We start from the raw sequence: 144,179 nt of genomic DNA on the forward strand, positions 1-144,179 counted from the left end.
TTAGTACACATACAAGGGACCTCACCGGAAGACAGGTGTCTGGAATACTTTGACGAGGCTATCAGAAAAGAGCTAACAGGGTTACTTGAAAGTGGCGAACTTTATACTGACGTCTATGAACGTAAATGTTTGTGTGAGATTAACACATTTGAAGATGTCAGTGACTTTGTTCTGATAGAAGTTAAGAAAGTTGACAGTGTATGTACTGTTGATTTCAATACTAAAGCGACCAATGACAGTGAGAATCTTACCATCAACGCATTAAACATAAAGGTACTTCTGGGAAAAACAAACTGTCTGACACGAAGCTGCACTACTACAAAACTACCAGGTAATGTCCAAGAACTGCAAGAGAATCGGCATATACAACTGAAAACATTCAAGGAAATCACAGAAGTCGCAAGCATTAAGAGAGATGCTGGAAAGTTGACTGACTACATATGGAACACTCTGAAACTAAAAGACAATATAACGTCTATGTCCAAGGTTGTTGGTGGGGGATCCTACTTCTTGGGCGTTAGTGAATCAAGTATAACTACAGAAAAGGGATATACCACTAAGATACCAAAATACACAGGTTTCAAGCTAGAAATAACACAAGATTCATTGAGACAACATATTTACCAGAAGTTGGAATCTGACATCTGTGTCCTGGATCATGAGGGAACATTTAAAGAAGGGCCAAAGGACTTGATCGACGTTATATTCCACACACTGCCAGGGAAGATTGGGTTAGTTGTTTTGGAAGTAATCATTCGTTATTGCAATGGAGTCGTGTTCTACGACAAACTTGGACCCAGAACATACCTCATAGAAAGTGGTGAGCCGAAGATGGCTACAGTGTGTCGAATGAATCGTTGTGAATGGCTTCAAAGATCACGAATCATACACTCCCATGTTTATACCCAAACTCTCCAAGAGTAGCTGCACGAAATGTTCTCGATACTACGAATCCGTCAGTTGTAGTGAATTTGTAAAACAGATTTTGAACCATGTCCGGCAGTGACCCTGAACATCAAACGGCTTTACACCATATGAATCATCGGAAGATGATATGATATGAAAAACATTCAAGGACACCACAGAACAAGTCACAAGCATTAAGAGAGATGCTACAAAGTTGACTAACTACAAAGGGAACACTTTGATACTATACTTGGACAATATAACGCCTATGTCCAAGGTGGGCGGTCGGGTAGCCTAGTGGTTAAAGCGTTCGCTCGTCACGCCGAAGACCCGGGTTCGATTCCCGATTTGGGTACAATGTGTGAAGCCTATTTCTGGTGTCCCTCGCCGTGTTATTGCTGGAATATTGCTAAAAGCGGCGTAAAACCATACTCACTCACTCACTATATCCAAGGTTATTGGTAGGTCATACTACTCTGGTGTGAGTGAATCATGAAAAAACAACAAAAGAAAGATATACCACTAAGAATCCAGATTACACTGGTTTTAAACTTGACATAACACAAGAACCATCGAGAGAACATATTTCCAAGAAGTTGGAATAATGTTAGAGATAGTGATGAGCCAAAGATGGCTGAAGTGTGTCGAATGAATCATATCAGATTCTAGACTTCAATGTCGATATACAATACCAAATCCTGTAGTCCAACTTTTGACATTTGAGTACAGTATTTCGACCAACCATGTCCGACAGTGACACTGGAACATCAACTGGCTCTACACCTTATGAGTCATCGGAAGATGACATGATATGCTACATCACTGGCCTAGCACAATCAGTACCCAAGGTCCCTGAGCTACAAGGTAATTGGCAGTATTGCCAGTGTAGTTACATTTACACTAGTAATACATGGTCCTTTGGTAGTCATGATGTAGCTTCTTCCCCAAAACCGATAGTTACCTACTAAATTTTCATTTGAAAGTTCTTTTGAAGAAATGTTATTTAATAAGCGATATCACTTTTGCTCATACTGTATGCTGGTGAGAGACACAAGATCTTCATAAGTGGCACGAATTTTTAATCTCTTGGCAGCGACATTGTCGGGGCACAACAACACTCTGCTAGGTAAGAAATGTAGCCACATATGAGGCCAATTTGTTAACTGAAAAAGAAATCTGCCCCAACCCTGCATAAGAACTTTTTACTTGACTCTGAAGACATGTCTGTTCCTCTTTCTGGATCCCAGAGCTCCATACACATCCGCAGAAAGAGATATATGGCTGGGTCCAGCAAATGTACCACAAAATCCCTGTCTGAAAGATTAACCATAATCATTCCTTATTACAATCAACAAAGTCATTTCTTAATATTTACAGAAAGTATTTGAAACAAGTGGAATTAATAAAATGTGGATTTACAAAGCTCAAAGGATTTGCTTGAACTTTTGCAATCTCAGCAAAGGACCAAGTTCTATTCTGTCAAAACATTTTATCTTTAAACTTTATACACCACTATCCCACACGACAAACTTAAGGGAAAATGTCACTCCTTGATATATTGGGTATTTATCACGAAACGTGGTGTGATAATACTCATTATGTTGTCAAAAATAAAAGTAAATGTCATCTGAAGAAAATATGAGAAAACAATTTGTGAAATGCTGCACTTTCTCATTGACAACATCGAAATAAAAGACATTTAGGCAAGAAGTAGACATCCCAATAGGCACCAGTTGTGAAACCCAACTCACTCAGTCTTTCAATGACGGTCAAATAGTCAACTTCCTTCCATTGAGTTATCCTTTTAACTGGAAATAAAAGGGACCAGTGAAACCTCCTCATCTGTTTCATATTTCAGTACATTTTCCTAAACCATAACATCCACGAGACTGTATGAACAGAGGAATTTTCCAAAAGTCAACTTCCAATTTATCTCAAGATTTCTACGTATATTTCATAGTGTGTCATACGACTCTTGCTCAGAAGTTGTTGGATCAGGGATACGCGTGGCCAGGTCGTCTAAGGCGCCGCAATTCGCTCTTCAAGTTGCGTCCCTTTGGTACGCCAGAAACCTATGATTGTGGTTTCGAATCCCGGTTCGCCCCATTTATGTTTCTAGGTTTGTCGGCACCACACCCGTGTCGTGGGTTTCACCGAAGTGGTAAACGTCCGAGACCTGCATCACTTCGGGCTTTCCTCCCACATTAAGCTGACACACCGTGATATAACTGGAATACTGTTAAACGCGGCATTAATCCCAACTCACTCACTCATTGATCAGGGATACAACATTCAAGAAGAAGTTTTAAGGTAGATTCCCCGTGTTTTTTCAGGTGCACAACTGATTTGCCTTTACATGTGCATTGATAAGGAACAACTCTAATTCACATGAGTCTCTTTCAGATGACGTGGGAACCCTATTTTCATTATTTTTGCTGTATTTGACAGTAACAGAACACAATTTTAATTCTGAAGAAAGATATTGCATATCAAAAGCCAATATAAAGCCTTCCAAAGCTAACCAGATATGTTTTGTGTGGTGAGATTTAGTCGTTTCAGAAAATTGCTATATTTATCAGTGTTTGATATTAAAGAGAAACTTGAAATAAATATTTTTAATTTGTTTATTACAGACACTGTTGGAGGATAAAATGTTACATTCGTAAAATCTGATGCATGCTGTTCAAATGTTTTGATTATAGATGCCGCACAACTCAATGAGGGAAATTGGCATTCCAGACAGGTAAATAGCCTTCTCATTGACATGTCAAATAACAAGATCAAGTAAGCAGAAACTTTAGTGCAATAAGAAACATACTTATAGCATGATGTGAATTACTATATAAGAACTTGTGTATATATCTAATATGTTTATATGCAGTTGCAAACGAAGTCATTGACCAGGACATCTGTAGCTACATCTGACAGTGGATTGGGCATTGACACAAACAGCCATTCGCGAATGACAAGGTTTCCTAGTGAAGATGCGCGGGAGCAGTCATCAATAGCTACAACTGACAGTGGATTGAGCATTGACACAAACAGCCAAATGGGAATGACAAGGATTTTTAGCAGAGATGCGCGAGAGCGGTCATCTAAAGCAGATGACAGTGGATTGGGCATTGACACAAACATCCATTCGATATTGAAAAGCATTTTTAGCGGAAATGCGCGAGGGCGGTCATCAATAGCTACAACTGACAGTGGATTGGGCATTGACACAAACAGCCATTCAAGAATGACAAGGTTTCCGAGGGGAAATGCGCGAGGGCGGTCATCAATAGCTACAACTGACAGTGGATTGAGCATTGACACAAACCACAAATTGAGAATGACAAGGTTTACGAGCGGAGATGCGCGGAAACAGTCATCAATAGATACAGCTGACAGTGGATTGGGAATTGACACAAACAGCCATTCAAGAATGACAAGGTTTCCGAGGGGAAATGCGCGAGGGCGGTCATCAATAGCTACAACTGACAGTGGATTGGGCATTGACACAAACAGCCAATTGAGAATGACAAGGTTTACGAGCGGAGATGCGCGAGTGCAGTCATCAATAGCTACAGCTGACAGTGGATTGGGAATATACACAAACAACCAATTGAGAATGACAAGGTTTTCTAGCGGAGATGCGCGGAAACAGTCATCTATAGCTACAACTGACAGTGCACATGGTAGTGATACAAGCAGACTGTCAAGCGGGAGAATAAGCACTGCTGGCAAAGAGGAGAGGGACTTTGCATCCGTATTTGACGAGAGGGACTTTAGAATTGACACACACATTCAACAGCTTGTGACAAAACACATTTCCGGCAGAAAGGCAGGGAACCAGGCAAGAGACGATGCATCTGTAGTTTCTGCTGACAGTGGCTTGGGTAATGAAACAAGAAGTCTTTGGAGCGATCTCGATGGTGACACAAGCAGTCTGCAGCGGGTGAAAATAAGTTATTTTGGCAGAGAAGAATGGAGCCAGACATCTGTAACTTCTGCCAACAGCGAGGTGGGTAATGACACAAGCAGTCGGTTTGGCGACCATGATGGTGACACAAGCAAACTGCAAAGTGTGTCAACAAGTATAACTGGCAGGGAGGCAAAGGATTAGGTATCCTTTTCTTCATTGATGAAGAGAAGGATAAACGTGAAGCAGTCAACAAACATTTTCCAATCCACACCGATAATGATATACTACGAGAGGTTGGCACGAGATGCGGGCAAGAAAAGGAACCAAGGAGGACGATAAAGGAAAGATTCAAAGCTCAGGTTGCCAATGCAGTGTCAGCATTAGGTAACATTGGTGGAGGAGTGTTGTTAGAACATGTAGAAGGGCCCTCTCAGGAAGGTGTCAGGATTGACAGGAGTTAACGGGATTACTTGAAAATAGAGAACTGGTACACTGGAGAACTGGTATATCAGCTAACGTAACGTTACCAATGACAGTGTGAATCTTATCATCATCTCATAAAACACAAGTCAATCATTAAGCAAAATGTCTGACATGTAGATGCATTGTGCAAAAAGAATCACTTACAAATTCAGTAGCGTCTGCTTCAAAAAGACGTACATTCTCACCAGAGATGATGAACCTGGATCAAAGTGTGATTGGAGATAACTGACGACAGCGCTGTATATTCGATACCTTATGTGACATGCACTCCACTATTGGAGCAAAACAAATTCATGTAAATGTCTCTTAAATGGAAACCCCCAGGCCCTTGACCTTCTTTGGTTATGCTTAAATAATATTTGCCAGTTATGGAGGACCGTTACAACTCTGCAAAGCTGTCCATGTATATTTGCTTCTAACGTTGAAATATATTGAAATAGTAAGTCATTGCATTTTCTGTGAGTTTGGATATTTTTGGAATGTATTTCAGATAACATGATTTGCTAAATACAGTGAATGCTGACATGCAATGTACTTCCAGTAGATGATTCTCGCAAATACAATGGCTTTAGAAATACTTAGTATTCAGAGTAATATTTTGATTTTGATAATTAACTAGTCTTAGTTGAAAAAATAATCCACAGAGAATTTGTGCACATGTTTCGACTGTTAGTATTTCTTTCAAAGTTCATTATTTATGTAACGATCGTGCTGCAAACAAATTTCAGTCATACAGGTATGAACAGAAAAATCTATCTTCGTGAAGTCTAGCTTTCTGTTTCTGTTGGTTTATGCGTTCCCAGACAACAAATGGGGCATATAGGGGTCGTTTCGGGAGAAAAAATCATTAACCATTCATTATTGTCTTCATGACCCATCAGTCATGCATTGTATTTGTGCTTTTTGCAATTCAGGATTTTTGTATTCAGGTATATTTTGCGTTTCCAAGGCAACAAATTGGACATGGGTTGAAATGAAGCTAGGATTCGTGTCCGTAGTTTAACTCATTAACTTACAATATTTCTTGTGAAACTATGTATGCTCATCAGGTAATCTCTGTACTGGTGCTTTTTATATTCAGAATTATTTTCATTTTTTGCGTTTCTTAGGGCAATAAGTTCGATTTTTTGGTTCACATGAGGGTTTCATTTTGCGAAGCATAACTCATAAACCATTCAATATTTCTTTGTAAGCCCATCAGATAGTACACCTTTTACAACACTGTTGGAATTGTTGGTTAAAATAGGTTCCCTGCAATCTCTGCATGTTTAGAGAGGCGTCTAAATTGATCGGGTAGTCAGACATGGCGTGACTTGGTTGATTCTCTTACATTGTACCCTGACAGCGTGGGACGTTGCTTATAATGCTGTGTTAAAACAAGCACCATACACCAATTCGGAAATCGCTTAATTATTTTGCTATTTTGCTATGGATTTAGAGTTTTGAAAATATACTATGAAGCATTGCTATCAAATCAAAAGCTCTTTCTAGTAAAAAGTACCATTACTATTCCCGTCGTTGAAAATATAGAAAGTATAGAAAATATTTAAGGGATATAAGGATCATTTGGCTAATTGTCACAACCTTTAGTAGTAACCTTTTTGGTATAATGAGATGTATGACATACATTTGTCATGATTTTATAATAGAGGAAACAGAATTTGAATAAACCCGTTTTGTCCCAACCAGCTGTCATCCAAAGCCTGACTTTGCTACATGAAAAGTTTGTAGTTGTTCCCACTGACAAGGCCTCAAATAACATAACCATTACATATAAGTATATCGCTCTATTAACTGTTGGATCAAAGAACTTGGTATAAGTGACATATTAAATGATGTTACATATAAGGCTACAATGTAACTGAGGAAGAACTCTTTTGACTGAACTGAATTCTAAATTCATAGAAAGAGAGATATATTGCTGGGTCCAGCACATGTACCACAAAATCTCTGTCTCAAAGAATAACCATAATCCTTAATACAATCAAGGATGGACTTTCTTTATATTCACAGAAAATATTTCAAACAAGTGGAACGGATTCTCAAAACTCAAAGGATGTGCTTGACGTTTTTCCTTGATTCATGAGCCTTTTGTTACTTAATGTCGTAAACATAGATACAGTTACATATCTATGTTTAAAATTTCAGGACAGTTTGTCTAAAATGAAAGTAAATGGCACCTAATAGTTACTGAGAAAACAATATGTGAAATGCTGGACTTCCTCATTGATAACATCAAATTAAAATTTAGGCGTAAGACATCTAGGTAAGAAGGAGGCATCCCCATTGGCACAAATTGTGCTCCCCTTCTTGCGGATCTGTTTTTTTATGCAAACAATTCGGAATTTTTGCTCGGATTGGCAAAGTCAACACAAGGTAATCTGGTCAAGAAATTCAACTTCATCTTCAGAGATATCGATGACCTGATATCGTTCAATAACCATCAAATAACCAATTCACTTCCATTGAATTTCCCATCTGAACTAGAAATAAAGGAGACCAGTGAGACAGACTCACCCGTTTCATATTTAGAGCTACGCATAAAGACTCTCCACAAGCCTGTATGACAATAGGGATTACGTCCCAATAGTACACTTCCCCTTTATGTCGAGCAATATTCCAGCAGCTCTAGCCTTTGGTATTTACATTTCAAAACCTTTGAGGTACTATCTAGTATGCTTTTCTACGAAGATTTCAAAGAGGGTCATTCGACTCTTGCTCAGAAGCTCTACATAGAAGGGCGGGGGCTACCGATGACTTTTTCTTCTTGTTTTCGCTTTCAATTTGCATTGTGCCTGATTTTATTTAGTAATCATCATGGCATATATGTTGTGTCTGTATGAATATTGTTATATGGCAGTGTACTTTATTGTTAAAGAGTGTTGTAAATGTGTTTATGTTAAGATTATGTAGAAGCTCATTGTATTGCATTGGACAATGATTAGTTGTCAGGAATGTAGTACTATTTATTCAAGTACTGGCGACGAAGTTACTATATTTCGACTCCGACGTGAATGTGTAAACTTCCGGAACAACGTGGACTGGTGTGAAGTGTAATAGAATATTCTGGAAGGCGTTTGGGCGAAATAAGAGGACGAAGGCGTGACTATTTCATCTCTTATTTCATCTGACTTCACATAAAGGCCAGCTTTTAGTGACGATTACATTTCACTCTGGGTATTCAGTCTCGGCCTTTCTCAGAAGCTTGACCACTTTCGCTGGTGGGTAAATGTGAATTTTGCTGTCACCAATGTTTGTGAATTTGATTCTGATCACTGTTTCCACATTTAATATTGCCATTGAATTTTGTAAGTCACTATATTATGTACTACCACTCTATTGGGTGTTGCCATTGTACTTTCTGTGCAGTAATTTGTATTGATTTGTTCATGTTGTCTATAAGTCAATACTTTATTCAGTGTGAAGGCCATAGGTCCATATTCAAATAACAGTTTACAAGTATGGTAGTGACTAAATACATAATTCTAATTTTAAACAGTGTTTAACAAATACTTTCTTCTTTCATACGCATGATAAAAAACAGGCATAGTGATTGTATTTGTTCCTTATCAGTTGGCAATTATCGTTTTAAATGTATGCATATTTACATTAGTAATACATGTCTTTGATAGATGTTTAATTCTAATCGCATCAAAAGTAGCACATACAAGTAGAAAAAGATGTTCGTCCTCTACACCTCGATTATATAAAGGATAGCATATATCGATTTTCTTTGCCACCAACCTTCAATACAGCATTTCTCAACCGTAATAGTCCCCCTCTAAACTTCAGTAAAATATTTCGAAGCTTTAATTCGCTTATTGCATAAAGATACTGTTCTGGTTCTCACATTGTTTTCTATTCACTATAAAGGATATATCCTTAACTGTTATTGATAGTAGGTATAATGTTTTGATGAAACATATTAATAACACAATCCTTCAACATTTTTTATCTCCAACTGTTTGTGACAGCCAAACAGAGCCAAAACCATGAGAAAATAGTAGATATCTAATATTTAAGGCCAAATTTTTATACACTACATTATCTAAATAAATTAACATGCTGTACGCTTTTGGGGGAAGGCGGTACTCATGCATTGATAGCATTTTACACCAGTATCCAACACAACAAACAAGAGAGTCGATGTTCACTGGATGTCAGACACATTTACCATAAACTAAAGCATTACATGTTTGTTGTCTTTTATGTAAAAAGTTTTTACAAGCCAGTAGCTTGATTTTTTCTATACTCTTAAATCTATTGATCCCCCCAAATGTCAGATGTGTACAAAAGAATCGGACTAGTCTGACAGTCAAATACTTGGAGAACACTTGGGGGCAGCAATAGTTGATGTAAGTAACTCAAGTAAAGTTTTTCGCACGTAAAGCTAGATTAGCAACAGATTTACTTAGACTATACCTACAAATGAAGACTCATCTGGATATCTGTAAGTATTAACAACTTCTAAAATATATAAAATATATATATATTAAAAAATGTGGCACTAAAGGGGGCTAATCCTCTTCTGAAAACATCAACATTTGTTAACAGTCATTACCCACTTATCTGCATATGAATCTAGAATATTTATCTGACGCTGTTAATATAACCACAGATAGTATCAGAAACGTTAATTACATCATCAGCAAACAACAACATTAATACTTCTACTATGCCTGCAAAGAGTTGAATCCCACGAGTTCCATGTGCTGTAGTTACATGTAGCTAATTCATTAATAAATAATGAGAAGAGCATAGAGCTCAGCATACATCCTTGTCTTAAACCAAATTGACGATCACAATACTCTGTGAAATGTGTATCACATCTAACACATACTTTAACTGATCGGTATACACTTTGTAAAGCCCTCAGTATTTTACCCTTAAGCCATAGGAAGACAATATATTCCACAGCTTTGCTCCATTGACATAATCAAAAGCCTTTTTAAAATCAATAAAAGCTACATACAAACGCATATGACCCCCAACAGTCGACCGAACTAGAAAAGAGTACAAGGTCATGTACTTCAAGGCTAGCGATATACTTGTCAACATTCGTTTCTTAAAAACATGTACTGTCATGTGACCTACTATAGTCAAGAAAATCAATGTCATCCAGTTGACTTCGCAGACCATCTATGTTCCATGTACATATTGATGACAGAAGACAATTTGATTTCATTTTGTAAAACAATTGTGGTTTCTATAGCATTTGTTGGTTGTTTCTTCAACGTACAAATTCTTGGTTAACTTATTGTTTCAATTTGGGAATCGACAGGTAACAATGTAAATATGAAGTATTTATACTGTTAACGCCGGGTGAGGTTTATTGAGTGAGTGAGTGGGTTTGTTGGGTTTGACGCCGCTTTTAACATTATTCCAGTTATATCGCGGCGGGTCAGCTTAATGTAGGAGTAAAGCCCGAAGTGAGGCAGGTCTCAGAGGTTTTCCAATTCGGTGAAACCCACTAGCACGGGTATGGTGCTGACAAACCTAGAAACATAATCGGGGCGAACCGGGATTCGAACCCACAATCATAGGTTTCTGGCGTGCCCAAGGGGCGCAACTCTGCACAGCGAATCGCTGCGCCTTAAACGACTGGGCCACCCGTGCCACCTGAGGTTTATTGTCTAATATCATACGTTACTACTATAATACCACAAGCTTTCTTTCGACAAGTTTCCAGCAGAAAAAATTGAACGCAAATTTATTTTAAGTCCAATGATCGCAGTCTAAAACGTACTATAGAACAATGCGCACGTGACTCTGTTACAGTGATAATAATGTAGTCTTCATAAAACATCTCATCCACACACCAAAACCATTTGGAGAAAAATCTAGATGTGCATCTAAAATAACAAAATGACGCTGCTCCCAAAATGCATGTTACATTACACTTGCCAAGCCACGGCCATTAAACACAACATGACATGGAGTCGGTACTAGGAAATGCATACAGGCATTTACACTTAAGAGAGATAGAGGGAAACCATGTATAAGTTTGGGTGAACTACCGAATTGTCCCAGCTATCGGGTCCTCAATTCACACCGTCAAGAATACGGTATGATAAATAAAACAAAAAAGGTATAGGGGTGGTCTCAAAAACAAAACCGGGACGTAAAAGGATATTGGGCACCTTTGATGCAGGGGTGATTAGGCGTACAGTATACACGCTTTATGAGCAGAAGTTACCCCCGACTTGTCGTAGAACTTCGGAGGAAATTGCAGATACTATTAATGTTTCCCTGACTGCTCTAACTATTGCTCTCCACGAGATTGGATTTCGATACATTGCGCGTGGCGATGACAGCAGTTTTCAGGAGAAAATATTCATCCTGTCTATGAGGTCACATTATCTCCGAACCATTCATAACTCTCACAGTCAGGGCTTCCTGATCATTTACCTTGATAAATCATTCCACTGACTACATGTGGCTATCGGCAGAAGGACAAAAAGAAACATGGTACCATCAGGTAAAGGTAATCGTGTCATTGTTTTGAAGGCCGAAACCCTTGATCTGGGGCTTATTGATGGATGAGAGCTAGTTTTCGAGCCGAAAAAGAATACTGGTAACTTTCATAAGGAAAATATATATTATAGGAGGTGATGTGTTCATAGACTGGTTGGAACACCAGCTATTGCCCATTTTAAACAACCTCAGTGTCATTGTCATGAATAACACCAGTGAATATAACATTCGGGAATCAGGAACAGTCGCGCCGACCATGATTAGTCTCATGGCGACCATTCAGGGATATTGACATTGTCAACTCATGGAGAATATTCAGCTGAATAAAACATATGTGCTGGCGGCACAACACGGTTACGTTGTCTTACGTACGCCAGTTAGACATGGTGAGCTCAACCCTGTTGTGTCTATCTTGGCTAACTATAAAGGGTACGATGCAAGACATTACACAACATTCAAATTCACACATGTCAAAGGAGGATCAACACAGTCTGTGTTAGCTGTCAGCCTTGTCGAACCAGTTTTCATACCTTTGGGTGGTAGTACAAATTCATATACGTCATCAGCGGAGATAGATGCTACCTCAAGAATTCATCTGTAGAACAACAAATACTTCTTGATTCCAAAACCGCAACCTTCCAATATACATCTCGTTTCATAGCTTTTAACTATTCCATAATTTTTCCAAGCAAATATAATGCAGTATATATCCTAAATAGCTACCCCCATCAACGTCAAATAAGTACAATAACAGCAATATTTTGAGACCAACCCCAACTCGGGTGACATGTGCACCTGTGAGAATGTACGGGCCAGTGTGAGGTCATCACCTCGGGACAGGTGGCAGGGCTTACCTCGGGCTATAGGCCGTTTCATACATGCGTGACAACACACGAATATTTGTCCGAGTTTATCATCATTTTACCTGTAAAAGTACATTTTAAAGGTAATCACAGTGTCAGTTAGGATAGACTAGGTAAAGTCAATTTGCGTTACTCTGATATAAGCTATTGTCATAGCCCTAGGACTCTTTTTTTTATTAAATAAAGCCAGAAAAACATTTTGCAAGCATTTCCGACAGTACTTTAATCTCTCCCTTTGATCCGCTGCGTCAAGCATGGGTTACTGAAGGTCAATTCTTGAGTAAGGTATATTTTCCCCTTAGACAAAATACCCCTCCACTTCACTTGATTGAAAGGCAACACCATTGTCAGTAAGGAGCGGAGCCAGTTATATACATGTAGATGCTGCGTACTTGACTCATTAAAGGCTATAGCTTTAACAATACCTTACTGTTGGCATAATGCGTGCACATAGTTGTGTTGCCCAAGGTGAGGCTTAATAGTTTTGTAAAGGTTGTTATACCATGTGCAATATCAGCTACAGAAAACACTGTGCCGAATGTATACTCTTCAAAACAAGAAACGCAAACCCAGATTTGTAGTACGAAATACATTTATACGAGGAACCGTACAAGGTATTGAGCCAAAATGTTGTGGAGAGAACACTTGGTGGTTGTAGTCATCTCAGTTATCGGTACATAGGAAAAGTCCAAGGTGAAGGTCAGCTACCATCAATAACGCGTATGTGTTCCGTTGGAATCGATAACGGCATGACATCTCCTGTCTATGGAAGAGACGAGTATGCGAATCACATCCGTCGGAATGGTAGCCCACTCGGCCTCCAACGCAAAAGCCAACTGCTGCAACGTCTGGGGTTGTGGTTGACGTCGGCCTAGCCGTCTATCCAATTCATCCCACAGGTGCTCTATCAATTTCAAATCCGGTGATCTGGGGGGCCAGGGGAGAACATCAAGGTTGTTGTTGTGTAGAGAGGCTATTGTACATGTACTCCGTGCTGTATGGACCCGTGAGGTTTCCGAGGTAGAACAGGTCTTCAGCAACCCATGCTTGCCGTTAAAGGTGACTGTGCTTGTCGTAAAAGGCGACTAACTGGATCGGCTGGTCAGGCTCGCTGACTTGGTTGATGCATGTCATCGATCCAATTTGGGTGGATCGATGCTCATGATATCAATCACTGTATTTTCTGGTCCAGACTCGATTATTTACAGACCGCCGTCATATAGCTGGAATATTGCTGAGTGTGGCGTTAAACATCAAACCAACCAACCAACCAACCGTGTTGTATGCGGTCGAGCGTTGTCCTGCTGGAATACATCGTTGCCGTTGGCAGCAACTGGGAGGACGTTTGGCATGAGAATTTCGTTGATGTATCGTTGAGCCATAATAACAGCACTCCCATCAAACCTGTCCACTTCCTGTACGCACTTCCCGGCGTAACGTTCACCTTGACGTCTGAGGTCCCGTGCTCTTCCATCCGCTCGACGGAGGAGAAATCTTTGATTCGTCGCTGAACCAGAAATCTCTCAATCGCAGTTGAGGCCACACCCTGTGTTGACGACACCAATGCAGTCGATGTTGTCGACTCAATATGACGCGTCGAACAGGACGTCTTGTAGACCTGCTGCTCTTAAACGGTTTCGTACGGTCTGGTCGGAGATTCTGTGCAGTCCGGGTACTTAGGATGCAGTTGAGGTGGCTGTAGTCGTCCTTACACATAGGTGGCGCAGTCGGATGTAGCGATCTTGGGCGGGGTGTTGACCCATGCTGTAGAAACCGATCCCATAGCCTTGTGATGGTGCTGGGCTCTACATTGAAAACCCGGGCTACAGCTGATCGGGATTCCCCAGCCTGCAAGCGATCAATGACATTGTTTCTTTGCACTTCTGTTAATCTTGGCATGTTGTTAACTGTCACTGTTTCGACTGACGCAGATGCCAGGCAATCAAAACCCTGTACTATAATAACATTCATAGCGCTGCCGGGGGGCACGGGGGGCCAAGACGTCTAAGGCGCCGAGATTCGCTGTGCAGAGTTGCGTCCCTTGGGCACGCCAGAAACCTGTGATTGTGGGTTCGAATCCCGGTTCGCCCCGATTATGTTTCAAGGTTTGCCAGGACCATACCCGTGCTCGTGGGTTTCACCGAAGTGGTAAACGTCTGAGACCTGCATCACTTCGGGCTTTCCTCCTACATTAAGCTGACACGCCGCGATATAACTGGAATACTATTAAAAGCGACGTTAAACCCAACTCACTCACTCACTCACTCATAGCGCTGCTGTGCGTGCAGCGAGTGCATCTGTATGGCTCTTATGTTTATGCACTGGGTGCGTTTTTCCGAATGGTACTTGTTTCCCGACTTATCGTTTGCATTTCCTTGTTGTGATCATTTTGATCCGGGAAATTTGTCACTGACACTTTAAGACATTAAACCTCTTCATTTAGTACCTCTTGGTCCGCTAATTTTTCTTTTATGGCCAAAAATATCCGTATTGCGTTTCTTTTATGAAGAGTATATTACACACTATACCTCTTGTATATATCCTCCCATATCTGTCGTATTACATGCAATGGACGAATTTCATGATGTCATTGGGAACTGATGAGTTTCTTCAAATGTTCATGTGTAGTGTTACTATATTCCCATTTATTCATTATTCTGACCTCCTCCGTGGTCTAGTGGTAGAGCGTCCGCCCGGAGAGCGGAGGTCCGGGGTTCGATCCCCGGCCGCGTCATGCCAAAAGACGTTAAAAGATGGTACTTGTTGTTACCCTGTCTAGCACTCGGCATTAGGGGGCTAAAACATGGACTGGTCAGCTCGGAGTCAGTATACTGTGTCTGAGTGGGATATTCATGTTAAACTGTGGCATGGTATCTCAGTGAGCTAGCAATATAAATCGGCATCAGTCCGGACTAGTACAAGCAGCCACACACATACACACAGACACACACACACACACACACACACACACGCGCGCGCGCGCGCTATATGAGTGCAATAATCTTGGACGCGACGTTAAGCCCCATTTCACCTCACCTATTCCATATTCTAGAGAATGTATACATTTCAATCAAGCCAAGTTTATTTGAAGTTGTTTAGTCCAAGGTACAAACATTAAATAAATGGTGCACAAACATTATATGCACTTTTAAGATGGCTGATATTCATTTGAATAATAAAAAAGATATTTGCGTTTGATGAGTCCCCCAGGAGGTATATGTTTTGAAGCAGGTATTGAGGTCTTCACTGAAGGGTAAGCACGTCCTGTCAAGACGTTAGCAAAAGTCATTGGGAATGTCACAATATTTCCGATAGTTGAATACATTCTAAAGGCTTAAACACACTTCCATTGCAGCGCCTCGCCCGAAAGGTCCGTTCGCAATTCAATTGATCATGCGTCCTTGTTTGCTATCACAGTCGTTGCTGACAATGAAGCACAAAATAAGCGTTTAATTAACTCAAGTTTTTAACAGAACCAATAAAGACCATTTGCATTAAAAGTACATGTTAACATCCCACGTTTGTTTCTTACAGTGCGTGTGTTCACTAAATGCACGAACCTGCATGCGTTTCATTAAACAAATATCCCTGTCAGCGAGAGAATACATACACAAACTCATTATGCTGTTCGCTTCTGAATACATCACTCACAAGAACGTTGTGTAGAAGACGACGTAAGAGACGACGTGCTGGTGGATGGTAGAAGATTCTGGCCGGTCCTGGTTGATTTGGTATGTATGTCATCTCTTCTCATGTCGGGCGTTCGGGTAGCCTAGTGGCTAAAGCGTTCGCTCGTCACGTCGAGGACCCGGGTTCGATTCCCGACATGGGTACAATGTGTGAAGCCCATTTCTGGTGAACCCCGCCGTGATATTGCTGGAATATTGCTAAAAGCGGCGTAAAACCATACTCACTCACTCACTCTTCTCATGTCAATGATTTAACAGAAGATGTGGTCGTGCGAATGAGGTCAGTCCTGTTGTTAAGCGTGATCCCGCCCCACACCATCACAGATACCCCCTGTCCCCATAATACTGGCTTCATGAAATATGCGTTCCCGTACTTTTTCCATCCTCATAATTTGGGACTAAAAGGACTCTATGGATAACTGAATGGGAAATACCTGCATTAATTGTTTGTTCAAAGTGCGTCTTAATTTCGTGGTGTATTGTGAAATGTGTTCCTTATAAGGTGTCGATGTGTATGCGGTTAACTAGAGGTCTCAGCAGCATTCTGCTAGGAGGAAGGAGTCACTTCCATAGTCCTGACAGGAAGGATGACAGACCGCGGTGCTATAGCTGGAACACTGCCGATTACGGCGTTAAACAACATTATACAATTACATGCAGATGGGGCTGTTTTCGGCAATGACACTTCTACTATGCCAACAGTATCAACCAGTAAATGGATCCATGTAGCCGCAAATAGGCACCGGTGTAATAATGGTTAAAGGAATTTGTCCCTTCACTTTAGACAACACTCTACTATTCAGAACTACAGCGAGCTTCATTAAAGAGGCTGTCTACGTCGGTGAAATATGAAGGTGAGTGAGTGAGTGAGTTGGGTTTAACACCGCTTTTAACAGTATTCCAGTTATATCGCGGCGTGTCAGCTTCATGTGGGAGGAAAGCCCGAAGTGATGCAGGTCTCAGACGTTTACCACTTCGGTGAAACCCACGAGCACGGGTATAGGTTTCTGGCGTGCCCAAGAGACGCAACTCTGCACAGCGAATCGCGGCGCCTTAGACGACTAGGCCACCCGTGCCCCCAAATATGAAGGTGAAATGGATTGTTTGAAATAACGTATATGTGAAAAAAGTCCAAATTTTGTCTTGGAAAATTCTCAGATCTAAAAATAAAATTATTATGAACAGCGAAGGCACAAGTTCTGCACTTGTTAGATATTAATTTGAAACGCGAAATTTAAAAAAAATACACTCCAGTTTAGTACTGACGTAATATGTATAGGAAGTTCCACAGTAAATATTAAAGAGGTGGATGTATCCTCGGAACATTGCTGATAATCTGTCATTTGCATATAAGTCCAACGTGCTGCCTTGCAAATTTTAAAACTCAAAAAGTCACTTTTAGTTCATAAGTACTGGTGTGTATCCCAAAGTTTAAAGTCACATCCCCGAGTGAACCCTGCCTTGTTATATTTGTTTATTTAATCGTTTGTTGTTTAACGCCGCACTCCGCAATATTTCAGCTATATGACGGCGGTGCTGCCCGACGTTTCATGTAGATGGCGGAATAACCTACCATCAAGGCGTGAGTCCGCCCCATACCGTCATAGACACCCAGGACCCCCCCCCCCCCCCCCCCCCCCCCCAAATCACTCGATATTCGATGTTCCCATATTTCTGGCTTCATGAAATATGCGTTCCCGTACATTTTCCATCCTTATTATTTGGGACTAAAAGGACTATATGGATAACTGAATGGGAAATACCTGGTGTATTGTGAAATGTGTTCCTTATAAGGTGTCGGTTCATGAAAAATAACAGGCACTCCTCGACAAAAAGCATTGTAATTATATTTACGCGCTAGCGACTGTTGGTGAATGAGTGAGTTTAACGCCGCTTTGAAAAGTATTCCAGTTATATCACAGGGTGTCAACTTGATGTAAGAGGAACGCCCCAAGTGATTGAGACGAGAAAAGTGCATTGATATGAAAACTTTCTGCATAATGCCACTAAAGGTTCATATATTGGTCGACACATTGCAAATCTCTTTTATTTTATTCTTATCCGCGTCATGGCGACAATATCTTTACATCTTTTACGTAAATTCAATTTGATATCAACAGACACGAGCGTGAGATTCTTGAATCATGCAAAATAATTTTTTCCCCGATTTTCAATTTTGTGAATATAAATAACCAGTATCTCGATGTGGAGAGAACGAGTTACAGTGGTAGAGAGATAAGTGATGTCATTTCATAGTGACAACATGGCAACCGATGGCCTCACACTGATCTGAAAAGCATTGTGATGCAATTCTTTGCAGCGATTTCATCAAGGAGGTGAGGTGAAATTGGGTTTAACGTCGCGTCCAAGATTATTGCACGTATATAGCGACGTGCTTGCACGTGTGTGTGTGGCTGCTTGTACTAGTCCGGACTGATGCCGATTTATAGTGCTAGCTCACTGAGATACCATGCCACAGTTTATCATGAATACCCCACTCAGACACAGTGTACTGACTCCGAGCCGACCAGTCCTTGTTTTAGCCCCTTAATGTCGAGCGCCAGACAGGGTAACAACAAGTACCATCTTTTAACGTCTTTTGGTATGACGCGGCCGGTGATCGAACCCCGGACCCTTCAGCTCTCCGGGCGGAAGGCTCTACCTCTAGACCACGGAGGCGGTTTCCAGCAAGGATATATTGTTTGTTTTTACCAAAGCCATGTCTCCCTTGGTGTTTGTTTGTTTGTTGTTTAACGCCGCAATCAGAAATATATAATACGGTATGACGGCAGTCTGTAAATAATCGAATCTAGACCAGACAATCCACTGATTGACATCATGAGCATCGATCCACACAATTGGGATACGATGACATGCATCAACCAAGTCAGCGAGTCTGACCACCCGATCCCGTTAGTCGCCTCTTAAGCCTAAGCACAGGTTGCTGAAGACCTATTCTACCCCGGATCTTCGAGGGGCTTGTGATCCATTTATGATATTTGAGACCAGTTTGGTAAGATAAAATGACATGCTCTGTTACAGCAACTATGACCTCTACTCGAGATGAATCCCGTGTTGATACGGCTCTCCATGATGCCTGCAGGCTCGGGAACTTCGAGAAGGTGAGACAACTTCTGTTTGAGGGTCGAGTTGACATCAACAGCAGACACCGCGGAAGGACACCGGTAATGAAGGCAGCGTACAAGGGGCATAAAGACGTGATGGACTTACTTGTGAGTAACGGCAGCGACGTGACACTGGTCGATGGAGACGGTAACAACATCCTTCACGTGGCTTGTTTGGGTGGACATGTGAACATAGTGAAGCATGTGCTTAAGAAGGACTTTGTGGGCGTCAACAGCAGAGGACATGACGGAAGAACGCCATTGATGGTGGCAGCAAGGAATGGACACAAAGAGGTGTTTGACTTGCTTGTGAGAAAAGGATGTGATTTGTCACTTGTGGATGATGAGGCGAACAACATCCTTCATCTGGCCTGTATCGGGCGGCACATGACGATAGTGAAAGACATCCTCTCACACGACATCGTGGACGTCAACAGTAGAGGGCAACGTGGAAGAACGCCACTGATGTTGGCAGCAATGAAGGGGCATAACGAAGTGTTTGATTTGCTTGTGAATAAAGGAAGTGTTGTGGCTCTAGTGGATGATGACGGTAACAACATACTTCATCTGGCCTGTTTTGGAAGAAATGTGAAAATAGTGAATTTTGTCGTCTCCAAGAATATTGTGGACGTCAACAGTAGGGGAGAGGACGGGAGAACCCCGGTGATGCTGGCAGCAATGAATGGACACCGAGACGTCATGGACCTGCTTGTGAGTTCAGGTGGCAGTGTGGGACTGGAGGATTACCATGGTAACAACATCCTCCATGTGGCCTGTATTGGAGGATTGTTAGAGATGGTAAAGTATGTCCTCTCTCAGGACATTGCGGACATCAACAGTCGAGGACAGCGTGGGATGACCCCCGCCATGTTGGCATCATGTTTTGAACATGAAGACGTTTTTCACTTACTAGTGAGTAAAGGAGGTAGAAAGGATATGTAAGATTAAAGTGATACATGCTGACACAACAGGAGGTGATGTATTTGTCCGACAATGACTCAAGGGTCTTCGACCATCACAACAATATTGTGTGGTTCATCCAAGGTACATGATACCAACATAGGACAGAACAACGCTTGTATTGAGGGCGTGAACTGATGTGTGTGATTCATCCAATGTATATACCAACATAGGACAGAACAGTGGCTTGTATTGAAGGTGTGAACTGGTGTGTGTGATTCATCCAAGGTATATACCAACAGAGTATAGACTAGTGGCTTGTATTGATGGTGTGAACTGATGTGTGTGCTTCATCCAAGGTATATGATACCAGCAGAGGACAGAACACTGGCTTGTATTGATGGTGTGAACTGATGTGTGTGGTTCATCCAAGGTATATACAAACAGAGGACAGAACAGTGGCTTGTATTGATGGCGTGAACTGATGTGTGTGGTTCATCCAAGGTATATACCAACAGAGGACAGAACAGTGGCTTGTTTTGATGGTGTGAACTGATGTGTATGGTTCATCCAAGGTATATACCAACATACGACAGAACACTGGCTTGTATTGAAGGTGTGAACTGATGTGTGTGATTCATCCAAGGTATATACCAACAGAGTATAGACTAGTGGCTTGTATTGATGGTGTGAACTGATGTGTGTGGTTCATCCAAGGTATATGATACCAACAGAGGACAGAACACTGGCTTGTATTGATGGTGTGAACTGATGTGTGTGGTTCATCCAATGTATATACCAACATAGGACAGAACAGTGGCTTGTATTGAAGGTGTGAACTGATGTGTGTGATTCATCCAAGGTATATACCAACAGAGTATAGACTAGTGGCTTGTATTGATGGTGTGAACTGATGTGTGTGGTTCATCCAAGGTATATGATACCAGCAGAGGACAGAACACTGGCTTGTATTGATGGTGTGAACTGATGTGTGTGGTTCATCCAAGGTATATACAAACAGAGGACAGAACAGTGGCTTGTATTGATGGCGTGAACTGATGTGTGTGGTTCATCCAAGGTATATACCAACAGAGGACAGAACAGTTGCTTGTATTGATGGTGTGAACTGATGTGTATGGTTCATCCAAGGGATGTACCAACATAGGACAGAACTGTTGCTTGTATTGATGGTGTGAACTGATGTGTGTGGTTCATCCAAGGTATATGATACCAGCAGAGGACAGAACACTGGCTTGTATTGATGGTGTGAACTGATGTGTGTGGTTCATCCAAGGTATATACCAACAGAGGACAGACCAGTGGCTTGTATTGATGGTGTGAACTGATGTGTGTGGTTCATCCAAGGTATATGATACCAACAGAGTATAGACTAGTGGCTTGTATTGATGGTGTGAACTGATGTGTGTGATTCATCCAAGATATATACAAACAGAGGACAGAACAGTGGCTTGTATTGATGGCGTGAACTGATGTGTGTGATTCATCCAAGGTATATACCAACAGAGGACAGAACACTGGCTTGTATTGATGGTGTTAACTAATGTGTGTGGTTCATCCAAGGTATATGATACCAACAGAGGACAGAACAGTGGCTTGTTTTGATGGTGTGAACTGATGTGTATGGTTCATCTAAGGGATGTACCAATATAGGACAGAACAGTTGCTTGTATTGATGGCGTGAACTGATGTGTGTGGTTCATCCAAGGTACATGATACCAACAGAGTATAGACTTGTGGCTTGTATTGATGGCGTGAACTGATGTGTGTGGTTCACCCAAGGTATATACCAACAGAGGACAGACCAGTGGCTTGTATTGATGGTGTGAACTGATGTGTGTGGTTCATCCAAGGTATATACCAACAGAGGACAGAACAGTGGCTTGTATTGATGGTGTGAACTGATGTGTGTGCTTCATCCAAGGTATATACCAACATACGACAGAACACTGGCTTGTATTGATGGTGTGAACTGATGTGTGTGGTTCATCCAAGGTATATACAAACAGAGGACAGAACAGTGGCTTGTATTGATGGCGTGAACTGATGTGTGTGGTTCATCCAAGGTATATACCAACAGAGGACAGAACAGTGGCTTGTTTTGATGGTGTGAACTGATGTGTATGGTTCATCCAAGGGATGTACCAACATAGGACAGAACAGTTGCATGTATTGATGGTGTGAACTGATGTGTGTGGTTCATCCAAGGTATATGATACCAGCAGAGGACAGAACACTGGCTTGTATTGATGGTGTGAACTAATGTGTGTGGTTCATCCAAGGTATATGATACCAACAGAGTATAGACTAGTGGCTTGTATTGATGGTGTGAACTGATGTGTGTGCTTCATCCAAGGTATATGATACCAACAGAGGACAGAACACTGGCTTGTATTGATGGTGTGAACTGATGTGTGTGGTTCATCCAATGTATATACCAACATAGGACAGAACAGTGGCTTGTATTGAAGGTGTGAACTGATGTGTGTGATTCATCCAAGGTATATACCAACAGAGTATAGACTAGTGGCTTGTATTGATGGTGTGAACTGATGTGTGTGGTTCATCCAAGGTATATGATACCAGCAGAGGACAGAACACTGGCTTGTATTGATGGTGTGAACTGATGTGTGTGGTTCATCCAAGGTATATACAAACAGAGGACAGAACAGTGGCTTGTATTGATGGCGTGAACTGATGTGTGTGGTTCATCCAAGGTATATACCAACAGAGGACAGAACAGTGGCTTGTATTGATGGTGTGAACTGATGTGTATGGTTCATCCAAGGGATGTACCAACATAGGACAGAACTGTTGCTTGTATTGATGGTGTGAACTGATGTGTATGGTTCATCCAAGGTATATACCAACAGAGGACAGACCAGTGGCTTGTATTGATGGTGTGAACTGATGTGTGTGGTTCATCCAAGGTATATGATACCAACAGAGTATAGACTAGTGGCTTGTATTGATGGTGTGAACTGATGTGTGTGGTTCATCCAAGATATATACAAACAGAGGACAGAACAGTGGCTTGTATTGATGGTGTGAACTGATGTGTGTGATTCATCCAAGGTATATACCAACAGAGGACAGAACACTGGCTTGTATTGATGGTGTTAACTAATGTGTGTGGTTCATCCAAGGTATATGATACCAACAGAGGACAGAACAGTGGCTTGTTTTGATGGTGTGAACTGATGTGTATGGTTCATCTAAGGGATGTACCAACATAGGACAGAACAGTTGCTTGTATTGATGGCGTGAACTGATGTGTGTGGTTCATCCAAGGTACATGATACCAACAGAGTATAGACTTGTGGCTTGTATTGATGGCGTGAACTGATGTGTGTGGTTCACCCAAGGTATATACCAACAGAGGACAGACCAGTGGCTTGTATTGATGGTGTGAACTGATGTGTGTGGTTCATCCAAGGTATATACCAACAGAGGACAGAACAGTGGCTTGTATTGAAGGTGTGAACTGATGTGTGTGGTTCATCCAAGGTATATACCAACATACGACAGAACACTGGCTTGTATTGATGGTGTGAACTGATGTGTGTGGTTCATCCAAGGTATATGATACCAACAGAGGACAGAACACTGGCTTGTATTGATGGTGTGAACTGATGTGTGTGGTTCATCAAAGTTACATGATACTAACACAGGACAGAATGCACATCATACAATCTAGTTTTTGTTTGCTAGCAAGTCTTCAGAGATGTATGTTGGTGATTGAAGTTTTGATTGTATATTTAAAATATTTAATTGTTCAATGCCATTGTAACATTTTCTAGAAATTGGTTGAGCGTTCGTTAATAATTATGTTTTATAAATTTAGCAGATTCTGTATATGTGTGAAACTAGACCAGTGTATAATAGCAGAGGAATTCTTTGCTAATTGCGTGTTGCACATTGCAGATTTACAATTTTGTTATCGTTGCGTTATTTACATTTTGCTTTTTTTTTAATGTGTATTTTACTATAAAATAACTGTATAAATTCTTAGGTGTTTGTTGAGTCAGCTGTTAGTGGCAGCAAATTATTGAAACGGGAGTAAAATGTCGAGAGCTACATTGGCCAGAATGAAACAGGAAGTGGGATTGCGACATGAGTGCGAATCGAGGCATTTTACCTCACGACTTGCGTCTCATCTACCTGTCCAGTGCGGATTGGATACCTATTTGAAAACACCGAAGTCCTACCAGCTTCAAACACTATTCCGGATTCAAGAACAAAGACACGTCTGCTTCAAATGGTCCGACAGTGTAATTAATGTTTTGTAGGACATGTTACTTAGGGGTGTCACGATAAATCGAAATATCGATATATTACTATTGGTAAGCACTTAAAATCAATAAATCGATCGTTAAATCAGTTTCCGATCAATAGTATCGATTTCAGTTAGGAATATCGATCGTTTCGATTGTATTTACCATATCAATAAAATACACGTACTGCTGTTCAAATTTGTTTTTCTTTTGATCATGAGTGGTAGTAATTTACTCATGGTAATGTGGAAGTTTCTTGTTCTTAAGTTATAAGGGTAAAGAGAAAACAAATCAGTCATATCTCAAACTTTACTTTTTATTTGTTGTTATCACATTCAAAGGAAACGTCAGTTCAAAGGTTTAATTCAACTCCAAAATACATCTAACATGATACCCCGAAAACTATCGATATTTATCGCAATCGTTGCTTGCAATATCAATAGTTATTGTGATAGTTTGTTTCAATATCAATAGTTATCGCAATAGTGATTTCCAGACCAATAGTCACCCCAACTGTTACTTGTTGCTATTGCTTTTCTTAAAGATGTAAGTTTCCGTATAATGCATTCAATAATAATTTATCTTGTGTGGCATTATTTGTAATACTTGGAGTCTTCTATGCTCTGAACTTAAGATTCACAAAACTGTCGCACACATTGGTGGGAGCGAGGAGAGAACGTGACTTGTATTCAGGAACTTAATTATCTCTGTCTTTGGGTGGGTGGTGAAGGGGGGGGAGGGGGGGGGGGCACATGTGGCCCAATCGTCTCACTCATCTCGCCTCACCCATTTTGACTTTTGTTCATTGAAATGCCTTCATTCTTGCATGCGTGTATCTGTCATTCGTTCGTTCGTTCGTTCGTTCGTTCGTTCGTTATTTTTTTTTTTAAGAGGGGGCATGGGTGGCCCAGTCGTCTAAGGCGCCGCGATTCGCTGTGCAGAGTTGCGTCCCTTGGGCACGCCAGAAACCTATGATTGTGGGTTCGAATCCCGGTTCGCCCCGATTATGTTTCTAGGTTTGTCAGCACCATACCCGTGCTCGTGGGTTTCACCGAAATGGTAAACGTCTGAGACCTGCATCACTTGGGGCTTTCCTCCCACATTAAGCTGACACGCTGTGATATAACTGGAATACTGTTAAAAGCGGCGTTAAACCCAACTCACTCACTCACTCACTCACTCACTATTTTTTTAAGGCAATTCTTGGGCATGCTGGGCATGACATAGTTGTGTGTGTGGGAGGGGGGGGGAGAGGGGATGGTAATGGGGGCTGCTGGGACATACATATTGGAGAGACTAATCTTGTACGGTTTTCAAAATATGGATTTGGGTGGGGTTGGGGGCGGGCATGATAGGGGGAGGGGGTGTGGAGATGATGGGTTTTCTTCTGTGAAAGGAGTAGTCATAGAAATGATCAAGGCATCCATCATGTCCGGAGGAGAAGAAACCGAGGTGTTTGTTGAGGAACAATGTCATTGTAATCGAATCCTGGTTACCTTCGTGATGTGCCACCGACGATACATGAAAACATCGAAGCTGGCCGCTTGGGAGAGGACCTGCAGTGAACATGGACGAGTTGAATGAAACGTCTGTAAAATCATCGCAGTTTTACCTGACTGAGACACGTCAGTAAACATTATCCATTGGTGAACACCAAAGTAGAATCCAAGTAGCGTTCTACCGCCTACTCCGATACTGCTTTTTTATAGTGTTGCATTTATTGCCTTAATTGATCATCCCCTGAACTGTGTCGGTTAATCACGCCCATATGTCCAATGTCCAAAGCAACGTCGTTGTCTCTTTGTCTGTCCATTGTTGTTCATTACTATATACATGTATGTGTTACCATTACATGGTTTTATAAAGCTTGGTGTAGGGACGACCTCGAGCAGGATGTGCAGCTCGTAAGAAACGTCCTGAGGTGAGCTCGAGCTCCGCTCACCTCATGTATGCCTGAGCTGGAAGGTCCGCTCATCGCTGTGTTTGTGTTGTCAGAGCAGGTATTCCACTCATTGTTTATTGTTGTTTATTGTTTACACGTTGTGAAATAAAGCGTTCCGGGACAGTGATGTCGATTTTGTCCTTTACTCCCCCAAGAGCTAATTCCCCGTCAACATGCGCGTTGACAATAACATCGACACACATGATTCGGTGAATCTCAATTCATAGTTACATATTGCTTAGTGCTGTAGCTGCCATATTCCACACACATCACGCCGTCAGTAAATAACCAGGACCAGACAAACCAGTGATTGAAAGCATGAGCAACACCACGCTATCATCCGTCGTGGCCACGCGGGGTCCTAAAGATTTATGTTTGTTCGTTGTTTAACGCCACACTAAGCAACATGACGACGGTCTGGTAATAATCAAGCCTGCACCAGACAATCCAGTGATGGATATCAAGAGCATCCATCTACATCATTCGGATACGATATCACGCATCAATCAAGTGATCGAGCAGATCCAGTAAGTCGCATCTTACGACAAGCACAGGCTTTTGCAGACCGGCTCTAACCCCGGTCTTTACTTGGGGAGACAGGCATGGATTGTTGAAGACCAATTATTACCTGGATCTTCACGGGGGCAGATAAATTAATGAACAAACACAACCCATTGAGAAAATATGGAAACCCTTTACTTATTTACAGTACAAAAATTAACAACATAATGTAAAAAATATATTTGGAATATATTCTGCATAATGGACAGTCGTAATTTAATATACACACAACCCCTTGCCATATAAGGTAGTTAGACTCCAGTGCCAAATAATGCTGTTGGGTGGATTTTTTCAAAGTCTCAATATCAGATATGTTACTAAGATACGATAACTATCTGCAAAAGATCTGAAGACACCGCCATGTCTTCCCTATCCTTATATGGCACTGGTCGGCGTTGATTGGATGGTGTACACACATATATCACAGATACCGCGGGATCTTACGTCGGCACAAGCCGACAACAGCGGGTACAGAGAACACAGTGGAGCCACACGGGCGGTCGGGTAGCCTAGTGGTTAAAGCTTTCGCTCGTCACGCCGAAGACCCAGGTTCGATTCCGACATGGGTACAATGTGTGAAGCCCATTTCTGGTGTCCCCCGCCGTGATATTGCTGGAATATTGCTAAAAGCGGCGTAAACCATACTCACTCACTCACTCACTCAGTGGAGCCACACTTGGAATGTGGCAGGACATTTATCGATACACCACGACACATGTATATACACGTGATGTTTGTTGTTTAACGCTGCATTCAGCAATATTCCAAAATGACGGCGGCCTGTAAATAAGCGAGTCTGGACCAGACAATCAGTGATTGATATTGTGAGCATCGCTCCACGCAACTGAGAAATGGTGAACTAAGCCAGCGAGCGTGACCACCCGATCCCGTTAGTCGTCTCTGACAAGCATGGGGTACTGAAAACCAGTCCAACCCGGATCTTCACGGGTTGGGTAACATGTACAATTGTATGTAACTAATTTCAAAATTAATACCCATGTCATACATACATGTATCGTTTTTTTATCAATACTGCACGATTTCAGTGACCGTTACACCCTACACTTATGCTAAGTGAGTGAGTGAGTTGGGTTTAACGCCGCTTTTAACAATATTCCCGTTATATCGCGGCGTGTCAGCTTTATGTGGGAGGAAAGCCCGAAGTGATGCAGGTCTCAGACGTTTACCACTTCGGTGAAACCCACGAACACGGGTATGGTGCTGACAAACCTAGAAACATAATCGGGGCGAACCGGGATTCGAATCCACAATCATAGGTTTCTGGCGCGCCCAAGGGACGCAACTCTGCACAGCGAGTCGCGGCGCCTTAGACGACTGGGCCACCCGTGCCCCCTCTTATGCTAAGACGAGGCAGAGTTGCGGTCGCAGAAATTATTATTTCAAGAAAACACTCGTCTGCAAAATGTTCCATCAGGAAATTTCAAAACTATTACAGTTTAAAATGTTAAGATCTAAAAGAAATATTGCATGGAGCCTTCTGCCTCGTTACTATTTATGTGAGCAAAGATCGGACATCATGAATGTAACTGAAATAGCTGTTACATCCGGGTTTGACCGCACGTGCGATGGATAGACGGGAAACACCATTCGTCACCACTCGCCCCTTTCCGTAACCTGCAAGAAGACTCGTCCCCCTGTCGATGAATGTTACGTGCGAAAATACGACAACCCAATCAGAATGCGCGTATGATTTCAAATTCTTCGTCAAAGAATTCCTCAGAAATGATTTTTGGGTTTACATATGTCTTGCACCTAAAAATATACCCAAGACCCAATTAAATGTGTTCAATCTCACTGTATAATTCCGCATATCCTGATGTGCTTTAAATTGCATCTGAAATATATATTATACGTGGGAAATATATGTGAACCATCATGCAACGAGTTGACAACTGTTTTAGGTACGCCCGTTTGCGCTAAGACGGAACCCGGTCGCAATAATGGCCACGAGAGGGACACGAGTTGCTATTCGGCTTGTCCCGGAATAACACGATTTGGTCACGAGTGGGGAAACACACCCGTGTTGATTGATCATATAATACTTGTGTTCATTCTCAAAAATTGCAAAGCTATATTGTCAATATACAGGTCACAACAACTTGAAGAAACAACTCAGGCAACAATCATCAACAGAATAATACAGGCGATTTACAAGTATAGCTTTGCTGTCTTAAGTCCTGGGACAAATCACGCACGACCCGTTACATGGCCGCACTATAACGGGGAAAAGCTGTCGACTGTCACTATAGCGGAGACACTCTGTGGACAGTCCGGCCATCTGCTGCAAGGCGGCCATCATGCGCCAACACGACTTCATAAGAGCTTCTTGAAGCAATGTTTTGTCAACAACAAACACATCTCATAACGTCTCAGCCGGGCCTCTATCTTGATAGTATAGTTTTGTTTGTTTGCTTGTTGTTTAACATCGCACTCAGCAATGTTCCAGCTATATGACGTCGGTCTGTAAATAATCGATCCTGGGTGAGACATTCCAGTGATTGATATAATGAGCACCGATCCACCCGAAGGGGTACGATGACCCGCATTCAACCAAGTCACAGAGTCTGACCCAATCGCATTAAAATCAGATTTTAGTTTTCGCTACCGCTAAACAAAGATCTGAGGACATCCCATTAAGGATCACGTCAGAACGACCTTTCGCGAATATTGACCGACCAATGAAATGAATGACAAGAAATCGACATTAGCCAATCAGAAGGCAGCTTTCTCGAGCTTGACGACACTAGTTTAAAACTAGCGACTTCGTTTCGAAACATATTTTGACGTATTCTCGATTAAAAAAATTAAAAATGATAAGTGGAACATTCTGGAATGGCTTATAGATGACCTAGATTGTATGGATATAATCATAAAACCCGTAACTGTCGTTCGGAATACCCCGTGTTAAAATATGCATGATTAGAAAACACATTCCGACTGTCACTTTCATGATCTGGTAAGCGACGCTCTGATTGGTTGGATGAAAGGTCGTTCTGACGTGAGCCTTAATGGGATGTCCTCAGATCTTTGTTTAGCGAGAGCGAGAACTAAGATCAGATTTTAATGAGATTGAGACTGACCACTCGATCCATTTGGTCACTTCTTACGACCAGCTTAGGTTGCCGGGGAAGTATTCCAACCCGAATCCCGGAACCTTCTAAAGTCGACGGTCATTCAAAAGTAAAACAAAACAATTAACGAGCGTAGGCATTCTGAGCACTGGTTGGACTTGATCCGTATTCAGATCACTACTGAATGCTGAAACGTTGATGAAGTAAAGAACACGATGAAGCTGTTGTTCACGATGATGTCGATGATGTTGGTGATGCTGCAGCTATATTAGTAGTCATCATCATAATCATCGTTCTTTTTCTTCTCCTTACAACAGACAATACAGGCCAAGATGATCATCAGGAGCTGCGGAGGAAAACAGAGTGAGTGAGTGAGTGAGTGAGTGAGTGAGTGAGTGAGTGAGTGGGTGAAATGGGGTTGAACGTCGCGTCCAAGATTATTGCACTTATGTAGCGACGTGCATGTACGTGTGAGTGTGTGTGGCTGCGTGTACTAGTCCGGACTGATGGCGATTTATAGTGCTAGCTCACTGAGATACCATGCCGCAGTTTAACATAAATACCCCACTCAGAAAAAGTATACTGACTCATAGCCGACCAGTCCTTGTTTTTGCCAGACAGGGTAACAACAAGTAACATATTTAACGTCTCTACCACTAGACGACGGAGGAGTGAGTGAGTGAGTGAGTGAGTGCGTCTTAACGCGACATTGAACAGAATTTCAGTATTAACACAGCCTGTCAGCTTGGTGATGGAAGACATGTAGACATTTTCGAGCCGTATGTATGGTGCTGGCTAATCAAGAAGGGATCATTATTATGTGTACACTCATAAATAATAATAATAATAACAACAACAATAAAAATGAGGGTGAATCAGGGATTTGAACCCATGATCGAGGCACACAAAGGGACGTAACTCGTGACAGTTCTTGCACAGCACAAAATGAGGATTTGATGGGTAGAGTATGTGACATTGGCCTTGACCTTGGGATATTAGCGCCACCGCTATGGTAACGCATGTATTTCAGGTTGAACTTACATACTTTAACACTCATAGTCATGGATCTGACAACCCCATGTCGTCCGTCTACCACCAACCTGCCTGACCCAGATTCGAACATAGACAGGCCACCGCAATGCAGCTGATATAGTGCTAAATGCGGCGTTAAACATCATTCATTCATACATTCAATGTAAGATGCAACAGCAGCTTCAAATGCGCAACATTGAATATAGCTCAACAGGTGTAATTAGAGGGACGTGATTGTAATTTGAAACCTCTGAATAAACAATACACATTTCTAACTTACCTCCACCACAACCACTCCCACTCCAACGCCGATCATGATGTTGCTGTTGTCGTTGATAATGTCCCAGATAGCCTGGTAGCATCCCTGGGGGACAAGTAAAGTGATGATGTGAGCAGGAGGTCAGGGATTAATAAAATACCCAGGACATTATATAAAATCCCTGGGATATTGCAGCAAATATGACTTGAATATCCTATAAAATCCCAGGGACATTACAACGTCCCTGTTTATGAGATTTAACCCGACTGGAAAGTCAAACCTCATAATAGGTTTTAATGCCTATAGAAAGAAGTCTCTTACTTAATAGCGATCCCAATGAATAGGTTTATAATGTGGGAGGAAAGACCGAAGTGATGCAGGTCTCAGGCGTTTACCCCTTCAGTGACACCTACAAGCAGGGGTATGGCGCTGACTAACCCAGAAACATAATCAGGGAGAACTGGGATTCGAACCCAAAATCATAGGTTTCTGGCAGGTCCAAGGGACGCAACTCTGCACAGCGAATTGCGGCGCCTTATACGACTGGGCCATGTAGGAGAGGGTTGTTACACTACCTTGTCTATGTAGGAGAGGGTTGTTACACTACCTTGTCTATGTAGGAGAGGGTTGTTATACTACCTTGTCTATGTAGGAGAGGGTTGTTACACTACCTTGTCTATGTAGGAGAGGGTTGTTACACTGCCTTGTCTATGTAGGAGAGGGTTGTTATACTACCTTGTCTATGTAGGGGAGGGTTGTTATACTACCTTGTCTCTGTAGGGGAGGGTTGTTACACTACCTTGTCCATGTAGGGGAGGGTTGTTACACTACCTTGTCTGTGTAGGGGAGGGTTGTTACACTACCTTGTCTATATAGGAGAGGGTTGTTATACTACCTTGTCTATGTAGGAGAGGGTTGTTATACTACCTTGTCTATGTAGGAGAGGGTTGTTATACTACCTTGTCTATGTAGGAGAGGGTTGTTACACTACCTTGTCTATGTAGGAGAGGGTTGTTATACTACCTTTTCTATGTAGGAGAGGGTTGTTATACTACCTTGTCTGTGTAGGAGAGGGTTGTTATACTACCTTGTCTATGTAGGAGAGGGTTGTTACACTGCCTTGTCTGTGTAGGAGAGGGTTGTTACACTACCTTGTCCATGTAGGAGAGGGTTGTTACACTGCCTTGTCTGTGTAGGGGAGGGTTGTTACACTACCTTGTCCATGTAGGAGAGGGTTGTTATACTACCTTGTCTATGTAGGGGAGGGTTGTTACACTACCTTGTCTATGTAGGATAGGGTTGTTACACTACCTTGTCTATGTAGGAGAGGGTTGTTATACTACCTTGTCTATGTCGGAGAGGGTTGTTATACTACCTTGTCTATGTAGGAGAGGGTTGTTATACTACCTTGTCTGTGTAGGGGAGGGTTGTTACACTACCTTGTCTATGTAGGGGAGGGTTGTTACACTGCCTTGTCTATGTAGGAGAGGGTTGTTATACTACCTTGTCTATGTAGGAGAGGGTTATTATACTACCTTGTCTATGTAGGAGAGGGTTGTTACACTACCTTGTCCATGAAGGAGAGGGTTGTTATACTACCTTGTCTGTGTAGGAGAGGGTTGTTATACTACCTTGTCTGTGTAGGAGAGGGTTGTTATACTACCTTGTCTATGTAGGAGAGGGTTGTTACACTACCTTGTCTATGTAGGAGAGGGTTGTTACACTGCCTTGTCTATGTAGGAGAGGGTTGTTATACTACCTTGTCTATGTAGGAGAGGGTTGTTACACTACCTTGTCTATGTAGGAGAGGGTTGTTACACTACCTTGTCTATGTAGGAGAGGGTTGTTACACTACCTTGTCTATGTTGGAGAGGGCTGATGTTGGGTCCGTGGCACATGTGAATTCTGTCGGCAGATTTATGTTGGGGAAAGATCCATTGAGTTTGCAGCAGGCAATGGGGACTGCTAGGGTGATGCTCATGTTGGTTTGCTTCGGTGTATATTTGTTTATCCACTTCTTGGCATCCTGAAACTCTGTGTAGTTGTCTACACCACAGCATTTAAACTGAAATACAAGAAACATGATGTGAACTACACATACACACAGACATGGGTGAACTATACACACAAACATGGGTGAACTATACACACAAACATGGGTGAGTGAGTGAGTTTGGTTTTACGCCGATTTTAGCAATATTCCAGCAATATCACGGCGGGAGACACCAGAAATGGGCTTCACACATTGTACCCATGTCGGTTTTCGGCATGACGAGCGAACGCTTTATCCACTAGGCTACCCGACTGCCCCCAAACGTTGGTGAACTATACATACAAACATGGTTGAACTATACATACACACATGGGTGAACTATACACACAAACAGGGTGAGCTATACACACACATATTGGTGAACGATACAAGCAAACATGGGTGAACTATACACACCAACATGGGTGAACTATACACACAAACATGGGTGAACTATACACACAAACATGGGTGAACTATACACACCAACATGGGTGAACTATACACACAAACATGGATGAGCTATACACACAAACATGGATGAGCTATACACACAACATGGGTGAACTATACACGCAAACATGGGTGAACTATACACACAAACATGGATGAGCTATACACACAAACATGGATGAGCTATACACACAAACATGGGTGAACTATACACGCAAACATGGGTGAACTACACACACAAACATGGGTGAACTATACACACAAACATGGGTGAACTACACACACGAACATGGGTGAACTACAAAAACAAATGTGGGTGAACTATACACGCAAACATGGGTGAACTATACACACAAACATGGGTGAACTATACAGACAAACATGGGTGAACTACACACACAAACATGGGTGAACTATAAACACAAACATGGGTGAACTATACACACCAACATGGGTGAACTATACACACAAACATGGATGAGCTATACACACAAACATGGGTGAACTATACACGCAAACATGGGTGAACTACACACACAAACATGGGTGAACTATACACACACATTGGTGAACTATACACAAAGACATGGGTGAACTATACACACAAACATGGGTGAACTATACACACAAACATGGGTGAACTATACACACAACATGAGTGAACTATACACAAAGACATGGGTGAACTATACACACAAACATGGGTGAACTATACACACAAACATGGGTGAACTATACACACAAACATGGGTGAACTATTCACACACAGATTGGTGAACTATACACAAAGACATGGGTGAACTATACACACAAACATGGGTGAACTATACACAAAGACATGGGTGAACTATACACACCAACATGGGTGAACTATACACACACACATTGGTGAACTATACACACAAACATGGGTGAACTATACACACAAACATGGGTGAACGATACAAGCAAACATGGGTGAACTATACACACACACATTGGTGAACTATACACACAAACATGGGTGAACTATACACACAAACATGGGTGAAATATACAAGCAAACATTGGTGAACTATACGGACAAACATTGGAGAACTATACACACAAACATGGGTGAACTATACACACAAATGTCGGTGAACTATACACACAAACATGGGTGAACTATGCACACAAACATGGGTGAACTACACACACAAATGTGAGTGAACTATACACACAAGTATGGGTGAACTACACACACAAATATGGGTGAACTACACACACAAATATGGGTGAACTATACACACAAACATGGGTGAACTATACACACAAACATGGGTGAACTACACACACGAACATGGGTGAACTACACAAACAAATGTGGTTGAACTATATACACAACCATGGTTGAACTATACACAAAAACATGGGTGAACTATATACACAAACATGGGTGAACTATATACACAAACATGGGTGAACTATAAACACAAACATGGGTGAACTATATACACAAACATGGGTGAACTATATATGCAAACATGCTATGAACTGTACAATCAAACATATAGTACTGTGTAGTGCTGTAATATAGTCATGTTGTAAAGTGTTTTAGTATTGTATAGTGGTATAGCTGTGTAGTTTAGTGTAGTTGTATAGTGGTGTAGTATAGTGTAGTGGTATAGTGGTCTAGTATAGTGTAGTGTTATTGTGGTGTAGTATAGTGTAGTGGTATAGTGTTGCAGTATAGTGTAGTGGTATAGTGGTATAGTGGTGTAGTATAGTGTAGTGGTATAGTGGTCTAGTATAGTGTAGTGGTATGGTGGTGTAGCATAGTGTAGTGGTATAGTGGTGTAGTATAGTGTAGTGGTATAGTGGTATAGTGGTGTAGTATAGTGTAGTGGTATAGTGGTGTAGTATAGTGGTATAGTGGTGTAGTATAGTGTAGTGGTATAGTGTTGCAGTATAGTGTAGTGGTATAGTGGTGTAGTTTAGTGTAGTGGTATAGTGTTGCAGTATAGTGTAGTGTTATAGTGGTGTAGTATAGTGTAGTGGTATAATGGTGCAGTATAGTGAAGTGGTATTGTGGTATAATATAGTGTAGTGGTATAGTGGTCTAGTATAGTGTAGTGGTATAGTTCTGCAGTATGGTGTAGTGGTATTGTGGTGCAGTATAGTGTAGTGTAATAGTGGTGTAGTATAGTGTAGTGGTATAGTGGTGTAGTATAGTGTAGTGGTATAGTGGTGTAGTATAGTGTAGTGGTATAGTGGTGTAGTATAGTGTGGTGGTAAAATGGTGTATAGTGTAGTGGTATAGTGGTGTAGTATAGTGTAGTGGTATAGTGGTGTAGTATAGTGTAGTGGTATAGTGGTGTATAGTGTAGTTGTATAATGGTGTATAGTGTAGTGGTATAATGGTATAGTATAGTGTAGTGGTATAGTTGTCTAGTATAGTGTAGTGGTATAGTGGTGTAGTATAGTGTAGTTGTATAGTGGTGTATAATGTAGTTGTATAGTGGTGTAGTATAGTGTAGTGGTATAGTGGTGTATAGTGTAGTGGTATAATGGTATAGTATAGTGTAGTGGTATAGAGTAGTGGTATTGTGGTGTATAGTGTAGTGGTATAGCGTTGCAGTATAGTGTAGTGGTATAGTGATGTATAGTGTAGTGGTATTGGGGTGTAGTATAGTGTAGTGGTATTGTGGTGTAGTATAGTGTAGTGGTATAGTGGTGCAGTATAGTGTAGTGGTATAGTGCTTTAGTATAGTGTAGTGGTTTAGTGGTGTAGTATAGTGATGTAGTGTACAGATTTAGCATAGAGCCGAAACATATTTATGAAGTGCTGTATTAGAGTGTTGTAGTATAGTTTTGTAATCTAATGATGTAGTAGTGATCAAAGTGTAATAATAGTGTAGATTATAGTATACTGACGTAGTATATTAATGTATAGTGATGTAATATAGTCATACAGTATATTGATGTGTGCTGCTGTATTATAGTGATGTAGTGTGTTGCTGTACAGTTATGTAATACAACGAGCCGTTGGGTACTAACATTGACCATGGAGTATAGTGATACAGTATATTGATGTATGCTGCTGTATTATAGTGATGTAGTGTATTGCTGTACTGTCCTGTAATACAACAGGGCTGTTGGGTACTCACATTGACCATGGAGTATAGTGATACAGTATATTGATGTATGCTGCTGTATTATAGTGATGTAGTGTATTGCTGTACTGTCCTGTAATACAACAGGGCTGTTGGGTACTCACATTGACCATGGAGTATACTGACGTAGTATATTAATGTACAGTGATGTAATATAGTCATACAGAATATTGATGTGTGCTGCTGTATTATAGTGATGTAGTGTATTGCTGTACTGTCCTGTAATACAACAGGGCTGTTGGGTACTCACATTGACCATGGCAAAGTTCCAGCCGAGAGACACCAGGTCGGTGCTGTTGAAGCCGGTGTAACTCTCTTCGATTGATGTCTTCATGGGACCTTTGATGTTGTTGTCCACCTGTGTGAAAGAAGACTCATTGGTATTTTTAAGTTGAAAAGAGTTTAAAAGACGGAAGGCTTAATGCATACCTGTTCGAACAACCCGATTCACCAGAGGTCCACTGAGGTCAAGTTCCGTCAGGCTAGCTTAAACAACACATATTGGGATACATGCGTGCCTAACGCCTACCGTCCATGCAGGTAGCAAAGGTACTGTAAGTCCCCTGGTCCCCAGTATGGTGATCTCCCTTCAGTGACTGACGATCTCTAGCCCATTTTTATATTGTGTTGTTCTTTAATACTTACTGCTTTTTAATAATCTCAACTAGTTTTAAATCAAATCTGTGATATTCTAGTTATTGTACTGTCCATCGTTGACAGGTGTTTATTTAATCCTAATATATGTATCATTAATGTATAACTTTTGTCACGATATGGCTGAAATACTGCCGATGTGACGTTAAATATTAACTCACTCACTCACTCACCCTAACGTCTACCAACCGCTTATGTTTGTTTGTTTGTTTGTTTCTTGTTTAACGCCGCACTCAGCAATACTACAGCTATATGACGACGGTCTATAAATAATCGAGTCTGGACCAGACAATCCATTGATTGACACCATGAGCATCCGTGTACGCAATTGGGATACGATGACATCCATCAACCAAGTCAGCGAGCTTGACTACCCGATCCCGTTAGTCGCTTCTTACAACAAGCATGGGTTGCTGAATATCTATTATACCCTAGATCTTCACGGGGGGCAAGCATGGGTTGCTGATTACCTATTCTACCCCAGATCTTCACGGGGGACAAACCTGGGTTGCTGAATACCCATTCTACCCCGGATCTTCACATTGGACAAGCATGGGTTGCTGAAGACCTATTCTAACCAAAATCTTCACAGGGGACAAGCATGGGTTGCTGAATACCTATTCTACCCCAGATCTTCACGGGGGACAAGCATGGGTTGCTGAATACCTATTCTACCCCAGATCTTCACGGGGGACAAGAATGGGTTGCTGATGACCTATTCTACCCCAGATCTTCATGGGGGACAAGCATGGGTTGCTGAATACCTATTCTACCCCAGATCTTCACGGGGGACAAACCTTGGTTGCTGAATACCCATTCTACCCCAGATCTTCACATTGGACAAGCATCGGTTGCTGAATACCTATTCTACCCCAGATCTTCACAGGGGACAAGCATGGGTTGCTGAATACCTATTCTACCCCAGATCTTCACGGGGGACAAGCATGGGTTGCTGACGGTTCAACCACTAATGGAGGATGGATTTAATACCGCTGTGAAGGTCGAATCAGTAATAGGAAGCATGTCGGATCAAGTAACCAGGGGCATTTAAGGGGACGAGAGTCTTACAGGGGAACCAGTCTTGGTATAGGGATGATGAAACCGGTTATTATCGAACTGACGACGAGCTGCATTCGTGAACAACTCGTGTTATTCCGGGACAAGCCGAATAGCGACTCGTGCCCCTCTCGAGGCCATTTTTGCGACCGGGTTCCGTCTTAGCGCAAACGGGCATACCTAAAACAATTGGCAATTCGTTGCGTAATGGTTCACATATATTTCTCCGTATATCATATATATTTCAGATGCAATTTAAAGCACATCGGGACTTGCGGAATGATACAGTATGATTGAACACATTTAACTGTGTCTTGGGTATGTTTTTAGGTGCAAGACATATGTAAAATCAAAAATTATTTCTGAGGGATTCTTTGACGAAGCACTTGAAATCATACGCGCATTCTGATTTGTTTGTCGTATTTTCGCACATAAAATTCATCGATGGGGGACGAGTCTTCTTGCAGGTTACGGAAAGGGGCGAGTGGTGACGAATGCATTCATCGATAGGGGGACGAGTCTTCTTGCAGGTTACGGAAAGGGCCGAGTGGTGACGAATGGACGAGCTGAGGCAACAAGAGAAGCAACTCGTGGAACGTACCGTATCTCTGATGGTGAAGAGCAGAATGACAAACAGCACCTCTGCCAGGACTATCAGGCTGATCAGCACAGCGTACTGGAAACAGAGCAAGACGTGACATGGAAGTACACCACACCGATTCTACTCACAAACACACAGGTAACCGTGATCATAAACATACTGATCAAACTCTGCTGTGTTAGGCCACGCCCCAACATCCTTTCTTATGCTTGGAACCTGAGACCATATATCAAATACATACACTGTGTTTGTTTGTTTGTTTGTGTGTTTGTTTGTTTCTTTCTTTCTTTCTTTCTTTCTTTCTTTCACGCCGCACTCAGCAATATTTCAGCAGTTTGAAATCTATTAGTCTGTAAATAATCAAGTCTAGTCCAGACAATCCAGTGATTGGCATCATGAACATCGATCTACGATATTTGGATTCATGACATGCATCAACAAAGTCATCGAGTCTGACCACCCGATCCCGTTAGTCACCTCTTACGACAAGCATGGGATGCTGAAGACCTATTCTACCCCGGTTTCCAGCTATATGACGGCGGTCTGCCAATACTCGAAACTGAACCAGGCAATCCAGTGATTGACATCATGAGCATCGATCAACGAAACTGGGATGCATGACATGCATCAACCATGTCATTGAGTCTGACCACCCGATTATGTTAGTCGCCTCTTAAGGCTGGCATGGGTTCCTGAGGACCAATTCTAAACAGGATCTTCACGTGTTACAGACAGTGTACTTGCCAAATGGCGTTCTTTAGATCAACTCACCACTTTCTCCATACACGCATCAAACACGTATCAACTAACTACGACAAACATACACGCATCCCACATCAACTCACCACTATCAACATACACACATTCCACATCAACTCACCACCACCAACATACACGCATACCACATCAACTCACCATCACCAACATAAACATATCTCACATCAACTCACCACCACCAACATACACATATCTCACATCAACTCACCACCACCAACATACACGCATCCCACATCAACTCACCACTATCAACACTCACACATCCCACATTAACTCACCACCACCAACATACAAACATCCAACATTAACTCACCGCTACCAACATACACACATTCCACATCAACTCACCATCACCAAAATACACACATCCAACATCAACTCACCACTATCAACATACACGCATTAACTCACCACTACAACACACACACATCCCACATCAACTCACCACCACTACAACACACACACATCCCACATCAACTCACCACTATCAACATACACACATCCCACATCAACTCACCACTACAACACACACACATCCCACATCAACTCACCACTGTCAACATACACACATCCCACATCAACTCACCACCACCAACATACAAACATCACACATTAACTCACCGCTACCAACATACACACATCCCATATCAACTCACCATCACCAACATACACACATCCTACATCAACTCACCGCTACCAACATACACACATCCCACATCAACTCACCATCACCAACATACACACATCCTACATCAACTCACCACTACAACACACACACATCCCACATCAACTCACCACTATCAACATACACACATCCCACATCAACTCACCACCACCAACATACACACATCCCACATCAACTCACCACTATCAACATAAACACATCCCACATCAACTCACCACTATCAACATACACACATCCCACATCAACTCACCACTATCAACATACACACATCCTACATCAACTCACCACTACCAACATACACACAACCCACATCAACTCACCACTATCAACATAAACACATCCCACATCAACTCACCACTACCAACATACACACATCCCACATCAACTCACCACTATCAACATACACACATCCTACATCAACTCACCACTACCAACATACACACAACCCACATCAACTCACCACTATCAACATAAACACATCCCACATCAACTCACCACTATCAACATACACACATCCCACATCAGCACACCGCTACCAACATACACACATCCCACATCAACTCACCACTACCAACATACACACATCCCACATCAACTCACCACCACCAACATACACCCATCCAACATCAACTCACCACTATCAACATACAGCGCACTTTGCAGCAGCCGCCGATGCAGCCGAAGATGCCGATGATGAAGAAGAAGACGCCGAGAAGGATGAGGGCGAGTGTGGCGTCCTGCAGGTAGTCGCCGAGGTTGAAGTTGGAGAGGTCCACGGACTGTCCCGCCTGCTCCATGAAGCGCTGGAGGGACGTGTATAGGTCCTGGAGGTAGGGGTCCAGTATCCCCGACCCGAACCTCACGATACATCCAACCACGAGGAACACCAGCCCGATCACCTGCAAGTCACGTGCAAACACTGCCCATTAGAGTGAGTGAGTGAGTGAGTATGGTTTTACGCCGCTTTTAGCAATATTCCAGCAATATCAAGGCGGGGGACACCAGTGGGCTTCACACATTGTACCCATGTCGGGAATCGTACCCGGGTCTTCGGCGTGACGAGCGAACGCTTAAACCACTAGGCTACCCGACCGCCCCCTGCCCATTAGAACAGAATTAAGCAATCTGCTTCATATGTAAATTAATACGAACATTTATAAATCCTACGTATTATTTTTGTATTTACATAAATCATATCCTAAGTGCTTTAATAACCTTTACATTTGTGTTGTAGTTTATGATAAAAAAGGAAGAAGCATAAAAACCTAGATATCTTTCCGTCATTCGCGTGTTGTGAATGCATTAAAAAGTCTATTTTTTTTTCCATTTTAAAAAATATTTAATTTAAAAACAAAAACAAAACAAAAAACTTAAGTTAACGAGGCATATTTTTTTCTCGATTGCGATATGAATTTTCATTTTTGTTTCAAATTTTTGTTTAAACAGGCAGTCATGGACACGATCTTAAAAGCTGCACTACTTGGCGACAATTTCGCAGATTTTCTAATTAGTAAGACAGTATTTTGTTGTATTTTCACTTTCATGATATGGAGAAGAGTGTTTAATGGTATAAAGGTGTATGTTTGATAGAAAAAAAGCTGCAACATGTCATTCGGATTCCTGTGCTTGAAGTTAAATGCATTTTTGATCCACATCCTTATTTTGTCTGGGCACATGGGCAGGATGAACAAAGGGGAGTAACTCTTGCAGCCCTTTCCCACTGCTAACTGCAACAACACTTCCGAACACAGACAAAAAACCCGACCAAGAATGGTATGATTAATTTCATTCATATTAAACGGTCGAAGGAAACATTCTATACCTATAGCTTCCTCTTGGCAGCTTATCGGGTCTATTGGTCTGTTTTTATCTGGATAATCAATCACCTCGAACGACCTCGTGGGTGCAGATATGGCGAGTGCCGTTCTAAGTAACGCTTATCACAGGCTGATAGCGAAGACGACCGTTCATGCAACTGATTTGTTTGTTTGCAATCAGAAATATTCTAGCTATATGGCGGCGGTCTGTAAATAATCAAGTCTGGATCAGACAATCCAGTGACTGATATCATGAGCATCGATCCACGCAATTGGGATCGTTGACATGTACCAACCAAGTCAGCGAGCCTGACCACCCGATCCTGTTAGTCGCCTCTTACGACAAGCATAGTCGCCTTTTACGGCAAGCATGGGTTGCTGAAGACCTATTCTACCCCGGATCTTCACGGGTCTAGCAACGTAGCGCCGGTGTTATACATTATTTAATGCAGTTGAGTCAGCGACGTGTCATGCCTTGAACAGCTTGACATGCCTTGAACAGCAAATACAGATACTTATCGTACACATCGTATCGATAACTTATCATCGTAACACTTCTGGTACACATCGTACAATTAAGATATCATCGTAACACTTCTGGTACACATCGTACCATTAAGATATCATCGTAACACTTCTGGTACACACCGTACCATTAAGATATCATCGTAACATTTCTGGTACACATCGTACCATTAAGATATCATCGTAACACTTCTGGTACACATCGTACCAGTAAGATATCGTCGTAACACTTCTGGTACATATCGTACCATTAAGAAATCATCGTAACACTTCTGGTACACATCGTAACATTAAGATATCATCGTAACACTTCTGGTACAGATCGTACCATTAAGATATCATCGTAACACTTCTGGTACACATCGTACCATTAAGATATCATCGTAACACTTCTGGTACACATCGTACCATTAAGATATCATCGTAACACTTCTGGTACATATCGTACCATTAAGAAATCATCGTAACACTTCTGGTACACATCGTACCATTAAGATATCATCGTAACACTTCTGGTACACATCGTACCATTAAGATATCATCGTAACACTTCTGGTACAGATCGTACCATTAAGATATCATCGTAACACTTCTGGTACACATCGTAACATTAAGATATCATCGTAACACTTCTGGTACACATCGTACCATTAAGATATCATCGTAACACTTCTGGTACACATCGTACCATTAAGAAATCATCGTAACACTTCTGGTACACATCGTAACATTAAGATATCATCGTAACACTTCTGGTACACATCGTACCATTAAGATATCATCGTAACACTTCTGGTACACATCGTACCATTAAGATATCATCGTAACACTTCTGGTACACATCGTACCATTAAGTTATCATCGTAACACTTCTGGTACACATCGTACCATTAAGATATCATCGTAACACTTTTGGTACACATCGTACCATTAAGATATCATCGTAACACTTCTGGTACACATCGTAACATTAAAATATCATCGTAACACTTCTGGTACACATCGTAACATTAAGATATCATCGTAACACTTCTGGTACACATCGTACCATTAAGATATCGTAACACTTCTGGTACACATCGTACCATTAAGATATCGTAACACTTCTGGTACACATCGTGACATTAAGATATCATCGTAACACTTCTGGTACACATCGTACAATTAAGATATCATCGTAACACTTCTGGTACAGATCGTACCATTAAGATATCATCGTAACACTTCTGGTACACATCGTAACATTAAGATATCATCGTAACACTTCTGGTACACATCGTACCATTAAGATATCATCGTAACACTTTTGGTACACATCGTACCATTAAGATATCATCGTAACACTTCTGGTACACATCGTAACATTAAGATATCATCGTAACACTTCTGGTACACATCGTACCATTAAGATATCATCGTAACACTTCTGGTACACATCGTACCATTAAGATATCATCGTAACACTTCTGGTACACATCGTACCATTAAGTTATCATCGTAACACTTCTGGTACACATCGTACCATTAAGATATCATCGTAACACTTTTGGTACACATCGTACCATTAAGATATCATCGTAACACTTCTGGTACACATCGTAACATTAAAATATCATCGTAACACTTCTGGTACACATCGTACCATTAAGATATCATCGTAACACTTCTGGTACACATCGTGACATTAAGATATCATCGTAACACTTCTGGTACACATCGTACCATTAAGATATCATCGTAACACTTCTGGTACACATCGTACAATTAAGATATCATCGTAACACCTCTGGTACAGATCGTACCATTAAGATATCATCGTAACACTTCTGGTACACATCGTACCATTAAGATATCGTAACACTTCTGGTACACATCGTGACATTAAGATATCATCGTAACACCTCTGGTACACATCGTACCATTAAGATATCATCGTAACACTTCTGGTACACATCGTACAATTAAGATATCATCGTAACACTTCTGGTACAGATCGTACCATTAAGATACCATCGTAATATTCATGGTACATATCGTATCGCGACGATATCACCGTACACGTATTGTCCACCTCATATAGTCAAACAATCATCGGGATACATATCGTTCACATCGTATATCATCGAGGACACATGATACACCTCGTTCAAGTCGTATCGTTAAGTTACAATGGTAACACGTATCGTTCGGAAGCAGGTTCAACCCGTCACTGATTACATGAATACATACCGCAAAAATACCGTTAATGATGACCAAGAAGATCCGACTGCATCCGACTAAAACGCCCATAGCTGCGTCTGTTTACCTGAAGAAATAGAACACGTTATTACAGGTAGACTGTCAAGGTAATAAATCTGCCCTGTGGCCGCCCGCTTCCTGGTCCGCCAACCTTATCTGCGTCGGCTTAACAGCTGTCTCGCGTGCGTTTACGTCTGAAATCGGAGGCTAATTCATGAACATTGATCGATACACACGCTTAGTAGTTTAGTATTTTAAAGCAGAGCTGTAACTACCTTCAGAGGTCTTCAGCAACCCATGCTTGCCGTAAAAGGCGACTAACGGGATCGGGTGGTCAGGCTTGCTGACTTGGTTGATGCATGTCATCGCATCCCAATTGCGTGGATCGATTCTCATGATGACTGGATTGTCTGGTCCAGACTCGATTATTTACAGACCGCCGCCATATAGCTGGAATATTGCTGAGTGCGGCGTTAAACATCAAACAAACAAACTTTTATTCAGTGTGATGCTTCCGCGACTGATCTAAGACTGACACACAGAGAGTGTGTTTGTATGTTTGTTTGTTTGTTTGTTTGTTTGTTGTTTAACGCCGCACTCAGCAATATTCCAGCTATATGACGGCGGTCTGTAAAATAATCGAGTCTGGACCAGACAATCCAGTGATTGACATGATGAGCATCGATCCACACAATTGGGATCAATGACATGTATCAAACAAGTGAGCGAGCCTGACCACCCGATCCCGTTAGTCGCCTTTTACGACAAGCATAGTCGCCTTTTACGGCAAGCATGGGTTGCTGAAGACCTATTCTACCCCGGAATCTTCACAGGTCCAGAGAGTGCGAGTTAGAGACAGAGACAAAGGGAGACAAAACGAAAAGGATATTAACGTGCATATACAAATGCAATAATCTTGAACGCGACATTCAACCAATCATATCACCTCACGTCAAGCACTTGTCGTCTTGGCAAGATAGGGTGCTATTTTTGACAGGAAAAATAACAAAGTAGGTCGTTTAAGATATCATCACGACAATCTCATTATCTTTGTTATCTGACAATGAAGGAAGGGCACAGACAGTCAGGAAGAGTGAGTGAGTGAGTTAATATTTAAAGTCACATCGGCAATATTTCAGCCATATCTTGACTTGAACACAGCTAGGAAGAATATTATAGTAGTCAGTTTGATCAACACGCATCACTGTATTTTGTAGAGTAAACGACAGTTTGTAAGTAAGTGAGTCAACAACGAGTAACGTCAGAGTCAGACATATATATCCCGACTGCCTGTAAACAATATGAATTATCGAGTCTGGGCAACGATATACGTCAGCATCAAGGATGGATCCAATTTTTTTAAATATGAGTGAGTATGGTTTGACGCCGCTTTTGGCAATATTCCAGCAATTTCACGGCGGGGGACACCAGAAATGGGCTTCACACATTGTACCCATGTCGGGAATCGAACCCGGGTCTTCGGAGTGACGAGCGAACGCTTTAACCACTAGGTTACCCGACCGCCCCCAGAATTTTTAAAAGGCAGAGGTGCAAAATATCAAAATCCTGTCTCAGATAATGATACTGCCTACAACATGCTACATTGGGTTTTCAAAGAGGAGGGGGACCCCTGGACAACCACCCAACTACATCCACCACCACCCACCCCACCACCCACCCCCACCCCACACACACACCCCACACCCCATCATCCCCCTCACCCCCGTCCCATGAGCAAGGTACAAAACAATGACACGCAGTCCTGCCCCATAATAATTTCAGTCGACACAAACCTCAAGAGAAATGCAATGTGCCCGTTCCTCAAATTGTATGGCTGTGACCAACGTTAGTTTAAGAATGGCACTCGTAGCTTTAAATTTGCTTCGTTGAACGGGACCCTGGTTTGTAAACCGACTTTCAACCGGGAAAACACATCTACATGCATTGTTAGACGCAGGATATGACTCAGGAATATTTATGTACCTGGCGCTCAATGAACCCGGAAGTGATATCTGAAACCAGTTCCAAGCAGGATAAAGAAGAGCGCTCATTGTGGCGTTTTATTCAATACAGTTTAACAAACAAACAAACAACACAAATCCACGTTACCACCGAGGAAAAGAAGTAACACTAATACACGCTATTGTCATTGTCTGCGTGCACGTGACTTACCGCGTTGTTGTCTGCAAATAGTTTATCGACCTGCCATTGGGCAATGGTGTATGATTAGTAACTAAATTTCTATGTTTGGGGCTTTTCTTTCTAAGACCCGGATGTTTCGTGTGTATTATTTTAAAGTCGAATGATTTTCAACCGTTGTTATATTCTTTAGGTACAGTAGGTCTGTCGACCAGAAACAAAAAATACAAATTAACCTCAAAACAAGAACATTCTATCGCCTACATTGTGAGACCACATCAACCAAGTCAGCGAGCCTGACCACCCGATCCCGTTACAGTCCTCAAAGTTGCGACTAAAATGGTCGCCAATACCTAAATTTCAATTTGTCTACTGTCTAAAATTCAGAGGTAGCCAAATGACTTCCTTGAAAAATATCTTGTTGCGACTTAATTCTATTGCTACACATATGTAGACACAAATATAAACATGTCTGCTACTAATTGTACTCTCAAATAATTCCCCTAAAGTCATCAATGAACCAAAATACATAAATAATAACGTAATTAGTATTTTATTTTAGTTGATAGTTTATTGAAAAACATAAAGTGCATCATTGTTCGAGTCACAAATAACAAAAATCAAGTACAGTTTCTACTGATATACAATAGTAGTTAATTGATAAAAGATAATTTCAAATGCTTATGGCTACCTACACTATTGGCTCGACTTCTTAATTTTACCACTGGCTACCTGGAAAATATAGTTGTAGCCATATGGCTATATGGTAAAAAATTAAACTTTGAGGCCTGCCCTTAGATGCCTCTTATGACAGGCATGGTCGTTCCCTAAGGCAAGCATGAGCTGTTGAAGACCTAGTCTCTACCCGGATACGGGGGCGGTCGGGTAGCCTAGTGGTTAAATCGTTCGCTCGTCACGCCGAAGACCCGGGTTCGATTCCCGACATGGGTACAATGTGTGAAGCCCATTTATGGTGTCCCCCGCCGTGATATTGCGGAATATTGCTAAACGCGGCGTAAAACCATACTCACTCACTCACTCACTCTACCCGGATACAGTGACAAAGCTACAAGTCTGTGTGAAGACCACCTGGTTCCTTGTACTGAGCCGGACCACTCAGTAAGGGAAACTGTAGTTTTAGTCTGCGACGGAAACATGACTGTTCATCGAAGCCGTTCAACAATATTCACCATACCTAATACCCCTAGACTGACATCTAGTCTCTGAAATAAACATATTTTACAGAAAAAACAGTTGTAAAATTATAGTTACGAAATCTGATAAAAAGGAGCCCAGAGACTCATTTCAGTCCTTATACTGCAGTAATCTAGACTTGCCAAACATTATAGACTTGCATGGGCTGTATTGGATATATTTGTTTCAGGATCTGTATGACAGTCTATTAATATCCTCCGCAGTCTCTTGTTAATCAGTGTGTCCATGCTTCCTTTGTGTAGGATCAGTATGGCCAGATCACAACTAATGCATGGTCAACAATATAGAAGTGCGTATCCACACCAAGTGAGTGAGTGAGTTAGGTTTAACGTTGTTTTTAACATTATTCCAGTTATATCACGGCGTGTCAGCTTAATGTGGGAGGAAAGCCCGAGGTGACGTTTACCACTTCGGCGAAACCCACGAGCACGGGTATGGTGCTGACAAACCTAGAAACATAATCGGGGAAAACCAGGATTCGAACCCTAAATCATAGGTTCCTGGCGTGCCCAAGGGACGCAACTCTGCAATGCGAATCGCTGCGCTTTAGACGACTGGGCCACCCGTGCCCGGTATGCACACCAAGAACACAATAGCTGAAATATGTATCCTGTTCGCCTAGGCCCACACTACTCTGCTGGCTCCCTCACAAAGCAGACAGGCACTCAAAAAACGTTGAAGGCAAAGTGTTTGGCCTCCAAAACAAAACATTTGACATATTCTCACACCACCGCCATAAATTGTCAAACAAAATATTGGATATAATCTAACATTACAACCTTAAACTGTCAAACAAAATATTAGACATATTCTAACATTACAACCTTAAACTGTCAAACAAAATATTTGACATTCTAATATTACTGCCATAAACTGTCAAACACAATATTTGACATATTCAAACATTACAACCTTAAACTGTCAAACAAAATATTTGACATATTCTGACATTACTGCCATAAACTGTCAAACACAATATTTGACATATTCAAACATTACCTTAATAAACTGTCAAACAAAATATCAGACATATTCTAACTTTACCGCATAAACTGCCATACAAAACATTTGTCATATTCTAACATTACCGCCTTAAACTCTGTCACAAAATTTTGGACATTGAACTACCGGTAGATCTTCCTTAAACTAGTGCTAGCTGTATCATACAACACATGACACATTCTAAAAGTAACAAGTAACATATATCAATATTTACATTTACAAAACTATACAAGCTGTACATAACTATAGAAAGCGACAAAGTAGACCCTACGAAGTCCATCACCCAAGTCTTTCACCTCTGTTTGCCCAATTTCCAAACCCTGCTTCAGCTAGATCTACATATCTTCCCCCACTTTTCATACAAAATAATTATATTAAAGCATTTGGTATGCGAATAGTTACGTCAGCGTTAGAAACTGGCACTAGTCCTGCAGTCCTTGCCAAACTGCCCAATAGTAAAGGTATCCTAAGGACAAGTAGAAATTGGCCCATTTTAAGGGTTTTGCTATGTTATCATAATAAGGACTAGTGGACAAAAACTGTTAGTTTCTAACCCTGTACGTGTCTACAACATTCTGTTAGACCATCTGTAGCCCCCAAAAGGCCCAAAAGATTCGGAGGCTGGGAATCAGTAAGGTAATTCACGGCTGTACTCACACATCGAACGACTCAAGAGCATGACGTTATGACGACGTTCACAATCTATTTCCTAGCCTAAAATGGGGGCACGGGTGGCCCAGTTGTCTAAGGCGCCGCGATTCGCTGTGCAGAGTTGCGTCCCTTGGGCACGCCAGAAACCTATGATTGTGGGTTCGAATCCCGGTTCGCCCCGATTATGTTTCTAGGTTTGTCAGCACCATACCCGTGCTCGTGGGTTTCACCGAAGTGGTAAACGTCTTAGACCTGCATCACTTCGGGCTTTCCTCCCACATTAAGCTGACACGCCGTGATATAACTGGAATAATGTTAAAAGCGGCGTTAAACCCAACTCACTCACTCACTCACCTAGCCTAAAATCATCATGAATAAATATTTTGCATCTAATATGTACATACATTTGTACAACAGCGATATCTCAGCTCGTTGAATGATGAAACATAAATTATTGCTTGTATATCTATTCCATTGACCGAAATTGGCTTTACGTTATGAAAAATAAACGATTTAGAGTAGTCCCCCTTTGTTCTAAAAATTCCGAACTGGGAACAATATTACGAAACGAAGTAATTATCTTAAAGGGAACGAAAAAAATTAAAAGCCAGCATTACATAATAGCATAGTTCATGTGCAGTTACGTGCAGGGGTAAGCAACGATTGAAAATTTACCGTTTCCTCCTTTACGATTCCTTATCATACATTTCGATATAATCATATAAAATAAAAATCACCTTCAACAAAAAAAATATTCTTGAATACCAGGAGACCGCTGAGAGAAGCGAAAGAATAAACACTGGTCAAGTTACAAAAATGGCGCTTTGCGAAACGATGATGATGAGTTAAATAAGAGATTTACAGTTTAAAATGAAAACTTTTCGAGAGAAGAATAAAGTGATATTATTTGCAGGAATGACCATGCGTCATTGTTTTGCCTCGTCAATGTGGAACTAACGTAAAAAGAACAGTTTGTGTCACTTACGACAAAGTGGAAGTACCTCTTGTAAGACAATAGTTCCGTCAAAGTGATACGTTCACTGCAGTGAAACATCAAGTGTTACGTTCACTGCAGTGAAATATCAAGTGTTACGTTCACTGCAGTGAAATATCAAGTGTTACGTTCACTGCAGTGAAACATCAAGTGTTATGTTCACTGCAGTGAAATATCAAGTGTTACGTTCACTGCAGTGATATATCAAGTGTTACGTTCACTGCAGTGATATATCAAGTGTTACGTTCACTGCAGTGAAATATCAAGTGTTACGTTCACTGCAGTGATATATCAAGTGTTACGTTCACTGCAGTGAAATATCAAGTGTTATGTTCACTGCAGTGAAATATCAAGTGTTATGTTCACTGCAGTGATATATCAAGTGTTACGTTCACTGCAGTGAAATATCAAGTGTTACGTTCACTGCAGTGAAATATCAAGTGTTACGTTCACTGCAGTGATATATCAAGTGTTACGTTCACTGCAGTGATATATCAAGTGTTACGTTCACTGCAGTGATATATCAAGTGTTACGTTCACTGCAGTGAAATATCAAGTGTTACGTTCACTGCAGTGAAATATCAAGTGTTACGTTCACTGCAGTGATATATCAAGTGTTACGTTTACTGCAGTGATATATCAAGTGTTACGTTCACTGCAGTGAAATATCAAGTGTTACGTTCACTGCAGTGAAATATCAAGTGTTACGTTCACTGCAGTGAAATATCAAGTGTTACGTTCACTGCAGTGAAATATCAAGTGTTGCATTCACTGCAGTGAAATATCAAGTGTTACGTTCACTGCAGTGAAATATCAAGTGTTACGTTCACTGCAGTGAAATATCAAGTGTTGCATTCACTGCAGTGAAATATCAAGTGTTGCATTCACTGCAGTGAAATATCAAGTGTTGCGTTCACTGCAGTGAAATATCAAGTGTTGCATTCACTGCAGTGAAATATCAAGTGTTACGTTCACTGCAGTGAAATATCAAGTGTTGCATTCACTGCAGTGAAATATCAAGTGTTACGTTCACTGCAGTGAAATATCAAGTGTTACGTTCACTGCAGTGAAATATCAAGTGTTACATTCACTGCAGTGAAATATCAAGTGTTACGTTCACTGCAGTGAAACATCAAGTGTTACGTTCACTGCAGTGAAATATCAAGTGTTACGTTCACTGCAGTGAAACATCAAGTGTTACGTTCACTGCAGTGATATATCAAGTGTTACGTTCACTGCAGTGAAATATCAAGTGTTATGTTCACTACAGTGAAATATCACTTTTCTCAAATTCAGAAAACTAGAGCCTTTCACTCTGAAGTATATAATAAATGGTTATTTGTGAACAACTGCGAATTCCAGTGAATGGACCCTCCTAGATAGACATAAACGAAATAAATATTGTTTTTCAGTACATTTTGTAAATTTGTATATTTTTTCATTTTTCAATTTTATTCATAATTTGAATATCTCTGAAGTGGGCCTTCATCAGAAGGTGAAGCATTGCACGTGACTGACCAGGGGTTCACATGAATAATGTAACAGTTAAACTTCAGATTGGACAATATGTCTGTTGAACAGGCACCGACATTTAGCCAGCTAATGTATTATTTAATCGTTAGAAGCTGGCCGATTGTTTAAAGTATGTTGATGATGAGACTGTAACCTAATGTTAGTAAATCGATATTATGCACTCGCGAACTGTCTAGTGTCTTGACGAATCAGGGGCACGGGTGGCCATGTCGTCTAAGGCGCCGCGATTCGCTGTGCTGAGTTGCGTCCCTTGGGCACGCCAGAAACCTATGATTGTGGGTTCGAATCCCGGTTCGCCCAGATTATGTTTCTAGGTTTGTCAGCACTATACCCGTGTTCGTGGGTTTCACCGAAGTGGTAAACGTCTGAGACCTGCATCACTTCGGGCTTTCCTCCCACATTAAGCTGACACGCCGCGATATAACTGGAATACTGTTAAAAGCGGCGTTAAACCCAACTCACTAAATCCATGTATCAAATTTTCTTAGTTTCGCACTCAGCAATATTCCAGCTCTATGACGGCAGTCTGTAAAAACTCGAGTTTGGACAATGCAATCCAGTGATTAACATCATGAACATCGATCTACGCTATTGGTATACGATGACATGTGTCACACAAGTCAGCAAGCCCGTTAGTCGCCTCTTACGACAAGCACAGGTTCCTGAAGACCAATTCTAACCCGGGTCTTCTCGGGGCTTGTGATCAATTTGTGATATTTTTGCAGCAAAGGGTGTCCCTATCTAGGTAGGAATGCGTTACCATCCGAAATTAAGCCTTGACATAATTTCGGATATTATGTTTTAAATGAGACGGTGCTATTTTCCTTCATCAGGCCCGGGGCTTAAACACGGGACGACCGGGTACGCATTGAGAAACATTGAGAATGACTATATTTGAAACACGATCGATCTGGAGGTCAGTCATGCTTGTCGTTATGATTACTCACACTGAATAATCGGAATGAAAGAAATACTATACTACTTTCAGTACTGTAACGTGTTTATTGCGTATGTTCAACAACAATTACCTGCTTTGACGATTGTCAACACGCCAGTGTGAACTCGATACTTTTTTTACAGAACTGTACTAAATATATACCGCCACGAGAGAGAGCAAAGCGTCGCATACCTGGGTGACGTAAGGTGTCATATTTCATCTATAAATGTCACTTCCTAGTTGCAGTTAGACTTGTGTCACGGACTGACACACCTGGGAGAATTTGTCCCAGGTAGCCAGTGGTAAAATTAAGAAGTCGAGCCAATAGTGTAGGTAACCAAAGCATTTGAAATTGTCTTTTATCAATTAACTACTATTGTATATTAGCAGACACTGTACTTGATTTTTGTTATTTGTGACTCAAACAATGATGCAATTCATGTTATGAGATTATATAGGTATATCCTTGCTTATTCAATAAACTATCAGCTTAAATAAAATACTGATTACATTAATATTTATGTATTTTGGTTCATTGTTGACTTTTGGAGGAATTATTTGCGAGTACAATTAGTAGAAGACATGTTTATTTTTGTGTCTACATATGTGTAGCAATAGAATTTAGTCGCTATAAGATATTTTTTAAGGTAGTCATTTGGCTACGTCTGAATTAGGGCGCATTGGCGACCATTTTAGTCGCAACTTTGAGGCCTGATCCTAAAATGATTCAGGTTGTCGGTCTCGGCGACGGGGCGGGGCGGGGCTGGGCTGGGCGGGGCGCTATTATTTATAATACCAATCACTGGTTTGTCTGACTCAGACGCGATGATGTGGACCATCAATGCCTGGCACTAAATAAATGGGGTTGCCAGGCCCGTCTATCTTGATTATTTTGCACACTGCAGTCATATAGCTGGAATAGAGCTGATAGCCGTTAAATAACTAGGTGAGGTGAAATGGGGTTTAACGTCGCGTCCAAGATTATTGCATGCACGTGTATGTATATGGCTGCTTGTACTAGTTCGGACTGATGCCGATTTATAGTGCTAGCCCACTGAGATACCATGCCGCAGGTTAACATGAATACCCCACTCAGACACAGTATACTGACTCCGAGCCGACCAGTCCTTGTTTTACCCCTTAATGCCGAGTGCCAGACAGGGTAACAACAAGTACCATCTTTTAACGTCTTTTGGTATGACGCGGTCGGGGATCGAACCCGGACCTTCCGCTCTCCGGGCGGACGTTCTACCATTAGACCACGGAGGCGGTCCATTAAACGACTAACAAACAAACCAAGTCACGTGTTCACATAACTTGATTAGCTATGATGTTGACTAGCAGTATAAGATGACACGGCAAACTGTATTAATATCAAGCGGTATGTGTGTACACACTACACAACGCCCAAATCAATGTCTACTTGGTCGTCAAACACGGGGATAGGTCAGGTTAAAGCGTGAGAGGTAGGTATTACATGTACACAGATCTAATGGAACGCCAGGACCCACTTGCACAAAGCGATCTTAGCGCTAAGGTGATCTTAGCCCCAATACTTTAACGTAGGCTTACGATAGTCTTAGCGCTAAGATGATCTTAGCCCGAATACTTTAACGTAGGCTTACGATAGTCTTAGCGCTAAGGTGATCTTAGCCCCAATACTTTAACGTAGGCTTACGATAGTCTTAGCGCTAAGGTGATCTTAGCCCGAATACTTTAACATAGGCTTACGACATTCTTAGCGCTAAGATCGCTTTGTGCAAGTGGGCCCATGCTGTGTTATCTAGTTAGTTGGTCGGTTTGTTGTTTAACGCCGCACTCAACAATATTCCAGCTATATGACGGCGGTCCGTCAATAATCGAGATTGGACCAGATAATCAAGTGATTAATATCATGAGCATCAGTCCACGCAATTTGGATTGATGACATCAACCATGTCAGTGAGCCTGACCACCCGATCCCGTTAGTCGCCTTTTACGAGACATGACGTCAATAGCTTTGGCGGCTTTCCGGCAGAAAACGCCATGTAACCAAAACGAGGCTCTGGACAGCCTCGATAATCCAGCGTAATTTCCATTTGTCATAATAGAATGGATATATGATACACTCATTTGGCACATAATACTTACTCTGAACCGACTAGTCATTGTTTTAGTCCCTTATTGTCGAGCGCCAGGCAGGGTAACAACAAGTACCATCTTTTAACGTTTTTTGGGTACGACGCGACCGGGAATCGAGCACACGGTCATTGTTTGAAGGACTTGTCTGATGTGTATATACTGTTTTACAAAGATATAGTTTATAAGTCATTCTCTTGACACGAACACTAATCTCATTGTAGCGAACACTGCCCTCATTGGAGCGAACATATTATCACTATCCTCAGTGGAGCGAACACTATCCTTAGTGGAGAGAACTTGTTAACACTATCCACATTGAAGCGAACACCATCCTCATTATAGCGAACACTACTCTTACTGGAGCAAACACTATCATCATTGAGCGAATATATTAACACTATCCTCATAGGGGCGAACAGTATCCTGATTGGAGTGAACATTATTATGACTGGTGTGAACACTATCCTAAGTGGAGCGAACATGTTAACACTTTCTTCAGTGGAACGAACATTTTCCTGATAAAAGTGAACACACTCCTGATTGGAGCGAACATATTTACACTATCTTCATTGGAGCGAACACTATCCTCATTGGAGCGAACACCATCCTCATTAATATATTATAGCGAATAATACTCTCACTGGAGCAAACACTGTCATCATTGAGCGAATATGTTAACACTATCCTCATTGGAGCGAATACTTCCCTCATTGAGCAGGAGGCACGGTTGGCCCAGTCGCTGTGCAGAGTTGCGTCCCTTGGGCACGCCAGAAACCTATAATTGTGGGTTCGAATCCCGGTTCGCCACGATTATGTTTCAAGGTTTGTCAGCACCATACCCGTGCTCGTGGGTTTCACCGAAGTGGTAAACGTCTAAGACATTAAGCTGACACGCCGCGGCGTTAAACCCAACTCACTCACTCCTCATTGGGCTAACGCAAGCAAAATAACAAAGGCCATAACTCTATAAATATAAATTCTCGAACTCGGTTTTCAAATTTCAAAACATATTCATCAATCAGTGATATACATCAGCGAGCCTGACCATCCGGTCCCGTTAGTCGCCTCTTACGACCGCAAGCATGGGTTGCTGAAGACCTATTCTACCCCGGAATCTTCACGGGTATATTCCAAATGTCATCCAAGAGACTACAGACACACTGGCGGTACTACGCACCATGTTCATAAGATCAACCAAGGGCCTGAACTCGTGATTTCTCGATGATTTCTGGTGGACTCGATCAGAATGTGTTTCCCTGATGTATGCTAAATTAGACCCTTCTGTCCACAGGGGTTTCCGATAAAACCAGATTGAAGGGAAAATGGAAGTACGGAACCCAAGCCTGTATCTCCCGACCTACTTTATGGGGAGTGTAATTATTAAATATTGTGTTTTGTTACAATAAAAACATTTCTACGTGTGGCCAGAGGCAGTGACACACAGGTCGAAGGGTATTCATGTTAAACTGCGGCATGGTATCTCAGTGGGCTAGCACTATAACCCGGCATCAATCCGGACTAGTACAAGCAGCCACACAAACACAGACAAACACGTGCATGCACGTAGCTATATAAGTGCAATAGGACATGACGTTTAACCCCATTTCACTTCACCCACCTCTGGTGCCCCCCGCCGTGATAGAGCTGGAATGTTGCTTAAAGCGGCGTAAAACCATACTCACTCGCTCAACCCCAACAAGGAGGAATGGCATGGTGGAAGAGAGAATGGCGACTATTTCTGGCCTAACTTGTTGATCAAGTGCAAAATATACGAGGGCATCAAACTATTTTTATTTCAGCGACTAACTTTTCAACATTGACCTACAGCATTGGGGACACTAGAACACTAATAAACCTTGTGGGTGTGGAGGAGGGGGTGGCGGTATGAGCGGACTAGTGGAGGCGATATGTGAATATATGAACGGTTAGGGGATCGTGTCAGTGTGTGTGTGTGTGTGTGTGTGTGTGTGTGTGTCTGTCTGTCTGTCTGTCTGTCTGTCTGTCTGTCTGCCTCTATGTGTGTGTCTGTCTCCCTCTGTGTGTGAGCGTGTGCGTATGTGCGTGTGTATGTGTCTGCCTCTGTGTGTGTGTCTGCGTCTATGTGTGAGCGTGTGCGTATGTGCGTGTGTGTTGTGTGTATGTCTGCCTCTGTGTGTGCGTATGTGCGTGTGTGTGTGTGTGCCTCTGTTTGTGTGTGTCTGCGTCTCTAAGTGTAAGTGAGTCTGACCGTGTGTGTCTGTCTGAATCTGCGTGTGTGTGTCTGCCTCTATGTGTGTGTCTTCCTCTGTGTGTGTGTGTGTCTGCGTCTCTGTGTGTATGTGAGTCTGTCCGTGTGTGTCTGTCTGAATCTGTGTGTGTATGTGTGTCTGTCTGAATCTGCATGTGTGTTTGTCTGCCTCTCTGTGTGTGTCTGCGTCTCTAAGTGTATGTGGGTGTCCGTGTGTGTCTGTCTGAATCTGCGTGTGTGTGTCTGCCTCTGTGTGTGTGTCTGCGTCTCTAAGTGTATGTGAGTCTGTCCGTGTGTGTCTGTCTGAATCTGCGTGTGTGTGTCTGCCTCTGTGTGTGTGTCTGCGTCTCTAAGTGTATGTGAGTCTGTCCGTGTGTGTCTGTCTGAATCTGCGTGTGTGTCTGTCTCTGTGTGTGTGTCTGCGTCTCTGTGTGTATGTGAGTCTGTCCGTGTGTGTCTGTCTGAATCTGCGTGTGTGTCTGCCTCTGTGTGTGTGTGTCTGCCTCTGTGTGTGTGCGTCTGCCTCTCTGTGTGTATGTGAGTCTGTCCGTGTGTGTCTGTCTGAATCTGCATGTGTGTGTGTCTGCCTGAATCTGCGGGTGTGTGTCTGCCTGAATCTGCGTGTGTGTGTGCGCCTGAATCTGCGTGTGTGTGTGCGCCTGAATCTGCGTGTGTGTGGCCCCGTGTGTGATAAGGGAGTAGGGGAGCGAAGTGAGTAGGATCCTTGGGGTCTTGTTTGTTTTGATTGTGGGAGTGGGAAGGGGATCCGTCGAGGAAGATGGGGGTGTATTGAGGTAAACAAGTGATTACATTGACTCAATCATTTCATTTAGTTTTACCAAATTCAACACATTGTTACTTGGACAGTGGTGTCCCGAAATAAATATGACTCGTAAAAAGGAATAAATAGGTCGGCTACACCTTTCACAAAAACAAACAGTTGTAGCAGTAACCGATAAAATATCCGTTTCTAGCAACGCACGCACGCACGCACGCACGCGCATACGCACGCAAGAGCCTCCGAGGCAGGTTTAGTGGTGGGTCTCTACTATAAAGGTAAAAGAACGCATTTGAATGTGTTTATGTACAAATGTTTATACATTAGTCTTGATATACACTACGCACTAATCAAATTCACTTTCCGATGTGTGTTTACCCGGGCGCTTGGAGACACCCTGTTTTGAACATCACCGGTCGACAAACAGAAAGCGTCGTTTGCTCCGAGGTCGGCATGTGAGCACAATATGGCTTTTATACGCATTGCTCTGGGAATCTGAATCCAATGCCTATGGTACATATCTCATTGTTATATACTGTGGAGGCAGTAAATAACATATTAATAATCCCCAACACCCTGACACATGTTTAGATTGCATTCTTTCACAAGTCGTCCACGGAATACCCACGTCAACAAGATCATTGTCTCATCATACCTGACAGTCGTTAGGGGCGTGGCGCGTCCTTCGTGAACACAGTCAATCAGTACAGTGCTTAAGTTCCGTTTTCTAACAGGCCAAAACATGTTTTTTATCACGAATGCTGAGTTTAAAATCACCATTTCCTGACGCCCGCGTACTGTAATATGTACAAGAGGGGCCAGGGGCAGGATTGCTGTACAGCGATCTGTTGGTTGGTTGGTTTGTTGTTTAACGCCGCACTCAGCAATATTCCAGCCATATGACGGCGGTCTGTAAATTACCGAGTCTGGACCAGACAATCCAGTGATTAATATCATGAGCATCGATCCACGCAATTGGGATCGAAGACATGCATCATCCAAGTCAGCGAGCCTGACCACCCGATTCCGTTAGTCGCCTTATACGACAAGCAATGTCGCCTTTTACGGCAAGCATGGGTTGCTGAAGACCTATTCTACCCCGGAATCTTCACGGGTCTACAGCGATCTGTACATTCAGTAAAACCTGTAACTTGACTGGGGATTGTGTCATGTTATCACATATGTCTAGTGAGGATTGTGTCATGTTATCACATATGTCTAGTGAGGATTGTTTCATGATATCACATATGTCTAGTCGGGATTGTGTCATGTTATCACATATGTCTAGTGAGGATTGTGTCATGTTATCACATATGTCTAGTGAGGATTGTGTCATGTTATCACATATGTCTAGTCGGGATTGTGTCATGTTATCACATATGCCAAGTTGGGTATATACATTATTACCACATATGTCTCATGGGTTCGTTATGACGTTATCACATATGTCTAATAGGAAATTCTCCATGTTATCACATACATCTATTTAGGTATATACGATGTTACCACGTGTATGAAAGCCATTTGTAGTGTCCCTCACCATGATATAACTGGAATATTGCTAAAAGCGGCGTAAAGCCTTACTCAATCACTCGCTGGTAACACCTAGGCTAGTGGTGTATAAACGATGTTATTACATAAGGCTAGTGGAGTATATACTATGCTATCACCTAAGGAATGCGGGTTATATACGATGTTATCACATAAGGGTAGCGGGTTATATACTATGCTATCACCTAACGGTTGCGGGTTATATACGATGTTATCACATAAAGGTTGCTCGGTTATATACGATGTTATCACATAAGTCTAGTGGAGTATATACTATGCTATCACCTAACGGTTGCGGGTGATATACGATGTTATCAAATAAAGGTTGCTCGGTTATATACGATGTTATCACATAAGGGTAGCGGGTTATATACGTTGTTATCACATAAGGGTAGCGGGTTATATACGATGTTATCACATAAGGCTAGTGGAGTATATACTACGTTATCACATAAAGGTAGCAGGTTATATACGATGTTATCACATAAGGGTAGCGGCTTATATACGATGTTATCACATAAGGGTAGCGGCTTATATACGATGTTATCACATAAGGCGAGTAGTGTATATACTATGTTATCACATAAGGATAGTGGGGTATATATGACTATTTTCAAGAAGTATTATGGTTTGGGGGGAAGTGATGTTTCAGGCGTTACACCCGTCAACTACAACACCCATTGCTCACAAAACAGATAATCTGTTTTTAATTGTACAACCTAGATTTCTAAAAACACCTCCCAAATCCAATATACAGCGTGTAAATCGTATTTGTATCCTCCAAGATCGAACAATGATATAAGGCAGTGATTGATCAGATCAGTGTTACCCTGGCCATGTTTAACGTACATTCCCAGGGTGATTCACTGTGTTTACTTTAACCAGGTAACCATTGAGGAGATAACACGACCGACTCCTCTGATGTACGTTAGATTAAATATCCAAGCATATTGACTAAGATTTATCACTCTCGACCTGTGAACATCCATCTCGCCGTAAGTGCAGATAGATAACAGCCATTTTGCTCAACTGCGACACCTAATAGCTATATATAGAATATCATGACCTTGGGTTGCTACGCAACAGACAAACAATTATCTTTTTAGTGCAAGTTGTGGGAGTGGCAGGTGCTACCAGCTGGGCAGGAATACTTACCTTTTTGTGTAACACCTGGTGTCATCACTGATTTTCAGTTCACGGCCTTACTAACAAGATGTGTATCGCAGCAGGGCTTTACTATCAATGTATGCATCGTATCGTGGCTTCACAACCGATATATGTATCGCATCGTCGTTATCAAAATGTGCATCGTATCTATCGCGTCTTTACTGTCAAGATTTGCGTTGTATCTCGGCTTTATTGTCATGATATATCGTATCGCGGCTTTATTGTCAAGTTATGTATCGTATCGCGGCTTTATTGTCAAAATATGTATCGTATGGCGGCTTTACTGTCAAGTTATGTATCGTATCGTGGCTTTACTGGCATTATGTGACTCGTATCGCGTCTCTTATGTCAAGATATGTATGGTATTACGGCTTTACTGTCAAGATATGTATCGTATTACGGCTTTACTGTCAAGATATGTATCGTATAGCGGCTTTACTGTCAAGATATCTCGTATCGCGGCTTTACTGTCAAGATATATCGTATAACGGCTTTACTGTCAAGATATGTATCGTATCGCGGCTTTACTGTCAAGATATATCGTATCCCGGCTTTACTGTCAAGATGTACACCGTTGTGATGTTTTTACTGTGAAGATATGTATCGTATCTCGGCTTTACTGTCAAGATGGGCATCGTATCTCGACTTTACTGTGAAGATATGTATCATATCTCATCTTTACTATCAAAAACTGTCAAGATGGGCATCGTATCTCGACTTTACTGTCAATATGTGTATCGTATCATGGCATATAATATCGTTAAAGTGTATCGTGAGGAAAAGAAAACCTACAGAGACAGGGAGTACGAGAGAGCATTGGTACACAGACGGAGCAAGTCTACCCCAAGTGGTGACTCATGTGAAGTGTGATTTACAGAGTCCACACATGAGGTAACCAGATAAACATCTCCAGCTGATTATAACCCCGCTACCCACGAGCCGGTCATAAACTGGAGACATTCGTCAACACTGCGCGACACATATTACAGTGCAGGCTATTCAATGTCATAAACTCCACTAAGTACAACACAGGTCCGACGCGTGGAGATTCCGGTAAGACTACGTCCTCTGCAACCTACACTGGATGTAAGGGGAGACTTAAGGGACAGAGTGGTCAGTAAATGCGTGATTAATGTTTAACGCCGCAGCTATCGCGGTTTATCGGGTGGTAAAACTCTGTGACTTGGTTTATTTCATCATATCGTTACTCCGAAGTCACACTACAGGAAGGTAACACCTCAATAAAGTAAGACAACAGACAGTGTGAAGCTGTACGGCAGCGCTGGTACCTTCTCAACCAAAAACACATTCAGGATGCGGAAGGGTATCTGTCCAGACAGTGTGAAGCTGTACGACAGCGCTGGTACCTTCTCCAGCAGAAACACATTCAGGATGCGGAAGGGTATCTGGCAAGACAGTGTGAAGCTGCCATTCTGTCTCCGAGCCAGATGATCATAACTTGTCCTTCTTCCCGCAGGTGGACGCTCTCATTTGTTGTCAAACACCACACCACACCACACCCCGTTCACTGTTAAGATAACAGCGTGTGTGTGACGGCATATCGTCACCTCCAGCTTGATGCGCGCGGCATAGCTATGTCACAGCTCACCAACTGCTTGGATCCCCGCTTCCATTCATCTCAACCGGTCTTTCTCCTCGACACAATAGCTTGCCTTCCGCATGCTTGCCCGTACAATAGACAAGGTAACATTCTGGGCTTTTTAGAACACATGACAATAGAGCAGGCTATCGTGTTTAACTCCGGAATGACATATTTTCCATCTGATTCATTTAACTGATAAATGATAAACTCTGTGTGTGTGTGTGTGTGTGTGTGTGTGTGTCTGTGTGTGTGTGTGTCTGTGTGTCTGTGTGTGTGTGTGTGTGTGTGTGTGTGTGTGTGTGTGTGTGTCTGTGTGTCTGTGTGTGTGTGTGTGTGTGTACTAGTCCGAACTGATGCCGATTTATAGTGCTAGCTCACTGAGATACCATGCCGCAGTTTAACATGAACACCCTACTCACACACAGTATACTGACTCCGAGCCAACCAGTCCTTGTTTTATCCCCTTAATGCCGAGCGCCAGACAGGGTAACAACAAGTACCATCTTTAAACGTCCTTTGTTATGATGCGGCTGGGGATCGAACCCTGGACCTTCCGCTCTCCGGGCGGACGCTCGACCATTAGACCACGGAGGCGGTCTTGATATCTGAGAGGTGTCTCATGCGAGGTCCACTAACATGCTTTTGTTGGTCAAGAAGCTTCGTGCATTTAAACTAATCATACATCTCCTATGCGTGCTTCGGGCACCTGTTGACTTGGCCCCATCTGTATACCTCGCGGTATTGCCTTGAGCCAGGGAAGCAGAGGTGTCAGTCTCACATTTAGCTAATTACCTGTAATGTAATGTCAAACTCCGCTCCTATCACCTGGAGGAAAACTAACTCACAGTCGTAACGCTCACTACCTGGTTCAGGAGATACTATAGGATGAAGCTGTGGGTTGATGATACTGCAGGGTGCATTGGTAATAATGATACTGAAGGTGCGTGATGCATGGATAAAAAGCGTGCATGATATACTGACACCGATGGTGCATGATATATTGATACCGATGGTGCATGATATACTGACACAGAGGGTGCATGATATACTGACACCGATGGTGCATGATATACTGACACAGAGGGTGCATGATATACTGACACCGATGGTGCATGATATATTGATACCGAGGCGTGCATGATATCTTGACACAAGGGGGTGCATGATATCTTGACACCAGGGGGTGCATGATATATTGATACCGAGGCGTGCATGATATATTGATACCGAGGGATGCGTGACATGTTGACACCAGGAGGTGCATGATATACTGACACCGAGGGTGCATGATATATTGATACCGAGGCGTGCATGATATCTTGACACCAGGGGGTGCATGATATCTTGACATCAGGGGGTGCATGATATATTGATACCGAGGCGTGCATGATATATTGATACCGAGGGATGCGTGACATGTTGACACCAGGAGGTGCATGATATACTGACACCGAGGGTGCATGATAAATTGATACCGAGGCTTGCATGATATATTGATACCGAGGGATGCGTGACATGTTGACACCAGGAGGTGCATGATATACTGACACCGAGGGTGCATGATATATTGATACCGAGGGGAGCATGATAGATTAATACGGAGGGGAGCGTCGTGTATTGATACTGAGGGGAGCATGATATACTGACTCCGAGGGTACATGATATATTGATACCGAGGGGAGCATGATAGATTGATACGGAGGGGAGCGTCATGTATTGATACCGAGGGGAGCATGATAGATTGATACCGAGGGGAGCATGATATATCAATACCGAGGGGTGCATGATATATTGATACCGAGGGGTGCATGATATATTGATACCGAGGGGTGCATGATATATTGATACCGAGGGGTGCATGAAATATTGATACCGAGGGGAGCGTCATATATTGATACCGAGGGGTGCATGATATATTGATACCGAGGGGTGCATGATATATTGATACTGAGTGGTACATGACTGATACTGATACTGAGAGGTACATGACTGATACTGATACTGGGTGGTACATGACTGATACTGATACTGAGTGGTACATGACTGATACTGATACTGAGAGGTACATGGCTGATACTGATACTGAGTGGTACATGACTGATGCTGATACTGGGTGGTACATGCCTGATACTGATACTGGGTGGTACATGCCTGATACTGATACTGGGTGGTACATGCCTGATACTGATACTGAGTGGTACATGACTGGTACTGATACCGAGTGGTACATGACTGGTACTGATACTGAGTGGTACATGGCTGGTACTGATACTGAGTGGTACATGCCTGATACTGATACTGGGTGGTACATGCCTGATACTGATACTGAGTGGTACATGACTGGTACTGATACCGGGTGGTACATGCCTGATACTGATACTGAGTGGTACATGACTGGTACTGATACTGAGTGGTACATGGCTGGTCATGACACCGTAGGTACATAGCTAAATACGTTCATAAACACCAACAGCGTTGACCTAATGTCTCGGGTGCTTCATTCCACGAGGACGATATCCGGGTTGGATCTGATGACGCGAATGACTAAGACACAAACACAATATTCGAGAGACTCGTATTCATATGTGACTTATTTTCCTAACATCGCCATGTAGTGTCGATTGTGTTCAATACACTTGCCCAGTGATCTTCAACTGATACGTCAAACCCTCGAAACATCCAACTTACCTGGTACAGGTGCCTCGAACGACACTTCGACATAACCAGAGCATCGAGATAACGGAATCAATATCATTATCAAATGTTTAAGAAATCGATTCGATTGAAACAATTCTTCGAGACACATGTAATATTTGTACGCGGTGTATATACAGGTATATGATGAGCCTACCCACACACCGATGAGGCGCGAGAGCCGTGAGGGACACCCTTCCCTCGAATGTCCACCCCCAAGCATACCCGGGACAGCTGACGCTGACATTAAGCATAACTGGACATCACATTGATTGTAATACAGGTACACTTACCTACAGCTGTATATTAATGTCCGGTGTATATGTGTAATGCTCCTTGTCAGTGTTAGGTGTGCAGTTCACCTGTCTTCTCACGACTCCACGACACACGCTGATAGCGTCTCGACGTATCACATGACACACCCACTTAATCAGGTCAGCCGTCGTCACGTGGTCACGTGATGTCAGAAGAACGGTATTAGTATAGCATATCTTACTGTTGGTATGTCGTGACGGGTATGTCACGGCGCTCCGATTTGGGGTTTATTTTTAGCAATTTTCGTGGAGCGTGACAGATAGTGTTTGTTCATATTACGCAAAGCAGGTCTAGTCATTATTGGTCGTTATGAGTCACTGCCGGCCCAGTGCGGTATCGTTGGGATTTCTTTTTATGCTTAAGAGGTGTCAGTGAGTATGGTTTTTACGCCGATTTTAGCAATATTCCAGCAATATCACGGCGGGGGACACCAGAAATGGGCTTCACACATTGTACCCATGTCGGGAATCGAACCCGGGTCTTCGGCGTGACGAGCGAACCATTAGGCTACCAGACCGCCCCTTGATAAAGAAACTTAACATACCTCAACTGATCTGAGGCAACTATTAGACAGATTCGGTGATGGGAATAAGACTCGGGTGCATTACAAGTGCAGGGGTTTGGCAATACGAGGACCATGTCAACGTCGTACTTGCAGAAGACTAAGAGTGAGTGAGTGAGTATGGTTTTACGCCGCTGTTAGCTATATTCCACCAATATCACGCATTGTACCAATGTCGGGAATCGAACCCGGGTCTTCGGCGTGACAAGCGAACGCTTTAACCACTAGGCTATCCGACCACCCCCAGAAGACTAAGAAAACAAACAACCAATTTGATCAGTGAGATAAATAACCGTTATTGAACTAAATAGTGAGTGGTGAGTGGGTATGGTTTTTAGCAATATGCCAGCAATATCATGACGGGGGTCACCAGAAATGGGCTTCACACATTATACTCATTTTGGGAATCGAAGGCTTTAACCACTAGGCTACCCCACCGACCCAAAAATAAAGAGGGGGGGATGTGAGTTGTTTTGATGCCGCTTTTAACATTTTGTACGTCTTAGCACAGCTCTGGGACTTAGTTGGTGCTAGTCAATGCATCCAAAGTGCGTAGATCGATGCTCATGATGTCAATTAAGGCGGCGTTAAACCCAACTCACTCACTCACTAACTCATGATGTCAATGACTCGATTATTTACAGACCGCCTTCATAAAGCTCGATAATTGCTGAGAAAAATATTGCCCTTAAACAAGAAGCAACCAAATCATAACACTGTAGGGAGGGCGTGGGGAGTCAAAATTTGACCGAGAGTAGTCAATACCAACTCGCCCCTGCGTGTGCGAGCGTGTGCGATATAGTCAGCATTTGCACGTGCAAGACCGGCAGCTTATCAATTTCGCACGTGTAGGTTTCTCATCACAACTTGCCTGTCCCATCTCAGGAAATGTTATCGAACTTGTATCAACACTTACTAACTTCAACCAGCAGTTTCAAGGGGAGTGTAACGTTGAAAAGTGACCCCATTGAAAAGTGAGGCCCCGTAGAAAAGTGAGGCCCCATGGAAAAGTGACCCCATTGAAAAGTGAGGCCCCTTAGAAAAGTGAGGCCCCGTAGAAAAGTGAGGCCCTATGGAAAAGTAAGGCCCCATGGAAAAGTGAGGCCCCATGGAAAAGTGAGGCCCCCTTTCTTCCAGGAAACTATTTCCCTTTAAGACTATCTTCTACGAAACTTTTTCCCATTAAGACTATCTTCCATGAAACTATTTCCCATTAAGCCTTTTTCCTATTAAGACTATTTTCCATTGAGACTATTTACATTGTAACTATTTTCCACTATGATCTTTTCACATTAAGACTATTTTCCACCTTGACCTTTTCCCATTTAGATTTGTTCCAATTATGACTATTTCCTATTATGACTAGTTCCTCTTTTGACTTTTTCCTATTGTGACTATTTCCTATGATGACTTTTTCCTATTTTGACTATTTCCTATATTATGACTATTTCCTATTTTGACTATTTCCTATATTATGACTATTTCCTATTTTGACTGATGACTTTTTCCTATTTTTATTATTTCCTATTGTGACTTTTTCCTATTTTGACTATTTCCTATTATGACTAGTTCCTCTTTTGACTTTTTCCTATTATGACTAGTTCCTATTTTGACTATTTCCTATTTTGACTATTTCCTATTATGACTAGTTCCTATTATGACTAGTTCCTATTTTGACTATTTCCTATTATGACTAGTTCCTCTTTTGACTTTTTCCTATTATGCCTAGTTCCTATTTTGACTATTTCCTATGATGACTATTTCCTATTTTGACAATTTCCTATTATGACTAGTTCCTCTTTTGACTATTTCCTATTATGACTAGTTCCTCTTTTGACTATTTCCTATTATGACTATTTCCTATTTTGACTATTTCCTATGATGACTATTTCCTATTTTGACTATTTCCTATTGTGACTAGTTCCTATTTTGACTATTTCCTATTATGACTAGTTCCTCTTTTGACTATTTCCTATTAAGACTATTTCCTATTTTGACTATTTCCTATAATGACTATTTCCTATTTTGACTATTTCCTATGATGACTAGTTCCTATTATGACTAGTTCCTCTTTTGACTTTTTCCTATTATGACTATTTCCTATTATGACTATTTCCTATTATGACTAGTTCCTATTTTGACTATTTCCTATTATGACTAGTTCCTATTATGACTATTTCCTATTATTACTTTTTCCTATTATGACTATTTCCTATTATGATTAGTTCCTATTTTGACTATTTCCTATTATGACTATTTCCTATTTTTACTGTTTCCTATTATGACTATTTCCTATTATGACTATTTTCTATTTTGACTTGTTCCTATTTTGACTATTTCCTGTTTTGACTTCTTCGTTAGTATAAGAGCAACGTTGGTCAATGGTTGGCTTTTGCCTGACAATGTTGGACCAACGTTGATATAACGTTGCAAACACAACCATTGAGCTGAGTTGACGATGAACCGTCGGTCCATGTTGGCTGGTCGAGTAAAATGTATGAATGTAAACACGACCTTGTAAATATTATAAAATCTTAGATGCGAAGTAAGCATACAGGTGTTGCTGTTTACTTACTATAACTATATTCTTGTTGTTATTTACTATGTGTTCAACATGTAATAATAATGTTGAGCTATGTCCCTTGTAAGAACTTGTATGTAAGCTTCATACATTTACCTGTGTACTGTTCAAAACTAGATGCTTAAGTTTGGCATTGTGTTTGTACTTTTGACTGAATAAAACACGTCTCTCTCTCTCTCTCTCTCTCTCTCTCTCTCTCTCTCTCTCTCTCTCTCTCTCTCTCTCTCTAAATATATATATATATATATATATATATATATATATATATATATATATATATATATATATACTTCTGTAAAATCGCGAAGTGTTTTTTAAATATATGCAGTTAACCATGATTTTAAGTAACAGCATCTAAATGTGTAAATAAGATGGGCTTTGCAAGTTTCGTTTGATTTTAGTTTGTACTGATGGAAACGATAAAGGGAGCATAAACAGTATAGGGAAATTAGCTTAGCTGCCAGTAATGGCGCGCATTCAATTTCAACACATGTCAGAATCAAATGTTGAGATTTGTTTGTATGCATTGTTTCAAACGCGTATTTGATAGATGAGGCTGGGAACACATGATGGAATATCATTTTACTGCGTCTGAAACTAAGTGCTCCCTTATTTATTTCCATCATAAACAATCTGGAATCGTGTCGCATGTTTTCTTTATCTTGTTTACTGATCAAACATGACACATCATTTTACTGCAATAACACTTAAATTAAAATCCTATAAATATATATTTTGTCTCAAGAGCTAGTTACTTTGGTGACTGTGGACAACGGTATTCTCTTTCAGATGAACAATACAGTAAACTTTGTTTATAACGAACACGCTTATAACGAACTGACCGATATAACAAACTTATTTTTTAGTCCAGGCCATTAGTTGCATATATGCTGTATATATGCTTATTACAAACTACGGTTATTACGAATTAAAATTAGTGGTCCTTTCAGTTCGTTATAACCGTAGTTTACTGTACGTGATCGTGACGTCATTTGATAATAATATATGGGAACTAATAATATTTAAAAAACGATGTTCATACTGTGTTGGTTTACTGGAGTATAAACGCTTTGAACCGTGCAAGTTAATTAAAATTGACTTACAATGAAGATTCATACTCCAATGAACTCCCACAAAGTGAACGTCAATTCGTACACATTTCATTACATCATTATTATTTTACCTCAAAGGATGTAGACCTAGATCTATACACAACATATTTAATACGTGTGACTAAATCTTTCCGCTGACAGCCATTCAACCAGCTGCATTCCGGAACAAAATAGTTATAATATGATCATTGGATGAGAAAGGTCTGTTAGAGTCTACTTTAGTAAGTCATTCACAAGGACAGCGCGTCGTGATACATGTACATCAAGTAAAATACGTCAAAATGGCCGACACGTTAAACGTGACGGGAGCTTTTTCCGAATTAGTTAATAATGATAGTTCGTTTTGTTGTTGTTTTTTTAACGCCGCACTCAGCAATATTCCAGCTATATGACGGCGGTCTCTAAATACTCGAGTCTGGACCAGACAATCCAGTGATTGACATCATGAGCATCTATCCACACAATTTGGATCGATGACATGCATCAACCAAGTCAGCGGGCCTGACCACCCGATCCCTTTAGTTGCCTCTTGCGACAAGCAAAGTCGCCTTTTATGGCAAGCATTGGTTGTTGAAGACCTATTCTACCCCGGATCTTCACGGGTCTGTAAATACTGAGCCTGTGGCGGTTACATGTGTTACCTATCATTGGTCAGACGGCCGATCACTGAAAGGAGATTATAAAGATGCGTCCAATAGATACTAAGGTATATTCGTAGATGCTGCAGACTGTCACTGTCAGTCAAAGACACGGACCTAGATGATACTATGATAGGGCCAAGTTGGTGTGCATTTCTACTTTTCTTTCACTAGGATGGGTCGTAGCGAGCATATTCGTGAACGATCATGCAAACTCTCTGACGTTTCTCAATGCATACTAAACCACCGAGTTCAAGATGAATGGGTCTAAATGATCACGGGGCGGTCGGGTAGCCCAGTGGTTAAAGCGTTCGCTCGTCATGCCGAAGACCCGGGTTCCATTCCCGACATGGGTACAATGTGTGAAGCCCATTTCTGGTGTACCCCGCCGTGATATTGCTGGAATATTGCTAAAGGCGGCGTAAAACCATACTCACTCACTCTAAATGATCACAAACAATTTTACGCTTTTGTATGTATTCGAGGAAGGGATTCCCAGGAACGTGGAAGTAGTCCGTCAGTGTTCACGACAAGAATACAGTCTCGTGAAAAACGTATGAACGTCAAACTGTGTCGGTCATTTCAAGAATTGATTGTGGATTGTTTTCGGTTCATTGAGGTATGAATCGAAACACCGATGCGCTAACTGTATAAATCAGTAATTTTGCTTTGCCTAAAATGAGAGTAGATGATATCACAGAACAGCTTTTCCCGCCCAATTGAAAAAACTTGAAGTGTATCTGTGTACATGATCTTCTTCAAAGTGAGGGTTGAAGAGATTAATTTAAACGTCTAAATAAGTGTATTAGTGAAACCTTGTGTGGAAAAGATATGATAATTTAATGTCCTATATTGTTGTTCCCAAAGGACGTCCAATCTCATTTAAATCAGGTGTTACATGTCGCTATCGCGAGATCTGAAGACTTCCCATTACGGATCACGCCAGACCGTCTTTCATACGACCAATCAAAGCGTCGCTTACCGGATCATGAAAGTGACAGTCGGAATGTGTTTTCCAATCATGCAACCTCGAAGACCTTAACACGAGGTATTCCGAACGACAGTTACGGGCCGTACTACTCATGGTCTATCTCTCGCTTCCATAGGATAGACATTTGAACGGAGGAGGCGTTGCACACTACGCGGGAAGCACTGCCATGTAATCTCAACCATGTATTAGACATTCCGGAATGTTCGTTTGTTTAGTTTTCAAAATTTATACGGAGAACTGTGTCAACATATTTTTCAAGCAGAGTCTGAAATGGAAATCGCCAGGTTGAAACGAGTGTCGTAAAGCTCGAGAAAGCTGCTTTCTAACTGGCTGATGTCGACTTCTTGTTAATCATTTCAGTGGTCGGTCAAAGTTCGCGAGAGGTCGTTCAGACGTGACCCGTAATGGGATGTCCTCAGATCTTTGTTTAGCGGCAGCGAGAACTTAGATCTGATTTTAATGGCATTGAAAGGCCGTGGTAAGCAGGGGAGACAACAGGGGCAATTAGGAGATTAATGTACTGTGTTTTCAATGTAAAGTGAGTGAGTGAGTGAGTTGGGTGTAACGCCGCTTTTAACAGTATTCCAGTTATATCAGCGTGTCAGCTTAATGTGGGAGGAAAGTCCGAAGTGATGCAAGGATTCGAACCTGGATTCGAACCCACAATCATAGGTTTCTACAATGTAAAGCTTGGTTATTACCTGTAGATTAACCGCGCTAAATTGAATTGAACCGAACTCAACATATGACGCAAAAAATATGACGTCACAGTCGTAAATAGAAAAGCGCCAAATTCCAAGCTCTTTTTGCAGATTTCTATCGTGTTTTCTGTAGGAAATGTATTGCCACACATCCTTTGAATATTGTAGTAACCGCAACTTTGCATTTTGGAACCTATAATTTAAGGTATAATTATTAAAATACGCCCACCGACAATGACTAAAAAAAATACTATTCAGTGAATATTAGCTTTCGCGGGGATGCGGATGCCAAACCAGCTGTTTCAACCAGGGTGGTTTATTGTGATTTAATAGTCCCTGGTTGACCAATCAGAAACGAGTAATTTCCAAATTCATGGTCGAATTTAATGTCCAACTCGTATTCCTCATGTAAAGTAGTTCCGGTCAAAATTCGTCAAAATTCGTCTAAAGGTGACGTTTATAGATCGACTTCGTAAACGTTACTCTTTGAAGTTTGCTTGTCGTAAGAAGCGACGGGTAGTCGGGCTCGCTGTCGAGGTTGATGCATGTCATCGTATCACCAAATTCGTGGACCCGTGAAGATTCGGGGTAGAATAGGTCTTCAGCAACGCATGATTTGCTGTAAAAGGGGACTATGCTTGTCGTAAGAGGCGACTAACGGGATCGGGTGGTCAGGCTCGCTGACTTGGTTGATGCATGTCATCGTATCCCAATTGCGTTGATCGATGCTCATGATGTCAATCACTGGATTGTCTGGTCTAGACTCGATTATTTACAGACCGCTGTCATATAGCTGGAATATTGCTGAATGCGGCGTAAAACAAAAAACAAAACAACACCAGCACTGTAGTCGAACTGACTGTAATGAAATGAACTGTAGGCGAAACAAGGTGGCACCAGCGATGATGTATGTAAACTCCCTCACTGACAAAGTTTCAATCTATTTTGTCGCCAGTCGTTCCAAGTTTTATAAGGGAGCATCTATTTCATTTCTCAGGATTTTTTCTGAAAATCATTGAAAAAGAATCCCCTTTGCTTTCCAATTTTAGGAACAAAGGTATTTTTTGTGTCCAAAGAGTAAAGATCGTTTGCTTTGTTTATTTACCCAAAATACTAATTGAACATCCGTTTACGCTAGGACATAAAAGTTGAGCTCCTAAACATATTTTGTGAGATGCTGATTTTGTCCTTTCCACCGACAGCAGCTGAGCACTTTCTACGAATTCAAACACCGAGTCACAAGGAGCAAAAACATTACTCACCATGCACAAAAGAAACCAAGTTGCTCAACCTTCATTATATATTTATTCTTGAAACAGTATACACCAAAACACAACTACAATAGATGAAAAATATACTCTTCAAAAAAAGAAACGCAAAACGGATATTTTGGGCCATAAAAGCACAATTAGTAGATCAAGAGGTGCAAAATGAAGAGGTTTAATGTGTTGTAGTGTCAGTGACAAATGTCCCGGATCATTATGCTCTAAACATTGACATCAAACCATTGGTCGGGAAACACGTACGATTAAGGAAAAAAACGCACCCAGTGTATAAAAAAGGACCATGGAGCTTTCACGCGCAGCAGCACTATGAACGGTATTAAAGTGCAGGGTTTTTGATTGCCTGGCATCTGCGTCAATCGAACAGTGACAGTTCAACAACATGCCAAGATTTACAGAAGTGCAAAGAAATAACGTCATAGGTCGCTTGCAGGCAGGGAATCCCGATCAGCTGTAACCAGGGTTTCCAATGTAGTGCCCAGAACAATCACAAGTCTATGGGATCGGTTTCAACAACATGGGTCAACACGGGACGACCAAGAGTAACCAACCCCGCCCAAGATCACTACATCCGACTGAGCCAAATACGTGAAAGGACGATTGCAACCATCTCAATCGTATCCAAAGTACCCAGACTGTGCCGAATCTCCGACCAGACCGAAAGAAACCGTTTAAGAGCAGCAGGTCTACGAGCAAGACGTCCTGGTCGACGTGTCATACTGAGTCGACAACATCGTCAACAACGACTACAACAGGGTATGGCTTCAACTGCGATGGAGAGATGTCTGGTTCAGCGACGAATCAAGATTTCTCCTCCGTCGAGGGGATGGAAGAGCAGTGGTCTACAGACGTCGTGGAGAACTACGTACAGGAAGTGGACAGGTTTGGTTGGGGTAGCGTTATGATGTGGGCGGCTATCTCTCATCATTGCCAAATCCAGGGCATAACGTTATCTTACGGCTCAAGGATATATCAACGAAAATCTCCTGCAACACGTCCTCCCAATTGCAGCCAAAGGCAACGGTGTATTTCAGCAGGACAACGCTCGAGAGCATATAACATGGATCACAAGAGCCTGTCTACACCACAACAACTTTGATGTTCTCCCCTGACCACGGCGGGGGACACCAGAAATGGGCTTCACACATTGTACCCATGTTGGGAATCGAACCCGGGTCTTCGGCGTGACGAGCGAACGCTTTAACCACTAGGCTACCCGACCGCCCCTGTTGGATGAATTGGATAGACGGCTACGCCGACGTTACCCAGAACCCCAGACGTTGCAGCAGTTGGCTTTTGCGTTGCAGGCCGAGTGGGCTACCATTCACCAGGATGTGATTCGCATACTCCTTTCTTCCATGGGCAGGATATGTCAGGCCGCTATCGATTCCAACAGGGGACAAACGCGTTATTGATGGTAGCTGACCTTCACCTTGCACCTTTCCTATGTACCTATGCTTTGCTTTTCTTTTTTTTAACAGTATAGATTTAAATATGTGTATTATTTTGTCAAAATGAATCTGAAAATGTAAAACATGTCTTTATATCATGTGAACTTGTGAAGGGATTGAGGAGGGGTATGGGATTTAATCGAAAAAAATAATTTGTCCCCGAAAATTCTTAAAAAACAAAATCGTGCAAAAGACTTTTTTTATAAAAAAAAAAGAAATTTCCTGCAACAAACATAACAATTGTTGCAAGGTGTTTTTCTTTTTTAAAAAATAAAGCTAACAAAACTATCTGGTTTTGTAGCTGCAGCTGAAACATATTTAATCTTGATACAGATACAAAATCCCAGTATTAAAACTTCACCAAGAAGCATTGTTACGAATTACTTTGAAACAAATAAAAGTGGAAACTTATGTGACCTGAAAAAAACCCAGCAGTTTTCCAAACTTCAAGAGGACAGTGCAATTTCTCCGAATGTAACGAAATATTAGACATGAACATAATGAATTACAAATGTACCATGAACCATGGCACTCCGTCTAACGTGCTCTTGAAACGTGAATAACACTGTATATAACTGATTTATGCTGCATACACTTACTGATATGAATAAAAAATTACACTGTTTAAGTTCTTCAAGCATGTCTGAGTATTCCACTGCGTTAACACATAAGATGCATTATATTTAATTATACACATTGTAGGCCACGCCAATCAATTTATACAATTGTCAGAAATGTAGAGCATTTTTTTCACGTAAATACGTCGTTCCACTTGAATTTCAAATGTATTCAAACACGGCTGGATTTAAAGAACTTGATTCAGCTTGCACCAGGTGCATGTTGACAGGAAAAACCAAGTTGCACCAAAACAAACCAGGTTGCACCCTCGTCCCTTGAATTTATCAAAGTTGAAACATAGGCCGGTCTGCTGCCATAAATTGATGTTTAGTTTGTTTGTTGTTTAACGCCGCACTCAGCAATATTCCGGCTATATGACGGCGGTGTGTAATATACTTCAGTCTGGACCAGACAATCCAGTGTTTGATATCATGAGCATCGATCCACGCAATTGGGATCGATGACATGCATCAACCAAGTCAGCCAGCCTGACCACCCGATCCCGTTAGTCGTAAATTAATGACTCAAAGTTGAGGTGAAATGGGGTTTAAGGTCGCGTACAAGATTGTTGCACTAACATATATAGCAACGTGCATGCACGTGTGTGTCTGTGGGTGGGTGTGTGGCTGCATGTACTAGTCCGGACTGATGCCGATTTATAGTGCTAGCCCACTGAGTTACCATGCCGCAGTTTAACACAAATTCCCCACTCAGACATTAAACTGACTCTGAGCTGACCAGTCCTTGTTTTAGCCCTTTTATGCTAAGCGCCAGACAGGGTAAGAACAAGTACCATCTTTTAACCAATTGCAGGCACCACTCATGCAGGTTTGTGAAACACTATATTCCTGTACATTACTACAGAGTGTCTATAAGCTAGACGAACATGTTGAAGGTTGCAACTACACAACATTCACACTATAGTCTGTACATTACACCAGGGAGTCTATAGAAGCTAGACGAGCATGTTGAAGGTTGCAACTACACTACATTCACACTATATTCTGTACATAACACCAGGGTGTCTATAGAAGCTAGACGAACATGTTGAAGGTTGCAACTACACTACATTCACACTATAGTCTGTACATTACACCAGGGAGTCTATAGAAGCTAGACGAACATGTTGAAGGTTGCAACTACACTACATTCACACTATAGTCTGTACATTACACCAGGGAGTCTATAGCAGCTAGACGAACATGTTGAAGGTTGCAACTACACAATATTCACACTATAGTCTGTACATTACACCAGGGAGTCTATAGAAGCTAGACGAACATGTTGAAGGTTGCAACTACACAATATTCACACTATAGTCTGTACATTACACCAGGTAGTATATAGAAGATAGACGAACATGTTGAAGGTTGCAACTACACTACATTCACATTATATTCTGTACATTACACCAGGGAGTCTATAGAAGCTAGACGAACATGTTGAAGGTTGCAACTACACTACATTCACATTATATTATGTACATTACACCAGGGAGTCTACAGAAGCTAGACGGACATACACTATATTCTGTACATTACACCAGGGAGTCTATAGAAGCTAGACGGACATGCTGAAGATTGCAACTACACTATATTCACATTATATTCTGTACATTACACCAGGGAGTCAATTTTTTTCTTTTCGGTCCTACAGGGGGTTAACCGAGAAGTTCTTAGCCTCACAGACGGAACTTAGAAACAGAGAAATCCTTTGTCGTAGGCATGATGTCGTTCCGGTAGATCCACAAAAACGTGAGTCAGCTAGGGAAATCAATAGGAATGAAAGGTGATCAAGAAGTTTAAGGGTTCGTTGATGGGTGGTTATCCGCTAGTGAGAGAGAGAGCGATTTACAAACCACAGAATGATGGCCAAAACAAAATGAGGGGCGGTCGGGTAGCCTAGAAGTTAAAGCGTTCACTCGTTACGCCGAAAACCCGGGCTCGATTTCCAACATGGGTACAATGTGTGAAGCCCATTTCTGGTGTCCCCCGCCGTGATATTGCTGGAATATTGCAAAAAGCGGCGTAATACCATACTTACTCACTCACTCAAAACAAAATAACTATTTGACAGGTACATCACATGGAGTAAGAGAGTGTTGAGCAGCAGCGAGTAGGTGGGTACGGTTTGTCAATGCTTCTAGTCTAACTATGTGGGTATAATCTGAAAGCAGCTGAGATTTCGCTGAACACTTTCCAGGAAGTCAAACCCAGTCCATGAAGCAGACACCTTACCCACCAGGCTACTTAGCCAAGCCCATAACTATATATATACTGATGAAATCTGAGACGTATTTACCAGTGTGTAATGAATGGGGAACTATGACATGGAATAATATCTTCGCTGAACACACTCTGCACATCCCTGCTATGCTGTTTTACGAAGTGGTGTGTGACACATCAGCTCCAGCCTTCAGTAACACTTCAACACAGTCTGTAGATCCAAACAATGCTGCTGCATGAAGAAGTGTGTAACTTATATTATTCTGTACATTCACATCAGCCCCAGCCTTCAGTAACACTTCAACACACTCTGTAGATCCAAACAATGCTGCTACTGCTCTATGAAGTGGTGTGTCACCTGTCTTATCCTGTAGATTCACATCAGCCCCAGCCTTCAGTAACATTTCAACACAGTTTGTAGATCCAACCATGGTGCTTTATAAAGTGACGTGTCACCTGTATTATCCTGTACATTCACAGCAGCCCTAGCCTTCAGTAACACTTCAACAAAGTCTGTAGATCCCATCATTGTTGCTTTATGAAGTGGTGTTTCACCTCTCTTATTCTGTACATTCACATCAGCCCCAGCCTTCAGTAACACTTCAACACACTCTGCAGATCCCCACCCTGCTGCTTTATGAAGTGGTGTGTTACCTGTCTGATTCTGTACATTCACATCAGCCCCAGCCTTCAGTAACACTTCAACAAAGTCTGTAGATACCCTCACTGCTGCTTATGAAGTGGTGTGTCACCTGTCTTATTCTGTACATTCACATCAGCCCCAGCCTTCAGTAACACTTCAACACGGTCTGTAGATCCTCTCACTGCTGCTGTTTTATGAAGTGGTGTTTCACCTGTCTTATCCTGTACATTCACATCAGCCCTAGCCTTCAGTAACACTTCAACACGGTCTGTAGATCCAAAGAATGCTGCTTTATAAAGTGGTGTGTCACCTGTCTTATCCTGTACATTCACAGCAGCCCTAGCCTTCAGTAACACTTTAACACACTCTCTAGATCCAAACAATGCTGCTGCTGCTCTATGAAGTGGTGTTTCACCTGTCTTATTCTGTACATTCACATCAGCCCTAGCCTTCAGTAACACTTCAACACACTCTGCAGATCCAAACAATGCTGCTGCTTTATGAAGTGGTGTTTCACCTGTCTTATCCTGTACATTCACATCAGCCCCAGCCTTCAGTAACACTTTAACACACTCTCTAGATCCAAACAATGCTGCTGCTGCTCTATGAAGTGGTGTTTCACCTGTCTTATTCTGTACATTCACATCAGCCCTAGCCTTCAGTAACACTTCAACACACTCTGCAGATCCAAACAATGCTGCTGCTTTATGAAGTGGTGTTTCACCTGTCTTATCCTGTACATTCACATCAGCCCCAGCCTTCAGTAACACTTTAACACACTCTCTAGATCCAAACAATGCTGCTGCTGCTCTATGAAGTGGTGTTTCACCTGTATTATCCTGTACATTCACATCTGCCCTAACCTTCAGTAACACTTTACAGTCTGTAGATCCAATCAATACTTTTGCTGCTTTATGAAGTGGTGTTTCACCTGTCTTATCCTGTACATTCACATCAGCCCCAGCCTTCAGTAACACTTCAACACACTCTGCAGATCCCCACCCTGCTGCTTTATGAAGTGGTGTGTCACCTGTCTGATTCTGTACATTCACATCAGCCCCAGCCTTCAGTAACACTTCAACAAAGTCTGTAGATACCCTCACTGCTGCTTATGAAGTGGTGTGTCACCTGTCTTATTCTGCACATTCACATCAGCCCCAGCCTTCAGTAACACTTCAACACAGTCTGTAGATCCCCACACTGCTGCTTTATGAAGTGGTGTTTCACCTGTCTTATCCTGTACATTCACATCAGCCCCAGCCTTCAGTAACATTTCAACACGGTCTGTAGATCCTCTCACTGCTGCTGCTTTATGAAGTGGTGTTTCACCTGTCTTATTCTGTACATTCACATCAGCCCTAGCCTTCAGTAACACTTCAACACGGTCTGTAGATCCAAAGAATGCTGCTTTATGAAGTGGTGTGTCACCTGTATTATTCTGTACATTCACATCAGCCCTAGCCTTCAGTAACATTTCAACACGGTCTGTAGATCCAGACAATGCTGCTGCTTTATGAAGTGGTGTTTCACCTGTCTTATCCTGTACATTCACAGCAGCCTTAGCCTTCAGTAACACTTTACAGTCTATAGATCCACTCAATACTTTTGCTGCTTTATGAAGTGGTGTTTCACCTGTCTTATCCTGTACATTCACGTCAGCTCCAGCCTTCAATAACACATTGACAAAGTCTGTATGTCCATAATTTGCTGCTCTATGAAGTGGTGTTTCACCTCTCTTATTCGGTACATTCACATCAGCCCTAGCCTTCAGTAACACTTCAACAAAGTCTGTAGATCCAAACAATGCTGCTTTATGAAGTGGTGTTTCACCTGTCTTATTCTGTACATTCACATCAGCCCCAGCCTTCAGTAACACTTCAGCACAGTCTGTAGATCCCCTCACTGCTGCTTTATGAAGTGGTGTTTCACCTGTCTTATCCTGTACATTCACATCAGCCCCAGCCTTCAGTAACACTTCAGCACAGTCTGTAGATCCAGGCAATATTTTTCCTGCTCTATGAAGTGGTGTGTCACCTGTCTTATTCTGTACATTCACATTAGCTCCAGCTTTCAGTAACACATTGACAAACCCTGTATGTCCATAATTTGCTGCTGAATGAAGTGGTGAGTCACCTGTATCATTCTGTACATTCACATCAGCCCCAGCCTTCAGTAACATTTCAACACAGTTTATAGATCCAAACCATGGTGCTTTATAAAGTGATGTGTCACCTGTATTATCCTGTACATTCACAGCAGCCCTAGCCTTCAGTAACACTTCAACAAAGTCTGTAGATCCCATCATTGTTGCTTTATGAAGTGGTGTGTCACCTGTCTTATTCTGTACATTCACATCAGCCCCAGCCTTCAGTAACACTTCAAAACACTCTGCAGATCCCCACCCTGCTGCTGTATGAAGTGGTGTGTCACCTGTCTTATTCTGTACATTCACATCAGCCCCAGCCTTCAGTAATACATTGACACACACTGTATATCCCTGATATGCTGCTGTATGAAGTGGTGAGTCACCTGTATCAGATGAAAGTTGATTCACATTTGCTCCTTTCGCCAGCAGAAATGACATTACATCTGACTGTCGTCTACATGAGCTGTGAAGAGGAGTATGTCCATTAGATGACATCATGTTAACAGTAGCACCCTTCTCAAATAACATTTTGACCATAGTCAAGTTCCCCACTTCACAAACACTGTTTACAGCATCACCATCAACCTGTGCTCCTCTGTCTAAAAGAAAGTCTACCATCTCATTGTTCTGGCTCATGGAAGCAAATATAAGACCTTTCTGGTTATCCAGATCAAATCCTCTTTTCACCAGCAGTTTCACCACGCCTAAGTGACCATTTTGTATGGCAAGGTACAAAGGGTCACCATTTACACGATGCACATTGACATCCACACCCGTGTTAATTGCTTGTTCCACAGCTGATGTAAGGCCATACTTGCAAAGGTAATGAAAGACAGTCTGTCCATTACAATCGCTTGCGTTCAGGTCAGGGTCAAGGGCCAGAATCTGATCGACAAACACGCTGTCTTTGGTTTTGGCTGCTAACATGATCGGAGTTACATTAAGCCGACCATATCTAGCATCTATGTCAAGCTTCATGTGTTCACTGATGTAGGTCAATACACTACAAGCAGCATTCTTGCACACCCCAAGTAAAATGTCACGTATTTCACTTTGGCTGAATAATATGTTTTCTTTCTCCATAATAAATTTGATCAGATGATGTGACTTGTTGCTTGAAAGCAATTCACAAAATGATTGTCTTGAAGAAATATCAGTTAGTTTCAGAATATCAGGAACAGACATGTGACAATGCGTCTTCAGACAGTCCATGAGCAAGTCAATAAAATGTGAATTACAGCATGCCTCATGCGATAAGACATGCAATAAATTGCCTCTCTCAGTTTCAGTTGCAAATCTTCTGGCTAAATGTCCAGCAAAGGTCCATGAGATGTTTGCAACAAGACCTGTCTCACTAGGAACATTTTCCCCTTGTCTTGTGGATGGTTTAAGACGAAGTCGCTGATGGATGAATGACAAACTACAATTTTCGATGACAAACTTTGATTGTTTTGTACTGAGTATTAAAGCAACACTGTCATATATAGAGGGATGGTCAAACATGTATGTGTCATCTTCCTTCTTGAGATAAGATCCAACCAAATCATCAGCAGCTGTTATGCTTTCATACGCAAGATTATCATCCTCCTCCAACTCCTGTCCACTAACCTTCCCATCTCTTTTAATCATAGCCATGAAAAGTGAACGCTTTATCTTATCCTTAAGGAATTTATCCAAAGTCTTTTTGAGGAACACAAGAGGCATTTTAAAAAAATCTAAAACAGTCTCTGCTGAAGGTTGCGTCTGATCCTTTCCATATGTCGCGACAAACATTTTACATACATGGGGAAAGCCATGTGGACAGTCAGCCTGACATATCTGAGACACAGTTGACTCATCAAAGTCCATCTTTGTCTTTGTTTTGACATGAACATGCCAAATCATCCTTCGTTCATTAGATTCTCTCTGAGAAGAAACTTCCACCACATACAGGGGACTAGATATGTAATCTGCCATCTTTCCCAAGTCTGCCAATGAGGATTTCAGCACATAATCACGGCCTATGAGGATAATGATAGTTTGGTCTTTGTTAGGCGCTGTTCTTTTCAGCTCTGTTTGCTCATCTTTTGTTCTCTTTAAAACATTTTTGATATTAGTGGACTTGTCTATGGAATCTTTTTCTGTATATTTATCAGGATCTTTCACATCCACAATAGGTTGTAGACTTGGTCTCCACTTGGCCCATTCTGCTACATCAAATTCCAGATCACCAAATATGTCATCTAACATAATGACAGGGTTAGTGCTGGCTGTTATGACCGCATTGAACTCCTCCGGTGACACCACCTGATACACTTGTCTCCCCTGAGTGTGCTGATCCTTGAGAGCCATGTAGGCTATAGTAGACTTCCCCTCTCCTGGCCTTCCTTTAATTGTCACCCATGTTGCCCCTCTGTCTAGCTTGTCTGTCACCTTCTGCAGGCCTTCTGTCTCCACCATGTCTTTAGTCCACGACTGTATCCTGGATTCTGTTCTTTCTGTAAAAAGAGGGCTTTATATTGGACTGTATTAAAAAAGATCTGTTAAAGTTCACAATCTTATTATTATGATAATTTATTCTCAGTTAAAGGAACAAACTGTAGCCATCATCAAATAAGGTTTGACTCTGAGCATCATTATGTTGACACGTGCCCTGCGAACACAAAATATTAAAAATAATATCTATCATACTGATCAAACTGAAACATGTTTCCTCACAGCATTTCTCATTTCTGTGTAAGTTATTGTTCTAAACGAGATCAGACAGTTTACGAAAGTAAGTAGATAACTCACTCCTGATCTTCTGTGCTGCAGTCAGTGGTTTCTCCTCTTCCTGGTTGGTCTGAGGTGCACCATCGTTCTGTGTTCCTCTAATGTTCTGGGTTCCACCAAAGTTCAGATTCCTGGCGCCCCTGACTGTCACATCCCCAAAATTCTGCTGTACATAGAAATTGTTGTACAGGACACCTGGAACATAAACTGGGACTGAAGCCCTCACAGATGTCTCTATATTTGAACCTAGATATCTCTATAGACAACGATCATGAAGAGAGGCATACTACTTCATATTAGTCATTATATTTCCATTAAAGGTCTCATAACGTTTTCTAAAATGGCTAACCTGAAATAGAGCAGAGCTTACAACTCTCTAATCAGGCCGGATGAGATTGTATTGAGGCTGTATACGATTACAGACACCCTGCCTAAAAATGTAGGCATAGATGCCACAGGATATTCGCTAAAAAGCGTCATTTGTTAGTATCCTGTTGTAAGTATTAGATATCTGAACCTTTAGTCATGTGTGTGCATCATGTAACCGCGCTCACCTGCAGCAGAATCCACAGGCACTGGTACCCCAGGTAGCCCTGATGACTGTATCTCTGATACAACAGATCCTGGTATTCTGGGTAGAAGAGTGGATGTGGACGCTGGTGTCAGTGCTGCTGTTCTCGGGACTTGTACAATTGTTGTTTCGGGGACTACACAAGGCGTAGTTGTTGACAATTGTGCCTGACTTGTTGCCTGATCAACATCAGCAGCTGAAGCTTGCTGGAGTTGTGTCCCCTGCTGTGGTGCCGACACAACCTCTTCCTGTGGTTGCTGACAACATCCCACAATGTGTTGTGCTAGTGCCGTGGTGTCTATGATGGGAACAAACATGGCTATTATCCATTCGGGTTAGTTTCAGGAAAACCTTATGGTTACTCAGCCAATGGCCTGTTCTGACCGACATCTTTGTATCTCAGCATGTTGCAATAAAACACTGTTTTGGTTGTTTCCTAATTGGCGATGATTACAGTTGGATCGCAATGAAAATTTACAGTTTTTGAAAAGAAATGTGATCAATTCATAGTTTAACTTCCGAAGACATTATGGCAAGAGCGACTGGGAGTCAACTATGGATTTTGATTAAGATGATTACTTGACATGGCTATTCATAACTCATATTGTGTTTCCATTATTGTGAGGCAGTATAGCCACAATGCTCTGTGGCTCACCTGAATTATGACGAAATAATTTAATGCCACTTCAGCCTATTAGTGTTATATCACATGTATGAGTACATCTTCCCGAGGAAAGGGAGTTAACTGACTCTAAAGTCCAGTTTCCAACCTTGCAGTACTGGGCTACGATTACTGTGCTCAATCTTAGCGCCACCAGTGGCTAATACGACTTATGTCCCTTCTAGGACCCTCCTATTGACCAATCAGATTCTCATATCACTTGCATTTGCTTCGAACAAAATGGCTGCACCAGTTCTGATCAGTGAACAAGATATATTGAAATAAAATGGGCCTTGCCTTGCGAAGTGCATCAAATCACCAAATCAAGTGAACACCTTGATTAAAAACTTCAAAAGATTTGGAAAATATCTGTCGACGCCCAGTTGACGGTACACATCATGCACTTGTCAAAAATGTGCACGTTGAAATCAATGTTGTTTACGAACTGCATATCAATTTCGTTATGCGTATTTAATTACACTGTGCCAGTCCAGCCAAAATATAACTCCATAATTCCAGTCTAGTTCGGCAAGGGTTGAAACTGGACTTAGCTGGCTCCCTTGCCTCGGTAAGATGATATGAGCATAAATAAATAGCCTAAAATGCACTGCTTTCTTTTATTTTGCATTGGCTCGTTTTGTAACTTGTGTTGGCTCTTTCCGAAACAACAGGAGCCAAGTGACCGAGGAAATACTCGAACTTGTTGCTGTCAAGAGGGCATCATTACCTAGCCTTAGTTCCGGAAGGCATACATACCTTTACCTACAAGTTGGTATGACTGGTGTTGAACAGTCTGGAATTTGACCTTTGTAACACATGCTCCAAGTTGATACATATCTTCGATTTCATCTCCCTCTTCTTCATCTGTCGTGTCACCAAACAAATATTCGTCAGCACTCTCTTCATCAACATCTTTATTTCCTGCATCCTCCACAGTACTGCCTGATCCGTCGGTGGTTCCAGGCGGGTTGTCCTCATCATTGCTTTTCCTCCTGCAGTTTGCTGGTGTACATTCTTCACTCTCTGTGTCACTTTGACCTTTCTCCATCTCGGCCATATTCAACCACTTCAGCCACTCTAATCTCTATCTTTGAAGATTCTTCACTACTTCCTGTCTTTCATGAGGGTCTTCAATCTCAGTTGGCACCAAACTCGTCATCATCATACTACAACAAAATCGCATAATGTGCACAACGCCTGTCAGCAGGACAGTCCTACATTTTTCCGCCACAGCACTGTAGCTCACCTGGATAAGGAGTCAAGACAATGTTACCTTTCAGTATGGTCGAAGTAAGAAGGTAAAATCAAGGTAAAAAGGAGCACATATGTTGAACCCCATTTACTACACATTTACCAGATTTCATTACATTTTGATAATGACCACGTAATTACCATAAAAAGCATTTCTCCAAATAGCCTCCGTCGTGTTTAAAAGATCCCACAGAGGCAGATGGAAGCGCCGTTGGACGCCATAGCCACAACATATTAAAGCTCACTTGAATTTCAGAAAAGCATATGAAGCAACATATTAAGGCTTACACAACGTTGTACCTCATGAGCCAATTATAGGAATCAGATCGTAAACATATCACGGTTACATATCGTGAGGTGCTGTTTCAGAATGACATTTCATTTGTACATGTCATATTAATCGAGTAGAAATAAGGTTTACTGTCAAAACAAACTCCAGGCAAAGAAAAAGGGTCTACATGTCAAAACATCACCAGTTGATTATAAAATAAGCATTAATCGTTACTTGATTTGAAGGTTCATTAATGTTATGTAAGTTCCTGTATGCAAATGTTGGAGGAGTACCGGTATCTTTGATGCAACAATGTCCTCGCACTGAAACATGAAAGTTGGGCCTACCTTTAGAATTCTGGCGATCGTAGCTCCAATACATTATGATAGCCTTACGATAGTCGGAGTGAGAAAAATCGTAGCTCCCATACATAAAGATAGACTTACTGTAGTCAGAGCGCGAAAATCGTAGCTCCAATACATTACCATAGCCTTACGATAGTCGGAGTGAGAAAAATCGTAGCTCCCATACATAAAGATAGACTTACTGTAGTCAGAGCGTGAAAATCGTAGCTCCAATACATTAAATAGCCTTACGATAGTCGGAGCGCGAAAATCATAGCTCCCATACATTAACATAGACTTATGACAGTCACAGTCGTTGGCCTAAGATTAATTTGTGAAACGGACCCGGGCGCAACAAAGTTTGCAAACACGTCAAAAAACCCTTTGATGTTCTATCCCTGCCACACCTAGATAACAGAAGATGAGTTTTCAAGTTCAGTGCTAACGGTCGGATGATGGACGCCAGCCATAACATAACCTCATTTCGATGATATTGAAAGGTTGTATAAGGAATCAGGTGTTTTGTCACAACTTAATCTAGTCCGTTTTGGCTTTGGCAGCCTGCGTGTATCTTCAGTAATAGAGCTCTGTGGTGTGAGACCATTGCAAAATAAAACGTTGTACACTCTTTGCAACATGATGCGATCTTTGTGAGTCTAAGGAAATCCATCCTTAAACGGATGGACGGTTATTTGTGTTTTGAAATTATGCATGATATCATTTATGAGTATGCCCCCTCACATTCAGTTGAATGATTTAATTCTCGAGATCTCCACAGCGAAGTGAACAAACCGAATGTACTTCCTTCAGTCATGTTTTTTATTAGAGGCAAATTGAAGAAAATTTCGCGTTTTTTCTTTCAGATCAGTTTTAAAATACTTATTACAAGCTCAATTAGCAACTCTTCCCTTGTTGCAGATGTGCAACAGATGCACAGACATTCACAACTGGCTTTCTGGTAACCACGTGAACAATATTACATAATATCCTGGGTTGATTCCCTTACCCGTGATTTCTCCGACTGTGACCAGTGACAATCCAATACAAGAATGGCAGATTGCAATGATTTTTATCTGATCTCTCCTTAGTACAAGTCAGTTGACTGCTAAGTTTACTGAGTAAGGCTCAGGTTGAACACAAGGGTGAAAGGTGATGTTCATATGGAAACTGGTCTTGATGTAATGTCAGATAAAATGTGTGATATGACTAGATCCCAGCACATTCCACTCAGTGTCACTAGAACATCACATAATATTCAACATGTTTCGATAATGCTTGACATCCATCCTATTCCGGAATTTTTACAGATAATTCGAGCATTTAAATATAATAACTTCAACACCACTACTTAGAATACATAATATTACATTCCTGACAACTAAACATTGTCCAAATACAAAGCAATGACCTTCTACTGAATCTCAACAGAAACAATGTAATACAGTTACAGTCATTGTCTAACAATCGGCTACATCGCTTAAAAAAAAAACAGGAGTCTTTGTTGTTGTTTTGTTCTTCTTATGAAAACGAGCAAACATAAAACAAGATGCGATCACATGCGCGTCGGGGAGTTGGCAGTGTTGCGGTTGTAGGATGTCGATATAATTATGTTAAACAATAGGTAAGGCTTGCATTGACCCGGTTGTTCTTATTTCAGAATAAGTGCGTTTGCTTTCAAACAAAAGTTTGAGGATATAAGCCTACACGCGCCGTATGATAGATGTGACCACTGGAGCAGAAACTCCTCTCGCGGAATAAGCCAAGTACACCCGAGTAAGTTCAGGCGTTATCGACTATTGTTTACAAACAATGCTTCAGAACAGTCCAAGTACTGGATTTTTATATGTTCTGCTGTTATTCGTCATTCTGTAATAAACAAGAATACTGAAACTAGTTTCGTTTCATTTCGTTTTAGTTCAGTCATCTACGCCGAGTTGGGAGTCTTATGTTAGAATACACACTGTCCCATTCGTTCTCAAATTCAACAAGACATTGAAGAGTGTTACAATGAGTTATACAAACAAACATAACACCGTGGACACTTACTTACTGTGTTGTATGATGGAGAAATGTGTGGACGAAACCAGAGTCAAGACCCTCTACCACGAAGCTGGAAAAACCCGTGCTAAATATTACTTTTTATATTCTCCTCACACTCGTGTAGGATAGCAGAAGCAAGCTCCATCGCAGCGCTAGCATGCCTCGCTAAGTAACACCAGCGCCACCCGACGGCAAGGCAAAAACTGGTTCTCCAGGTGCTACGCGACGCAAGCTCAGACAGAAAGTTTTTTATCTGTCCAATGCAGAGCACGAAACATTTTCCAATCATGGGACGTAGCTCAGTGTGGCTTAACATGAAGCGGTGAGAAATGAATACAAAGCCGTGTAATGAATAGGGGTACCAGCTCTATTAGCTTTCTATTAGCACCAGATATAAAACGGGTTTTTCTTCTTATGTAGGAAAGCGCACGTTAACTGTCCAACAGTAAGTAAGTAAGTTAGTTATGCATACTTGTTTTGGTCTCATAACATATCATTTTATAGACACCAGAATAGTGTACATGCACTACACGGTGTACGTTTAGGACTGTCATTATCAATGTACATGTATCTTAATAAATCCTTCAGTTTCAAGGGTCTTTTTCAGGCATGAGATCTTGGAAAGATATGGTGTTAACTGACCATTTCAAGAATGGGTTATGATATAAAAAAGATACGATGACAAAAATTCGCATATTCTATAAAATATCTGAACAGTTTTTCGATTTTGTACACCTGTGCTTTGTGAAGTGGTTGTGTATTAGTCCAAGTTGACAAGCCAGTACTCATGGTATTGAGCCTTATTATCAAATAATATTTGTTTTCGTATAACTGGTTTGACGCTTTTCAAAATACGTTCAGTCTGTAACATTCAAAGTTTGTTTAGATAAATTAACATATAAGAGTTTTAATAATATTTGTCTATGTACATCATGAGGGAATGTACTGTGGATGTTTTGCCAAATATATGAATACCTGCTACGCCCGATAAAAAAAATATCGACAAGAATCCGATGTTTTAATCTTTGACATGGTCAGTTAAAACCCGAGGCGCGGACGATCCAGCGATTTCACATGGAGATAAGAGGGTTGTGACGTCATTGCAATAAGATGACACATGGGCGCCGTATCTATTATCATCCCCCACAACGAAGTGAGGCAGTGGATATAGGAACGGAGTTCGTCCGTCCGCCCGTCCGTCCGGTTCTCAACTGGGGAAAGTTTTCTGAGAATCATTTCACTCAGAGAAATGAAATTATAAACAATTTGGTTACGGGTCATGAGCTGCTTAGTAAATTGTTTGATGGCACTTCTTAGAAACTGAGGGATGACAAAGTAGACACAATTTATGGATAACATCTTGTCCCGTCCACAGTAAAATAAAGAAGTTGTTGTCCACATATTATGTCTACTTTGTTAATGGGTAGTGTCTAGAAAGGGGTCACGTCCTCAGAAACTACTCAAGCTGTTTATCTAAGAGATAATTATCAAGACTGAGTTATTTTTTTCAGGGAAGGGAACTTTTGTGTGTATTAATTTCATTTAATTATTTTGTGTCTATTTACTACTATATGAACAAACAAAATTCTATTATGCCCCCTGGCAAGAGGTGGTGATATTGCTGTTCTCTTGTTAATCTATCATTATATTTCCTACACACTGCTCGGCTAATGACAATAATTGTACACTCCATTTTACCCTTTTTCAAATTTTAGTGTATAAATCGGGAATATGCGTCTCGAACCTCTTAAAGCGGATTATTATTACTCCATAACGATCGTCACGATATGGCTGAAATATTCATTAACTCACTCACTTACTCCATAACGCTAGACATCCAGCCTATCCCCAAAGTTTCCAGATAATTCGAGCATCTTAATATACTTACTAACTTCCTCACCACTACTTACATTTAATAGTACTACATTCCTGACAACTAATCATTATCCAAATACAAAGCAATGAACTTCTACTGAATCTCAACAGAAACAATGAAATACAGTTACAATCATTGTTTAATTATCAATTGCACTACCAGATAACACTCACAGGAGTCTGCTTTTCGGGGTTTTTTAAAACATTTCTCGCTAATAAATACGAGCAAAAGTAAAACGAGAAGCGACAATGTGCATGCTAAAAGGGAAGTTGGTAATAACTGGTCGCCAGATACCATACGGTCACTTTGATGTGTAAAGCAATATTGTCATGCACCTCAGTGTTGCGGTTGTAGGATGTCTATATAATTATGTAAATCAATATATAAGGCTTGCATTGACCCGGTTCTTCTCATTTCAGAATAAGTGCGTTTGCTTACAAACAAAAATCTGATGATATAAGCCTACACCCGTGGGGTGATCGTTGTGACCTCTCATGGACTCTTATGGATGAACAAAACCTTCCAAATTGCGTGCTGGTTTTCTTGGGGAATTAGTCAGCAAAGAGCCGGAGTCACAGGAGACTGATCACAATTTTATTTACAAGAACAATTAACAATTTACAATATCTTAGAAAATAGCTGAGGGTGCCACAGAGAGTCAGTACAACCCTCTGGGCTGTGGGAGAGAGGTCTGCTTGGTAAGAGAGTCAAACCCCTGCTTGCCCTAACATGTGGTGTTTAGACGAGCTTGTGTTGGGGCTAATCCTTAATGCACTATAGACGAGCTTGTATGGGGGCTAATCCTTAATGCCCTATAGACGAGCTTGTGTTGGGGCTAATCCTCAATGCACTATAGACGAGCTTGTGTTGGGGCTAATCCTTAATGCCCTATAGACGAGCTTGTATGGGGGCTAATCCTTAATGAGTCTAAATTGAAGTAATTGATGAATGTTATTCTAATATAGGTGATGACAGATTTACTTAAATAAAATAGTTCAAGGTAATCTATAAGACTATGTAGACATATCTTTTGTATGGGAGATGGGATATTGATACCTTAGGCTAGCATTTATTTAAAAGCTTCAAATCTATTAAACTATGTAGACATAACGCTTGTCTTATTGAATAGTATGTCTAGGAGCTGCGCTCCCATTACCTTAGGCTAGCATCTGTCTAAAAAGCTATAACTGAAACTACTGATATTTTATATATGCATTTTACCTGATGATAAGTATTACTTGCTAAACTATAATTATATGAAATGATGTGAAATATTACATCATGATAAGTCATAAAAACACTTGATGTGGATCTAATTATTATAGGATAACTTAGTATAAATGTTATATCATGATAGACAACTGAAGCAGAAACTCCTCTCGCTTTATAAGTCAAGTACACACGAGTAAGTTCAGGGGTTATCGACTATTGTTTACAAACAATGCTTCAGAACAGTCCAAGTACTGGACTTCGTTTCGTTTCGTTTTAGTTCAGTCATCTACGCCGAGTTGGGAGTCTTATGTCAGAATACACACTGTCCCATTCGTTCTCAAATTCAACCAGACATTGAAGAGTGATACAATGAGGTATACAAACAAGCATAACACCGTGGACACTTACTTACTGTGTTGTATGATGGAGAAATGTGTGGACGAAACCAGAGTCAAGACCCTCTACAAGGAAGCTGGAAAAACCTGTGCTAAATATAACTGTTGATAAGCTCCTCACATTCTGGGTAGGACAACGGAAGCAAGCTCCTCCACAGCGCTAGCACACCTCGCTAAGTAACACAAGCGCCACCCGACGGCAAGGGCAAAAACTGGTTCTCCAGGTGCTATGCGACGCAAGCTCAGGCAGATAGTCATACTTTTGCCAATGCAAAGTACGAGCCTTATTCATTATCAAATAATATTTGTTTTTATATAACTGGTATGAGGCTTTTCAAAATACGTTCAGTCTGTAACATTCAAAGTTTGTTTAGATAAATTAACATATAAGAGTTTTAATAATATTTGTCTATGTACATCATGAGGGAATGTACTGTGGGTGTTTTGCCAAATATATGAATACCTGCTACGCCCGATAAAAAACATACCGACTAATCACAATTTTATTTACAAGAACAATTAACAATTTACAATTTCTTAGAAAATAGCTGAGGGTGCCACGGAGAGTCGGTACAACCCTCTGGGCTGTGGGAGAGAGGTCTGCTTGGTAAGAGAGTCAAACCCCTGCTTGCCCTAACATGTGGTGTTTAGACGAGCTTGTGTTGGGGCTAATCCTCAATGCACTATAGACAAGCTTGTATGGGGGCTAATCCTTAATGCCCTATAGACGAGCTTGTATGGGGGCTAATCCTTAATGAGTCTAAATTGAAGTAATTACTGAATGTTATTCTAATATAGGTGATGACAGATTTACTTAAATAAAATAGTTCAAAGTAATCTATAAGACTATGTAGACATATCTTTTGTCTGGGAGATGGGATATTGATACCTTAGGCTAGCATTTATCTAAAAGCTTCAAATCTATTAAACTAGAAAATGGCACTCCCCAGGGCAGTATCCTCAGCCCCACACTCTTTAATATAATGATAAACGATCTCTTCGAGGGCCTATCCCCTAAAGTAAACACATCCAAATTCGCGGATGATGGAGCCCTCTGGATCCGCACAAAAAGTATTAATATGGCCCAAAATTTACTCCAAAAATCTCTTAATAAAATACAACAATGGGCTGACAAATGGGGCTTCTCCCTTAACTCAGAAAAAACAACAGGAATAGTATTCAAACATAAAAACATGAAACCCGCCTCCCCAATCCTCCAGCTAAACAATCAAACAATCAAATTTCAAAAACAAACCAAATTCTTAGGACTTATCTTCGATCAACATCTCACCTGGGATGCTCACATCCAAAACCTAACAACTAAATGCAGTAAAGACCTAAACACCCTAAGATGCCTCACTGGCTCAAACTGGGGAGCCTCCAAAGATACCCTCCTCTCACTCTACATATCACTAATTAGATCAAAACTAGACTACGGCTGCGCCATATACAACACCCTAAACAACTCTCTATCTAAAAAACTTGACTCAATACAATATCAGGCTCTCAAACTAATTACACGCACCCAACATGGCACCTCCTACACTTCACTCCAGGCCTTAACAGGAGAAATGCCACTAAGTCTACGCAGGGAACAGCTAAGCTTAAATTTCTGGGCCGCATCCCAATCAAACCCTCTCATCCAAAACCTAATAAACCAAAATATCAGCCCCAAAAACCAAGCTCTAGCTCGTAAACACCCCTTACTTACCCCAATATCTCAAAGAATAACAAACTACCTAAATGAACACCAAATTAAAAATCTTAAACAAAACTGCAAACAATCAAATATCTTCACCCCTAAACTTAAAATACCCAAAATAGACACAACACTAGCTAGCCAAATAAATAAACAAACCGACCCAAACATAGCTAAAACCACCACACTAGCATACATACACGAAAATTGGCCAAATTGGTGTCACATTTACACGGACGGATCTTCAGATCCGACCTCCAAACACACAGGTTTCGGAGTCCATACCACACAACCAACTAAAACTACACAATCCTTCCGACTCCCAAACAACCAATCAATATTCACGGCAGAACTAATGGGCATGGCCTCAGCCCTCCATAGTCAAGAATCCAAAAACCACAATAAAATCCTAATACTTACCGACTCCCTAAGTGGACTGCAAGCCCTCAAAAACAAAAATACCAAAAAACGACCTAAATTAATAAATCTAATACTTAAAAGCTCCAACGACCTAACTAACGCAGGCAAACAAATAACTTTCTTGTGGATACCCGCCCACGTAGGAATATACGGTAATGAAAACGCCGATAAGGCAGCTAAACTATCCCTCAAAATCCCAGAAATAAGCTTAAACTTACCCATCTCAAAATCAGAAATTAAAAGTGTAAATAAGCAAAAAATCACCAAAAAATGGCATAACCTATATCTAAACTCAAATAGCCAAATCAAAAAAGTACTCAGCAAACCACTAACCAAACCAAAAATTCACCATCCATCAAAAAAAATCGACAGAGTAATCACTAAACTCCAAACAGGACACACCAACCTAAATAACCACCTAAAAAAAATAAAAAAACATACTACAGGTAACTGCCCACACTGCAAACAACTAGAAACCCCAGAACACGCACTCATCTACTGCACACACTACCTAACACATCGAACCGCATTACAAACCACCCTCAATCTAAACCAGGCTCTCACTCTAGAAGCAATACTAAACCCACAAAATAAACTAGAAAACTTCAAGGCCTTAGGCGTATTCTTAATCAAAACGGAACTAATAAAACGCATCTAAAAACACTATAATCCACCAAATCAAAATTACATAAACACACAAAAATCCACCATACCCAGCTCCCTTAGTTCTCCTCCCTTACCCCATCGGCATCTATTCCAAATCTCAAAATTCCCAAATTCTATATAAGCAACCCCTAAAGCCCCCTCTTGGGTTGCACACACCACTTTCGCCCCTTTCGGAAACACATTAAATGGCCTGGCCGGGCCCGTGTGCGAAATACGCATCAGTCGGAAAGCGCACGTTAAATCTACAAAGTAAGTAAGTAAGTAACTATGTAGACATAAATCTTGTCTTATTGAATAGTATGTCTAGGAGCTGCGCTCCCATTACCTTAGGTTAGCATCTATCTAAAAAGCTATAACTGAAACTACTGATATTTTATATATGCATTTTACCTGATGATAAGTATTACTTGCTAAACTATAATTATATGAAATGATGTATAAATATTACATCATGATAAGTCATAAAAGCACTTGATGTGGATCTAATTATTATAGGATAACTTAGTATAAATGTTATATCATGATAGACCACTGGAGCAGAAACTCCTCTCGCGGAATAAGCCAAGTACACCCGAGTAAGTTCAGGGGTTATCGACTATTGTTTACAAACAATGCTTCAGAACAGTCCAAGTACTGGATTTTTTTATTATGTTCTGCTTTTATTCGTCATTCTGTAATAAACAAGAATACTGCGACTAGTTTTGTTTCGTTACGTTTCGTTTTAGTTCAGTCATCTACGCCGAGTTGGGAGTCTTATGTCAGAATACACACTGTCCCATTCGTTCTCAAATTCAACCAGACATTGAAGAGTGATACAATGAGGTATACAAACAAGCATAACACCGTGGACACTTACTTACTGTGTTGTATGAAGGAGAAATGTGTGGACGAAACCAGAGTCAAGACCCTCTACAACAAAGCAGGAAAAACCCGTGCTAAATATAACTGTTTATAAGCTCCTCACACTCGTGAAGGATAGCAGAAGCAAGCTCCACCGCAGCGCTAGCATGCCTCGCTAAGTAACACCAGCGCCACCCGACGGCAAGGCGAAAACTGTTTCTCCAGGTGCTACGCGACGCAAGCTCAGGCAGATTAAGCTGGGCCCCGTCTCCAATATCACAATTGCAAGTTGACGACGCGCATAGGGAGCCGGGAACCAGCTTACGGGCAGATAGGCTTATACTTTGGCCAATGCAAAGTACGAGTCTTTTTCCAGTCGTGGGACGTAGCTCAGTGTGGCTTAACATGAAGCGGTGAGAAATGAATACAAATCCGTCTAATGAATAGGGGTACCAGCTCTATTAGCTTTCTATTAGCACCAGATATAAAACGGGTTTTTCTTCTTATGTAGGAAAGTGCACGTTAACTATCCAATAGTAAGTAAGTTATGCATACTTGTTTTGGTCTCATAACATGTCATGGTGTCCATTCTGTAGACACCAGAATAATGTGTAGGCACTACACCGTGTACGTTTAGGACTGTCATTATCAATGTACATGTATCTTCATAAATCCTTCAGTTTCAAGGGTTTTTTTCAGGCATGAGATCTTGGAAAGATATGGTGTTAACTGACCATTTCGGAAATGGGTTATGATATTTAAAAAAAGATCCAATGACAAAAATCGCATATTTTATCAAATATCTTAACATTTTTTCGATTTTGTACATTTGTGCTTCGTGAAGTGGTTGTGTATTAGTCCAAGTTGACAAGCTAGTACTCATGGTATTGAGCCTTATTCATTATTAAATAATATTTGTTTTTATATAACTGGTATGAGGCTTTTCAAAATACGTTCAGTCTGTAACATTCAAAGTTTGTTTAGATAAATTAACATATAAGAGTTTTAATAATATTTGTCTATGTACGTCATGAGGGAATGTACTGTGGGTGTTTTGCCAAATATATGAATACCTGCTACGCCCGATAAAAAACATACCGACAAGAATCCGATGTTTTAACCTTTGACATGGTCAGTTAAACCCCGAGGCGCGGACGATCCAGCGATTTCACTTGAAGATAAGAGGGTAGTGACGTCATTGCAATAAGATGACACATGGGCGCCGTATCTATTATCATCCCCCACAACGAAGTGATGCAGTGGATATAGCAACGGAGTTCGTCCGTCCGCCCGTCCGTCCGGTTCTCAACTGGGGAAAGTTTTCTGAGAATCATTTCACTCAGAGAAATGAAATTATAAACAATTTTGTAACGGGTCATGAACGGCTTAGTAAATTGTTTGATGGCACTTCTTAGAAACTGAGGGATGACAAAGTAGACACAATTTATGGATAACAACTTGCCCCGTCCACAGTAAAATAAAGAAGTTGCTGTCCACATATTGTGTCTACTTTGTTTGTGGGTAGTGTCTAGAAAGGGGTCAAGTCCTCAGAAACTACTCAAGCTGTTTATCTAAGAGATAATTATCAAGACTGAGTTATTATTTTCTGGGAAGGGGACTTTTGTGTGTATTAATTTCATTTAATTATTTTTGGTTTATTTACTACTATATGAACTAACAAAATTCTATTATGCCCCCTGGCAAGGGGTGGTGATATTGCTGTTCTCTTGTTAATCTATCATTATATTTCCTACACACTGCTCGGCTAATGACAATAATTGTACACTCCATTTTACCCTTTTTCAAATTTTAGTGTATAAATCGGGAATATGCGTCTCGAACCTCTTAAAGCGGATTATTATTACTCCATAACGATCGTCACGATATGGCTGAAATATTGCCTATGTGACGTAAAGCATTAACTCACTCACTTACTCCATAACGCTAGACGTCCAGCCTATCCCCAAAGTTTCCAGATAATTCGAGCATCTTAATATACTTACTAACTTCCTCACCACTACTTACATTTAATAGTACTACATTCCTGACAACTAATCATTATCCAAATACAAAGCAATGAACTTCTACTGAATCTCAACAGAAACAATGAATTACAGTTACAATCATTGCTTAATTATCAATTGCACTACCAGATAACACTCACAGGAGTCTGCTTTTCGGGGTTTTTAAAACATTTCTCGCTAATAAATACGAGCAAAAGTAAAGCGAGAAGCGACCATGTCCACGCTAAAAGGGAAGTTGGCAATAACTGGTCGCCAGATACCATACGGTCACTTTGATGTGTAAAGCAATATTGTCATGCACCTCAGTGTTGCGGTTGTAGGATGTCTATATAATTATGTAAATCAATATGTAAGGCTTGCATTGACCCGGCTCTTCTCATTTCAGAATAAGTGCGTTTGCTTACAAACAAAAATCTGATGATATAAGCCTACACCCGTGGGGTGATCGTTGTGACCTCTCATGGACTGTTATGGATGAACAAAACCTTCCAAATGGCGTGCTGGTTTTCTTGGGGAATTAGTCAGCAAAGAGCCGGAGTCACAGGAGACTAATCACAATTTTATTTACAAGAACAATTAACAATTAACAATATCTTAGAAAATAGCTGAGGGTGCCACGGAGAGTCGGTACAACCCTCTGGGCTGTGGGAGAGAGGTCTGCTTGGTAAGAGAGTCAAACCCCTGCTTGCCCTAACATGTGGTGTTTAGACGAGCTTGTGTTGGGGCTAATCCTTAATGCACTATAGACGAGCCTGTATGGGGGCTAATCCTTAATGCCCTATAGACGAGCTTGTATGGGGGCTAATCCTTAATGAGTCTAAACTGAAGTAATTGCTGAATGTTATTCTAATATAGGTGATGACGGATTTACTTCAATAAAATAGTTCAAGGTAATCTATAAGACTATGTAGACATATCTTTTGTCTGGGAGATGGGATATTGATACCTTAGGCTAGCATTTATCTAAAAGCTTCAAATCTATTAAACTATGTAGACATAACTCTTGTTTTATTGAATAGTATGTCTAGGAGATGCGCTCCCATTACCTGAGGTTAGCATCTATCTAAAAAGCTATAACTGAATCTACTGATATTTTATATATGCATTTTACCTGATGATAAGTATTACTTGCTAAACTATAATTATATGAAATGATGTATAAATATTACATCATGATAAGTCATAAAAGCACTTGATGTGGATCTAATTATTATAGGATAACTTAGTATAAATGTTATATCATGATAGACCACTGGAGCAGAAACTCCTCTCGCGGAATAAGCCAAGTACACCCGAGTAAGTTCAGGGGTTATCGACTATTGTTTACAAACAATGCTTCAGAACAGTCCAAGTACTGGATTTTTATATGTTCTGCTTTTATTCGTCATTCTGTAATAAACAAGAATACTGCGACTAGTTTCGTTTCGTTACGTTTCGTTTTAGTTCAGTCATCTACGCCGAGTTGGGAGTCTTATGTCAGAATACACACTGTCCCATTCGTTCTCAAATTCAACCAGACATTGAAGAGTGATACAATGAGGTATACAAACAAGCATAACACCGTGGACACTTACTTACTGTGTTGTATGAAGGAGAAATGTGTGGACGAAACCAGAGTCAAGACCCTCTACAACAAAGCAGGAAAACCCCGTGCTAAATATAACTGTTTATAAGCTCCTCACACTCGTGAAGGATAGCAGAAGCAAGCTCCACCGCAGCGCTAGCATGCCTCGCTAAGTAACACCAGCGCCACCCGACGGCAAGGCGAAAACTGTTTCTCCAGGTGCTACGCGACGCAAGCTCAGGCAGTTTAAGCTGGGCCCCGTCTCCAATATCACAATTGCAAGTTGACGATGCGCATAGGGAGCCGGGAACCAGCTTACGGGCAGATAGGCTTATACTTTGGCCAATGCAAAGTACGAGTCTTTTTCCAGTCGTGGGACGTAGCTCAGTGTGGCTTAACATGAAGCGGTGAGAAATGAATACAAATCCGTGTAATGAATAGGGGTACCAGCTCTATTAGCTTTCTATTAGCACCAGATATAAAACGGGTTTTTCTTCTTATGTAGGAAAGCGCACGTTAACTGTCCAATAGTAAGTAAGTTATGCATACTTGTTTTGGTCTCATAACATGTCATGGTGTCCATTCTGTAGACACCAGAATAATGTGTAGGCACTACACCGTGTACGTTTAGGACTGTCATTATCAATGTACATGTATCTTCATAAATCCTTCAGTTTCAAGGGGTTTTTTCAGGCATCAGATCTTGGAAAGATATGGTGTTAACTGACCATTTCGGAAATGGGTTATGATATTTAAAAAAAAGATCCAATGACAAAAATTCGCATATTTTATCAAATATCTTAACATTTTTTCGATTTTGTACATTTGTGCTTCGTGAAGTGGTTGTGTATTAATCCAAGTTGACAAGCTAGTACTCATGGTATTGAGCCTTATTCATTATTAAATAATATTTGTTTTTATATAACTGGTATGAGGCTTTTCAAAATACGTTCAGTCTGTAACATTCAAAGTTTGTTTAGATAAATTAACATATAAGAGTTTTTATAATATTTGTCTATGTACATCATGAGGGAATGTACTGTGGGTGTTTTGCCAAATATATGAATACGTGCTACGCCCGATAAAAAACATACCGACAAGGATCCGATGTTTTAACCTTTGACATGGTCAGTTAAACCCCGAGGCGCGGACGATCCAGCGATTTCACTTGAAGATAAGAGGGTTGTGACGTCATTGCAATAGGATGACACATGGGCGCCGTATCTATTATCATCCCCCACAACGAAGTGATGCAGTGGATATAGCAACGGAGTTCGTCCGTCCGCCCGTCCGTCCGCTTCTCAACTGGGGAAAGTTTTCTGAGAATCATTTCACTCAGAGAAATGAAATTATAAACAATTTGGTTACGGCTCATGAACGGCTTAGTAAATTGTTTGATGGCACTTCTTAGAAACTGAGGGATGACAAAGTAGACACAATTTATGGATAACAACTTCCCCGTCCACAGTAAAATAAAGAAGTTGTTGTCCACATATTGTGTCTACTTTGTTAATGGGTAGTGTCTAGAAAGGGGTCGAGTTCTCAGAAACTACTCAAGCTGTTTATAATAATTATCAAGACTGAGTTATTTTTTTCAGGGAAGGGGACTTTTGTGTGTACTAATTTCATTTGATTATTTTTGGTTTATTTACTACTATATGAACAAATAAAATTCTATTATGCCCCCTGGCAAGAGGTGGTGATATTTCTGTTCTCTTGTTAATCTATCATTATATTTCCTACACACCGCTCGGCTAATGACAATAATTGTGCACTCCATTTTACCCTTTTTCAAATTTTAGTGTATAAATCGAAAATATGCCTCTCGAACCTCTTAAAGCGGGTTATTATTAGTCCATAACGATCGCCACGATATGGCTGAAATATTGCCTATGTGACGTAAAGCATTAACTCACTCACTTACTCCATAACGCTAGACATCCAGCCTATCCCCAAAGTTTCCAGATAATTCGAGCATCTTAATATACTTACTAACTTCCTCACCACTACTTACATTTAATAGTACTACATTCCTGACAACTAATCATTATCCAAATACAAAGCAATGGACTTCTACTGAATCTCAACAGAAACAATGAAATACAGTTACAATCATTGTTTTATTATCAATTGCACTACCAGATAACACTCACAGGAGTCTGGTTTTCGGGGGTTTTTAAAAACATTTCTCGCTAATAAATACAAGCAAAAGTAAAACGAGAAGCGACCATGTGCACGCTAAAAGGGAAGTTGGCGATAACTGGTCGCCAGATACCATACGGTCACTTGGATGTGTAAAGCAATATTGTCATGCACCTCAGTGTTGTGGTTGTAGGATGTCTATATAATTATGTAAATCAATATGTAAGGCTTGCATTGACCCGGCTCTTCTCATTTCAGAATAAGTGCGTTTGCTTACAAACAAAAATCTGATGATATAAGCCTACACCCGTGGGGTGATCGTTGTCACCACTGGAGCAGAAACTCCTCTCGCGGAATAAACCAAGTACACCCGAGTAAGTTCAGGGGTTATCGACTATCGTTTTACAAACAATGCTTCAGAACAGTCCAAGAACTGGTCTTTTATATATTTTCTGCTGTTGTTCGTCATTCTTTAATAAACATCACACAACAAGCATACTGCTACTAGACAGGTTTCGTTTTCTCAGTCATCTACGCCGAGTTGAATACACACTGTCCCATTCGTTCTCAAATTCAACCAGACATTGAAGAGTGATACAATGAGGTATACAAACAAGCATAACACCGTGGACACTTACTTACTGTGTTGTATGATGGAGAAATGTGTGGACGAAACCAGAGTCAAGACCCTCTACAAGGAAGCTGGAAAAACCTGTGCTAAAAGTAACTGTTGATAAGCTCCTCAGACTCTGGGCAGGACAGCGGAAGCAAGCTCCTCTACAACGCTAGCACACCTCGTTATGTAACACAAGCGCCGCCCAGGCAAAAACTGGTTCTACCGGTGCAACGCGACGCAAGCTCAGACATAAAGTCTTATATCTGTCCAATGCAGAGCACAAACATTTTCCATCATGGGACGTAACTCAGTGTGGCTTAACATGAAGCAGGAAGAAATGAATACAACTCAATGTAATAAGTAAGGGAAACAGCTCTAGCTTTCTATTTGCACCAGATGGAAAATGTTTTTCTTCTTATGCATATTCCCGTGTGCGAAAAAAACATAATGTCGGAAAGCGCACCTTAAATCTCCAACAGTAGTAAGTTATGCATAGTTTTTGTTTGTTTCATAAGCTGTCATAATGTCCATTTCTGTAGACAAGAGATCTAAGTGTTGTGTGTCCAAAAACGTGGTTATCCAAGCAAAGATCTGGGGGTGTAAAGTCCATTCTAATGCCACTATTCTCCACTGGTGGAAAAGGCTGTCTGCAAAGATGTTGAGTTTCCTGGGTATAGGTATCGCTTCCATCTGGCAATTGATGGAGTCTGCCAAGGCAAACAATCGTGTAGTCTCCGTCATCAGGGAGTTTGACCTCCCTTGTATCTGGATGTAACCCACTACTGTGGTGTTGTCCCTGGCTATGAGAATGGATGATTTTGAGAGACGTATCTTCCATGCCAGGATGGCATAATAGATAGCCTGCATTTCATTGCAGCTGCTATCCTGAAAGTTCTTCTCTTCGGTGCTCCAAGATCCCTGTATCGTGAGATCGTCCATCCTGAATCTGATGCCAGAAGATAGAAGAAACATCCACCACCTTAGAGTCCTGCTGGGTTGACTTGATAGGGTTTAAATCATCGTGATAGTCTTGACGTCTTGAACCGGAGTGGTCTCAGACTTTGAGGGATTGACTAGGAAGCCTAGATAGGTCATAAGCTGGACCAGAAATACCATGTTCTGGTGTAACTGAGCTTCCTCTTGGTCTGCAGGCAGGAAATCGTCAATGAATTCGTACTAGCTGGAGATGGGTATACCTGATGACTGGCGCTGTAATCCTGGTAAATAGCCAAGGGGCTATTTATATCCCGAATAGTAAGACCTGGAACTCATAACGCCGACCATAGATTGCAAAGTGCAAGTGTTTCCTTGACAAGGGATGTACCACGACATGTAGATAGGCATTTCCTGTCTTCAACGTCGACCGCAACTTCCATACGGATTCCATCTGGAACTTTGGCGGAGGTACCAGGAATTTCTTGTTGAGGATCCATTATCATCCTCATGTCGATCGTATTTTTCTTCGGAACTATAAATACCGGAGCATAAAAAAACTTTAGTTTTGTTGGACTCTGCTAGTCTCAGAATGGCTCGCTTCTTTAGTAGCGTCCTGACGGCAAGATCTGTTGCTGCTCACTTGGCTTGACAGTTTGAATTTTCAAGATATGATGTTTCTTTCAATGCAGTTTGTATCCGACACGACATCTGGAATCCAGCAATCGGGCGTAATCTGCTTCCAATTTTCGGTGTATGACAGAAGACGCCCTCCCACTGGTCCTGGAGTCGGCATTATGTTGAAAAACAGTAGGTGTAAATCGCAATCCATAGACATAACCAGGTCGAAAGAGTCTATAACGTCAGAGTGGGTGGCAAGGAAGTCAGAATCTGCGTTCACCTCTGCCCCTGATCTGCTCCGGCGACCGGATCCTCGTTTCTTGTAGTTGGAATGACGAAAACATTCCTGAGAAGATTGGTGCTTGTTTTACCCCCAACTCTGTTGAAAAGAATCCTTTCCAGAGGGGACAAACTTCTTCTTAGGAGGCTGTGTATATGACGAATCCTTATGGGAATGGGAAGATCTATGTGCCTTGGCAGCTAGGCTGATAGCTCATGCTTGGAATCGTTCCGTTGTATCTTGTCTGACCTCGTCTTTGACATGTCTCAATTTGCCATTCAATGTCTTAGGAGCAGATATCAGTTGTGGCATTGCCTCTAGGTTTGGTTAGAAACAGCTCTTGAACGAATATGTGCTAATAGTTGTTGACGCTGAACCCAGAGTAGCTGTGAAGACATCCAGACATGGGTGGAGAGTAAGTCTTCCTGCATTCTGCCTGAAGTGTCTGACCTGATCTGTCCTTATAGTCATAGGAGTCTCTCTTGGTATGCCTTCATAAGATGACTGTAATGGTGGAATGATGTGTCTGATTCCGGTGACAAACCAGTTGATATAAGCGCCAGTGTCCATTGAATATCTGGATACCGAAGACAGATTCTTAATCCATGAAGCAGGTAATGTGACATTACTATTAGGGTTCTTCATAGAGTCTTTATCCAAACTTTGATGATCCGGAAGTGGACTATCATGAGTTTTATACAACTTCTGCTTCAGTGGAGGTAAAGGTAGTCATTCATCATGATTGAGCATGAGTAGACTTTCTGACATCTGGTCTACTACCTTGCCTGCATAACTCGACCAAGGCAATGTCTGGTGGATATGTTGAGAGGATGTAGGAGCATGACATCCCCCATATTCCGACATCTCAGTCCGTAATAGTCTGTAGTACACTCCACGTGTTTCCCGTGCGCTTCATCATCCGTTGGTGTCCAGGATGATTCCGGTATAATTATCTGTGTGGCTACCTTGGGTACCGTCAGTTGGACGGTCTACCCTGTAGATAACTGTACAGTGTCTTAACGGTTGGCCTGACGGTCGGCTTGACGGTCGGCTGGGTTGCCCTGGAGTGCGTGCGGCGACCGTACGCTGTCTTAGCTGGGGAGTATGGCCTTGCGGTACCCTGCTGGGACCCAAGCGAAGATTTAGCTGACTGTGTATCATGGTTGGGTAAAGCTTGCGAGCTTATACCTGGTTGGTCGGCCGGTTGGCCATAGGCTGATCCGTTGGCTGGACAGCTGGCTGGATGGTTGGCTGGTCGGTACGGTCGGCTGGGGTTGAGCCTACTGCCGTGTGTGCTGTATTGACAGATGGCTGTCCCCCACGTGGGTTCTTGACTTGGGGACTTCTTAGCCTGTCTGTCTTCTCTTCATCATCTCCATATCTTCACTGAGAACCGAGTCTGAAACATCGCCTCATCCTCTCCACCTGTTGCCTGAATAGTTGTTGTATCAGACTCATGGAGAGCGCAGGATATGATTGTTCTGGTGGAGTAGGAGTAAGAGGCGCTGGGGTAGAATCAGACGCCTGATCGGTGTCGGCTGCTGTGATGCCTTAAACTTTTCTCTTGGCCGCTTCACGCCTCTTAACCCTAGTTACAGCCTCAGCTAACCTTAAGAAGTCTTTCTTAGATGTTTTGGCGCACTGCTGTCATCTTGTCTCCTCTGTGCATATCGTCTCTCTGCACCTCGTGCAGTTACCACGAGGATCTCCCGTGATCATAAACCGACCATATTTCTTGCAACCGAGAGTAGAGGGAGACTCCATTATGACCTCACAACACCTCACAGCAGCTTATGCTCACGTGCGTGCGATCGTCACTCCAGTTAGCATCTATAAAAATTTACTTACTGTGTCTGTTATTGTAGAAAACTATGAGAATAATCTTAGATTAATGTGACTTAATACCAAGTGCTAGATCATTACAACTATACGACTCCAGCATACACAGGTAAGAAGTGAAATTCCCGCCATTGCACACGTCTTAGCTTGGGTGGTTACGGTGCTATTTGGGAACAACTAACTGTGTAATTCACAGTGACGAGGACGTCTGTTGGAAATCTGAAAATTTTAGTTAGTGTGACTGAAACCAAAATACAGGATTTATGGCAAAGATGTTATAGAGGTAGAGGATTCGCAAGAAATACAGTACATTTACAAAGTCACAGTTTTCATTTAAATGTTAATTTCACAGTTAATTTCATTGGTGTGCCTCATAATTTCATGTGGAACCCTCTAGTCACTGCTGTACAATGGCCAGGTCAGACTCCCCACATGGGTATATCTGGAGCCCTCTAGTCCCCACTGTGACATGGCCAGGTCAGACTCCTCACATGGGTACATGTGGAGCCCTCTAGTCCCCACTGTGACATGGCCAGGTCAGACTCCCCACATTGGTACATGTGGAGCCCTCTAGTTCCCACTGTGACATGGCCAGGTCAGACTCCCCACATGGGTACATGTGGAACCCTCTTGTCCCTGCTGTGACATGGCCAGGTCAGACTCCTCACATGGGTACATGTGGAACCCTCTAGTCCCCACTGTGACATGGCCAGGTCAGACTCCCCACATGGGTATGTGTGGAACCCTCTAGTCCCCACTGTGACATGGCCAGGTCAGACTCCCTACATGGGTATGTGTGGAACCCTCTAGTCCCCACTGTGACATGGCCAGGTCAGACTCCTCACATGGGTACATGTGGAACCCTCTAGTCCCCACTGTGACATGGCCAGGTCAGACTCCTCACATGGGTACATGTGGAGCCCTCTAGTCCCCACTGTGACATGGCCAGGTCAGACTCCTCACATGGGTACATGTGGAACCCTCTAGTTCCTGCTGTGACATGGCCAGGTCAGACTCACAACATGGGTATATGTGGAGCCCTCTAGTTCCTGCTGTGACATGGCCAGGTCAGACTCCTCACATGGGTACATGTGGAGCCCTCTAGTTCCTGCTGTGACATGGCCAGGTCAGACTCACAACATGGGTATATGTGGAGCCCTCTAGTTCCTGCTGTGACATGGCCAGGTCAGACTCACAACATGGGTATATGTGGAGCCCTCTAATCCCCACTGTGACATGGCCAGGTCAGACTCCCCATTTGGGTATGTGTGGAGCCCTGGAATCCCTGCTGTGACATGGCCAGGTCAGACTCACAACATGGGTACATGTGGAGCCCTCTAGTTCCTGCTGTGACATGGCCAGGTCAGACTCACAACATGGGTATATGTGGATCCCTCTAGTCCCCACTGTTACAGGGCCAGGTCAGACTCCTCACATGGGTACATGTGGAGCCCTCTAGTCCCCACTGTGACATATCCAGGTTGCACTCCCCACATGGGTACATTTGGAACCCTCTTGTCACCACTGTGACATGGCCAGGTCAGACTCCCCACATGGGTACATTTGGAACCCTCTTGTCACCACTGTGACATGGCCAGGTCAGACTCCCCACATGGGTACATGTGGAACCCTCTTGTCCCTGCTGTGACATGGCCAGGTCAGACTCCCCACATGGGTATGTGTGGAGCCCTCTAGTCCCCACTGTGACATGGCCAGGTCAGACTCCCACATGGGTACATGTGGAGCCCTCTAATCCCTGCTGTACCATGGCCAGGTCAGACTCAACTCTTGTCTCCACTGTGACATGGCCAGGTCAGACTCACAACATGGGTACATGTGGAGCCCTCTAATCCCTGCTGTACCGTGGTACATGTGGAGCCCTCTAATCCCTGCTGTACCATGGCCAGGTCAGACTCCACTCTTGTCTCGACTGTGACAGGGCCAGGTCAGACTCACAACATGGGTACATGTGGAGCCCTCTAATCCCTGCTGTACCATGGCCAGGTCAGACTCCACTCTTGTCTCCACTGTGACAGGGCCAGGTCAGACTCACAACATGGGTACATGTGGAGCCCTCTTGTCCCTGCTGTGACATGGCCAGGTCAGACTACCCACATGGGTATGTGTGGAGCACTGGAATCCCTCCTATGACAGGGCTAGGTTTGACTCCCCCCATAGGATGTGTGAAGGACTGGAGTCACTGCTGAAATATGGCTGGAATATTACTAATATATAACCTCACCTAATTTACTAAAATATTATCGCAACTGTTTGCTCATCTTTTTTAAGATATTGTGTGGCCATTGTGATGAGTTGTACTTCTAAAACTGACTAAGAAGACAAGACTTTCTTCAATGAAACAAACAAGATTAGTGTTTCAGAGTTTTATTGTTGTGAAACAGTAATACAGAGTATTTGAATCACAGGACATAACAAGGTTTGGCACTGTATCATTATGTCATATCACAGACATTATCCTCAATAGAGGAATAAAATTAAAAAAATAGGTATACCTCATAAATATAGATATATCTCATAAATATAAATATATAATAGATATAGGTTTCTCTCATACATATAGGTATATCTCATATGTATAAGCATGGATATATATCAAACATGTGTGCTGTAATAGACATCTCAATTCCTAACTAGCACACCCTAAGGGGAAAGTTCCAAAGTTGGATGTACAATAATAAACTTAATACTTTTGTAACATAAACAGTTAGATTGCCATCTCATACTACCAGGTATCCATTCACTGCTGGGCGAACAGAGGCATATTTCGAACAGAGGCATTTTTCGAACAGAGTCATGCTGACACAGCACATACATGGTAGGAATACTGTGTACATCTACACACCACATACATGGTAGGATGCTATCTTTAACAATGAACAAAACGTGTTTGATCAATTTGAACTATCTTATTATTTTTTTCCTTTGCATTTTGAAAATTCAAGATAAATAAAGAATCAAACAGACATATAAGATACCATATACCATATCAAATTCTAGTGATAACAAATAATTACATTCTATATTAATGTTTTTTAATACCTGGATGTAGGGTGGGGGGATTTCAAACATGGGCATTCCTTTACGCCATTGATTCAGAATAAAATGAAGTAAAGTGTTATACTTCGTGAACAAATTCAAGGTATTTGCAGAGGGAACACACCAGTGCCAATTCAAAGGGGGAACTTGATGTCTCTTCTAGATCTCACAATTTGGAACATCTTTTTGTTGGAAGAAATCATCGATCCATGTCTAGATGTAAATTATTCCATACGCAAAGACTATTGACTACTGAGCTACTTGACTATTAGTCTATTAACCAGGCATCATCAATACTTCATGTCAATGGGTACTCAGCATTCCTCTAGCACTCAGGAATACATTCATCCATCCCTGGATGTAACGGATCTGTAACACCACCCTCCATCACCTGTGAATACAGTGGTCCAATATGTGTGCTGTGGAGAGATGTGTTCTCTACGACCCTCCATCACCTGTGAATACAGTGACCCGATATGTGTGTTGTGGAGAGATGTGTTCTCTACGACCCTCCATCACCTGTGAATACGGTGACCCGATATGTGTGCTGCAGAGAGATGTGTTCTCTACGACCCTCCATCACCTGTGAATACAGTGACCCGATATGTGTGTTGTAGAGGGATGTATTCTCTACGACCCTCCATCACCTGTGAATACAGTGACCCGATATGTGTGTTGTGGAGAGATGTGTTCTCTACGACCCTCCATCACCTGTGAATACGGTGACCCGATATGTGTGTTGTTGAGAGATGTGTTCTCCTCGACCCTCCATCACCTGTGAATACAGTGACCCGATGTGTGTGTTGTGGAGAGATGTGTTCTCTACGACCCTCCATCACCTGTGAATACAGTGACCCGATATGTGTGTTGTGGAGAGATGTGTTCTCTACGACCCTCCATCACCTGTGAATACAGTGACCCCATATGTGTGTTGTGGAGAGATGTGTTCTCTGAGACACTCCATCACCTGTGAATACAGTGACCTAATATGTGTGTTGTAGAGAGATGTGTTCTCTACGACCCTCCATTACCTGTGAATACAGTGACCCCATATGTGTGTTGTGGAGAGATGTGTCCTCTACGACCCTCCATCACCTGTGAATACAGTGACCCCATATGTGTGTTGTGGAGAGATGTGTTCTCTACGACCCTCCATCACCTGTGAATACAGTGACCCAAGTGTGTGCTGTGGAGTGATGTGTTCTCTACGACCCTCCATCACCTGTGAATACAGTGACCCCATATGTGTGTTGTGGAGAGATGTGTTCTCTTCGACCCTCAATCACCTGTGAATACAGTGACCCGATATGTGTGTTGTGGAGAGATGTGTTCTCTACGACCCTCCATCACCTGTGAATACAGTGACCCCATATGTGTGTTGTGGAGAGATGTGTTCTCTACGACCCTCCATCACCTGTGAATACAGTGACCCAATATGTGTGTTGTTGAGAGATGTGTTCTCTACGACCCTCCATCACCTGTGAATACAGTGACCCGATATGTGTGTTGTAGAGAGATGTGTTCTCTACGACCCTCCATCACCTGTGAATACAGTGACCCGATATGTGTGTTGTGGAGAGATGTGTCCTCTACGACCTTCAATCACCTGTGAATACAGTGACCCCATATGTGTGTTGTGGAGAGATGTGTTCTATACGACCCTCCATCACCTGTGAATAAAGTGACCCAATATGTGTGTTGTGCAGAGATGTGTTCTTTACGACCCTCGATCACCGGTGAATACAGTGACCCGATATGTGTGTTGTGGAGAGATGTGTTCTCTTCGACCCTCCATCACCTGTGAATACAGTGACCCAATATGTGTGTTGTGGAGAGATGTGTTCTCTTCGACCCTCCATCACCTGTGAATACAGTGGCCCAATATGTGTGTTGTGGAGAGATGTGTTCTCTACGACCCTCCATCACCTGTGAATACAGTGACCCGATATGTGTGTTGTTGAGAGATGTGTTCTCTACGACCCTCCATCACCTGTGAATACAGTGACCCAATATGTGTGTTGTTGAGAGATGTGTTCTCCTCGACCCTCCATCACCTGTGAATACAGTGACCCGATGTGTGTGTTGTGGAGAGATGTGTTCTCTACGACCCTCCATCACCTGTGAATACAGTGACCTAATATGTGTGTAGTGGAGAGATGTGTTCTCTACGACCCTCCATCACCTGTGAATACAGTGACCCAATATGTGTGTTGTGGAGAGATGTGTTCTCTACGACCCTCCATCACCTGTGAATACAGTGACCCGATATGTGTGTTGTGGAGAGATGTGTTCTCTACGACCCTCCATCACCTGTGAATACAGTGACCCGATATGTGTGTTGTGGAGAGATGTGTTCTCTACGACCCTCCATCACCTGTGAATACAGTGACCCGATGTGTGTGTTGTGCAGAGATGTGTTCTCTACGACCCTCCATCACCTGCGAATACAGTGACCTAATATGTGTGTTGTGGAGTGATGTGTTCTCTACGACCCTCCATCACCTGTGAATACAGTGACCCAAGTGTGTGTTGTGGAGAGATGTGTTCTCTACGACCCTCCATCACCTGTGAATACAGTGACCCGATGTGTGTGTTGTGGAGAGATGTGTTCTCTACGACCCTCCATCACCTGTGAATACAATGACCTAAAATGTGTGTTGTGGAGAGAAGTGTTCTCTACGACCCTCCATCACCTGTGAATACAATGGGACGATATGTGGCATCCTACGATCCTATATTACTGTTTGATATTAGTAGTTGTGTTAGTAGTTTTGTTCATAGCAGGATATTAGTAATAGTATTATTGTTAGTAGAAGGGTGGTGTAGTGGAGAGATGTGTTCTCTTTGACCCTCCATCACCTGTGAATACAGTGAGCTGATATGTGTTAGTAGTATTGTTAGTAGCAGGATATCAGTAGTAGTATTGTTAGTAGTAGGATATTAGTAGTAGTATTGTAAGTAGTGGGATATTAGTAGTAGTATTATTGTTAGTTGAGGATATTAGTATTTCTAGTATCGATTTTGAGTATTGTTAGCAGTAAGATTCCCCGATTACACTAGGCCGATGGTTTAGTGGAGACCTGTGTGCTGTATCTACGTCCCCGATTACACAGGGCCGATGGTTTAATGGAGACCTGTGTGCTGTATCTACGTCCCCGATTACACTGGGCTGATGGTTTAGTGGAGACCTGTGTGCTGTATGTACCTCGCTGATTACACTAGGCCGATGGTTTAATGGAGACCTGTGAGCTGTATCTACGTCCCCGATTACACTGGGCTGATGGTTTAGTGGAGACCTGTGTGCTGTATGTACCTCACTGATTACACTAGGCCGATGGTTTAATGGAGACCTGTGTGCTGTATCTACGTCCCCGATTACACTGGGCTGATGGTTTAGTGGAGACCTGTGTGCTGTATGTACCTCACTGATTACACTAGGCCGATGGTTTAGTGGAGACCTGTGTGCTGTATGTACCTCACTGATTACACTAGGCCGATGGTTTAATGGAGACCTGTGAGCTGTATCTACGTCCCCGATTACACTGGGCTGATGGTTTAGTGGAGACCTGTGTGCTGTATGTACCTCACTGATTACACTAGGCCGATGGTTTAATGGAGACCTGTGAGCTGTATCTACGTCCCCGATTACACTGGGCTGATGGTTTAGTGGAGACCTGTGTGCTGTATGTACCTCACTGATTACACTAGGCCGATGGTTTAATGGAGACCTGTGAGCTGTATCTACGTCCCCGATTACACTGGGCTGATGGTTTAGTGGAGACCTGTGTGCTGTATGTACCTCACTGATTACACTAGGCCGATGGTTTAATGGAGACCTGTGAGCTGTATCTACGTCCCCGATTACACTGGGCTGATGGTTTAGTGGAGACCTGTGTGCTGTATGTACCTCGCCGATTACACAGGGTCGATGGTTTAATGGAGACCTGTGAGCTGTATCTACGTCCCCGATTACACTGGGCTGATGGTTTAGTGGAGACCTGTGTGCTGTTATGTACTTCCTGATTACACAGGGCCGATGGTTTAGTGGAGAACTTTTAGGGAGCCCTGGTGTTGCCTGGTATTGAATCAATGAGTGGAGCACCTACCACAAGCCTAGGGCACATGTTTCACACACATTATCAAGTGAGAAATATTGCAGTTTGGGGCATTGTAATCTTAGCACTGATTGGTCTGAGCTTCCCTCATTTCCCTATACAAATGATCTATTTCCTTGCAGGGTAACATGACCCACTTGTGTTGACCCCCACATACATCCAGGTATTTTGCATAATTCAAACATTTAACAATAGATAAATCCCACACATTTCATGTTTCCATGGGAACATCCCTCACACAACAGATTCATGTCATCTCATTGTAAAAAGCATCCTTATAAAAGGATTTGTAACCATGGTAACCATACACTTCAATAAATCATCTATGACTCCATACCACAAAATACATCCCCAAAAATATCAAATACATATCACAGATCAAGCAAAATTCTCAAAAAACAGTTAATAATACATCCATGTGACAAAAAACAAATATCAAAGTGTATCACCAATAGCTCAGAAGTCCTTATTAAGTAGATAGCCTAGTCCGGTAGGAGTGTGGACATGTCATGAAATCTAACACATTAAATTGGAGGTTTTATCAGTGCCCTGCTTCTTGTGGATGGTGACGAGCTGTTCATTGAAGTAGCCGTATATCTTCCTCTTGAACAGCCAGCCCTTCTTGATGTATCCAAAGGCAGAGCCAGAGGAAGCAGGTCGCGTCATGTAAATCTTACATCCTGAAATAGTCAAGATGAAGGTGTGTCAACAAGAACAATGACAGTTCTTTTTTCTTCAAATAATTGTTCAAATTTTAACATTATTTAGGAACGGTCATTTATCATAGGGAGGCGTTGTCATGAAAAAAGGTCACATGTAAGAGGGACTGGGTGGTTGAAGTGAGGGATTGGACAATGTCACATGTAAGACCGAGTGGGTGGTTGAAGTGAGGGATTGGACAATGTCAGATGTAAGAGGGAGTGGGTGGTTGAAGTGAGGGATTGGACAGTGTCAGATGTAAGAGGGAATGGGTGGTTGAAGTGAGGGATTGGACAATGTCACGTGTAAGACCGAGTGGGTGGGTGGTTGAAGTGAGGGATTGGACAATGTCACATGTAAGAGGGAGTGGGTGGGTGGTTGAAGTGAGGGATTGGACAATGTCACATGTAAGAGGGGATGGATGGTTGAAGTGAGGGATTGGACAATGTCACATGTAAGACTGAGTGGGTGGGTGGTTGAAGTGAGGGATTGGACAATGTCACATGTAAGACCGAGTGGGTGGGTGCTTGAAGAGAGGGATTGGACAATGTCACATGTAAGAGGGAGTGGGTGGGTGGTTGAAGTGAGGGATTGGACAATGTCACGTGTAAGAGGGAGTGGGCTGGTGGTTGAAGTGAGGGATTGGACAATGACATGTAAGAGGGAGTGGGTGGGTGGTTGAAGTGAGGGATTGGACAATGTCACATGTAAGGGGGGATGGGTGGGTGGTTGAAGAGAGGGATTAGACAATGTCACATGTAAGAGGGAGTGGGTGGGTGGTTGAAGAGAGGGATTGGACAATGTCACATGTAAGGGGGGATGGGTGGGTGGTTGGAGAGAGGGATTGGACAATGTCACATGTAAGAGGGAGTGGGTGGGTGGTTGAAGAGAGGGATTGGACAATGTCACATGTAAGACCGAGTGGGTGGGTGGTTGAAGTGAGGGATTAGACAATGTCACATGTAAGAGGGAGTAGGTGGGTGGTTGAAGAGAGGGATTGGACAATGTCACATGTAAGACCGAGTGGGTGGGTGGTTGAAGTGAGGGATTAGACAATGTCACATGTAAGAGGGAGTGGGTGGGTGGTTGAAGAGAGGGATTGGACAATGTCACATGTAAGACCGAGTGGGTGGGTGGTTGAAGTGAGGGATTAGACAATGTCACATGTAAGAGGGAGTGGGTGGGTGGTTGAAGTGAGGGATTAGACAATGTCACATGTAAGAGGGAGTGGGTGGGTGGTTGAAGAGAGGGATTGGACAATGTCACATGTAAGACCGAGTGGGTGGGTGGTTGAAGTGAGGGATTGGACAATGTCACATGTAAGACCGAGTGGGTGGGTTGTTGAAGAGAGGGATTGGACAATGTCACATGTAAGACCGAGTGGGTGGGTGGTTGAAGTGAGGGATTAGACAATGTCACATGTAAGAGGGAGTAGGTGGGTGGTTCAAGAGAGGGATTGGACAATGTCACATGTAAGACCGAGTGGGTGGGTGGTTGAAGTGAGGGATTGAACAATGTCACATGTAAGACCGAGTGGGTGGGTGGTTGAAGTGAGGGATTGGACAATGTCACATGTAAGAGGGAGTGGGTGGGTGGTTGAAGAGAGGGATTGGACAATGTCACATGTAAGACCGAGTGGGTGGGTGGTTGAAGTGAGGGATTGGACAATGTCACATGTAAGAGGGAGTGGGTGGGTGGTTGAAGTGAGGGATTGGACAATGTCACATGTAAGACGGAGTGGGTGGGTGGTTGAAGTGAGGGATTGGACAATGTCACATGTAAGAGGGAGTGGGTGGGTGGTTGAAGTGAGGGATTGGACAATGTCACATGTAAGACCGAGTGGGTGGGTGGTTGAAGAGAGGGATTAGACAATGTCACATGTAAGACGGAGTGGGTGGGTGGTTGAAGAGAGGGATTGGACAATGTCACATGTAAGACCGAGTGGGTGGGTGGTTGAAGTGAGGGATTGGACAATGTCACATGTAAGAGGGAGTGGGTGGGTGGTTGAAGAGAGGGATTGGACAATGTCACATGTAAGACCGAGTGGGTGGGTGGTTGGAGAGAGGGATTGGACAATGTCACATGTAAGAGGGATTGAGTGGTGGTTGAAGTGAGGGATTGGACAATGACATGTAAGACCGAGTGGGTGGGTGGTTGAAGTGAGGGATTGGACAATGTCACATGTAAGAGGGATTGAGTGGTGGTTGAAGTGAGGGATTGGACAATGTCACATGTAAGACCGAGTGGGTGGGTGGTTGAAGTGAGGGATTGGACAATGTCACATGTAAGACAGAGTGGGTGGGTGGTTGAAGAGAGGGATTGGACAATGTCACGTGTAAGACCGAGTGGGTGGGTGGTTGAAGTGAGGGATTGGACAATGTCACATGTAAGACCGAGTGGGTGGGTGGTTGAAGAGAGGGATTGGACAATGTCACATGTAAGAGGGAGTGGGTGGGTGGTTGAAGTGAGGGATTGGACAATGTCACATGTAAGACAGAGTGGGTGGGTGGTTGAAGAGAGGGATTGGACAATGTCACGTGTAAGACCGAGTGGGTGGGTGGTTGAAGTGAGGGATTGGACAATGTCACATGTAAGACCGAGTGGGTGGGTGGTTGAAGAGAGGGATTGGACAATGTCACATGTAAGAGGGAGTGGGTGGGTGGTTGAAGTGAGGGATTGGACAATGTCACATGTAAGACCGAGTGGGTGGGTGCTTGAAGTGAGGGATTGGACAATGTCACATGTAAGACCGAGTGGGTGGGTGGTTGAAGAGAGGGATTGGACAATGTCACATGTAAGACCGAGTGGGTGGGTGGTTGGAGAGAGGGATTGGACAATGTCACATGTAAGAGGGATTGAGTGGTGGTTGAAGTGAGGGATTGGACAATGACATGTAAGACCGAGTGGGTGGGTGGTTGAAGTGAGGGATTGGACAATGTCACATGTAAGAGCGATTGAGTGGTGGTTGAAGTGAGGGATTGGACAATGTCACATGTAAGACCGAGTGGGTGGGTGGTTGAAGTGAGGGATTGGACAATGTCACATGTAAGACAGAGTGGGTGGGTGGTTGAAGAGAGGGATTGGACAATGTCACGTGTAAGACCGAGTGGGTGGGTGGTTGAAGTGAGGGATTGGACAATGTCACATGTAAGACCGAGTGGGTGGGTGGTTGAAGAGAGGGATTGGACAATGTCACATGTAAGAGGGAGTGGGTGGGTGGTTGAAGTGAGGGATTGGACAATGTCACATGTAAGACCGAGTGGGTGGGTGGTTGAAGAGAGGGATTGGACAATGTCACATGTAAGACCGAGTGGGCTGGTGGTTGAAGTGACTGATTGGACAATGTCACATGTAAGACGGAGTGGGTGGGTGGTTGAAGTGAGGGATTGGACAATGTCACATGTAAGACCGAGTGGGTGGGTGCTTGAAGAGAGGGATTGGACAATGTCAGATGTAAGAGGGAGTGGGTGGGTGGTTGAAGAGAGGGATTGGACAATGTCACATGTAAGAGGGAGTGGGTGGGTGGTTGAAGTGAGGGATTGGACAATGTCACATGTAAGACCGAGTGGGTGGGTGGTTGAAGTGAGGGATTGGACAATGTCACATGTAAGAGGGAGTGGGTGGGTGGTTGAAGAGAGGGATTGGACAATGTCACATGTAAGACCGAGTGGGTGGGTGGTTGAAGTGAGGGATTGGACAATGTCACATGTAAGACGGAATGGGTGGGTGGTTGAAGAGAGGGATTGGACAATGTCACATGTAAGACCGAGTGGGTGGGTGGTTGAAGTGAGGGATTGGACAATGTCACATGTAAGACCGAGTGGGTGGGTGGTTGAAGTGAGGGATTGGACAATGTCACATGTAAGACCGAGTGGGTGGGTGGTTGAAGTGAGGGATTGGACAATGTCACATGTAAGACAGAGTGGGTGGGTGGTTGAAGTGAGGGATTGGACAATGTCACATGTAAGAGGGAGTGAGTGGGTGGTTGAAGTGAGGGATTGGACAATGTCACATGTAAGAGGGAGTGGGTGGGTGGTTGAAGTGAGGGATTGGACAATGTCATATGTAAGACCCAGTGGGTGGGTGGTTGAAGTGAGGGATTGGACAATGTCACATGTAAGACAGAGTGGGTGGGTGGTTGAAGTGAGGGATTGGACAATGTCACATGTAAGAGGGAGTGAGTGGGTGGTTGAAGTGAGGGATTGGACAATGTCACATGTAAGAGGGAGTGGGTGGGTGGTTGAAGTGAGGGATTGGACAATGTCATATGTAAGACCCAGTGGGTGGGTGGTTGAAGTGAGGGATTGGACAATGTCACATGTAAGATGGGGTGGGTGGTTGAAGAGAGGGATGGGACAATGTCACATGTAAGACCGAGTGGGTGGGTGGTTGAAGAGAGGGATGGGACAATGTCACATGTAAGACCGAGTGGGTGGGTGGTTGGAGAGAGGGATTGGACAATGTCACATGTAAGACCGAGTGGGTGGGTGGTTGAAGAGAGGGATTGGACAATGTCACATGTAAGAGGGATTGAGTGGGTGGTTGAAGTGAGGGATTGGACAATGACATGTAAGACCGAGTGGGTGGGTGGTTGAAGAGAGGGATTGGACAATGTCACATGTAAGACCGAGTGGGTGGGTGGTTGAAGTGAGGGATTGGACAATGTCACATGTAAGAGGGAGTGGGTGGGTGGTTGAAGAGAGGGATTGGACAATGTCACATGTAAGACCGAGTGGGTGGGTGGTTGAAGTGAGGGATTGGACAATGTCACATGTAAGACAGAGTGGGTGGGTGGTTGAAGTGAGGGATTGGACAATGTCACATGTAAGACGGAGTGGGTGGGTGGTTGGAGAGAGGGATTGGACAATGTCACATGTAAGAGGGAGTGGGTGGGTGGTTGAAGAGAGGGATTGGACAATGTCACATGTAAGACCGAGTGGGTGGGTGGTTGAAGTGACTGATTGGACAATGTCACATGTAAGACCGAGTGGGTGGGTGGTTGAAGTGAGGGATTGGACAATGTCACATGTAAGACGGAGTGGGTGGGTGGTTGAAGAGAGGGATTGGACAATGTCACATGTAAGACGGAGTGGGTGGGTGGTTGAAGAGAGGGATTGGACAATGTCACATGTAAGGGGGGATGGGTGGTTGAAGTGAGGGATTGGACAATGTCACATGTAAGAGGGACTGGGTGGGTGGTTGAAGTGAGGGATTGGACAATGTCACATGTAAGACCGAGTGGGTGGGTGCTTGAAGAGAGGGATTGAACAATGTCACATGTAAGATGGGGTGGGTGGTTGAAGAGAGGGATTGGAAACTGCCACATAAAATTGGAGGTGGGAAAGGTAAAATATGAAAAAGACCAGTCCCCAGTCCCCACTTCAATCTGTCAACTCTTTGGGTGAATATTATTAGTTTTTGTCTTTAGCAGTGTTTAGTTGCCATATACAGTGTCATATGAGGTTAGCAGAAAAATATTGGGTGAGGTGTTAATTTGTGACAATGCCTAATTTCAAACAATCTACAAGATGTTGAAGAGGTTGAGGTGAAGTGAGGTGAGGTGATGTGAAGTGAAATGGGTGTTTAACATCGTAACCAAGATTATTGCACTTATAAAGCGATGTGCATGCATGGTTGGCTGCATGTACTAGTCCGAACTTTTGGTATGACCCAGCCGTGGATCAAAAAGATTTAGGCGGTTCATGAAAAACTGACACATTAAAAAAATACACATAGTACAGGGCAAGGGCATACCTGCTTTGCATGTAATATCATTCACTGAGACACCAAAGATGTCCTTGATTGCGTACACTTTGACTGTCTGGCCTTGTGCAATGTGTGTGATACCACCAGCTCTGGTCACTACTGGTTTCAGAAGATCATTAAAATATGCTGAAACAAAAATGTATGTGTAGAGAAAATCTCAACAGTCTGAATAATAATCCAGCCATTTACGGAGACCATCTACCTTCCCAGCATGTACTCACAGAGGTCTGTATCATGGAAGTCTATGAGTGAGTGAGTGAGTATAATTTTACGCCGCTTTTAGCAATATCCCAGCAATATCACGGCGGGGGACACCAGAAATGGGCTTCACACATTGTACCCATGTCGGGAATCGAACCCGGGTCTTCGGCATGACGAGCGAACGCTTTAACCACTAGGCTACCCGACCGCCCCTGGAAGTCTATGTAAAATTTACACTCTACCATTACCAATATAAGGACAACAAACAGTACTCACTGAGGTCTGTATCATTGAAGTCTATGTTAAGTGTACACTCTACCAATATAAGGACAACAAACAGTACTCACTAGATTCTGTATCATGGAAGTCTATGTAAAGTGTACACTCTACCAATATAAGGACAACAAACAGTACACACTGAGGTCTGTATCATGGAAGTCTATGTAAAGTGTACACTCTACCAATATAAGGACAACAAACAGTACACACTGAGGTCTGTATCATGGAAGTCTATGTAAAGTGTACACTCTACCAATATAAGGACTACAAACAGTACACACTGAGGTCTGTATCATGGAAGTCTATGTAAAGTGTACACTCTACCAATATAAGGACTACAAACAGTACACACTGAGGTCTGTATCATGGAAGTCTATGTAAAGTGTACACTCTACCAATATAAGGACAACAAACAGTACACACTGAGGTCTGTATCATGGAAGTCTATGTAAAGTGTACACTCTACCAATATAAGGACTACAAACAGTACACACTGAGGTCTGTATCATGGAAGTCTATGTAAAGTGTACACTCTACCAATATAAGGACAACAAACAGTACACACTGAGGTCTGTATCATGGAAGTCTATGTAAAGTGTACACTCTACCAATATAAGGACAACAAACAGTACACACTGAGGTCTGTATCATGGAAGTCTATGTAAAGTGTACACTCTACCAATATAAGGACAACAAACAGTACACACTGAGGTCTGTATCATGGAAGTCTATGTAAAGTGTACACTCTACCAATATAAGGACAACAAACAGTACACACTGAGGTCTGTATCATGGAAGTCTATGTAAAGTGTACACTCTACCAATATAAGGACAACCAGCAGTACTCACTGAGGTCTGTATCATGGAAGTCTATGTAAAGTGTACACTCTACCAATATAAGGACAACAAACATTACTCACTGAGGTCTGTATCATGGAAGTCTATGTAAAGTGTACACTCTACCAATATAAGGACAACAAACAGTACACACTGAGGTCTGTATCATGGAAGTCTATGTAAAGTGTACACTCTACCAATATAAGGACTACAAACAGTACTCACTGAGGTCTGTATCATGGAAGTCTATGTAAAGTGTACACTCTACCAATATAAGGACAACCAGCAGTACTCACTGAGGACTGTATCATGTAAGCCTATGTAAAGTGTACACTCTGCCAATATAAGGACAACCAGCAGTACTCACCGACATTATTCTCCACAATGGGCTTGACTGTGTGGCTCCTCCTTCGCACAGGGTTGTAGGGCCCCGGCCTTGCAGGGATGGTGCGGAAGTCTGATGGTCTCGGGACGGCATACCTCACATGACGGGGTCGTTGTCTTGTCCCTGAAAAAATGTTCATGTTCATAAAGTGCTCTTGAACCTTAGCTCTTGGTCTCAAATGGTTGTATGACAGAGTATCAGAATATCAAAAGGCATAACATATAACTTGAGACACATGGTCAACCAGTGTTTGAAATACAGTAAACTACGGTTATAACGAACTCAAAGGGACTACTAATTTTAGTTCGTTATAACCGTAGTTCGTTATAAGCATATATACAGCATAACTACAGCATATAGTCGGGACTAAAAAGTTAGTTCGTTATATCCGTTAGTTCGTTATAAGCATATATACAGCATAACTACAGCATATAGTCGGGACTAAAAAGTTAGTTCGTTATATCCGTTAGTTCGTTATAAGCGTGTTCGTTATAAACGTAGTTTACTGTATAGGTATAGGCCCTGGGGCCCCTGAGGTTTACCACTATAGTATCTGATTCTAGGGACCCCCTAAATATTCATTAAAAACACTTGGGTTAAGATAGGGGCCCTATGACCAAAGACAGAACCATACAAGCAGGACATTGCTGTCAGTCTACCAAGGTGTTCTCCACCATGACACACCATACAAGCAGGACATGGCTGTCAGTCTACCAAGGTGTTCTCCACCATGACACACAATACAAGCAGGACATGGCTGTCAGTCTACCAAGGTGTTCTCCACCATGACACACCATACAAGCAGGACATGGCTGTCAGTCTACCAAGGTGTTCTCCACCATGACACACAATACAACCAGGACATGGCTGTCAGTCTACCAAGGTGTTCTCCACCATGACACACAATACAACCAGGACATGGCTGTCAATCTACCAAGGTGTTCTCCACCATGACACACAATACAACCAGGACATGGCTGTCAGTCTACCAAGGTGTTCTCCACCATGACACACCATACAACCAGGACATGGCTGTCAATCTACCAAGGTGTTCTCCACCATGACACACAATACAACCAGGACATGGCTGTCAGTCTACCAAGGTGTTCTCCACCATGACACACCATACAAGCAGGACATGGCTGTCAGTCTACCAAGGTGTTCTCCACCATGACACACAATACAACCAGGACATGGCTGTCAGTCTACCAAGGTGTTCTCCACCATGACACACCATACAACCAGGACATGGCTGTCAATCTACCAAGGTGTTCTCCACCATGACACACAATACAAGCAGGACATGGCTGTCAGTCTACCAAGGTGTTCTCCACTATGACACGCCATACAAGCAGGACATGGCTGTCAGTCTACCAAGGTGTTCTCCACCATGACACACAATACAACCAGGACTTGGCTGTCAGTCTACCAAGGTGTTCTCTTTTTCACACTTTCGCCATCTTGGATCGAAAACGAGGCTTGGAGAGCATAGCTCCATGCAGTGTGAGTCGCATCAGCTGATAGGGAACAGACAGCATGTTATGCATTTCACTGATGGACATTTCAAAAAAACAAAAATGGTATCCTCTGTATCTAATACAGAAGATATTTCACATTTAATCCTGAGGTCCAACTAAAATATGCCTGTAATACACTGGTATTAGCATTTTTCTGTCAGGATCCCGGAAGTGAATGGAAAGATGCATTTCGAGATGCATTTTCAAAATAAATATTCAAAAGGGGCGATAACTCTATTCAGTGTGTACAATGACAGATGAAACTTTACTTGTTCTTCAAACATCACCTATTTAACCGATTATTAACGATTGAGATTGCAGCCTGCACGACAACAGTAATAATGTGTGAAATGTTTACAATAAGTTAAAAGGAAACTTAAAATTGATAAATATTAATAATGGATGAAATTGAAGAAATATAAGAATTGATACAACTACCAACTTCTTGAACACCCTCACCTAATCCTGTATGATGTTAGGTAATTGTATATCAAAAGGAAGCTACTAATACATTTATCCTGAATAGTTTGAAAATGTCTTGTACAGATAAAATAACAAAAGATGAATAGGAATCAACTTCATTTGGTAATCAAGCCAAGATAAAATATATGTATCGGTACAAATTATGTTGATGGAACAATCTGGATTTCTCATATTTAATAAAGAAAAACAAACCGAAATTTTCATGTCTTTATTTCTCACAATATAGGTTTTCAAAACTTAACACTGACCAGGTTTCTTTGTCAGTCAAAAGCACCTAATTAAATTCCAGGAGAAAATAATTTTCTTGCTTGTAAACAAATGGTACAATGTGTGACTGAATAAGGCTTTTCACTTCCTCGTCCTTTGACAGGACGCACATTGTAACCAGTGTTACTGTCAGCAGAAAGCTCCTCCAGACATCCGTCACCGGATACTAGTACTTCATTGTGTTGACTCGCTGGCCTGAAATTAATAATTCAATAATATTGTAATAATATTTCTACTTCCAAATTTTTTTTATAAACAATGCATATTCACCTTCTCTCAAAATATTGCTTATTTAGAAAACAACATTCTTCTGAAATAGAGAAGTTTAAGGAAAATTAATCACAGTGTGTAACATTAGATGCTACTTTGGAACAATCTTGAAGGCATCAATTCATCTGATGTGTCGAAAACTCAAACAGTATATTCTGTGTAAACAGTAAACTCAACAGATGCATCAATTTAATGACAGTGTACTACAGCTCTTTATATCAATGTCACACAGAAATTCACTCTTGTTTTAATGAAACACGTTTCTATTACCGGTATGTATTTAATCATGAAATACTTTGTTTAGTCTGACCATGCTGAAAACATACTCTCGCCAGAGTGAAATAAATAAGATTGTTATTAAAATCAGGTGAAATATCACATTTTGTCACACCTACTGTCAGTCTGCCTCATTGACACTATGTTTTTCTGAGTAAGGTCATATAGATCACAAAGAAAATATAAGACTTGAATTTCTTTTGTCAAATGAAATGTTTACCTCTTCTTGTGGTTTACTAAAGTTGATGTCTTGACTTGAAAATATTAACTTTGTCAGGTCACATGATGAGATAAATTCATGTTTTTATCGTTATTTGACAAGGAAAACAAATTTCTTCTATGTATTTATATTTTTTTATAGTTCTCGTTTTGATTGAATTATAAAAATTATAAAAATTATCACACCACTTGACTTGACTGAAATAAACTCAAGTTCTAAAGATTGTTAACAATAGTAAACTATTACATCATAACAATATAATTATTGCAAAATGGCACAGTAAGCACAACTATATTCTTACATATAAATTGATTTGATTAATAATCAATAGTACATGACAATTGCTTGCACAATAGAAATTATTTCGTTTTAAAAGTTTCAAAACATGTTTGTGGACATAAAACCAGATGGGTTTCACAATTAAACAAAGGGAATAAATGAGTTATGATTGCAATACCCATGGGAATTAAAAATAATTCTGTTTATACTTTAAGTTTATAGTATGTCAATATTAATTTATGCATTTGAAATATTTGAATACAGACTGTTAAAGAGTTATCTGTCTCTGTAAATTATATACAGATCACATGTAGATTGATCATTTACTGGCCATTAATTAGTTGTGTTTTTGTTCATTTTATGACATGATTAATTTGGTACAGTAAAGTAAATAGAAATTTGTTTACAAAATTGCAGATCAAACTGTACTTTACTTCAAATATTTACACACCCTTTATGTAATAATTCAGTTGAAATATTACACCTCATGCTATCTAATCTGTCAACATTGACAATCAAAATAACAACTGTTCACAATCACAACAGCACAAGTAGATCTAGAGGTCTAATATTTTATTGGAATGCATTTGAGCCCATTACAATTTACATTAAATACGCAACTGATGCAAACTTCTGATTTGTTACGATTGTAAATTCTCAGTAGGTTACAATTTGATACATTATATCAACATATCAATTTAGTAAGTTTCTGACATCTATCTAGATATGGTCAAAATGTCAATATTTCGACTTCAAATACAACCCGCAAAGTTATTTAAACTCACAATAAATAGTTTGGCTTAATGGTGTGTAAACAATGAATTATTCTTTACAAGATCTCAGTAGCATTTGTATTAAGTCTGTTCAGCTACCATAAACTGAACTGGGAGTTACCAGGTGGTCATGGATATTTTAAATTGAAATCACAACAGAACGGCCAGACTCAAATTTATATCGATAAGGAGACCAGATAACAGTAGAATAGTTTGTCAATGATAAGAATAAGAATAATGTTCAATACTTACGATAAATGTACCGGGATAGTTAAATTGTCACAGTTTGTCCCGATTGCGTGCCTTGTTGACATCTCCGTGTGTTTCATGTGCTATCCAGCCTTCACCTTCTGCTCTCCAAGCCTCGCTTTCAAATCGGACGTAGCGAAGTGTGAAAAAGGCGAACAGGGACAATACACTGACACCCTTTGTTGGCCCGTGAAGATCCGGGGTAGAATCGGTCTTCAGCAACCCATGCTTGCCGTAAAAGACGACTATACTTGTCGTAAGAGGCGACAAACGGGATCCGGTGGTCAGGCTTGCTGACTTGGTTAATGCATGTCATCGATCCCAATTGCATGGATCGAGGTTCATGATATTACTCACTGGATTGTCTGGTCCAGACTCGATTATTTACAGACCGTCATGTAGCTGGAATATTGCTGAGTGCGGTGTCATAGCGACTGATTTACGACATCCATTGTCTGAAGAACATTTGATTGCAAAGGCTCATTACCCTGGAGCCATAACATCTATATGCCTTGAAACACTTAATTGCTGTTATATATTAGATGCTAATCCTATTTGTTAATCCCCATTTTTGTGTACATCGACCGTCTGCCATCCTGAACAGGATGTGCAAGTATGTCACTGATGATTTACTGTTTACATTTATATTTATTACTTACTTAATGTCAGGTTATATTGGCTATATAAGCCCTGGTCCAGAGAGGAGAAAAGAAGGAGAAAAAAAGGTCTTATATAAATGTAAACAGTAAATCATCAGGGACACACTTGCACATCCTGTTCAGGATGGCAGACGGTCGATGTACACAAAAATGGGGATTAACAAATAGGATTAGCATCTAATAAATAACAGCAATTAAGTGTTTCAAGGCATATAGATGTCATGGCTCCAGGGTAATGAGCCTTTGCAATCAAATGTTCTTCAGACAATGGATGTTGTAAATCAGTCGCTATGACAGCGGCGTTAAACAACAAATCAAACCAAAGCAAGTTATGTGGGTTGACGCTTAGTGGTTCACCGTGCAGGGATCGTCAGTGCTCACCTCCAGCAGCACAACATCCCTAGGATGCAAAGGCCAGCAATGAGCCCAGGGCTTACTTGTACAAAGCTATCTTAGCGCTAAGACTATCGTAACCCTATGTTAAAGTATGGGAGTTATGATCATCTTAGCGCTAAGATCGCTTTGTGCAAGTGGGCCCAGATCTTTCTCCCATAGGAAACTTCTGGGACATGATAGGGAGATGTGTGTGTCAGCGACACAGGCCGCCAACCACGTTGGCTGAACTTGGCCAGGCACTGCATGAGGAGTGGGACAGATGCCCTCAAATCGCCATTGTGAGAGTCAGACCCATACTCACTTTGCCTTGTCGAGTGAATACGTCGAGTCATGGCACTATTACGCACTACTGATCCAACAACTACTAAGTAGCAACTACTTTTTGTGAAGAGTATATAGATAATACTTAGATTTAAAGAAGTTAAAGTTAACATGAAGGTTGAAGTACTTACTTGGCCCCGCTGACTTTAATATGGGTCGTACAGGCACAGCTGTCTCTTTTGTGACTGGCAGTACTTGACTGTAACACACATCAGTGACTATACATTACATTTGTGCAATAACTATACCTGGTCTAACTGGTGTGATAACAGTACCAGGTGTCATAACTATACCAGGTGTCATAACTATACCTGGTGTCATAACTATACCTGGTGTCATAACTATACCAGGGCCCACTTGCACAAAGCGATCTTAGCGCTAAGACTGTCATAAGCCTATGTTAACGTATGGGAGTTACGATCATTTTAGCGCTAAGATCGCTTTGTGCAAGTGGGCCCTGGCGTCATAACTATACATGGTGTCATAACTATACATGGTGTCATAACTATACCTGGTGTCATAACTATACATGATGTCATATTTATACCTGGTGCCATAACTATACATGGTGTCATAACTATACCTGGTGTCATAACTATACATGGTGTCATAACTATACCTGGTGTCATAACTATACCTGGCGTCATTACTATACCTGGTGTCATAACTATACCTGGTGTCATAACTATACCTGGTGTGATGACTATACCTGGTGTCATAACTAGACCTGATGTGATAACTATACCTGGTGTCATAACTATACCTGGTGTCATAACTGTACCTGGTGTGGTGACTATACCTGGTGTCATAACTATACCTGGTGTCATAACTAGACCTGATGTGATAACTATACCTGGTGTCATAACTATACCTGGTGTCATAACTAGACCTGATGTGATAAGTATACCTGGTGTCATAACTATACCTGGTGTCATAACTAGACCTGATGTGATAACTATACCTGGTGTCATAACTATACATGGTGTCATAACTATACCTGATGTGATGACTATACCTGGTGTCATAACTATACCTGGTGTCATAACTGTACATGGTGTCATATTTATACATGATATCATAACTATACCTGGTGTCATAACTATACCTGATGTGATAACTATACATGGTGTCATAACTATACATGGTGTCATAACTATACATGATATCATAACTATACCTGGTGTCATAACTATACCTGGTGTCATAACTATACCTGGTGTCATAACTATACCTGATGTGATAACTATACATGGTGTCATAACTATACATGGTGTCATAACTATACATGATATCATAACTATACCTGGTGTCATAACTATACATGGTGTCATAACTGTACCTGGTGTCATAACTATACCTGGTGTCATAACTATACCTGGTGTCATAACTATACATGGTGTCATAACTATACCTGGTGTCATAACTATACCTGGTGTCATAACTATACCTGGTGTCATAACTATACATGATATCATAACTATACCTGGTGTCATAACTGTACCTGGTGTCATAACTATACCTGGTGTCATAACTATACCTGGTGTCATAACTATACATGGTGTCATAACTGTACCTGGTGTCATAACTATACCTGGTGTCATAACTATACCTGGTGTCATAACTATACATGGTGTCATAACTATATATGGTCCACAAGCCCCAGCAACCTATGCTGGTCGTAATAGGCCACAAGCCCACAGCAACCTATGCTGGTTGTAACAGGCCACAAGCCCACAGCAACCTATGTTGGTCGTAATAGGCCACAAGCCCACAGCAACCTATGCTTGTTGTAATAGGCCACAAAATGGATTGGCTGGTCAGATGATATCAATCACCACTTTAGCTGGTCCATGTTGCATTATTTACAGGGCACCATCTTATAGCTGGAATAATGCTGAGTGGACAGTTAAACAACAAACAAATTATTATGAGAAAAAAAACTTACATGTCATTCAACTCTACAGATGGGCCAGCTTCAGCTGGCAGAGATGGCGCCACATCTAAGTGAGATTTCGTTTCTGTTTCCTTCTTGGACAACTTTACAGATGGGCGAGCTTTAGCTGCCGGAGATGGCGCCGCATCTAAGTGAGATTTCTTCTCTGTTTCCTTCTTGGCCAACTTTACAGATGGGCCAGCCTTAGCTGCTGGAGATGGCGCCACATCTAAGTGAGATTTCTTCTTGGCCAACTCTACAGGTGGGACAGCTTTAGTTGCCGGAGATGGCGCCGTATCTATGTGAGATTTCTTATTGGCCAACTTTACAGATGGGACAGCTTTAGTTGCCGGAGATGACGCCACATCTATGTGAGATTTCTTATTGGCCAACTTTACAGATGGGACAGCTTTAGTTGCCGGAGATGACGCCGCATCTAAGTGAGATTTCTTATTGGCCAACTTTACAGATGGGACAGCTTTAGTTGCCGGAGATGGCGCCGTATCTATGTGAGATTTCTCCTCTGTTTTCTTCTTGGCCAACATTACAGATTGGTTAGCTTTAGCTGCCGGAGATGGCGCCGCATCGAAGTGAGATTTCTTCTCTGTTTTCTTCTTGGCCAACTCTACAGATGGGCCAGCTTTAGCTGTTGGAGATGGCGCCAAGTCTAAGTGAGATTTCTCCTCTGTTTCCTTCTTGGCCAACACTTCAGATGGGTGCAGCTGTAAAGGAATAATGAACACATGTATACATTCTACACAGGGAAATGTCATAGGGTCACCCGGACAGAACATCAGGGTTGACTGTCATTGTTACGTTACAGCCATCACCTTATGTTTTTGTTCCGTCCAACTTTAGTGCCGACCCGGAAAAAATATTAGGATTAAATACATACCCCGGTAGCATTCACTGAAAATGTTCCGACCCTGTGGTGAAAAATCCAACCTCAACCTTCAACACACAAAACCCCACCCCATCCTTCAACATGTGTCCCCTGACACACAAAACCCCACCCCACCCTTCAACATGTGCCCCCTGACACACAACACCCCATCCTTTAACATGTGCCCCCTGACAGACAACACCCCACCCTTCAACATGTGCCCCCTGACAGACAACACCCCACCCTTCAACATGTGTCCCCTGACAGACAACCCCCCATCCTTTAACATGTGCCCCCTGACAGACAACACCCCACCCTTCAACATGTGCCCCCTGACAGACACCCCACCCTTCAACATGTGCCCCCTGACAGACAACACCCCACCCTTCAACACGTCCCACCTGACAGACAACACCCCACCCTTCAACACGTGCCACCTGACAGACAACACCCCACCCTTCAACATGTGTCCCCTGACACACAAAACCCCACCCTTCAACATGTGTCCCTTGATACACAACACACCACCCTTCAACATGTGCCCCCTGACAGACAACACCCCACCCTTCAACATGTGTCCCCTGACACACAAAACCCCACCCTTCAACATGTGTCCCTTGATACACAACACCCCACCCTTCAACATGTGCCCCCTGACAGACAACACCCCACCCTTCAACATGTGTCCCCTGACACACAAAACTCCACCCTTCAACATGTGTCCCTTGATACACAACACCCCACCCTTCAACATGTGCCCCCTGACAGACATCCCCCCATCCTTCAACATGTGCCCCCTGACAGACAACACCCCACCCTTTAACATGTGCCCCCTGACAGACAACCCCCCATCCTTTAACATGTGCCCCCTGACAGACAACACCCCACCCTTCAACATGTGCCCCCTGACAGACAACCCCCCATCCTTTAACATGTGCCCCCTGACAGACAACACCCCACCCTTCAACATGTGCCCCCTGACAGACAACACCCCATCCTTTAACATGTGCCCCCTGACAGACAACCCCACCCTTCAACATGTGCCCCCTGACAGACACCCCCCCATCCTTTAACATGTGCCCCCTGACAGACAACACCCCACCCTTCAACATGTGCCCCCTGACAGACAACCCCCCATCCTTTAACATGTGCCCCCTGACAGACAACACCCCACCCTTCAACATGTGCCCCCTGACAGACAACACCCCATCCTTTAACATGTGCCCCCTGACAGACAACCCCACCCTTCAACATGTGCCCCCTGACAGACACCCCCCCATCCTTTAACATGTGCCCCCTGACAGACAACACCCCACCCTTCAACATGTGCCCCCTGACAGACAACCCCCCATCCTTTAACATGTGCCCCCTGACAGACAACACCCCACCGTTCAACATGTGCCCCCTGACAGACAACACCCCACCCTTCAACACGTGCCACCTGACAGACAACACCCCACCCTTCAACACGTGCCACCTGACAGACAACCCCACCCTTCAACACGTGACCCCTGACAGACAACCCCACCCTTCAACACGTGCCCCCTGACAGACAACCCCACCCTTCAACACGTGCCCACTGACAGACAACACCCCACCCTTCAACACGTGCCCACTGACAGACAACCCCACACTTCAACACGTGCCCACTGACAGACAACCCCACCCTTCAACATGTGCCCACTGACAGACAACACCCCCCCCTTCAACACGTGCCCCCTGACAGACAACACCCCACCCTTCAACACGTGCCACCTGACAGACAACCCCGCCCTTCAACACGTGCCCCCTGACAGACAACCCCACCCTTCAACACGTGCCCCCTGACAGACAACACCCCACCCTTCAACACGTGCCCCCTGACAGACAACCCCGCCCTTCAACACGTGCCCCCTGACAGACAACCCCGCCCTTCAACACGTGCCCCCTGACAGACAACCCCACCTTTCAACACGTGCCCCCTGACAGACAACCCCACCCTTCAACACGTGCCCCCTGACAGACAACCCCACCCTTCAACACGTGCCCCCTGACAGACAACCCCACCCTTCAACACGTGACCCCTGACAGACAACCCCACCCTTCAACACGTGCCCCCTGACAGACAACCCCACCCTTCAACACGTGCCCACTGACAGACAACCCCACCCTTCAACACGTGCCCCCTGACAGACAACCCCACCCTTCAACACGTGCCCCCTGACAGACAACCCCACCCTTCAACACGTGCCCACTGACAGACAACCCCACAACTCACCTGTTCCACAGGGAACTCATGCTGATACACATTGAGCTGATTGAAGAGGGCAATTTCTCTCTCAAAGTCATATTTCTCAAGGCGGGAGATTCCATCTTCAAATAATGGACCCAGTCTCTCTCCCCTGGAGGAAGATGTATATGGTGACGAAATGGAATAACATAGAAATGTTTGACAATTTGACATTATAACCAGCATAGGCAGTAGAGGTTTGATGTGTGAGTTGGGTTTAACGCCGCTTTTAACATTATTCCAGTTATATCACGGCGTGTCAGCTTAATGTGGGAGGAAAGCCCGAAGTGATGCAGGTCTCAGACGTTTACCACTTCGGTGAAACCCACGAGCACGGGTATGGTGCTGACAAACCTAGAAACATAATCGAGCGAACCGGGATTAGAACCCACAGTCATAGGTTTCTGGCGTGCCCAAGGGACGTAACTCTGCACAGCGAATCGCGGCATCTTAGACAACTGGGCCCCCTGTGACCCCTGCGGATACCATGACATCATAATTTTTGAAATTATGTCACTTGTTCTTCATGAGACAGTTATTCACACATTGAGAGACACATGGCAATCATTTGGTTTTGTTTGTTTGTTTGTTTGTTTGTTTGTTTGTTTGTTTGTTTGTTTGTTTAAAGCCACACTCAGCAATATCCCAGCTATATGACGGTGGTCTGTACATAATCGAGTCTGGACCAGACAATCCAGTTATTGACATCATGAGCATCCATCCAATCAAATGAGATATGATGAAATGTATCAACCAAGTCAGCGGGTCTGACAGCAAGCAGGGGTTGCTGAAAACCTATTATAACCTGGCAGTCATTTGGCAGATCCCACACATATATTTCACCGAAACAACTCTTTAAACTCGTGATATCAAATTAATTACATGTGCAATCAGCTATGTGATTTTACAAGCTCAATATTTGTGTCCATAGCTCGACTTTCTGTCATCTGGTATCTACAAGTCCATTTCTGTAAGCTCTTTTGGGACAATTCTAGCTCATCGTATCATATCTACCTGTGGATTTCTACTGCTTTACTGATGTGTATGACTGAAGTCATCACATGCTGCAGCTGCTGAAGGCGGGCTCTCTCATGAGCATTAGATTCATCCTGGAATCTTTTCATTTCCTGAAACATATAGAAAATATCATTTTGACATTTGTTATAATCCCTGCGCAAGTCCCTACTTCTATGAAAGTCATACTCTTGTTAACCTGTAATCCCTGCACAGATCAGGTATAAATATCTATACACTGTTATGATCCCCGCACAGATCAGGTATAAATATCTATACACTGTTATAACCCCTGCACAAGTCCCTACTTCTATGAAAGTCATACTCTTGTTAATGTGTAATCCCTGCACAGATCAGGTATAAATATCTATACACTGTTATAATCCCCGCACAGATCAGGTATAAATATCTATACACTGTTATAACCCCTGCACAAGTCCTTACTTCTATGAAAGTCATACTCTTGTTAACCTGTAATCCCTGCACAGATCAGGTATAAATATCTATACACTGTTATAATCCCCGCACAGATCAGGTATAAATATCTATACACTGTTATAATCCCTGCACAAGTCCTTACTTCTATGAAAGTCATACTCTTGTTAACCTGTAATCCCTGCACAGATCAGGTATAAATATCTATACACTGTTATGATCCCCGCAGAGATCAGGTATAAATATCTATACACTGTTATAACCCCTGCACAAGTCCTTACTTCTATGAAAGTCATACTCTTGTTAATCTGTAATCCCTGCATAGATCAGGTATAAATATCTATACACTGTTATAATCCCCGCACAGATCAGGTATAAATATCTATACACTGTTATAATCCCTCCACAAGTCCTTACTTCTATGAAAGTCATACTCTTGTTAACCTGTAATCCCTGCACAGATCAAGTATAAATATTTATACACTGTTATAATCCCCGCACAGTTCAGGTATAAATATCTATACACTGTTATAATCCCTCCACAAGTCCTTACTTCTATGAAAGTCATACTCTTGTTAACCTGTAATCCCTGCACAGATCAGGTATAAATATCTATACACTGTTATAATCCCTCCACAAGTCCTTACTTCTATGAAAGTCATACTCTTGTTAACCTGTAATCCCTGCACAGATCAGGTATAAATATCTATACACTGTTATAATCCCCGCACAGATCAGGTATAAATATCTATACACTGTTATAACCCCTGCACAAGTCCTTACTTCTATGAAAGTCATACTCTTGTTAACCTGTAATCCCTGCACAGATCAGGTATAAATATCTATACACTGTTATGATCCCTGCACAAGTCCTTACTTCTATGAAAGTCATACTCTTGTTAACCTGTAATCCCTGCACAGATCAAGTATAAATATCTATACACTGTTATAATCCCCGCACAGATCAGGTATAAATATTTATACACTGTTATAATCCCCGCACAGATCAGGTATAAATATCTATACACTGTTATAATCCCCGCACAGATCAGGTATAAATATCTATACACTGTTATAATCCCTCCACAAGTCCTTACTTCTATGAAAGTCATACTCTTGTTAACCTGTAATCCCTGCACAGATCAGGTATGAATATCTATACACTGTTATAATCCCCGCACAGATCAGGTATAAATATCTATACACTGTTATGATCCCTGCACAAGTCCTTACTTCTATGAAAGTCATACTCTTGTTAACCTGTAATCCCTGCACAGATCAAGTATAAATATCTATACACTGTTATAATCCCCGCACAGATCAGGTATAAATATTTATACACTGTTATAATCCCCGCACAGATCAGGTATAAATATCTATACACTGTTATAATCCCCGCACAGATCAGGTATAAATATCTATACACTGTTATAATCCCTCCACAAGTCCTTACTTCTATGAAAGTCATACTCTTGTTAACCTGTAATCCCTGCACAGATCAGGTATAAATATCTATACACTGTTATAATCCCCGCACAGATCAGGTATAAATATCTATACACTGTTATGATCCTTGCACAAGTCCTTACTTCTATGAAAGTCATACTCTTGTTAACCTGTAATCCCTGCACAGATCAAGTATAAATATCTATACACTGTTATAATCCCCGCACAGATCAGGTATAAATATCTATACACTGTTATAATCCCTGCACAGATCAGGTATAAATATCTATACACTGTTATAATCCCCGCACAGATCAGGTATAAATATCTATACACTGTTATAATCCCCGCACAGATCAGGTATAAATATCTATACACTGTTATAATCCCTCCACAAGTCCTTACTTCTATGAAAGTCGTTCGTGTAGATTTTTCCTCTTGCAGTTTTTGTCTGTAGGATGTGCTGGCCCTTTCACCATCAGCCTGCAGCTGCTTCCACCGAGTCACCAGAGCGCCATATCGGGCATGGTCGTCCTGTGCAGCGTCCAGCTCCAGCTTGAAGTCAACCTCCTTGTCCTTAGCCAGGAAGAAGTTCTGTGAATATAACGGATTAAACCCTGAGGAACAAACATTTCATCAGAGAAACAAAAACTTTAGATGAGTTCACAGTCCGAAGCTCGATCCTGGTAAAATTTTGTTGTCTTATCTTCCCAGGGCAAGTGAGTTAAGCGACTATAAAAGTCCAGTTTCCACCCTTGCCAAGCTAGGCAGGAATTATGGAGTTATATTTTGGCTGGACTAACAAGTCTATGCATAGTCCAATTAAGATCTCGTAACGAAATCGACATCCAGTTCGTAAACTGCCGTGTAGAGATCGGTCAATTGCCAGATTTGTAAAGCATGTGTACTGCCAACTTGGCGTCAACAGATATCCTCCAAATCCTTTCATGTTTCTAATCAAGGTGCTCACGTGATTTGATGCACTTTGTGCAGAAAGTCCCATTTTATTAAGACATAGATTTTGATTATCGATTTGATCATCTTGACAGAGCGCCACCATTTAGTTTGTGGCAAATGCAAGTGATATGAGGGATGGAATCTGATTGGTCAGTAGGAGGGACATAAAGGGACATAACCCACAATTGTCACTGGTGGCGCTACGATTGAGCCCAGAAATTCCAGTGTAGTTGATCAAGGGTGGAAACTTGACTTTTATAGTCGGTTAACGCCCTTGCCTTGAGATGATGGTTGGGTCGAATTAAAGTTCACTTGATAAAACAAAAATGTATGTACAAACATGACAAACAGAGGAGTTTTTTATTCAACTTGTAAACCGTCAAAACGCAAGAAAAGCAGAGAGAAAAGGACTATACTATAATGAAACAATACAGTTTGTCACAGTATAAAAGGAATTCGATGAATCTGACAAGAGAAAGACTACCGTATTCGACGTAGTAAGCGCCCAGGGCGCTCTCAAAATTAGAAAGAGTGGGCTCTTATCAGAATATTATTTTGGTGGAAAAATCATAGTTGAAAGATAAATATCGTGGTTTATGCTGACGGTCTGACTGTTTATAAACAACAGATATATTTTTCCAGAATTTAATTGCCCATAATTAAGAGTGCATTTAACACACGATTTCGTATTATACACGAATAAATAGATCTTGTGTACATTGATCAATCGGAAGGGGTGCTAATTGGGATTGTTCACTTGCCAATATATTAGCAAATATCACCGTGGGCGCTTATTAGAGCGGGGCGCTTATTACGTCGAATACGGTATATGCTATATGCACACAACTGAAGTCATGACATTTTAGAATGAACACCCTTTCATCACCAGCCCCGGTGGCTCTGAGAAAACAATGGGTTACAAAAACTAAACACGATTTTTGAGGTTGGAGCTTCCTTTTAACTTTTAACAAATCAAAAACCAACATAACATTCATATCAAAAGGCGAGTTTATAAAATTCAACTATGAAACCTTGGTCTTACAATGCAATTAAAATTGGGGTACCGTATTCGACGTAATAAGCGCCCCGCTCTAATAAGCGCTCACGGCGATATTTGCTAAGATATTGGCTCGTGAACAATCCCAATTAGCACCCTTTCCGATTGATCAATGTACACAATACTTATTTATTCGCGTATAATACGCACGTGTGTGTTATATGCACCCTTAATTATAGGCAATTAAATTCTGGAAAAATATATCTCTCGTATATAAACATTTCAGGCTGTCAGCATAAACCACGAAATTTATCTTTCAACTCCGACAAAATAATATTCTATTAAGAGCCCCCTATTTCTAATTTTGAGAGCGCCCTGGGCGCTTATTACGTCGAATACGGTATTTCCTTCCAAATGCCTAGAGCATTCGCAGTTTATCAACACAACCTTATCAACCTACTCACACAGTTGCGTTATGTCACAAAAGGTCTATAAGAACATAATCAGCGCTAATAAAGCGGCCATACAATTTTCAAGTCCTGTAATGCCATACGAACCACGGACCTTCTGATCCGAGGTGGGGCGCCTTGTTCACATGACCAAAGAGGTTAACCCAGTAAGCAAGCTGACAAGATAAGGATGTCATCTGTGGGATGACTCCACGCCCTGCTACACAGAGATGACAAGACAAGTAAGTCGTCATACTGAAGACACCCCGTGAAGATCCAGGGAAGAATGTCTTCAGCAACCCAAGCTTGTCGTGGGGGGTGACTATGCTTGTCGTTGGGGGGGCGACTATGCTCGTCGTGGGGGGCGACTAACGGGATTGGGTGGTCAGGCTCGCTGACTTGCTTGATGCATGTCATCGATCCCAATTGCGTGGATCGATGCTCATGATATCAATCACTGGATTGTCTGGTCCAGACTCGATTATTTGCAGACCACCTTCATACAATACTGCTGAGTATTAAACAACAAACCAACCAACCAATCATACTGAAGTCAAAATCAACTACATCACCTTGTGAGTGAGTGAGTATGGTTTTACGACGCTTTTAGCAATATTCCAGCAATATCGGTGGAGGACACCAGAAATGGGCATCACACATAGTACCCATGTCGGGAATCGAACCCTTGTCTTCGGCGTGATGAGCGAACACTTTAACCACTAGGCTACCCGACCGCCCCACATCACCTGGTATCAGCTGGAATGTGTGTACAGGTATACCACCTCAGATCATTAGTTTCTACTACACCAAATCAGAACCAGTTTGGACAGTGCGGTTTTCGTAGGGAGCCTTAAGTACAAATCGAGAGATATCTGCAGGCTGTGATTGGAGGATATTCTGTAAGATTTTTATGTCTTTCAAATGTACATCCATCCAGTTAGTAAAACAGACCATGTTTTTCTATATTCAGTACTGTCTTTTTCAACATGATGACTTGTGCTGAATGTGACCACAGCTATTTTCAAGTAGGTGACATTTGGTGCGAAACTGGGGGTGCTGTGTTTGGCTTCCGGTACTCGGAAACGGAGCTGACTAAGCTAGTCATTTTTTATTTTTTTATTGCTGCTCTAAGGCCAAACTGTGCACACATGTACAGGTAGTAGCTGTTGAATGCTTAGTTATTTTTAAAAAAAATATAACGTTACTATAGAAGTCTATGGGAACACATTTGGTTGTGTGTAACCACTAGGGAGAAATCATCCTTGATTATCCAAGTCAGGTGCAGTATAAACATGCTAAACCCTCACCCCCTTCAGCTGTTTGATGTCCTGCTCCAGCATAGCTTGCTTTTGCTTTGCCATTTCAAAGAGTGTTAGAGTGGCCTCCCTTGTAGCCTGGGCCTCTTCTGAGTTGATGTAACTGGGACAAAGATGAAGACCATGAACATTTCAACACTGGAATCTCTGCTAATTTCTACTAGATATCATATTTCCTTTTGGTGTTGTCTGAGACCATAAGGGATTAAGTTGTTTTATAAACATTGACTGGCTTCAGAGCTCCCGATAAGCTGCGCATCTGCGTAAAATACGCATCAGAAATGCAGAAATAGGCAGTAAAATATAATCCAAGCGTATTAAATACGCAACGAACATTACAGATACGCTACAAAAATATAACTTGTGCGTATCATCAAAATATTGTGAAGTAACCCTGCGTATTCGATTCGCAAATCAGCAACTTATTTTGAAATTATAAACAAGCATTCCATCAACCTTGCCAAACTCCACGATAACAGTTACACATCATGATCATTTGCCATCACACTTTCTTGTGGAAGTATCGTGGTATTTTTGAGTCCTACAAAGCTTTCGAACCCACACGACACCAGTTTGCAGGGACTAGATGAATAGTGTTTTTAAATATTTAACTTAAATACCTACATGTGTAAAAACTAGTGGGTAACAGAAATTTGAATACCAAGATAGAATTACTGATACCCAATGATTTTAAAATGCATGGGTAAAATACCCACAACACCAAAAGCTTATCTGGAGCTCTGTGGGTGAATGGGTCAATGTCTTTAGCATTCATTTCCCAATGAATGTAAAAAAATATGCCACACCCACTAGAAGGACTAGCTTTAATTTTAACCATGATATAATGTCAGAGAATCCTAATTCAGTGTAAGTTGTGGGAATTTCCTTACCACCTTACCATATTATCTTATTGCTACAATTATTGTAAATCCTTAAATTCACGATCTCAGGATGTGGCTACAATCACCATCCACTTGAGCCAAGTATTGTAGGTGTAGCGGCCATAAAATTTCCGAGTCCCGTGATGGGATTCGAACCACGGACCTTCTGATCCGAGGTTGGACGCCTTATCCACATGACCAAAGAGGTTAACCCTGTCAGCAAGCTGACAAGGTAAGGATGTCATCTGTGGGATGACTCCACGCCCTGCTACATACTCCCCCGTCAACAGAAGGCACGTCCCGGGCCGCATAGTAGGGTACTGAGGCTTCTTTTGCTCAAATTTGATATGAACTTGCTCAGCACCACGTTGGGCGCCAATGTAGCGGCCATAAAATTTCCGAGTCCTGTGATGGGATTCAAACCACGGACCTTCTGATCCGAGGTTGGACGCCTTATCCACATGACCAAAGAGGTTAACCCTGTCAGCAAGCTGACAAGGTAAGGATGTCATCTGTAGGATGACTCCACGCCCTGCTACATACTCCCCCGTCAACAGAAGGCACGTCCCGGGCCGCATAGTAGGGTACTGAGGCTTCTTTTGCTCAAATTTGATATGAACTTGCTCAGCACCACGTTGGGCGCCAATGTAGCGGCCATAAAATTTCCGAGTCCTGTGATGGGATTCAAACCACGGACCTTCTGATCCGAGGTTGGACGCCTTATCCACATGACCAAAGAGGTTAACCCTGTCAGCAAGCTGACAAGGTAAGGATGTCATCTGTAGGATGACTCCACGCCCTGCTACATACTCCCCCGTCAACAGAAGGCACGTCCCGGGCCGCATAGTAGGGTACTGAGGCTTCTTTTGCTCAAATTTGATATGAACTTGCTCAGCACCACGTTGGGCGCCAATGTAGCGGCCATAAAATTTCCGAGTCCTGTGATGGGATTCAAACCACGGACCTTCTGATCCGAGGTTGGACGCCTTATCCACATGACCAAAGAGGTTAACCCTGTCAGCAAGCTGACAAGGTAAGGATGTCATCTGTAGGATGACTCCACGCCCTGCTACATACTCCCCCGTCAACAGAAGGCACGTCCCGGGCCGCATAGTAGGGTACTGAGGCTTCTTTTGCTCAAATTTGATATGAACTTGCTCAGCACCACGTTGGGCGCCAATGTAGCGGCCATAAAATTTCCGAGTCCTGTGATGGGATTCAAACCACAGACCTTCTGATCCGAGGTTGGACGCCTTATCCACATGACCAAAGAGGTTAACCCTGTCAGCAAGCTGACAAGGTAAGGATGTCATCTGTGGGATGACTCCACGCCCTGCTACATAGGTTAAGATTATTGTCAGCGACAGAGTAGTGGATGCGGTATTCGTTACAGCCCTAGTATTGGCATCTGTACCGAAATGTCGCCTTCAAAGAATACAAAAAGTTTAAAATTAATAGGTGAACTCTGTGCTTGATATAATAGACGAAAAACAGTCATTTAATGTTTAAATCAAACTATCACATGATAAGGCAAAGTTCAAGCGTAGTGTTTGCCCATGTCTTTGAATCCAGATAATACTTACCTCTGAAGGCTTCGAATGGGGCCATCTGTGGCATACAGTGAGTTTAATAATTGGATATGCTGATCTTGCTTTTCCTTGTAAGTGGCCATCCAGATTCTCAATACAACATTCACCTCATTGTCAGGTATAGTGCCACCTGTATGAATGCAATAATTAATACTGAGTTTTGTCTTTGATGTTGAGAATTAAAAGCATGTACCTACAACCTCAACAGTTTTCTAATGCTCAACAGGTATGCGCAAACCATTATATTTTACATATGATCTTGAACAGACAATGTTTTAACCACGGCGCTATCCCATCAAGCACAAACAGTAACTTTAACCTTAGCCGACATGGACATCTGACTTTACAGCATTCCCATTTACCGGTAATTACCAGTTTTTTACCGATAAAATTAGGCTTGGACGGGTAATTCATGTGACTGCCAGGGTGGACCGTCAAATAAAGTACCTTATAAAACAAAACATCGGTGATATTCATTTTAGTACATTTTTCGAACAAAGTCAGCTTGTCTGTTACCACCATTTGTAGCAACTTCGTCTCGAAATATTTTAAAAAAAAGAGAAAATTGTGACTGAAGTTTGTGTGAATGACGTAGTTACTTCCGAGATGACATCTTTGCAATGAACATGATGTTGAAAGAATTAAAACCTAATAATTATCATGTGTACTTTTATTTGTTGAAAGTTGGTACTGTTAAAAATTAGGGGGCAGTTTCAAAAGCCAGCGGGAACACTGCTTTAGCAGTAGGGCTGGGACGATACACCAACTGTGCAATATGATACCTTGCTCACAATCAGATACATATTATGATACTGGCACATGCTCTTAACTGTGATGCGTAAGCCATCTTTTTCATAGACAGGATGGCCAGATACCTGCCACACTAACAACTTACTATTGGCATCGTCAAGTAAGGCGCAATGGATGAAAATATTTACATTTTCACTACTCATTTTCACTAGTAATAAGTGTTTGATGTAACATTTATTAAAGAATACATCTAAGGTTAGAATCGATACGTTTTACTTTGTGTGCAATTGTAATACTTGTATCCAAAAGTGAAGATCGTGATCCATCGGTCAGTCTATCGTCCCACTACTACTGCCAATCTTGAAATTAACGCGAGCGTGATTAAAATGCAAAAAATGAGAGTGGTCTTAGCTCGCATTATTAAACATCACTTTTATATCAACAATAAGACATTTAGGATAGCAGAAATACCAACTCAGGCATACTCTAAAAACAAACAACTATGTATTCCACATCACTGTTTATTGAGCAGAACTTGTAACAAGTATATAAACAATGCCATTCAATTACTAATTACATCCTGTGAATTGTCACTGCTGGGGTCAAGACTAGAGTTCTACTCACTTATGTCATCACTGATCACACCTGCAAGTCCAGGCAGACGCCACCCACGCAACACGGTGTCTTTGTTCTTTGCGACTGCGTCAAAGGCCGATACGAGCCAGCGCGCATGTATTGTTTTAGCGGAAGTACTCTAATCAGTGCTAATGAGCGGTGCTATTTGGTGTGTGATTGGATTAATGTAAGGTTGGATGAGGGTGAGGATTCTCCTGTAAATCTGACAGAGGACATTTTCTTTAGATATAAATCCACTGATGCTTGAGAGGAGGGGGGTGTCGCATTCATATTGAGTCGCATTATTGGCTAAGGGCCAGCGGTCGCATTAATTTCACGATTTACAGTATTTAGCACTACTATATAACATATAAGTGTTCTATATAAACAGAAAATTCTTGAACCCTGCATATATGACATGTTTTACGCCCAAAATGACACATGTTGGATGAGTCATATTTGATGCAACATTTCTTTATCGGTGTCTAACTCCTACAAAAACATACAAGTTGACAGTTGCAGAAACTAGTTATCATCTCATGATAACATCCTTCAATCAACAGGATGGTAACAATATTGACTATGGTTTGCATTTCTAAACTTTCCAAGATTAAAATATACACAGATAGACTTGAAGTATGTTTTGCTATCAATATCTCATATACAAAAGGTAAAACTTTTCCTTGACTCAAAAATTTTGTGCTTATGACCTTAGTCACCCAAGGATGCATTGACCCTGATATTTACCGATGCATGAATAAATGAGTGAGTGAGTGAGTGAGTAAGTGAGTGAGTGAGTGAGTGAGTGAGTGAGTGAGTGAGTGAATGAATGATTGAATGAATGAATGAATGAATGAATGAACAAGCTAACGAAAGGAAATGTTCGGTCAACATGTCATGAAGCTTACCAATTTCAATAAGGGCTCTCTTCTTCCACTTTGTTTCAAACTCTTCGTAGAGTTGGCCGACCTTTTTCTCCATGTTTGCATGGTCCGAGAGAAGGTTAAGGAGATTAACCATTGAACTGAAAATATTGGGCCTACCTTTAGAGTACAGTACCACAAACTTTTCAAACACGTGACAATACCCCATGACGTAATTTGTAGTATTTTGTTGCCAATCACACCGGCAAAACAATGCCCTGTGACGTCAGGGGTCATCTAGTGTGCATAAGCTCCTCCAAGTGATCTATAATCTCTACATGCAAT

General features: G+C 42.0%; 4 protein-coding genes and 1 pseudogene across 4 annotated transcripts in view; 2 read left to right on the plus strand and 3 right to left on the minus strand.

Annotated features, from left to right (window-relative positions):
• Positions 1 to 1,588: 1,588 nt before the first annotated feature.
• LOC139457625 (mucin-21-like) lies at positions 1,589 to 6,107 on the plus strand. The gene is given in 5 exon segments (XM_071238980.1): positions 1,589 to 1,770; positions 3,609 to 3,649; positions 3,788 to 3,876; positions 4,246 to 5,027; positions 5,030 to 6,107. Coding segments are annotated over 5 exon segments (1,275 nt in total). The 5' UTR covers positions 1,589 to 1,649; the 3' UTR covers positions 5,272 to 6,107.
• Positions 6,108 to 19,366: 13,259 nt separating this feature from the next.
• Positions 19,367 to 20,386, plus strand: LOC139457966 (serine/threonine-protein phosphatase 6 regulatory ankyrin repeat subunit B-like). The gene has a single exon (XM_071239302.1). It carries the CDS (start codon positions 19,367 to 19,369, stop codon positions 20,384 to 20,386), a length of 1,020 nt encoding a protein of 339 aa, XP_071095403.1.
• A 6,866-nt stretch (positions 20,387 to 27,252) lies between these two features.
• LOC139458235 (tetraspanin-18B-like) lies at positions 27,253 to 66,518 on the minus strand. Its single transcript, XM_071239602.1, has 8 exons — positions 66,400 to 66,518; positions 45,486 to 45,561; positions 41,550 to 41,813; positions 39,453 to 39,527; positions 37,392 to 37,499; positions 33,378 to 33,587; positions 31,544 to 31,627; positions 27,253 to 30,577 (listed from the first exon to the last, which is right to left on the minus strand). The coding sequence occupies exons 2-8, from the start codon at positions 45,543 to 45,545 to the stop codon at positions 30,500 to 30,502; spliced, it is 879 nt and encodes a 292-aa protein (XP_071095703.1). The 5' UTR covers positions 45,546 to 45,561; positions 66,400 to 66,518; the 3' UTR covers positions 27,253 to 30,499.
• An 11,176-nt stretch (positions 66,519 to 77,694) lies between these two features.
• Positions 77,695 to 96,443, minus strand: LOC139458227 (ankyrin repeat domain-containing protein 17-like; annotated as a pseudogene).
• Positions 96,444 to 114,076: 17,633 nt separating this feature from the next.
• The window catches only part of LOC139458232 (uncharacterized), a 30,742-nt gene continuing 639 nt past the window's right edge, over positions 114,077 to 144,179 (minus strand). The window contains exons 2-13 of the mRNA XM_071239600.1: positions 143,880 to 143,995; positions 141,601 to 141,736; positions 139,128 to 139,239; positions 135,823 to 136,011; positions 133,537 to 133,649; positions 132,511 to 132,634; positions 129,553 to 130,092; positions 129,383 to 129,474; positions 127,569 to 127,636; positions 121,710 to 121,850; positions 120,014 to 120,151; positions 114,077 to 114,240 (exon numbers count right to left, since the gene is read on the minus strand). Of these exons, the coding sequence (XP_071095701.1) occupies positions 114,077 to 114,240; positions 120,014 to 120,151; positions 121,710 to 121,850; positions 127,569 to 127,636; positions 129,383 to 129,474; positions 129,553 to 130,092; positions 132,511 to 132,634; positions 133,537 to 133,649; positions 135,823 to 136,011; positions 139,128 to 139,239; positions 141,601 to 141,736; positions 143,880 to 143,995 (1,933 nt within the window). The remainder of the gene's footprint in view (positions 114,241 to 120,013; positions 120,152 to 121,709; positions 121,851 to 127,568; positions 127,637 to 129,382; positions 129,475 to 129,552; positions 130,093 to 132,510; positions 132,635 to 133,536; positions 133,650 to 135,822; positions 136,012 to 139,127; positions 139,240 to 141,600; positions 141,737 to 143,879; positions 143,996 to 144,179) is intronic.

This window comes from Haliotis cracherodii, unplaced genomic scaffold (assembly GCF_022045235.1).
Source record: "Haliotis cracherodii isolate W230 unplaced genomic scaffold, xgHalCrac1.p SCAF_12, whole genome shotgun sequence".
NCBI classification, from domain to species: Eukaryota; Metazoa; Mollusca; class Gastropoda; order Lepetellida; family Haliotidae; genus Haliotis; species Haliotis cracherodii.

Coding starts and splice junctions, on each gene's coding strand:
- LOC139457966 (XM_071239302.1), top strand. CDS start 19,367: ATGACCTCTACTCGAGATGAATCCCGTGTTGATACGGCTCTCCATGAT.
- LOC139458235 (XM_071239602.1), bottom strand. CDS start 45,545: ATGGGCGTTTTAGTCGGATGCAGTCGGATCTTCTTGGTCATCATTAAC. Junction 41,814..45,485: donor TCATTAACGGTATTTTTGCG/GTATGTATTCAT, acceptor CGTGACTTGCAG/GTGATCGGGCTGGTGTTCCT. Junction 39,528..41,549: donor TGCGCTGTATGTTGATAGTG/GTGAGTTGATGT, acceptor CTCTGTTTCCAG/TACGCTGTGCTGATCAGCCT.